This window comes from Simochromis diagramma, unplaced genomic scaffold (assembly GCF_900408965.1).
Source record: "Simochromis diagramma unplaced genomic scaffold, fSimDia1.1 OVJJ01000343.1, whole genome shotgun sequence".
In the NCBI taxonomy this organism is placed as follows: Eukaryota; Metazoa; Chordata; class Actinopteri; order Cichliformes; family Cichlidae; genus Simochromis; species Simochromis diagramma.
In genome coordinates, this window is record NW_024386831.1 from 13,987,051 (window position 1) to 14,131,229 (window position 144,179).

Here is a 144,179-nt window from a genome sequence, read left to right on the forward strand (position 1 = left end):
CGTGAAACGGGTGTGACAGAACCCGGCAGGGGGACTAAATTCAAGAAGCTGCAAGTCTCTTCATTGTGCGCGGAACGTAAACGTAAACGGTAATTACTGAAATGTGAGGTTTGCTGTTCTCTGTTCTTCGTGCTCACAACCTTTTTACGGATTCAAATCCGTCTGCGTCGGTCCTCTAACATGAAACGTGCTCCAGCGCCGGTTGATGTCTTTAAAGACGATATTCTAGCTGATTTTTTTTCCTTATCTGAGGAGCTGTTTGAGTTTAACACACATTAGATACATTACATTACATTACATTACATTACAGTACAGTCAGTGATATTTAAAATATGGACTTTGGTATGTTTTATGTAAGGTTGATATATGACGTTATAGCTACAGGTTTAGCTTGGAATAAGATGTCAAGTGTGAGGTGGTATTGATATTTTTTACTGGAATAATTTGCTTTAAGAGGATAGCAAACGCGCTTTTAAACACCTGTCTTTGGTTTCCTGATAGGAGCGGTGTAATTTAGCAATACTGTGAGAGCCAGTTTGGTAACGCCCCCAGGGGCATAGTTGCGCAACTAGCACGTGAGCTCCCCCCTGTGGCTGAATTGGTGTATACCGTTATACTGTGATTGTTCTAAGCCTGTATTTTCTCCTTGTTAGAAATGACTGGAGACGTTGAAAAGGGGCAAGAAGACATTTGTCCAGAAGTGTGCCCAGTGTCACACCGTGGAGAATGGTGGGAAGCATAAGGTTGGACCCAACCTTTGGGGCCTCTTCGGACGCAAAACCGGCCAGGCAGAGGGGTACACTTATACAGATGCCAACAAGAGCAAAGGTGAATACTCTGTGTACATGCACTCTTTAACCAGCCTTGTAAATCACACAAACTTGATTTTAAGCCTTACTTTCCCCTGTTGTCGCCTACTTTAAAACAGGGGTTATCTGGAATGAGGAAACCCTGATGGTGTATTTGGAGAACCCCAAGAAATACATTCCAGGAACAAAGATGATCTTCGCTGGCATTAAAAAGAAGACTGAGCGAGCTGACCTTATAGCGTATCTCAAATCGGCAACTTCATAAAGATCTCCATATCGGTGCACCTTTTTAGCAATCTTTGTGCCTTAACAAACTGTTCAAGATATCAGGACTTGTCTTTTCCCCAAAAAAATAAGACAAAAGAGCAATCAGTTGTGGTGGCACTGGGATGATAAGTTGTCGCCATTGTCTCAGGTTTACTTGATGTGGACTAAATATCTCCTGGTTTGAACAGGTTTCAGACATAAATTATTAAATAATATACTGTGCATCCATAATGTAGGGACCAAAAAAAGTTTAACTGTCCATTATTTTTTGGGGTGAGTAGGTTGTTGTTTTGTTATCAAGTTATTTGAAGAGGTGTCTGTTCTAAGGATGAATGTGCCTTCTCTGGTTTGATTCCTACCTCAGCTGTCTTTTTGTCATTTCTGAATTTGAATAAAACAACACTAAACATAATGAGAATTTCTTCACCTTTGTTTTGCCCGAGATCATAAAATGCTGAGGAGGCAGAATGCCAGGCTTTGATACACTTGATTTGTCAATCAAATAAAGATTAGAGTGGTGTACTTCATTGTCTTATATGCCAGAGGATGTTGAGGATTTCTATCACAAAACTGAATAAACATGACACACTGGGACACTAGTTTTAGGATTTGAGTTGTTAGTGGGGAGAGAGAAGCAAGGAACTCTGAAGTGATCTTTAAGATGCTGTGACTGATATGAAGCTATTTAAGAAAAAAACCTGCTACACTTTGAAACCTGTTCTGAGTTGTTTGACCACATTTTGAGAACGAAAATACTGGCCAAAAAGACAGAATGCATTTGTAGGGGTCATGTTAAGCAGATAAAGGCATGTCGAAGTTAACCTTGCTTATCAAATCTAGAGGTTTCACGCTTGAATTCAGATTGCTGAACAATGAGGTGCTCATGATAGGAGTCAGATTTGTGCTGGTAGCTGTATCACTGTCCAAGTTGTGGACTACAACTCCCCCTAGTGTTCAAATTACACACCTACTCACAGAGGAACTAGTATAAAGGAATTTGAGTATCTGGCATGCTCACTGGCGATAAAAGTCGCGGTTACATAACTAAATGACACAGACCGCTGCAGACGATGTTTAATATATGCCATGAATAACTTCTTTTTTAGTCGACTGTCACTCATTGATTATCACAGAAAAGCCTTTTTTGTGGAATGCACAGAGATCCATTGTATTTGAATCATGTTAAAGAGTTAATTCACCCACATGGGGTTCCTTTGCTTCAGATAAGCCTTACAAAACTGGAGCGGATCCGAAATATTGAAAGTTATGAACAGTGTGCAACAAATCTACCATTATAGTCTACTGTTTTATATTTTTGTGTAGCTTATTGCATATGTAACCATACGCATTCTGTATAATATGTGCTGGACGGACAGAAGTTAGTATTATCCTCGTCGTTTTCATACTTGGAGCCTGTAATAGGGGCCAAACGGTTCAGATGTCCAGAGGGCTGCGTACTGAAGCAACCCTGAGCTCCTGCTCGTGTGACGAAACGAGCATCAGTGGGACCGAGCCAACCACAGCCAGCGTCATTTGCACACTAGAAGACGCACACGACAGTAACGCTCGGTAGTTGCTGTTTGTTGTCTTTTCAAAGCCCGTGGCAGTCCCAGCGAGCATCAGTTTGCGTCCACGCTGCTTAACCTAGATCTGCTTAAATGATCTTACATTAAGTGAAAACGGCGTGGACATGCTGTGGAGGAATATGCTGGTGCGCAAAGGGAGTCTCCATCGCCACAGAGTGGAGCTGGATATGTAGCCGAAGCTCCAGGGATGCTCCAAGCGTACTGCACCTTGGAAGTTGTCAAACGATTCTTGTCTTCAACCCCCCAGCAAAGCCTCATAGATGATATTTCTCTGCGCGACTTCATGGATTTGGTTCTCTGAGGACCATCTGAAGAACAGACATGGCAGTGTCAAAGATGCTGTTCTCTGACGTGGAAACTTTTCTGGACTCGCATCCCGAGTTATTCGAGGATTACCTGAACAGAAAGGGGAATTATAGCATGGTGGAGAAATGGCTCAAGAATCACCAGGCGAGCAAAAGTCCAACGGCTTCAGCTCCGGCCGAGACAAGAGAGGAGAAGAGCAACCCGTGCAAGGACAGCTGGGCGAGCAAATGTGACGGTTTGCAGCGGAGAGCGTCTCAGAAGGAGCTGCGTAAAACTTTCGCCAGATCCAAGGCAATCAACATCAACAGGACATACGACGAACATGTTAATACCAGGGCGCAGGAGCCGCTGACAAGCATGAGGAGGAGAGCACTGCTGAGGAAAGCGAGTTCTCTGCCCCCGACCACTGCGCACATACTGAGCGCACTGCTGGAGTCCAGAGTCAACATCCCCCAGTACCCTTCCACAGCCGTGGATTTTAAATATTACCTCAAAGAACACAACGAGCGAGAGTTTTTCCTGGAGCTTGTAAAAGACATATCAAACGACTTGGATCTAACGAGTCTCAGCTACAAGATCCTCGTGTTTGTTTGCATTATGGTGGATGCAGACCGGTGCTCCTTGTTTTTAGTGGAGGGAACAGGCAACAAGCAAACGCTAGTGTCCAAATTCTTTGACGTGCACGCAGGCACCACAGTTTTACCCTCAATGAATTCAGACGAAGTTCAAGTGCCGTGGGGGAAAGGGATCATTGGTTATGTAGCCGAGCACGGGGAGACAGTGAACATCCCTGACGCTTATCAGGTGCCTTCTGCTCTGTGTGCATGTGTTTTTGTGCATTTCCATCTGTCACAGGCAGTGAGTCAGATCGTTTTCGTGCAGCTTTTCATTTTATCTCTCACAGTTTGACGAACAAGAGCACTGCTGATAGCTTGGGCCAAAACCACACGTTCACACAAATCACATAAGAGTAATAAAAAAAGTGTTTTTTTTTCTTTCCCCCCCTCAAGTCCACTGTGATTTAATACAACAACTACATAAAGGTGCCTAATAATGGCAACAGCCTTTTTAGATGTAAAAGTCTTAATGGCTGGCCAAACATTTACACTAATGCCTCACCACATTGCTCTACTTTACTACTTTTTGTAGAACAAGCTCCAAACTCGGCAGATGTCCATCAAACTGACATTCCTGTAGACCCGCAGTCATGATCTTTATGTTTAGTGCCCCGTCATCTGAAAAATAGAAGAAGCAAGTGCTCTTTTCCAACAAGTGCTTACACTGTGTCTTTTCTTCTGTGCCTACGGCTTGCAGGATCGTCGGTTCAGCGATGAAATTGACAAGCTGACAGGGTACAAAACCAAGTCACTGCTGTGCATGCCCATTCGCAACAGTGATGGAGAGATCATTGGAGTTGCTCAGGCCATTAACAAGAATTCAAGTGGAGAGCTCTTCACTGAAGATGATGAGAAGGTAATTTAATCATTACAGTTATGAGCATAAGTACTGAGTAAAGAAGACACACATACACACACATGCTTCTCTAAAACAGTGCATCCTCCCTGGTGTGTGCAGAATAAGCTTATGTGTTTGTTCTTTGTTTGATCCCTCCCTGTTTTCTTACATCTTACACCACTAAACCTTCCCACAGGAACTTTGTGCACGTGAATCAAATGACTTTATAAAGCACTACACAAATAAAAATAATATCTGGGGCAGTTTTCGATCACACCATTTCTCATTCTTACATAAATAGAAACAATGCTTGTGGGTAAAAGGATGGGAAGTCACAGTGAATCGGTAATTTATCTCAATAAAAGCATACTGTTTATTTCATTTTTATTCTGTTTTGTTAAATTATTGCAAAGATGAAATAACACATTTATGTGCTTAAATCCTAATGTTACATTTCATAGACTGGCAAAGCAAGAGAAGGAAATGTGACAGACTGCATTTAATCACAGTGAAACAAATAAAGCCATATGGGGTAAAATGGTAGTTTGGGCATGAATTTTAGCCACACTTGTAACATTGTGCAAGAGCTACATCAACTGGCCTGTGCACTTCTTTGGTCCACATGGCAGGTTGAACTGCAGAGATCCTGTGACCTCTTCTCAAGCACTAGACTGACATGTTTGTCTTTGTTTCTGATTATCCTGTATAACACGTCCACATCTAGGTTAGGGATTGGCATGAAATATGGTTCCTTCGTGTTTGAAGATGTCACCTGATCACTTTAGTAACCTGGTCACTGGCTTGATGTTTTATGAAAGCTGTTGTATGAACAGCGATGAGATTTGGCACAAACATTTTTAGAATATTTGGCTAGAACCTGCACACATGCACACACACAGTCCTATTTTCATGTCTTAGTGACATAATGCTATCCCTTGCTGCCTACCCTATTCCTAACCATCAAAAATGAATGCCTAACCCTAAGCCTTAGCTTAAACATAACCTTAACCTAATTGTAACCCTGACACTAAAACCCAATTTTGAGTCTCAAAAATGCCTTCAAACACGTGGGGACAGGCATTTTGTCCAACAAAAGGGTTTTACATCTATTGATAAAAACAAAACAAAACAAGAACACAGCTATTATAGTTAAGAAGAAGCCAGTTTATTGTTCCATAGTTTAATTCAACAATACATACATGCAAGCCTTTTTCATAAAAGTTGGTATGCTTCATAGGACTTAAATAAAAAACTGAATACAAGATCTGAAAAAATCTGTTAAATCCCATATTTAGTCGCAGATAGTAAAAGAGAGGATTTGATGATGAAATCACAAAAACCATGGTTGCCATCAATTCAAATTCATTCACACTTTTCTTGCACGATGATCAGATCAAATTTCAAGTGTGCCATTATTTGGATTTCCTGAACCTGCAAAAGTAACAGTATTAACACCAGAGAAAAGATTACAATGTGAACACATTGCAGGTAGACTGTGAAAATAGTAAACCTGCAAACCATCAGCATGTTATAATTTCCATTGCAAGGAAACTGTGGTGATAATGATAGCGCTTCTTAACCATGGCTTTACAGAGCTGCTAGCAAGGCCTCCAACTCTCACTTTTTTTTGTTATTATTGCAGCACATTGAAGTAAAGTACAGATGAAAGAATAGCCCTGAAGTAATGCTCATGCTTTATGATTCATGTGTGGCATTTCAGGGATGTTACTCAGTTTTTTTTTTTTGGTACATAGACACTGTTTTGTGGTGTTAGCGGCACACAAGCAGCAGGGCTGTAGCGATGCCAGCTGTCATTTTTCATTACCGTCAGCGCTGCAACACTCATGAGTTTACAGTTGCAAAGATTTTAAGAACAGGATGTTTTTTTCTTCATATTTTGCCTCCTTTCGTGTTTTGTTTTGCATTGTGACCTACAAACAGGGAACAGTTTTTTTTCCATTCCCTCCAGTTTGTTGGGTGATTCTTCAGTTTCTGTGACATTAAACTTAGAGTTAGCCTCCATTCTGTTTTTGATATTTAAATTGATAAATAAATCTGCTTCATTAAATTACTTTTAATTATCAGATGACACAATAGATGTACATCTTGGAATTTTAAATGTTATTACAACTGATTAATTTCTCAAGATCTTGCTTGGCTTCAGTTGAAAATCATTGTTAATGTTTTAACACACTGCTTAAAACCCTGAAATTAGTAACTACATCTTAAAAATATCATGATATTTAATGTAGGCCACGCCAGTAGAAGTGATTGGAATCTATTTTGAAAACACTTCCTCTCAGTTATTTTGGCATTTTAAACCTCTGTCAAAATGTATAAAACTGTAATTTAAAGGGTGACTAGGCCATATTACAACCGAGTCACTAGTAAAATCTGCTTTAAGAAATGCTTCTTGCACATTGAAAAGTTTTTTTCAATGAAATTCATACTTTTACTGCACATGTGCAAAGTTGCATTACATAATGGCTTTATTAACGACTCAGTCCAGAGTACTGACATGATAAAACACCTATTGCCTCATCCCACCAGAGCACTTGAACAAATACCATGCTAATTCATGTTATAAATACAGCAAGCCAAGGAAGAACAAAAGCAAAAAATTACATTAATTACACACATCTCCATCTTTAATACACACGCCATGTTTATGGTCACATTTCAATTCAGGGTTCTTCGAATGCCTAACTGCCATCATCACAATGGATATTACCTTTACATGAACAACAGTAAATATTATCATGTTACATACTGTAATACTGAATGTAGGTCATGTAATGTTGTCACAGCTGTTCTTGCTTCTATCATCCCTTGTCATAAAGTATTTGACAAACAACATTAACTGAAGACATCATCGTCCACTTTATTAGATACACCTCTTCAACTGCTCATTAACACATCTAATTTAACATCTAATTAGCCAATCACATGGCAGTAGTTCAACTCTAACCTGCTGAAGTCCAAACTGAGCAACCGAATGGGAAAGAAAGATGATTTCATGTTCATTTCAATGTGGCATAGTTGTTTCTGCCAAATGGGCTGATATGAGTATTTCAGAAACTGCTGACCTACTGGGATTTTTCCACATAACTATCTTTAGGGTATACAGAGAATAGTCCAAAAAAGAGAAAATACCCAGTGAGCGGCATTTCTCTGGGAGAAAATATGTTGTTGATGCCAGAGGTCAGAGGGAGACGGCTTTGAGCAGCTTTGAACTGATAGGAAAGGAAAAGTAGCTCAAATAACCAGTTAGCACACTCACCTAAAATGCAAAAGATTTCTGGCTTGAGCCTGAGAGTTGAAACAAATCCTTTGGAGGATTATGTAAGTGTAAAAGGATGTTCCAAATTAACAATGTGGATCCATCCAGCGTGGCAACCCTTTGTGAATAGGGCATCAACCAAAATAACTTTTCAACACACAGCCTGCCACACCTTGAAGCAGATGAAGATCACACTCCTTTCAGCTAAGAACAGGAATCTGAGGCTAAAAAACATTACCTGGTGTAATGAGTCACAATTTCTGCTGTGACATTTGAATGGTAGAGTCAGAAGTTTGCGTAAACAACAGGAAAACTTGGGTCCATCATGCCTTGTATGATAGTGTCTGGGATATTTTTTGGTCACACTTTGGGATTCTTAGTACCAAACAGCATTTTTTGAACACCACAGGCTACCTGAGTATTGTTGCTGACCATGTCCATCCCTTTCTGATCTGTTCAGATGATCTCAAACTAGCTTCATGAACACCAGACTTATATCATGGATGTGCAACTGACAAATCTGCAGTAACTATGCGATGCTATCTTGTGAATATGTTTCCAGCACCTTTTTGAATCAGTACCATGAAGAATTAAGGCATATTTTACATGCAAAAGTGAGTGTATATATGTAATCTGATAAACAGCAGATCATTTTTTCTCATTCTGTCTTCATTCCTGAGTCCAAACTGACTCAGTATTTATTATTTAAATAATTAACCCCACTGTCTGAATCCATAAACCAAGTTTGAGTCATCTGTCATTAAATTTTCCCAAGGCGGTATGATGTAAAGGGCCGGGGCACTGTGTTAATACCACCAGTATTGGCTGGTAAGAATCTCGCATTGGTTAATGCTTCACTTTACTGCTGAGTAGAATATCCAGTGTGTCAGCAATTAATTTATTGTCACCCCTTTGGACTGCGCCATTTGTGTGATTTTGAATGGTTGCCAACGGCAGCACCGTGGGATTTGTGGCAGTGTTGGGGCAGCCAAGTTACTTAAAGATGATTCAAGAGGACGAAAGCAGACTCTTGGATGAGAACCATCCAGGATATTACTCCATCGGTTAGTAAACACACTGGTCAAGTTTTCAGCCCCAGCACAAAGCCATCGCTGTCAGTGAGTTAATGTAATATTTAAATTTCAAGCAGCTGTCAGGGGAGCAACATCTCCCACAGTGATCCAGATAGCCTTCTGTTTGTGAATGATCGTTTGTCAGAGAGACACGAGGAGCACGTGTTGAGTCCATCAGCGCGCTTGAATAGACGTAGCAGGAAGGCGGTGAAAAGCCGATACAGCGACTTGTTCTCTTATTGCACGAGCCCCTAAAGGAGAGGAAAGATGAAACATGAAAGCACAAAGCTAGCTGTGCTTTTATTTAAGCGTCAGGTTTCACTGTGGCAAAAATGATCTGTCGTATGTTTTTCCTCCACTGCTGCTCTGCCGTCAAAATTACATCTCCAGACTCGATGCGTTGTTTATAATAGATGCAGATTAGGAATTCTTTTTTTCATTTCCCTTGTTTTGAGTATGTTTCACATTTCGTTAACATCACACTAATGCCTGGGATGGCTGCAGCTGAATTAGTAATGAAATGCAATGTGAGCGTCAGAGAACACAGCAAGCTCCCTGTACAGCACAGCTGCAGCCCTGCTTTTATGGAAGACCTTGTAATAAGAAAATGTATCATACCTTTCGAAGCAGATTCCTTTAGAGACATAAGCTTACGTTTATCCTTAAATGATTGTGCTGAAAATTTACAGGATTTTGAACACATTACATGCTTGGTTTTAAATCCCAACAGCCTTAAATTTGTTCTGTTCTGTCATTCAAGATTTGAGACCTTTGGCAAGTCTGAAAATGGTTCAGCCCATGTATAATTGCTGTGTCTCATTATCTTCTGCAAAGGAATTTGGCTACCGACTTAATTTAAGAGTGCAAACTGACCCCATCCTTCCATCTCTATATTTTGCATTACTTTCTTGATTCTTGTCTCGCATGCCTTGTAATACATCCGATGTGAAATGTGTTATTCTTGTGAATTAACTTTTATTAATTCTCCCATGTAGGTTCCATCTGCCAGTATATCTCAACATCTGTGTGAGCTGATTGTCAAACAGCAGTCCCCCCCTCACCACAGTGCTCCCTCTGGCTGCCAAATTCCCTGTCAAATTGGCTCAAAGCATTTCAGTTAATAACCACTTTCATACAATTTCCCAATGTAAATCTGCAGCTAAAGAACAAAGAACACAATTTCAGCTTGGCACCTAATTAAAAAAAAAAAAAAAATCCTAGAGGATATCAGATCAAATCAAATGTAAGGAGTGCATCATACCAGAGTTGCTCATTGCAAAGCAAAAGAAGGGAACTATCACAAGAAATCCTCTTAAATCTTTGCATGTTGCTGTATTAAACTCTGTGTATACTGCACAGGGGTGACCCACACACAGTAAAAGGAGACCTGCCTCCCCAGCCACTAAATAAACAGTTGATGAGAAAAATGTAATCTTCAATATTTTTTTCAGATGTTTAACAAAAGGTCTGATTCTGTTCTTTATCCGACTGTCTTCTGACATTCCAGGAATAATACTGGATCATGTTTATCTAACAGTCATCATATTTGGTTAAAATTAGTCTTCTGTTATGCTTTCTGGGGACTTTGGTTTAACAATTCACTGTGTTATCTACCTTTGATGGCAACAGCAGTGTTAAATATATGCACATTACTTTTTTTTATATGCAAGGGAGCGAGCTGCACCAGGTCAGTCTGAGAAGAAAAACTGTATATAAAAGATGGATGTAGATTCTAGGTCTGAAAAGCCTTAAACTTGCATTATTTCTAACATCCAGCAGGATGTGACTCCTGCAAAAGTCCACTTGTGTAGAAGTTTAGGATCAAATGATACTTCTTAGTTGCTTTAATACCTCATCTATGATTTTATGGTTACAGTTTCAAGTTTCAAGTCTTTTTTATGCAGCAAGATGCTTATTTGGTACATTATGGTTCCAGAATATCAACATAGGCTATACTTTAAGACTAGAGATGGCACGATACCGCTTTTTTATGTCCGATACCGATACCATAAATTTGGATATCTGCCGATACCGATATGAATCCGATATAGTGTATTTTATAATCAATAAAATTGTTTTTCTATACATTTTACATCAGATGAAAACTTTTGTTGTAAGATTCAGAAAATTATTTATTAAAAGCTAGACATGAGAATAAGAAAGAAAAGTATTTCTTTGTGCCCCCTTTTCCCTGTTAATGCCCTACCTGGCCCCCTGGCAAAACTTTGCTAGAACCGCCCCTGCACAGTTACCAGCCGTCAGCTACTTAGAAAAGGATCCTGGTGTGGAAAGTAATATTAAATAAATTCTAACAACAGCTTATCAAGCTTGAACGCGCTGCTCTTGTTTAGCGCAACATCCGCTGGTTTCCTCTTTCTGGCAAAAGTGGGCCAAAAACAAACAAGAGAGACAGAACTCGCGACAGAAAAGCCGATCAGCTGATCATTGATCAGTTTCATGATTTCAAGTAGCAACAGTAGAGGGAGGGAGAGAAGAAGAGGCAGTTGCTCCATATATCGGTTGTTAAGCTTAACGTGGGAATGCTTTACAAACATTCAGAGACGAACTTACACACTTGCTTTACTTCTCTGGGATAGCTTTGTCGGAGAGGAAATGCTGGTTTGGAAGCACGTAGCAAGGCTCCAAATGCTCAGGGAGACCACCGACAGGTCTGGCACACCGCAGCCGCTCTATCACGCGAGGCATACTTCTCCGACGTGCTAAGGTCATGAGTTGGATTACGTCATGTCGCAAGTTTTGTGAGATGCTTTTGTGATACTTAATGGATCGATTACATTTTTTGTTTCTTTCTGATATCCGATCCAGTAATTTAGGTCAGTATCGGACCAATACCGATACTTAATATCGGATCGGTCCATCCCTATTTAAGACATGTACATGTGACTGACAAGTTGCTGCAGTATAGGCAAATACTCATAATCAGAGGCTTCAGAATACGACTCTACAAAATGCTGTGACAAAATGATGTGACATTGGCTACATTCACCTTTTGTATGCAAACTAATCTATGAGTATATAAAAAAAATATAAAATAAAACCTGTGATGGGGATGTCTGACTTGTTGAGGTCAACATGTCGGTAACAGTGGAACCTGTACTAGATTAAATTAAAGCAGTGTTTGTGTCAGACAAATAAAAAGTGTGCAAACCTTTAAAGTACAGAAAGTGTAGTATTGAGTAAAAACTAGAAGACTGTGGGTCCTTCCAGTGAACAAAGCAGAATAAAGCTGAGGATAACAGTTACATTGTCTGTGAAGAGAGAACTAAGTTAAGTTTATGTCTTCCTTTTTAAATCCTCATATTTCACAGTTTGTTATTAACCTGCTTATTAATTCCATCAAAGTTTAGATAAAAATAAAACAAATAAAACATCTGAACTAATTTCCACAGGCAGGTGGAATATGTTGGTTGTATAAGCGGCCAGAAAAGGATGTTTCAAAATTTCTGAATGGATACAAAATCATGCTCTAGGGTTAATTAGTAAATTCATTTCCATTCTGAATTCCAAACTATTAATGATAACTGATTACTCTAATTTTCTCAGCTAAGAAATTAGCATGTGTAAACCACCTTGCCAGATATAGTGGCAGCACACTGATGTTAATAGAGTGCACCTGATGCCTCTATGGGTAGATTTAATCACTAAATCAGCTTTCTGGTTGATGGAACACAAAGTCCATTTTTCTATCCCAAACTGCACTTCAGCCTCAGTGAGTTACTTGTTGCTTGAATGAATACATTTAATATATTTTTCTATTTAAGATAAGTGAAGAATCTGTAGTTCTTTTCTTATTGTAAATCAAGATCCATGTAATGTCAGGGAAGAGGAGAAATTTTCTTTTTTGTCACTGACTACAAACCTCGTTAAAAACAACAACTGTCTCCTCTTTTCACACATGCAAAGCTTTAAAGCGCAACTTTAAAAGATATCCATAGAGAAATGGAGACAAAAAGTATTGTCTGTGTAATTCCCCTTGATTTCTCTCATTTGAAATTCCAGTTACAGAGAAGGAAGTCACTGAGGTTAGAGGAACTGACAGTCCCTGAGGCGGTGGCCAGTTAGCTTTGTTATTAAACCGCTCTTTACTGGTCAGTCCAGAGGTCTCTAGGCAAAAAAATGTCTTGTTTGTAATGCAACCTTGTATAATGGCCTGCTTGACAGAATGTAATTAGAGCAAGCAGTGCTTTTCTTGGCTATGCCTGTTAGTTCCACAGGCAGATCCATAGCCACATCCCCCAAGTCCTGCTCATTAATGAATCTGCTCCTGCTGGGGCTATTGATGGCCACTGCCTTTCTGGAAGATCATTATTAGAGAATTCCATAGGACAGCTGAAATACATTATGTATGAACTCATTGCTCAGCATCATCTGTTTTCTGCATCTGAAAACAGTTGCACAAGGCACTGGATTATGTATAATGACTGAATGAAGTGCATAAAGTTAATTTACCCATTAGCATGACTGAGTAAGTTTTCGTGTCACGTTATGATTAAATATGTCTTTAATTACAGTGGCTTAACATGTAGTTAATGTATCATAACATGCACACCAACAGGACATGGGACAGCAGAGGATTTACACTTTAACGTTTACTGACGTAACGCGATAATTATAAATACACAAGACTATAACTCTGCCCTGCAGAGTTTCAACAGATGAGTGACATAGTTTACTTCTTTCAGGCTATCTTTTTAAAATCTATGCATTTCTAGCCATTTTGAATATTAATTAATAATCCCCCATTAATTTACTCCTCAGTCACTAGAGTATTGATGCCAAAGTAATGGGTCACATACAGCCCGAATTTGATCTTGAGTATACCAGGCCGGTAACCTAAAGACGCTACAGTCATACAAGACGATGGACAGCCTGAGAGGAAAACACAACAGCTTCAGTTTTTGCTGTTGTAAACTAAAGGCACACCTCCTTGGATTGACCACCTTACAGTAGTTTGACCTGCAAGTCATTGGTAATGTCTTTGGAAACCCACTGCTGTGGTATGGTCCAGTTTTAAGAACTGACGATCTAAATAGATAGTGAAAGAAACAAGAAGTATGTCATTTAATTGTTTATCTATTACCTTTTGGCAATTTTGTAGTAAGATTGACCATGGGACAGGTCTTTATCAGTAGAAAAACCTGTAAAACTAAAATTGAGGTCCCCCTTCACATTTTCCAAAGCTGCCCAGTGGGCCAGATTGCAGTCTTTTGCAAGCTCATTCTGGCCCCCGGGCCTAATGTTTGGTACCCTTGGTCTAGAAAAAGTGACCTTCTTTGCAGTTCCAGATCCAGCAGGACATAGGTTTGATACCACTACACTCGATACCACTACATTATCCCCAATCAATTTCTGCTATATTAGTGGTTCAAAGTAGTAGCACTACCACTGTAATACAGACTAGGAAGTTACTGATATGCCACTAACCTTAAGCAGGAGCCAGCAGAAGATGGGTGCACTGTGGCTTCAAAGGGACCACCTTAGTCAATAGCAATACTCAGGCAAGCTGTAAAGTTAAAACAATGCTCATTTAGTAATAAGGGGAAGAAACTGTGCAGAGAAAATATTCCCCACACCATTATACTACCACTACCAGTCTGAATGGTCAATACAAGACAGGATGTTGCCTGCCACCTGAAGGCAACATTTTTGGTGAGCCTGTATCAATTGTAGCCTCAGCCTCCTCTTCGTAGCCAACAGTGGCACCTGCTGTGGTCATCTACAACTGAAGCTCATTGGCTTTAAGGTTAAATGTATTGTGCATTCAGGGATGCTCTTCTGCACACCTTGGTTGCAGTTACTCACTGCCTTCCTATCAGCTCAAAGCAATGTTGCCATCCTACTCTGACCTCTGGCATCAACAACAAAAAAAAAAAAATCCCATCAGCAGTTTCTGAAAAACCTCAGATGAGCCTATCTGGCACAAAGAACACCGTCATGTTCAAGAAATTCAAAGTCACTTAAATCACCTTTCTTCCCAAGACTGTTGCTTGGTTTGAACTTCAGTAGGTAACATCAGGTGGTATTATCACCTCACATGGCAGCAGAAGTGCTGTGAACCGACGGTGTACGTAAAAGAATATTTTCCATGTAGGCCACAGGTACAGGCGTATAGTTTTCCACAGGCTTTAGCATTGTGTTCTCCACATGTTCATTTGCAGCTGATGAGGAACTGATAGATTATAATTTCTGAAAGATGAAAGCGATATCCTTGTATCAGTGGCGACAGCTGAGTAACTTCCCATTCATGTATTGTTGTAATGTCCCTACCCTCAGGTCACACTGAAGGCTGGTAAATATTGGTGGGTCTGTTGTGCTGATTGTATTGTTTACACAGCAGCCAGATGCTAAAGATTGACAACTAAACAAAGAGGCAGCGCAAGGAAGCACACAACCTAAATTCTATTGATTTAATGTTATGGGGCTGAGTGTCACACCGATAAGGCCACATTGTTGGAGAACTGCGGTCATATAGAATTCAAGCCGCACGTTCACATCACAGACATATTTTTGTAGCACTGCAGCCGCTGCTTTGCACTTTCTATACAGGTAAGGTGCGTATTGATATTCATTATGAATCAACTGTGGTAAGGAAGCAAGGAATGTAGTTTGACTCTGAACCAGTAATACAATTCAGTTCATACATACCATACATATTAGCTACAGCAATCAGACCACATCAAGTGATTACATTATTTATGTGAAGAAAATATGAGGGAAATAAGGAATTCATGTTATGAGCCCAAGGCACAGTAAGTCAGACTATTTGGTCAAATGGTAAAATGTCAGTTGAATTGATTTATTTGTCCTAGCAAGTAATAACACCAATGAAAGGCCATTTCTTATTTGTTCCAATTTAATTTAACAGCTAAGTTTTTCCTGGATGAAAATATTACTTGTGTTTTAATTTCCTAATGCTAAAAGAGAAGAGTTACAAACAAGCAAAAACTTTTGTCTTTTGGTTAAATGTTAAATGTTCAGTTAGTACTAAGGGGGCCAAAACGTGCCAAAAAATATCCCTCACATCATTAAACCATCAAAACCAGACTGAACCATCACAGGATGGATTCATGCTTTTGTGTTGTCTTACTGTAGCCTCAGCTTCCTTAGTTAACAGGAGTGAAATCTGGTATGTATCCGTGTGTTGTGTGCTCAGAGATGCTCTTCTGCTTAACGTGGTTGGAATGGGTGCTAATCTGAGTTGCCTAATTATCAGCTACGAGCCATCTGGCTATTCTCCACTCATGTCTAATATCAAAAAGGTATTTTTGACCAGAGAACTGCTGCTCACTGGATATTTTCTCTTTTATGGACCATTCTTTGTAAACCCTAGAGGTGGTTGTGTGGGTAAATACCAGTAGATGAGCAGTTTCTGGCAACAACAATAATGCCACATTTAAACTTAAATCACCTTTCTTCCTCATTCTGATGCTCGGTTTGAAATTCAGCAGGGCATTTTGCCCATGTCTTCATATTCCAATGGACTGACTTGCTGCCTTGTGATTGGCTGATTAGATATTTGTGCTAATGAGCAGTGGAACAGGTGTACCTAACAAACTGTCCGTATAAGTCAAATGAGATTTAATATTATATTGTATTTTTTTATACAACAATAATGTGTTATTTGTGGCATACCTCCTACTTCAAACGATGTTTCATGAAGTCTTACAGTTTAGTTTCAAAGATTAAATGTGGGGGCTATGTGTCTCATCTCAACAAGCGCTTCAAACCTGTTGCTTTATTTAGTCAGCAAATCTGTTGAATATGTCCACAGGTGCTGCAGATGTACCTGCCCTTCTGTGGTATTGCAATCTCCAACGCCCAGCTATTTGCCGCCTCAAGGAAGGAGTATGACAGGAGTCGGGTAAGGGCAACAGGGCCAACCAAGATAATAATCCCCACCTACCCCTAGGATCAGCGGTACTTCCTCCCCCCTCATGCTGACATTGAGGCTGAGTATTGATCAGCAGCAGCCCACTTGTTGCCACTGCAGTGGGAATCTCAGAGCAGCATGCAGCCCTGTCTGGACATTTTCTGTGGACCTGTGGAGGGGGATGGGCGCATATCCAGCAAGGGGCCTGGTTCATGATCTAAATCTCTTAGGGGCCGTTAAGAGATGCACTAATTCATGTCACAGGCATTGATCTGTGATGGAAGAGAACATAATGAGTGCACAGTTCAGTGAGTAGAGAAGAAACCGCATGATTTTTATGTGGTTGTGTATTAAATTCGATTGGCACTCGCTAAGATAAAGGGCCTAATTTTCTTTTATTGGGCAAAGTAATCATATTATATCGTGCTGTTGGTTTATGATTTAGAGATAATGATAATAATCAAGTTTCAATAGCTGAGCGAGGCAAAACATCTTTATTCAAAGGGTCATCACTATTACCTGTTGACCGATTTTTTTTTTATTCAGCCTTTGATTGTTGGGAATAATGCCAGTGGTAACGTTTTCTGTCACTGGTCTTTAGGCACTCCTGGAAGTAGTCAATGACCTGTTTGAAGAACAGACTGACCTGGAGAAGATTGTCAGGAAGATCATGCACCGTGCACAGACACTGCTTAAGTGCGAGCGCTGCTCTGTTCAGTTGCTGGAGGACATTGAGTCACCGGTACTGTTTTTCTCTCTGCTGTCCTGTCATATATGTCAATGCATTTGCGCATGTGCGTTCTTGTTTTTTTGTTTTCTGTTTTCCCCCTTTTTCCCCAGTAAATACTTTGTATGTCCATGAGCTGTTGTGATTTCTTCCCTTTTGCATCTTTCAGGTTGTGAAGTTCACCAAGTCGTTCGAGCTGCTCTCCCCTAAGTGTAGCGCAGACACTGAAAGCAGGTATGTTTCATTCAGAGCACCTCGGTAACATTTGGCCTGATTAAAAAAAACCCTCATACAACCCCCCCCCCCCCCCCCCCTCCATAATTTTCCCTTCCATTTCCTCACTCATCATACCATTACCCTTCTCATTAAATAGTCATATCTGCAACATGGCACCTGTGCATTTGGCACAGAGCCTTTTTGAATCTGCAGAGCGTCCATCAAGGACAAAAAAATATGTATAAAATTTGACTATTATGTAGTGCTGTGGGAGTAATATGCGGATTCTGAATAGAAGGCATACTGTGGGAGCCCTGCTTAATTGGGTTTTGCAGCTTCTCTCTACAGCTAGGCATGGCTGAGTGGAGAAAGAGAGGTTTAATATTGCGTAGGATGTTTATGGATGAAAAAAAAAAGGCTGAAAAGGAAGACAAATTATCCCCCCAAGTCCTGCACTTGCTGTAACTGATATGGTCACTTTGAGGCAGTAGTTACAGTAACTATAACAGTAATTTAAAAATATCATAACACAAGAAATACCAATATTAAAAAATTAGCGATGATGAAAGAAATTTTCAGCCGCTAGACTGGGAAATGTATTCTTTCTGACTGCACGCTCCGATATGTGTTGCTACTGTCACATTTTAAATATGAAGCCAGTTTGTAAATAAAACTGCACAAATTCCTGAAGCACCTCTTCCTAAAGGCTCTCATCTCAGTAACAAGAGAGCTAGGGAAATTTATGTGTGTAATTAAATAAATGCATTCGGTGACAAAAGGTGAGGATACTGTAAGATTTCTGATGTGCCTAAAATCCCCAGCTACTCCCACAAGGACAATGTTCCTTTATGAGAGGGATGAACCGAGGAAGACAGAGAGAGAATTAGGAGAGAAACATAGTAAAAAAAAAAGAAACAGGAGGTAAGGCAGATTGCCATCACACCCATGTGGTTTATTACTGCTGTGCTGTGGTTCCACATCTACACACAGCTGTATCGCTAGATCAAAGGGATCCAAAAGATCTGACATCTGTGTCGTTCCGTCTTTTTTCTAACCTTAAAAGACAAAATGAGCCACACTGAACATTTACTTTGGCATATTTGAAAGTAAAAACTCAGTGATGGCACTCTGCAATAAGATGTAAACAGTCTGAATAGTGATGCAGGTGTCTGGCAGAGAGTGGGGGCACCGTCTAATCAGAAAATAGCTCATACTGTATGCTTAACTTTTCATTACTTTCATTACTTTTTAAAAATCAAGTAGCTAAAAATAAGATTGTTTGCTTATTGTAACATTTCTAAATGCGTATAAAGGGGGTCTGACCTGTGCTCATTTCCAGCTCCCTGTTTTATTCTTGGACTCTGCTGGAGCAGCTATGTGTGAACCACAGTTCATGTTAATCCTTTATAAATGTATTCTACACTGGCTTGTTCCCCGGCTTGAAACAAGTTGTTTTAACTACATTACCTTTCCCCCTAAGCCAGCTTGTTTCTAAAGGTCTGAACAGCAGTTTTTTGGGACTGAACCTTTGAACCTTTAGGTCACAAGGATTCATTTCACATATCCTCACCTCATCTCACACAGTCTAATTAAACAAATCTGGTTGAGAACTTTTTCTCCATGATGTGTCTTTTGTCATCTATCTTGTTTTTTTTTTTTTTCTGACCATAGTTTCAAAGACAGCATGGAGAAATCATCTTACTCAGACTGGCTCATCAATAACAGCATTGCGGAGCTGGTGGCTTCCACAGGACTGCCTGTAAACATTAGTGACGCCTATCAGGATCCTCGCTTTGATGCTGAGGTAACCACACAGTAACATACTTCCTAAAGTTCACATCACTAGGATTTAAAAAAAAAAGGTGAAATGATTTGTGGGACTTGTATGAAATACACCTGCTGTGATTGTCTTGCATTGTGATATATTATATACAACGTGAATTCAAAAAGCTGAGACCAATAAAAACATACCTGATTTAAATCTGCCCACTGTGCTCTTCAGAGTCGTTTCCTTGTGCACTTCTGGCCTTTTTCACGTGGCCCTGCTTTGTTTGGATAAACCTGTTCTGACCACTTCTCTGTCCTAAAGATATCTTGTAACTCACTGTTTCAAAACTTGAAAAACAGAAGGAAGTTGCACGGGGAGCCAAAACTGCCAAGTAGGACAGGTGGCAAACAATGATTTTGTTTTTAAAGTTTCACAGCATTGTGAGCAGTCATGCGATGGCACATGTTAGCTGGTCTGAAGCAAATTTTCTACGTCAGACACTTGAAGACATTACAGTTCTCCACATTGACAATCTGTTGGGACAAATACATGGCTATGTTGTGTATATGTACAATGGTTTCCTAATAATTTTCACATTAAGCAACTTATTTAAGTTTAACATTTAACCTGGATTCACACAATAGTGAAGTGCTCATACAGATTAAACTGGCTGCCAGTTTTTTGAGCTGGTGAAGCCTCTTGAAAATGTCTTTATAGCTCTCTGCACACATAAACGTACATTTTCCGAAGCTGTTCTTTCTCATTGCACTGCAGGAAATGCTCTACTTAAGACACTTTCACACTAACTGAAATACTCCGTTGGGTTTCGGTGATGGAGAGTGTAGCTGGCGGGTAAAAGTCTGGCTAGTGTCCAGCTGAGTGTGCATACTGCACTTGATCTTCCAAACAGAAGTATTCTGTCAATGCCGCACTTACAATAAAATCATATTCTTAAAATCAGTCTCAAATGCATCAGTTTAATGCAGTAGCCATTCAGAATAGTTGTAATCTGTTTTAAAGGCCTTTGAGTGCACATCCTCTGTCCATGTCCTTGCCCCAAAGTGGAGATTTTAAAGAAAGTGATTCGGAACTATTACAGCAATAGCTATAGACTTATGGCTTATAGTTATAAACTTCTGTGCAGTACATCAGTTTCACGTTTTATATTTGGACTATTTTAAACTGCACTGTATAAATAAAGAATAATTATAACTACAAGCAAATTTAACAGGTTTTTCACTCATTTTTTTCATGATATTGATGAGGAAAAAAACCCAAAACACTGATCACATAAGAGAATGAAAACATTTTAAATAAAGTAAATAAACATTTATTATTTACATTTTATGTAGAATAATTACAATGTTTTATTCTCCCACTTTTTGCAGGCAGACCAGTTCTCTGACTTCCATATCCGCTCAGTGCTTTGTGTCCCTATATGGAACAGCAACCACCAAATTATCGGTAAGTTAATACACAAAAAATCTTCTAGATTCTCAAATTCTTCTGTTTAAAAGTTTCTGGTGTGGCTGAATGACATTAGATACTAAAGGATGTCTTTAGGCACTTACTAAGGTTCTGGATAGCTTCTGTTGCTACAAAGGAATGCAAAATGTCCTAAAATATCATTTTAAAAGTCATTTGTAGAAGGGTCCCTAGCTGGAACCAATAGCAAGAAGTCAAGCCATAAAACACCACCACATTCCACATACCTTTGGCTGCATGTTGTGTTCAATTGCAGTAATTTCATTACCACTAATACTGCACAGGCATGCACCTTTTTGCTGCATAAGGCAGAGAATATAAGAGGGGGAGGGCTTGAAAATTTGTCCAGCCGAGACTGCATGATTAACTCCATGCTGCACCATCACGCCACACTTAGAGGTGGTTCCCTTCTTCTGGCAGCGTGCTTTGTGTTTGTGAATCAGCCCCAGGCTAACACCACACTGACACTCTGATAAATCATTGATCTCTCGTCTGGCTTTGGCGCTGGATATTGCAAGGAGGAGCGACGATAGCGGCTCTATTCAGTCCACTGAGATCTGACGCGGGAAGCCATTAGTTTTATTTGAGTGCAAAGTGATCAGCATATCTGGTGCAGATGGTTGGTGAAGACCTGTGTGCATCTTTGCGTAGGTGTAAGTGCATTTGTCAGGGAGGGGAGAGGAAGAAGAACACAAAGAGTGAGGAAGAAACACAGTGTGTGGGTGGCACCTGAGGATCTGGAGTGAAAAACCATTATACAAACAAAGCAGCAGAAGATGAAATTCTTATATCAAGGCTACATTCAGCTAGAAAAATTAAAGCCCTTGTGTCATCCGCAAGGTTCCAGCAGACTCATTCAAAATATAAGCAAAATAAATACTTTAACAATAATAATGATTAGTGAAATCCATCTTAGCATATTATGCATCATTGAAACTGACTTTAATAAAAGCAGATGGCTCACCAGGTATTTTTAATGATTTAATTTCCTGAATTTAATGAATATCTTTTTATAAAAAAAACACAATTATTTTGCTATCCAGATAAACAGAGAGAACAAACCATTTTTTTTATTATACTTAAATCCCTAGTCCCTTTAATGTAGTACACTGTGTACACTACCTATTTATTTGTGTAGTATGTGTTTTGACAGCGTAGTTTTGTCTGAAGTCTGAATCACGTTTGTAGCACCTTCTCAATCTTAAAATGCAAAAACCACAGCCCAACAGTTCTACCCAACTTTGGACCAATTTCTAAATTCTTTATTTCCATAGTATCCCTGTATTTAACTGGGAGAAGCGTTTCAGTTTATGTGGGGTTCCTCAGGTGTCTGTTCTTGGCCCAAGTTCAATCATGAGAAAGCGTGGCCCCTCACTTCCTTTTTATGCAGATGATTCTCAAAATTAAATCTTGATTTTAAGATTTTATTCTTAGTTTTTTCCCGAGTGACAGGAGAAGGGAGCCGGAGATCGACAGACGGATTGGTGCTGCGGCCGCAGTGATGCGGATGTTGTACCGGTCCCAGGACACGCTGGAGAGATTATATCTCTTGGCTGGCCTGGGAATGCCTTGGTGTTCCCCTGGACAAGCTGGAGGAGGTGGCTGGGGAGAGGGAGGTCTGGGCTTCTCTGCTTAGGCTGCTGACCTGGCCCCAGATAAGCGGAAGAACATGGATGGATGGATGGATGGATGGATGGATGTTTTTAAGTGTTTGCCTGGGTTGGTGCTGCGTACCTCACTGATTGTTTGCCCCTGCATGCTCCCACTTTACCGGTGGGGTCTGGTGAACAGATGCTCCTAGCTGTCGTGAGGTTCAGAATAAAACATGGAGCCGATTGGGTCTTCACAGAAGCTGCTCCTAAATTGTGTAACAAACTGCCTCTTCACATCACATCGGGATCTCGCCAACATTAGAAACTTTTAAAGCCGCTTGAAAACCCACTTTCATACTTTGGCTTTTAAACCAGACTGCGTTTTGATTGCTTTTGATTTATATTGTTTTATTATTTCAGCCGCACTTACAGGATCAGCTGTTTTTTTAAAAACTGTTTTGTAAAATTAAATCTGACTTGACATGATTCCACTTTATAGAAAGTTGCCATAGACTCAAGCGCTCATTGCTGCACTGTTGCTTGTTTCCACCTTTTCTGGGATTTTTGCATTGGGTAGAAGATTTAAACACATCTGTTATGGTACAAAGAATCGGCACAGGCGCTATCCCCGCATCTAAAACTGTAGCAGTTCATTTGTTTCCATTTAGCATTTAGCACTAAAGGCCTCCTTCTCCTAACAGTTATTTATTTATTCATTTATTTTTTGGGATGTTCTACAGGAGCTAAAATGAATAACCTCTGGAATTCAATCTAAATTATAAGGAAAATTATTGGAAAACTTTTTTTCATTCAACTTCTTGACCAGCAGAAACTCTTTGTTGTAGGTAAATGTATATAAAAAACTGGCATTATAATTGCTGTTCTAAGCCAATCAAGTGGAGCTTTGACTTAAAATGTGCTTTCTTAGAGGGATAGGTTAACAGTGCTCTGGTTGCTGCTTCACAAAATGTAACATTGCCAGTTACTGGATGAAGTTGACTTTGAGTTTAGGTTAGTTCTTTGATACACTGTAATTCCTCCTGGATTAATGTAGTGCTGAGCTGGTTGCAGCTCAGGTCTGGCCCAATGCTTTGTGAAGCTCTAAGCAAAATTTGACACCACCAGAGCAGTGAATAAATTGTACGGTACAGTCACACAAGACCATAAGTCGTTTGCGTAAAAACCCGTATTAGTGCTGTAATCATTGTGATAGTGTGTGTGTGTTTTTTTTTAATGAAACACTTGTGGCACTAGGAATATAGCCTCGTTAAACCAATTAGCTTGTCTATGCTGCAACTCATCACAAATTACAAGCTCAATACAGAAGGAGCAAAATTAGATTTTAGAGAATGTTTGCCATGCATTAAAAATTAATGGCACCAAAATGAAAATTGATCATAGTTGCATTGTAAATTCTTTTCACACTATTCATTGAAATGAACACATAATCCCATTGACAGGCTTCTTTCACCTCCTGCAGATAAATAAAAATTGTAATGATGTGGAAATAAGAGTTGCTGTATTAATTGGATGTTCTCCTTTATTACCGGAGTTCTTTCTGTTTTGATTAGACAATGAGAGAAGCCGTCTAAAAAGGAAAGACTGCTTTGTTAAACCCCACTACAGGGTTGTGGAGAATAACTGGATTTTCGGTCAAAGATAACATTATCTATTTTGCAGCTTCAGCACTATTAAACAATCATTTTATTCTTCTGTTTTCACTGATTTCCAAATGTTTAACACAGGAGATAGCTGCACTGCAGACTTTTGTTTCTTAACCACATTTATGTGCACTATTGTTGCCTCTTCCCTTAATTTTCTTTAATAATTCATAATATTGATCCTGATACTAGTCTGCCAGTATCAACCTTAAAGCATTACTGCTATGCTGTTGGTATGGGTAAACTTATTTTGTGTAACAGGTGTTGCCCAAGTGCTGAACAGGCTCGATGGGAAACCCTTTGATGATGCAGACCAGCGTCTTTTTGAGGTATTACAATTGCTTTTGTATTTTTTTCAGCATTAGCAATTCTCTAAACATTTTGGAAACCATGGGAGTTTCTCTGTTTTATCCTTTTAGGCATTTGTGATCTTTTGTGGACTGGGCATCAACAACACCATCATGTACGACCAGGTGAAAAAGTCTTGGGCCAAGCAGTCGGTGGCTTTGGATGTAAGAGCGCGTTTTTGTGTATCCACTTATATTTGTAAAAACACTGCTAAGCAAACTGCTTGACGTGTTTATTTGTGCTTGTGAGTCCTACTGTATTTATTTTTCTGTTTCATTCACTATAACGGCATCTTTACTTTGCGTTCCGATCAACATATGCTCAGGGGTAACACATTTAACCAGAAGTCACAGCAAACAACAGCTGCTACATGGAAAATGTAAACTCCCGTCCTACTTATTCTCTCTCAGTGGTCTTTTGTACTTGGCTCCTCTTTTTTGTCTCATATTTCCAGAAGAATGTACGCATTAAAAAAAAAGTGCTGATCTCTCTTTGTAGATAACCTTCTCACAAAGGTTTTATTGAAAATTAATGAGAGGCAGTGAAAAGCAATCCCTCATCTGCCCTGCGGTATGAAGCCATTCAGCACTATTCAGCCTTTACAGTATGTCCTTAGATTACAATAGGGAGCTTTCAGGTGCATTATGGTAGTTAGCACTGCTGTTTCCAAATAGGACAAGTAGAGAACAGAATTGAGACACTGGGTGAACTAATATGTTGATGCACTGCGTCTGGTAGCACTGAATAAACATGATCAAATAAGCAACTGCAGGCCTGTGCAAAGTATTTCTCTCGGGGAATGAGCGATGGAATCAGCGCTGACATTGCAGCTCTTGTAAGCTGTTCCAGATGTGAGTGTTACCGTCATCATCTGGATGATCCACTAAAACGTACAAACGGGCAGTATTTTCAGCTGCAGCAACAGCTGGGCGTCTTGTAGAGCCTTACTGGTAAGGGTTTGAAAAGTACACTGAGTGACACTGTGCCATCATTTTGCAGGTTCTGTCGTACCATGCCACTTGCTCCAAGACTGAAGTTGACAAATTCAAGGTAATAGATGTTCACTGTTGTTCACAGTAGAAACATTTTTGTTTTTCTTTCAGGATTTGCAGATGTGGCACAATCAAGTTTTTATATTTTTATTTTAAGTTTTTTTTTGTATTTTTTTTTTTGTGTTTTTGGAAAAACACAAAAAAGGAGGGACTGGTGCAAATTGGCCACTGCACAAGAGAAGTTAGCATGCTGTGCCATATCCTACTCATTACTTGCAGCTACAAACTGAGCATTTGGTTTGGCTAAATAAACCTGATCAAAAACCTATAAGGCATTGGAAGAAAGCACCACCTTGTGGGGTATTCTTTTAATGAGGTAACTTCCATAGACTCTAAATAAAAAATGAACTAAACCCCCTAAAAACTACTAAAATCCTGTTTTGAAGCCTCATTTTTAAAAAGATGGTAGCTGGCAACTTAGTTATTGGGGGCTAGACGTCGAAGCTGTTCACAGCACTTGAAATGGCTTTGTCGACAGTGAGCACTGATCTGTTACTCACATTCTTTTGGCTTGCATTTAACAATGGGTTGGCATTAAGGTTACAGCTGGTTCAGTTCTTCTCTTAAGGTGTCAGTTTTTCTTATTCTCTGCCCCTGTTTCTTGTGGGGTCCCTCGGGGGTCTTTGCACTTTTTTCCATTTAATAATAATATTAAGAGATATAACATTGCCTTTCATTTCTATACTGATGATTTACAGCTATATCTTCCAGTAAGATATCAGGATTCCCTATAGCATCTACTTGACTGTCTTGGAGACAAACAAGGTTGGCTGATTAACAACTGCTAAAGCTGTTAAACAGTGACAAAACTGAGATTATCATTCTTATGATCAGGAAAAAAAAATGATGTGTACCTTTATTACTTCACGTCTGGATTAATCTTCCCATACCTACGTCTGCAGATGGTGCAGAAATCAGCAGCAAGACTGCTGACTGGTACTAAGAAATATGAGCACATCCCTCCAGTCCTGGCCTTGCTGCATAAGCTTTCTGTCAATTTTAGAATCCAGTTTAAGATTTTGCTGGTTGTTTTTAAGGCTTTTAATGGGTAGATCCCAGTTTATATCACCAATCGCATTCATTTTCTATCAGCTCCCAGGTCTCTCAGGTCCATTGGCAAAGATCTGTCATATGACCCAAGGTCATGTCTCAAACAAAAGAGGGTGACAGAGCCTTTGTAGTCACCGCTCCACAGTTCCAGAATCAGTTACCGATTCACATAAAAAAGTCCTGCATCTCTGCTTTTAAATCTAAGCTCACAAACCACCTTTACTCTGGCCTTTCCTGCCCACTAATCTCCTATTTACGGTTTCTCCCCTCTTGTCCTGTGGTTGTTGTTATTGTTATGTTGCTGCTTATTTCTTTTTAATGTAATTATGTGCAGGTGAGTGTATATAGGTATATAAACTTTGTACATCACGAACCTGACGGCTAGCATCCACAAGCGATCATATTGGCATCCGATTATCCAAAAAAGACCAAAGTGGGTCATTTTAAATTTGGAGTTTGTAGAGATTGGTTAACTTTTGGAGTCACTGTTTAGTGGACATTGGAGGAAACTATTGAGGCCGAAGCAAACAATCACGAAAGCAAAGACAAGAAGTAAGACAAGAGAAAAGGTCTTAAGGGAGGCTTCTTGATGTCTGTATTGGTACAGATAATTACCATGATCTAATGTTTTGTTCTTCTAAATGCTGTCCTTAATTAATAATAATAATAAGACAATAATAAGAATCAATAATTAATTAAGACATATGAAATAAAACAGCAACATTAAAGGTGTATTAGGATTCTGCTGCATCCCGATTTCACAAAAGTTTGATCTAAGATAAACTTTTACTGATACATAAAATGAAAGTTTTTTCACAGAAAGTTTAGATACTCACAATGTATTCGGTTTCCTTGTAGGTGCTTTAACTAAGATATATATTTTTCTAATTAAATAACAATTTCTTATTAACTTTAATGAGAAGGGAAAAAATATCTATGGTAAAAGAGAGAAATTATTGGCAGACTTCAGCTTCAAAAGAGCTGCAGCAGCTCACAAGCATAAATAGGAGCTGAGAAGTCCCCTGCGAATTTAAACTAATTGTAGCATTTGGAATGGATTACTTCAATCAATAAGCATTCATTCACAATGCATTATTGATAAAGATGAAAATATGGAAAATGACTACATTTTTAATTGGCAGGACATTTCTGAAAAATAGATATGACCTATTTTCCTGCACTTTCATGTTTAGGATTTTCCCCTGTGGCCATTATTGCATAGTAGGATCCCTGCTCTCTAGTGTGCCTGTGTGATCTTTCAGCCCCCTCATGCAGCACTGCTCTCTGCTTCTGCCTTTCCCTCCACTTTCTGCACTACATAAGTAGCCTTGTTGAGCACGCTTGCCTGGGATTCCACTGGTGTGAAAAAGGCAGTGGCAAACAAATCTGGCTGACATTTCATAACCCCGGGGCTATGAATTAAGATCTAAAGAATACCTGCTGGCCAGAAAGGCAAATGTTTGCGCAGGAAACAATGGTGGTTGTTAGAGAAGACAGATAGAGGAAAGAGAAACACAGCTTTACAGAAACTTTAACTCTGCTAAGATATATTTGACTGCAAAGCTCAAAATCCTTCAATTATAAATGCTGACTCAAGTCAGGAAGAGCATCTCCTGATCAGATAGACGTTGTGCTCATTAGAACCTATTAAAGATAGAAGATGTGCTTCAGTATGAAAATGCTTAATTGGAATCCTATATTTTTGTTTGAATACCACAGAAAAAAAGCTGCTGATGATTATTGTTGCCACAATTGTCAGTGAGCTCTGAAAGTAAACAACAATGAAATTCTCCAGTAGATCCCCCTCATTAATCTTAAACCCCTCCAAATGAGGCTTCGGGTCTTAATTAGCATGTTTTTATATTTCCGTATAACATCTGAAAATCGCACAACATCCTCTGACCTCTTCATCTTCATTTCTGCTCTTGTTCTTGTCCTGTATGTTTCCTCCCGCCATGGCGAAACAGGCTGCTAACATCCCCCTGGTCTGCGAGCTGGGCATCGACAAGCTCTCCTTTGATGATTTCTCTCTGGATGTTGACGCCATGATAACGGCAGCTTTGAGAATGTTTATGGAACTGGGAATGGTGCAGAAATTTAAGATTGACTATGAGGTGAGGACACTGAGTTTCCCTGTCTTAATTCCTTTGCTTTAATACTTGATTGAGATTGCCCCGAACACTGTTTTGTAACCGCACGAGGACCGCTGACCCATGTGCTCATCTCGCCACCTGTCTTACCCTGCAGACGCTGTGCAGATGGCTGCTGACTGTCAGAAAAAACTACAGAATGGTTCTCTATCACAACTGGAGACACGCATTCAACGTTTGCCAGTGCATGTTTGCCATGCTGACGGTAATGGTCATGCTCATTTTTGATCACTTTCTGTTCTAAACACAGTTAGATCAAGGCATTGCATTTCAACATACAGTTAGAGATAAGAATAGAAAAGCTTTGAGAAAGTTGATCTGACCAGCAGTGACGATATGAGGGCTGTTGCCATATAAACTGCTATTGATAACTGGAAAACTTAATTAAATAATTTGTTTGCTATAATGATCGTAGTGTATATCTACATATGTTTGTATGCATCCTGTGTCCTTCTTCACGGGTCAATCTGAACAGGCATCATCAGACATACAATGATTATTATATATACATATATGTATATATGTGTCATGGTCCTGTGTTGTTTAACCGGGTATTCTTGAGGTTTTGTTTTTTGTTTATTTAAATAATCTATTTGATTCATGTTTTTGTTTCAATTTACTTCATGTAATCTTAGTGTATTTAGTCTTGTTTTTAGTTGCTTTAGAGTTTCATTCTTCCTTCATTAGTCTTTCCTCTTGTGTCAAGTATCCCATAATGAGTTCATATATCTGTTTTCCCTTTTCGTTATCTTAGAGTTAGTTGTTCGTTCCACTTTGCTTTTAGCTTTACTTTCCTCGTCTTCTTCTATGATTGACTTCAGCTTTCTCACTCTCTCCAGCGGTCTCCACTTCCCCGATTGCACTTCTGTGTACATATAATCGCTGTCTCCTTTTGTCCTTAGTTTGAGTGTTTGTTCCTCTTGTCTTACTGCTTATTCAAGCTTTTATGTTCCTGTAGTTTTATAGTTTAGAATTTCCTCTTCTGGACCTTAAGTTTTGGTTTTTTGTTTGAATATAAACAGTCATTAAACAGCTCACTTTCAGTTAATGCAGTCTGCCTCTGCACATCTGCATTTGGGTCCTCCTCTAATCCTTCACTGTCAGTAGCACAGCTGACCATGACAATAAATTTAGAAGACAAAAAAACTCCATTTTTACAGATGTCATTTTTTAAAAATTTCCTATAAATAGTCTTTATTTGACAATCCACCTGCAAATATGATGTTACATTCTACATTTGCGTTTTTTTCACCTATGATGTTCAACATACATCACCTGTACGCAACGTACCAAAGTTTGTATCCGTGATGGAATTTTATTTGGGCCACGAAAAAATACAGAATGAAGAATTTCAAAAAGCGCTGCAGCAAAAACCACGCTGCTTTTTTGCTACATTTAATATTATTAACACCAGCAAAAACCAGCACAGATATGATAATGGCTGACACTCCAAAGTGGTAGGTAGTGATATTGTACCTTAATGATTTTGACAACCATCAATATGCAAAAAAGAGAGGACAGTCACTGCTCAGGTAGTGCCACAGTGTGTAGCTAGCTAGTACCAAGCAAAATCATGTTGGAGGAGTGTGAGAATTCTTTGGTTTCTGTGGTGTTAGCATAGTATAGCATAGACTCTACGTGGGAAGCTGAAAAAATTGTACTATCCTGTTTTCTTGGTGTCAAAATTGACTTATCTCAAGACAAGACTGTGAGTGCTAACTTATCAGCTAATGCCAGTTTGGTTTGTTTTGCTAATTAGTGCTAAAGGGGAAAGCGATTTTGCCACTTGTCACTTTGGTGCTGATGGTTGACTGCTAGTGGACATTTGAGTTGCTCTGGTTGCCTAGGTAACCTGCTACCACCCTTTTGTACCCTTTCTTTGTTGTCACATGATTCAGTCCCGCAGCTTAAAGTTTAAGTCTGATTGCGTCCACTTCGTTGGACCAAATTGAGGTTTTTTTTGTTGGTTTTTTTGTACCATTTTTCTTATCCTTCTTTTTGGTGGATAAGTTTTGACAGTTTGTCTGTAAACCGAGCTTCCCAGTAGGCACAATAAAAGGATTGAATTGAACCAGTGGTTATTTCATCTGATGTCATGTGAAGTCGCTGTCATTTTCAATGAACTTCACTTCCCAAATCTGGTGCACAAATGTCTTGCACAATCAGTGAATAGAGTTAACCATATAGCAAGCTACTTTATTTTCCCCCATTATATTCTTGGAAATGCTGCAAAAGGTACCAACACCATAAATTCTAGGTCTAGAAGCACACTAAAAAGCCTCAAAGCAGTTTCCAAGAAAGCTGCTGGCTACAGGTGCCGGTGTTGGCAAAGAAACCCAGTAATTCACAACTTTAAACTTTAATGCAATTAAAATTGGTGAAAAAAAAAACCCCTCTCTGCAGTTTACATTAGTGAAGAAATTAAAGATTTTTCAGACCAAGCTGTGAACATGTCTGCAGCAAAGTTGGACAGTTTTTTATCACCACCATAATCCTGGCGACCAGAAGCCATAGAAAGTCAGTGGCATTTAGCGCCTTTAGCCAACCATGGATGAAAAATCACTGGCGATGTGAAAGGGGTGGATTCTGAGTTAAACTTTTTTAAACTTTGAGGAAAACGATCCAAAGGGCTACCAATAGGAGCGCAGGATACCGGTGATTGACATATGATAGGATAGTAAGTATATTTAAATGACGGACCTGGATGTTGCTGGATGTACAGAAAATCAAGTTAACGTAGCATATAAATGAGAGACATTAAAAGATAAGGTTGCAATAGCTTTGCTGCACACTGGCATGAATATGAATGGAAATAACTAGCCAGCTTGCAACTAGGCAGCTGATGAATGACCCTATGATCAATGTTAAGATTGTTAAAATCTTATTATTTTATGTAATACTACATTTCAGTTTGATCTACGTTGAACTCACAGAGATTTAAATGATGACTCACTATATTATTAACTGTACAAACAGCCAGTTCTGTGTTTGCTTGAATTGAGACCCCAAGAGAATTACTTCTGCTTTTCCAGCAGGCCTTTTAATTTATCAGGTCCTTGGGGTAACGCACACTCTCACACAATTACACATGCATACAGACATGCACACAAACTCGTATAAAACACCACAGTGTAGTTCACTTAATCAAGTGCAGCATTAATGTGTGGCATCCCATCTGAATTGATTATTGGCAGAGGGGAAAGAAATAGCAGTGTGTAAGCTCCTGTGGACCCCTCAGCTCTTCTCCCATGTGCTTTAATGAGTAGGCTGAGGGCCTTGCTATCTTTGCCGCTATCCCCACAATGACCTATAGTGACTCACTCAGCACATGGCCTCCAGAATCCATTCATCCAAGCCATAAATCTCACTGTTTGGCTGTGTTACTGCAGTCCCCTCATTTTTAGAGGGATATAGTTTTGGATGATGCTGCTGTTTTAGTGTTTTGTTTTTTTTTTCATTTTATTCAATGTACTGCTTACAGCTTCATAAAATTATAGAGTAATAGATGCAGCTCTGGAGCACATGGAATGTGTGTGTGTGTGTGTCTCTGTGTGTGTGTGTGATTTCTTATTTGCCTCCTGTTCTCTGTGCCAATCAGACAGCAGGTTTCCAGGAGACTCTGACAGACGTGGAGATCTTAGCCCTTATTGTCGGATGTGTGTGCCATGACTTGGACCACAGGGGCACCAACAACGCTTTTCAAGCAAAGTAAGGAAACACACACACACACACACACACACACACACACACACACACACACACACACACACACACACACACATACGAACATACTGCAATCTACACACTGCTGTGTGTTCCCATCTGCAGCAGTCTGCAGTAGTGCAGCTCAGATCAGCAAGAGTCAAGTCAGAAGTTGTTTAAGGCTTATATAAGAGTCTCCTTAACGAAGAAACTGTAAACATTGCTGACTCTGGGTGCATTAAAAAAAGCTAATAAATTACTGAATATAAATATTTTCTGCTTCCATCAAGATTGTTATAGTGCAAGCTGATTTTCAAAAAAGTTGGAACACGGTCGAAAATATATCAGAAAATGATATGAGAAATGTTGTTCTGGCAACATGTTTATATAAAGAATGGGCATTTATCACAGCGTTGTTGCAGTTTTTATTTCAATAACACGGTAAATGTACAGCAGCTGAGGAGATTGTAGCTTCGAAAGTTAGATTTCTTTCGCTATTCTTGTTTCATGTAGGATTTCAGCTGCTCAACAGTTTAAGTGTTCCTTTATTGTATTTTAACTTTCAGAATGCACCCAGTGTTTTCAAGCTGGGCACAGTAGTGTTGGTTTTAGCAGCCCAACACCTGTTCAGCTGCTTGATAATGCAAATGTCATCACTTGGCAGCAACCCAGTACATTTAGACAATGTAGACAAGGCAATCTGCTCAAGGTCAAAGTGAGCATCAGAATGGGAAAGAAAAGTGATATAATGATCTGAAAAAGAGAAACTCTTAAGTGAGCAGTTGGGTTAAAATGTCTTGTTGATGAGGAGGCTGGCCAGACAACATGACGATGTGGATTCAACCTGCCTTGCAGCAGTTCAAACTCCTGGTGGTGTACTGCTTCCTTAATTATATTTTTTGGGCTGACTTTGGCATTGTTTAAAGTCTGCAGCCTACCTGAGCATTGTTGTTAACCATGCTCATCCCCTTATGACCACACTGTACCCATCTTCTCGTCACATCATCTCAAACTGGTTTCTTGAACAGAGCAGTGAGTTCATTGTGCTTAAATGGCCCTTAGAGTCACCAGATCTCAATCCAACAACACTTTTGGGATGTGGTGGAACAGGACACACATCATGGATGAGCAGCCAACAGATCTGCTGCAATTGCATGTACACCTCAACCTATTAATCCAGACTAATTCACATTTGTAAAACCCTCATTATAAGAAATGCTGATTTTTACCATGGGTAATAAATAACATTTAAAGACGGCGCTAAAATGTGGGATATTTTGCATTTTAAATCCAGCTCGCATGCGTCGTTTGTGGCTGTGTCACTTCTCTTGAGTATTCTTTTTAGAAGCTAAATTAAACGACGATCTTATTCAGTGTGAAACCTCTCCGTCTTTGCTGTAGTTTAGGATATGACTCTCAAGCTGTTTTCTGTACTGTAACACGTGGTGACAGGTTGGTGAGGAAATCATACCAGACTCAATCAGTTTCTCTGCATGTGTTGAATCCTGATTATGTTATCCCTCGTTTTTGATCCCAATATGCGTGCGCGTGTGTGTGTTTGGCAGGACGGGCTCAGCTCTCGCTCTGCTTTATGGGACCTCTGCTACACTGGAGCACCACCACTTCAACCATGCTGTCATGATCCTGCAGAGCGAGGTGGGCTATGTTCTTATATCTGCTGCAATGCAGTTACCATAAACGGTTTGCTAATGCCTACCTCTGCATGTTGTAGTTCTGATTTCAAACACCTTTTACAACCAAGTTATTGTGCCCTTGATACCCTTACCTCTTGGAGACTCCATATTTTGAAAGTTTATGTGTTTTACTTAAACAAGCCGAAAAAACATAAAACAAAAACAAACAAACAAAAAAAAATCAGACAAAACAGAAAGCATTCAGAAAGACCCGACATTCAGAATCTCTTCACAAAGACTTTTTTTGCATCACTCTTGTATTTCAGTGCATTGCATGTTCACATTTGTGCTACTTTTCATTATATTGAAAGTCTGTTAATATCTGCACTGCAGACCTTTTTCACTGCACTGATATTTTACATGGTCAAACTAATTTCATTAAGTAATTAAGTAATTAGTAAGTAATTAGTCATTGCCAGCAGCATGCACAGTACCAGGAACCTGGAACCACCAGGTCCTAAAATTAAATGCAATAATTTTAGTAACACTCATGGTTTCCCTGCTGAAGTAGATGTCAATGCCTATTAATCCTGAAGGTTGAACAGTGAGTGATAGAAGGTTAAAGTTATGACCTTAAAGGACTGATATTACCTTTTTTTTTTTGGTAAATACACTACTGTGTAAAATTCTTGTGCCACCCCTCATTTCTTTATATTTTACTTCCAAATAGAGACATTTATTTTTTTTAAGTGGTCTTGAGCAGTAGCTCTCCAGACATGTTTTTCTTTGGACATTGGCTGCTTTTTCCACTCATTTTCAGTTCAGTTCTTGTACCTGAATATTTTTAGAGGAATGTTTTTTGTTTTGAAGCCACTTAACACTGATCTATGAATGATTAAGCATTAAAAAGTCATCTCACACAAGGGATGAACCAGTGTTGTGTTGACCGATAATGGACAGATTAGCAGAGAAGCAATTTTAAATCATTTAAGCACTTTGTTACTAGTATCTGACGTAAAAATAAATCCTTTGTTTACTCAATTAAATCTATGAAAAACTGCCACAGATAAAATGGTATAAATAAATAGTATTTTAGAAGTGCTATCAGCTTAAATGTTGTCCAATCTCAGTATGGTGTGGTATCTCAGTATGGTGTGTCCCTAATATATTTGAGGAAACTGGCCCATCAGATGATCCATCTACTGTTCACTGGAGCCTCATCAGAAATGGTCTCAGTGGAAGGGTTTTTGTCAAGAAGTGATTCTTCTTAAATGGGAAAGAGGGAGAAAAGACTGATGTATAACAAATTACACAAGAACTAGACTGAAAAATCAGTGGTAATAGATTTTATGGAGTGATGAATCCAAATCCAGATTTTCTGCACATAAGGAGGAAGTCAGTGCAGAGGTCCAACAGTGAGCATCTATAGCCATCTGTAAAAGACAGTGGTGCTGGGAAATGCAGAAAAGAACCACCTCAGTTGTTCTCCTGGCTGAAGTTTGGTCCTTTTACAGCATCCTGCCATGCGATTACATTTGTTCCTGACCACCGAGAACACACAAGTTAACTTTTATCGAGTGGAAAAAAGTTAGCTTGTTATATTATGCTAACATAGTGTTAGATTATAATATTATTTTATGCCATGTTATACCCCTAACTAAAGATTGTGAATTATTATGTAGTTTTAGTTTGCATTATTCTCCTGAATTAGAAGAAGCTGATAACTATTGCATTTGTTAAACTGATTTGCATTACATTAGACTGCTGATTTATTGTGGATGAATGATATTGTTTTATGATGTTATAAGAAATACTGTTTGCAGAAAGTCATCGCCTTATTTGTCTGATTAGAAGAGAACAGAATATACTGGAGTTTTCTGCCCCAACTCAGCAGGAGCAGATAAACGGGGAGCCAAGGTCGTAGCTTAGGCGCCGTGTGAGAGAAAAGCATGTGAATGTTTAGGCTTTTATGATAAGGTGGGAGAACCAGAGGCTATAAGAGTTTGAGCAATGCTCCACCATTTTGAGATCTGAGGCTGTCTGCATACGGTGTCCATCTCCCACGTGGGTGTTCATTAAAATCATCGTTTGACTTAACCCGGCCGGACCAGTGTTGTTATTGTGGTTTTTTCTCTTGTCTCCATCCCCAATATTTTGAACCATAACATCTATAGCTGTGTCGCTAGCGGTCACGTAGCACATCATTATATACCAGCTAGCCAAACTTCAGTAACCCTACAAACGTCACTGCTGTTTAGTTTTCTTCATTTATGTTGGAAGTGATAACAGAGCTGTATGTTTTAATTTGTTTCCAAAACCCCGCAGTCAGGACATGCTATATTGTATTTAGATAGAAGCTAGCGAGCTAACTTCCTGCTAACTTCTAACTCCGTTAAATGTCATAAATTCCGTTTTCATGGATGCCTGGATGTTAAACTCAATTGTTACACCTGGTAGAGCAGAACGCTGATCATTTTATTAAAGATGAAAGACTTTAGACAGTTTTTCAACTCTCAGTAATGCCATAGTGATCGTTTGATATATGGACCTGCAGCGGCGTTTAGGCCCAGACACGGCTAGTGACGTCAGACTTAACGACCGGATAGAGACAGAAGAAAGCTTGCCTAAAATTGTTGGCTCTGTAAGGGTGTCAGCCAACCAGCAGAGTCTTCAGGATGGATGCTCTTAAAGTAACACGACTAGTATCTACGTTTTACCATGACTGCGCAGAAGTCACGTGTTTCACTGCTGTCAAACTCCTGTGCACCTAATGTGGCTCTTCAACTCTCTGGCATCCCAAATGAATAAATGCTAAATTTTTCATAAAAGAAAACAGTGTGTGTGTGTGTGTGTGTGTGTGTTTGGGGAGGGGGGTAGTTTGTACTCACAGTGCTTGGAGGCAGACAAGTGGTGTGGATTGTCTGCTACATGTGAACGAATAAACAAATAGCTCACGCTACTCTCAAATCAATGTAATTACCGAGATGATTGATTCGGTGGTAATTGGTTGAGAGAGACATTTTACCAGGTGACTGGATTCCGTGAAGTTGTAATTGAAGGCGTTTTGAGGGAGCAGCTGAGGCGAAGCTTAGCGGTAGTTTCCACAGGCTTCATTATCGTGGTGCTGACAACACAGTAAGCTGACAAATGTTTGCTTGGAATATCATAATGGTGTGTGTTGATACTGGGATTGAACTACTGTTATCCTTAGTTCATTAGCATATAAATGAACAGTGGGGCTAATTCAAGTCGAAGCTGGAGCTCAAATTCAATCCGCCAGCCCGCGCAAACCATTAATAAAATTGTAAACTTTTAAACGTCACTCGCTTCCTTTGTATCTCTCAGTTCCCGCTAGTCATTCTATTTCAGTCGCCTCCTTCCTTCATCTGCTCCAGTTGTGACAGAATGAGAGATGTCCTTTGTGTTACTGATGTTATGCAGTTCAATATTTCATAGGAACCCATGAGCTGATGAAAGGAATTACAAGCATGTTGGCACAGTTTTTAGAGTTCAGTGCTCAGGTTGCGAAAGGGAAAACGGTGACGATCAGCATTTAAAAACCTCTGCTAATTGCAAACCATTCGTTAGAGGAGAGTGGATATAATGTGATCGCTTATATTCTAACTACGTGTTCTACTGTTATGGCTTAATTGTCCAAATAAGATCTTTTTTTATGACTCTTTCACACGTCAAACTTGTGAAGACTTCATAGGACTGCACATTCCCTCATTCTCTTCTCTCTATAACACAGAAACGTTTTATGGTGGTGTAGTTTTATATGGCTTTAATTTCCATGTGAACTGACAATTTGGTTAGATATTTAGGCGTGTTAATGGTTCTAACAGGGGTGAATACCAGGTGTAGTAAGCACACTCCCTTCAAACACCCCCTGATTTTTAAAATTCTCCCATCAGCCCTTTGTGGTGCTGACATAGGTGACACTTGGTATCTTTCTATAATATCTGGAGCTATATAAGTAAAATTGAACTGAAGGTTTTTGTTTCAGTTTATCAGCTCTCTCTGGTCACAAAATGCTCTGTATATGCTTCCCCACATATGAATTAGTACCTATTAGTAATAGGGCTGGGCTATCTCATACCGTTCACGGTAATACCGGTGTAATTTTGGGCAACGATAGGAAAATGAAATATCGCGATAGAATATGGGTAAAACGCGCGTGCGCAGTGCCTTTGTTTACATATGCACCTGGCAGTGACACAGAATGAGAAGAGCGAAAGCGGATCGCTGAATGAAACGGATGAACCAGAATTGGTTTGTAAAAATGCTGCAACTTCAGTGGTGTGGAACTGGTTTGGCTTTCATCGGTCAGATACAAAACAAAACACTATCTTTGGTAGAGCATCCTAGCGGGCCGTCGTTATTACCGTGTTGTTTGGAAAATACGGCACACTTAAAATCAATCCTTTGATTTTTCTGAAAATCGACAGTGCCCCTTATAATCCCGTGTGCCTTATGTATGAATTCTGGTTGTGTTTACTGACCTCGAAACGATTTTATGTGGTACATGGCGCTCGAAAATCTGTCAAATGTTTTAGTATGACTTTGCTAAGCTATGAAGCTGCACCGCTTGATGGACTGTTGGAGCATTACAGCTATCGTAGTCAGGAGCCTCACGGAGTGATACGTACGGTGCTTCAACATAACATTACCGTATTGTGTGTGTATAACCTCTTTTTAAGTTTTGTGGATATTATACATGGTTATGCTGAGGATATGTCGGCCAATTTCCACTGGAAATACATTTTTGGTTAAACTGTCAGCAAGGAATTTACATTTGCACTGTTAAATTTTTATATAACTTTAATGCACATAAAAAACAGCTGCTTGTTTAAGTGAAAATGTATTGATGGGGTTTTTTGCACTAATAAAGTTGTGGAGTTGTAAAGCATTTTGTCTAGTGTCAATTATATCGTCAGTTATATTTTCAAATGTATATCTTGATAAATATTTTTGGTCATATCCCCCTGCTCTAATTAGTAAAAGTATTATTATTATTAGTAGTATTAGTATACATTATTACTGGAATTCTTTTTTTTTAAAAAGAATCTTTAAATTAAAAAAAAAAAGGCTGGGAACCAACTAGAACTTTGACTGTAAAAAACAAAACAAAAACGCTTCCAATTCAACACTGACAGTAGTTTCCTTGATCTCTGTGCCACCTTTCTAGTTGACAAATGCTTATTTTAACACGTAGATTGTAACTAAATTTAGCCCAAACTTTTATTAAAGGCCAAATGTGAGCAAGCCTAGATGAGTTGAAGTTGAAATTTTGGGACTAAATATCAAATGTTAATAGTTATTGCAGTAAAAACATTTAAGTGGACGGATTGGGTAATACATTTATAAAGATATCCCACACTGCTATCACGTCAGCTGCTTTAGTTTGTATATCTGATGACAGGTTTGTGCTTCTCTTAAAAATTATACAGCAGGTCATAGGAATGGTACTCATCCAAAATGTCCAGGGACAGTAATCATTCATTTCAGGCTACTTGTATGCTTTTAGAAACGTGGCTTATGTTTTCTTTATGGTGTCTCTGTGTGTCTCTCCACAGGGTCACAATATCTTCTCCAACCTCTCATCCACAGAGTACAGCGACCTCATGCAGCTGCTGAAACAGTCAATTCTGGCCACAGACCTCACACTTTACTTTGAGTATGTACCGCTAAAAAAAACACTGCTTATTAAACTGTTAGTGAGATGTCCACAGAGCCCTGACAGTGTAGCACACTGACAGCTACAGAGCCTCTAGCTGTTCACAGCTTACTATGGGTTTCTTTTAGGTAACATCGCCCCCTTGTGGAATTTATGTAATTTACATGTACATATGAGGATTTCTTGTTTTCATTCAGGAATAGAAACATGTTCTTTGAGCTGGTCAGCAATGGAGAATACAATTGGAATGTGAAGGCACATAGAGACATGTGCAGGTAATCGTGTATGTCTTTGTCTTCCTGATTGAATTTGGTTTTATGTTACATTTTTTGGGATTATTAATGCTTCTTAAAATAAATATGTCTTCGCAGATCCATGATGATGACAGCATGTGATCTCGGTGCTGTCACTAAGCCCTGGGAAATATCACGAAAGGTGACAAAAACAGTGTGAACTCTCATGCTCATATGTAACACAGGCGACATTAGTGTGGATGTATTTCAAATCCATTCACGTGGAGCTGAAATGGCTGAGCAGCAGAAAGATACGCTGCATTCATAATCAAATCATCATTTAAAGCATTTTGAAGCAAAAACGTTTAACTAGCCGCTGCATATAAATTGTGGGAATCTGCTGCTTTTCTTTGACAGACATAATAACTTGAGGCGTAATTGGCGATTAATCACTTAGTTGACTGAATTAGCACCTTATTGATTTGTCTCTCTTCAGGTGGCTGAGCTGGTGACGAGCGAGTTCTTTGAGCAGGGCGACAGAGAAAGACTGGAGCTGAAACTCACGCCCTCTGTGAGTAAACCGAGCCAGCTCTGGTTTTGTGCTTTTTTTGCACTTTCTCTCCCCTCTGCTGACCTCTAAGAGCTGATGATGCTGAAGATAGATTTTCGCTGCAGTCGCTGCACATAGTGGCTGTTTAGGAAAAACGAGAGCTTGCGTCCCATAGTGTGAGAAAAGCATATGGTCAGCTTGACTGCTCCACTGCCTTGCTGCTGTGCCAAAAAGAAAACTGTGGACAGACTTGCAGTAATTCTTAAAAACAGAAAAAGGAGAGAAGAAAAAGAAAAGAACTGCCCCCGGTTGCATTTAGAGCAAAATGTGACCTTTTTATTCATTAACGCAGGCTATTTTGGTGTATCGGGACTTTACAAGAAAATATGTTTCCTTTTTTTTTAATTAGCAAAAGAGCACTGTCTGTTTGACTGAGGGGTTTTTGAGCTTGAATTATGTTGGAAGTCCTTAAAAGGGGAAAACAGACAGCTTTCCATGTACAATTAATGGCTGTTGAGTAATCGAGCCAGGCCACATTGCCTCCTCTCTGAAATAACTAATTCAGTAGCCTCAGGTCTGCTGCTTGTGTCAAACCTTTACCGCTCTGTGTGTGGGTGTTGGAAATTAAATATTAACTTCTAAGTCATATCCCAGTAACTATCTCTGAAGCACAGCCTCGGTGGAGGCTCTTAAATTCCGGCTGCAGGAGAATGAGGGGGAATGGAAAATAAAGTTATAAAGCTGAAAATAAAGCTGTCTTGAGAGCTGAATGAGAATTTTCTTTTACAAAAGCAAGAACGGCAGCACTTTAGGGACCATGATGCTAACTTGTAACCGTTGTTTGTCCAGTGTGAGCACTGATATAGATGTAAATAAATTCTGTCTTTTGTCTTTCAGGCCATTTTTGACCGAAACAGGAAGGATGAGTTGCCAGGGCTTCAGCTAGAATGGATTGATGGAATCTGCTCTCCGCTGTACGAGGTAACGCTTGAAGATCCGCCGCTCTCTGGCCTTCATTGTGTGCCGCTTGTCACACATCCGCCTCTGACATCAGTAGTCACCGTCCTTCGCCCGTTATTGTCCTCCACTGACGCCAGCAATGAAACTGTCACCAACAGCTATTCAACTTTCTATGCAGCAACAGATTTCTCACTGAAAAAGAAACGCTTTTTTTTTTCTCTTTTATTGAAAGCTGTGGAACAACTTCAAGGTTGCATCCTGCTCTTTTGAGAATAGCAGTGTGAGTGTGCACTTCCTGGGTGTGAGAAAGCTCAGAGGTAGTCGAGTGCGTGAATGAAGCTGTGATGTAAGTCGGGTTGAAACGTCTCAGTAAGACAGTGTTCTTCGTTGTTCGCCGCACACAAATGAAATTAGCAAGGACTGATGTGTTCGGTTCTTTAAATACCAAAAAATTTCAATAAAAGCAAGCAAGCAAGAAAGCAAATCTCATTTCATTTCTAGATCCTTCATGAGCAAATATTAGGATCAAGCTAATACTGTGTCCTTGCTAGTACAGTGATGCGCGTGTGCATGTGTTTCTGAATGACATCAACAGAGCCTCACTGCCCCTCCCACTGCCAGCAGCGGCGGCTGTGTGGGAGGAAGAAAAAAGGCTGACTTACTGGTGAGATCAGGTCTGTTAAGAGATGAGACGTGCTGGAGTTAAATTCATGAAAGTCAGACAGAAGAGGAGTTGTGAAAGGAGTCGAGGATAAAACAAATCATTCAGTTTTACAGAACCGGGGCCTTTTCCCTCTGCTTTTTCTACTGTTAGACTACGCAGCACAACCTCTCTTCCTTTTTACTGTCATATTGCACATATTACTCTTAGTTGTCACGGGAAGAAAACAAACCATAGATCATCCTCGCATCTACTAAATTAACCCAGGATCAGTGTCAAAAGTTCGAGCAGACTAATCTTTGCCAGGCTCTGGTTACGCCATTGTTACTGCCAGTGTAGTGTAGATAAAAAGCATCAAAGCTGTGCGCCGTCTGCGTGGGGGGTTTGTCTTCACACTGGCTCGTGTAAAAAGCTGATGTTTGGAGAATCCAGATATGGAGCTCACGATCACGCTGCTGCCAATTAAACTTGCGACGGGGAGTACAGAGGAAGTTCAGAGGCAGCAGGGTTTTTATCCGTGGGTGGAAGAGATCTCGTTCTTGATCTCGCTGATCTCCTTCTCCTGGTGGTGACTCGCTATTTTCTGGAATATTAATCCCCCCATTATATAACCTTCCCTTCTTCTTACCCCACCATATGACAGTCTCTTCTCTTCTGAGTCTTCCTTAGTGGAATAATGAAGCTGCGCAGACCAGTGAGGATATGCCACAGAGGGTTTTCTGCTGCGTAGAAAGAGGGAACATGTTTTTCCCCAGAAAAGCCCCCTCTCTCAACCTGCAGATGAGACAAATCTCATCAGGTTTTGTAGAAAATGTGAAAATGACTCTGTTATGTAGGCATGTCGTGCATGCAACTGCTTTGAGAGAAAGGATTAAAACTCATTTATATGATAATTCTGTTTCATGTGAATGTTTGTGAGTGATACACATTCACATTCATTCAGATTCATTATCCCAATGATAGGTGGGAAGCACTTAAGCATAGAAAAAGGTGCTGTGTCAATGAATGAATGAGGCATGGTGTATAAGTGCTTTGAGTGCTCAGATTAGAAAAGCACTAAAAGAACCAGTCGATTTACCAGTTACATCAGTTACATTCATATATGTTTGTACACGTGAAACGTTAATATCTACCTACCTACAGTGGATGCCGCTCCTGTCCTGACAATAGGAAACAGACATAGGGAACACTGCTGTTGTATGACTCCCATATGAATGTTAAAAAAAAAACTTGCCTTGTAAGTTGGACATATATTCAATTGTTAAAGTTCAGCATCAAAAAGAGATTATTGAAATAATAACTAATTACACTGGCTGACTGCCCTGGATATCCAGTAGACAATGTTAGAAAAATAGAGTTCTGTCTTGCAGGTAATTTATTAAACAGTGGGTGACAGCTTTGACCACATTGCCACAAGCAGCTCAGTGCAGAAAAATGACAAAGGCAACTAATCTCAGTCATACATGTGCTTCTAATCTTTAGAAACCAGCCATTTAATGGGCTGCAGCTATGAACCGGCTGTGTGTCGCTGTTATTGTAGTCGGCTGCTCCCCCTGTATTGTTTCATTTGTTTGCCCATGTAATGCAGTGGATGAATAATGTGCAGCTTCTCTAGCCCCAGTCTGAGCCTAAAAAATAAATAAGTATATACTATTTCAACTATCTGGATGAGAAAAAAAAATGTTCCCACTGTTGTGCAAAAACAAAGTACTGCAACTGCTCTAAAGCATTACTCTTAAATAAAAAATGTTATTCTGTATCAAAAAATATTGGCAACAATACATCAATGTATGCGATTTTGCTTTTTTGCCTTCTGTTGTGTAAATTCATATTTGTTTGGATTATTAAAAAAGGAAAAAAAGTACCAAAAAAAGTTTTTGCTAAAACACAGACTGTATTTAAAAAAAGGTTAAGCCTCTGGTCTTAACCCTCTGAAGCCTGACCTGTTGCTGACATCAGACGGGTGTTTTGCAGCATTTTTTGAACATCTGTAACTCCAAAACCATTCGCTTATTTTAAGAATTCCAACGCTTCCTCAAAGCAGCGACTCAGCGCGTTGCTACGGTTATTACAGTAATTGCTTGGGAAGAGAGAGTGAGTGAGTGACAGAAAACAGACACTTTATTGGACATTTGGGTTGTTTTCACAGTTTTTTTTAAATTGTCTTATTGAGTTTTGAATGTGGCGCTCTGCCTGGGATTATACTGTAATGACCCTAATATCACAAGCATAGAGTTGCTGCTTTCAGGAACCATTAGAACTTTTTTGACTGATGGGTCAAGAGTTACAGTAGTTTGACATAAAGGTTTGACCTAATGTGAACTTGTTTTTTTGTAATGCAAAGGGTGACAATTCATTCAGTACATTGGGCTGAGGGGCCCCTGGTGAGCTGTGAAGGTACTGCATGTGTACTGGAGTAATTCAGTTTGACATTCCTCACACGTATGTACAGTTAAATATTTATATAAACGTATTTATTTATATAAAAACTTAATTGAAACTGAGAATAGGAGCGATTATTTTGTGATATTACTCATTATTATTGCTCTTGTATTGAAGTTTGCGTCCCAGTGACTGTGTAACATTAGCATATTATAGCCAATAGCTTGTGTTGTTTATGTGTTTTAAGGAAAACTCTTTAAGGAAATACATCACTTTTGCATTTTGCTTAGAGTGAAGATTTTAAATTGGGGGGGGGCGTGGGATTTTCTGGTTTTTAAGTGGCCTGCAGTACTCTTGACTTTGGGAATAGTTGATTTAATAAATTATGCTCCATCCAGCCATTCATTCCTCATGAGGGGGAAATGAAGAGCGGATGGCTAGAGGGTGGAGACTGTCCCAGCTGTCATGGGACATGAGGCAGGGTACACGCTAGACAAGTTGCCAGTCTATATTGCAGAAATTACAGTCCTATTAAGAGGAAAATAAACAAAAAACAGAGCCATGCTTTAAGGCATGATAGTGCATCATCACTTCAGCATGCAGCGTTTCTTGTTTCGTCTATAAGATCCATTCCTCTTCAAAAAAACAGACAGACAGACAAACAAATAAAAATACCCCCCATGAGTTTTCTTCTAAGAGTGACTGGGCTCTCCCTTAGAGATAAGGTGAGGAGGTCAGTCATTTGGGAGGGACTCTGAGTCCTGTTGGCAGAAGGCTGCTGACCATGAGGAAGACATGCTGGACAGATTATGTCTCTCAGCTGGCTTGGGAATGCCTTGGGAATGCATCCCTCTGGATAGCCTGGAGGAGGCTGGGGAGAGAGATGTTTGGGTTTCTCTTAGCTTAGACTGCTACCCCTGTGACCTGAATCCAGACAAGCGGAAGCAAAATAAGAAGTTTTCCTCAGTCCCGGCTGTATACTACGAAAACTTTTTGGGTGTTTTGAGTTTTTTTTTTTTTTTTTGCTTGTGGTGTTTTATCCTTTATTTATTTCTGTCAACCCTTTAACCCTGCAAAAGTAGCATTTCAAAACATTTGTTTTTAAGCAGTATCTTGCCGTTGTAAGCACATGTAGCCAACTGTAAGTGTTAATTCCTTTCCCCCCCTCTTTCTCTTTCTAGACTCTGGTCAAGTTGAATCCCAAACTTCAGCCGATGGTTGACATGATCAAAGCTAACAGGGCCAAATGGGAGGAACTGAACAGGAAGAGACAACGTGGCCAGAGTGTTTCTGCACCCGCGAGCCCCTGCAGTGGTGACAGCACAGAAGCCAGTGGCTGCACTGTGGCCAAAACTGGCAGCACACCCTGCTGCAGTGGCAGTGCTGACGGATCACCATCTAAAGCAGCTAGTTAGCTTCTGCTGCCGAGCTTCTGAGCTGATTTCCTAGGCTTATTTCCTCCAAAATGCAGTTTGCAAAGGAGGAAGTGCAGTGCATGCAGAGATTCATGGGCTCTGCTCCTGTTCGCTTTTTGCTACTAGGGATGAGCTTCAGACTTGAGTGTGGCGCTATCATAGAGGTTTTTCTGCTGCCTTCAGATTCCCTGTGCTGAAGGGTGACAGAACTGTGTTTGGCAAGCTTGTCAGAGCAACTACAAATCAGCCGATGACGCCACGTCAGAAAGGAAACTCAAACCACTGTGTCAACATGTCAGCCAGTGAGCTAACACCAACAATTCCACGGCAGTGTACAGATTTTCAGCACAGTCGTGGAGAATATAGGGGAGGAATATTTGTCTCTGCTGTGGTTTGTTTTGCTTTTGGCACCCTCTTGTTGGTCATTCTTTTTGTCCAGGGTAACAGATTATTATTATTATTTGTAAATCTGTAAATAGGCTACCGAGTTATTGAAAAGAGTAAGGATTGTAATGTGGCTGTAGACTTTCTGAAGGCCAACGGGGTGCAGGAACAACAAGGACCTGTGACAGTGCTTGCAATGCAAATTGAATTCCCACTCCCTCTTTTCCTGTGCCTTGTTTTAGGATCCTAATGAAACATGCATGGCCTCCGTGCTGAGGTTCTTAGATAGTGTGTCAAACCACGCTGTATTTTTTTTGCCATAATTTGTAAAAACCAGTGACTGCAATTAACATCTTGACCCCCATAAACTTAAATATATATTTGCCTAGTTTTATAAATGCAGGGCCTGACTTATCACATACAAACTTACATATGCGCACACACACACAAACGTGCCTTGATGAAGCTGTTCTGATATTATATTAACTTCTGCAGGAAAAATCTTAACATCTACTAATTTAACACTCGCAGCTGTTACCTAAAAATAAAATATTCTTTAATATCAAAAGCCATTGTTGGACATTTTAAGAGCTGCCCTTTTTTGCTTATAGCCAATCAGTTTGAAAGGAAGATCCTTACCACTCTTGTGGTTATCTGTTGAACAGGCAGGTGATCAGAGCTTAGATAGCATAGAGACTGCAAACACGTGGAAGCAGATAGCATTGCTGTTTCTCATTGTTTATTGTCTGTAGCAGTTAAGGGTATTTCCTAAAATGTAAAACGTTTCAATCTAATTTCTGGCCTTTTCTAAACTTCACAAATGCTACCAGCTGTATACTGCATTTTATTTAAAAAAATTCCTGAGACAATGACATATCACTTGTAGTCACAAACTTTTGTTTCAATTAGAGCCCAGTCATTAATATATTGTTGGGACTTAAATGAGAAAGTAAAAACTTTCAATACCTATATATTGGGTGATATTCTTTGAAGATATTGAAACATAATATGTTAGTTAAATGTCAGTTATATATTCATTTTTAACATCACTAAATATTTCATAAAATAGCAAAAAACTTACTATCATGACCCCACTTGACTCCACGGTTAGACTGTATATAAAGGATGGACAGAGCCTTCGTTAAGCCACCCTTCAGTTAGTAAACTGTGCGACTTAAGTCTTAAACGTATTGTTTTAGTGAAATGAAGAAGAAGAAGATCTGACTTTGAAACTGAGAGACACCACACAGTCATCGGCTAACAACATGTGACTCACTTACTTTCCAATTCTAATGATAATTTTAATTAAAATACTTGGCTGTGTGGCTTATTTAGTATGCCTTGAAACAAGCTATTAAAATAATCAGGGAAGTATATGCTGAGCTTAAAGAGCAAGGGAGCCCAGGGCATTTTTCCTGTAAACATATATACAACTGCAGCTCTTTTGACAGTCAGTGCTGCCCCCTGCTGGTTATTTAAAGAACTTCCACATTGGCTTCTCCATCTATCTTTTATATACAGTCTATCCCCAGCTGAGATGTATACTCTTGTGCTCCTGCATAGTCCTGAGAGCTTTGGAGTTGGAGCCACCCTATGGACAAACTATGTGATGACACCATTTCTAAATTAGGCTTTAAATTGGACATCATTTAAATTATCAAACAATTATAATAAGTGTTATTTTGGGGTGGGGGTTTGCCTTATGAATTGTGTTGTAGCTTTTGTTAACTGGAGTTTTACAACGTGACTGTGCACATTGTGTGGCATGGATCTGTGTGCTCTGTATTTTAGTTGAAGAGCTAAACTGAAGTCAGCCAGATTGTTTGTTTTTTCTTTGTTTGTTTGTTTTGTTCTTTTTAAAGAAATCGCATGTCTTTATGCAGTATTAAATTCAACCACTTGCTAAGGATGTAGCAAATAAGTGAGCCAAGAAATACCTCGTACTTTCATCAGTAAACATTTTATCTCATGGGAAATGCATGACTTAAATTCTATTGCATCATGTTATGTGATTTACGTATGAATATCACTGTTCTATTTTCCAATTAGGTCTCCGTGCAGGGCCAACTTCTACTCATTTTTTCCCCGCAGTGTAACGTGCTTTTTGTGTTTCTACTTTCTCCCAGTTTGGACTCTGGATTTATTCACGGCAGGCTAAACTGAAAGAAAACTAAGGCATGGAAAGGCAAATGAGCGATGTTTCTGTTGAGAGTTTAAATAAAAACTGCTGCTACACATGCTCTGGTTTGCTCTGACTCTGATTGTGGTGGTCCATTTTGAAGCTGCAGTGCTGTCAAGTATGCCTTTTATTTTATGCATTTATTTAAAAAAAACAAACAAACAGTAAAACGCTGCTTCTATGTAAATTATTACCTGTTACTACATACAAGGCTCACAAACTATATTTCTTTGTTAGATAGCCTTTTTAATAATCAATAATTCAACGAGATTTTAACTGACCTTTAATTTTAATGGTGCATTTTTACAGTTCTGTGCCAAAGCCATGTCTCCTTTCTTTATATCTTGCTTCCAAGGAGTCAGAATTTCCTGTAACTTCTTAAAGTAGTCTTGAGCAGTACTTTTCCAGATTTTTTGAAGGTCTTTCAAAGCTTTTCTTTGGAGACTGGCTGCTTTTTCACACATTTTCAGTCCAGTTTTTATACCTGACTGTATGTTTTTTTGTTTGCAAAACCAAAAACCACTTAAATCTGACCTATGAATCATCTAAGTGTAAAAGAAGCACCTAACTCGAGGGATGAACAAGTGTTGTGTCTACAGATAGCAGACAACTTAGCAAAGAACTCATTTTAAATTGTATCTTTAGGCACAAAAACACATAATTTGCTCCCACTTCTTTAGTAAATCTAAAAAAAATGTCAACGATAACAGTCTGACAGACATAACACTGTATTTTTGCCTCAACAAGGTGATTCTCAAAGAGCTATTAGCTGAAAAGTTTGCATATCTCAGCATGGTGTGGAGTGTGCCCTTAAAAAAAAAACAAGTGGAGGACAAAAGAGGAAATGACAGGCCTTAAAAAACATCTACAGAAAATGAACAGTGTCTGAAAGTCATATCCTTAAGAAATACAAAGAAATCATGACCTGAAACATGATCTGTATCTGGCCCCTTAGTTGAGCTTTAATGTTGATTAAAGCATCAACAGAAATGGTGTAAATGGAAAGGTGGGAGTCTCTGTCATGGTTTGTGGCTTTATTTCAGCCAGTGACCTTGGCGTCTTAACAAATTTGATGAAATTATGAACACACACAAAAAAAGGTTTTGATCCATTATGGAATAACATCAGAAAAGCATCTGATTGGCCTGTATTGATAGATGCTCACTCGTACAGATACTGTTGATACTGTTTATCTGGATGCTGCATTTTCAGATGAAAACGCAGAGACTTGGATGGTTGATCAAAAGTTTCTCCCACTGAAAACGCAATGTCCAGATAAACAGAATCAACTTTCTGGGGCTTCTGATTGGCAGTGGCGTCATTTTTCAGTTTGACAACAATCCCAAAGACTCTTCCAATACCTAGATAGAAAAACACTATCAGTGGTAGTCTAAGAAGCTTGGAAAGAAAAAAGCGTCTGGACTTCTTTATGTTGCTTGAAGACGTTACTGAATATTGACTTTCAAAAGAATTCAAGAAAACAAGAGGCAGCCCAAGACTTTTGCACAGTACCAAATAGTCCATCAGAGATGCTTATTAAAGTTTTCCTCACCATGGACACTGTCTCCCGTTTTACATCTGATTTCTTCAGTGCAGTACTGACCTCATGTGGACAAATGCATCCTTGCACACAAACTGTATCTCTCAATGAAATTCAGTAGATAGGGCGTTTCATTGAGAAATCTTTGAATTTGTAAAGAGTGGAAATTGCACAACAAACATTAGACTGGTCAGGTTACAAAGATGTAAAGATATTAGTGAAAAGATACTAATTACCTGCAAAATATATCAATCTAATCATATCGGGAAATATGACAGTCAGTCCTAAATTTAATTATGGATCCCTTGTGTCTTTTATCTGATAAATCTATTCACACATAATTCTGAGCATTAGACTGTTAGACTGTGAAAGCTGCAGCGCATTTCACAGTTCAAGTCTGAGCTCGATTGCTGTTGATCTTGGTGGTGCTGACGTCAGCCAGCAGTGTGTGTGGGTGGCTGTGTGGGTGAAGATGACTCCCAAATGAGCCTGTGCGTAGAAAAAAAATAATAAAAAATAAAAGCCTGCCAGGAAGCAAAAGACAGGCTCTGTTAAGCTCTGCTGTTTTACCTTGAGCTCCGCATGGTGCAGGTAAAGGCTGAGCAAACAAAAAAAAGCTGCTCTCAGGCTCTCGTTGACCTTCCTAACAGCCTGACAGTATAAATAAAGACTAGAACTGAAGGGCTAAATTTAAGATGATGTATGAGGAAAAAGTTTTCTGCTCTCGCAACAATGTGGAGTGCATACAAAAAGCCAAAGAAAATAATAAAGAATTCACAACTGGGAAGTTTTACTTTAATTTATTGCACAAACAGCATTGACAAAACATACTTAGAAGTTACTATGTTGTTAAGAGAAGTGGAAAAATTGACCAAAAAGGGTACAGCCATAACATTCAAAAACAAGCTCTCGCATATTTTTGACACAAGAGGGTAGAAGGTCAGATAAGAGTTTGGGGGCGGGGTCCTGAACAAATCTTTTTACTTTTGGGGGATTTCTTTTGACCTTAAAGCACACAGGGATCCTGGAAAACATGACACATAGTTAACAATGGAAAGGTAGACCTTACTTCAACATGAGAGCAAAAAGTCCAGTATCAAAATGTAGTACATTACAGGGTCCGATCCAAAAAACCTTTCATACAATACACTATTCAACTGTTTGACGAGCTGAAGAATTTTGGGGTGAACACAAATGATACAACTACATGGCAGGAAGAAAAAAAAAAAAAGTGTTTGAAACATGGACTTGTGTTTTAATACAAAGTTTTAGCAGGTGTAACAGTCACACATATTTACATTTTAGAGCTCTTCAGATGGTTATCTTTGCATATGCTAATTAAAAAATACAGTTTAACTTTGCAGTAAATTGCCATAACATTAAACACATGTACAGTATGCTCGCATGATCTGATGAGTTGAGTCTTTGGTACAACGTGAGCACCAGAATCCAGAGGCCCTACACTGCAAACGTGGTCATAATGGAAATGGCTTTTTTCCCCTCCCCCCACTCTCTCAACAAACCATGCAAGGTTAATGCCTTCAGTGCAAACGCTAAACACACTGGGAATCATCAGTCTTTATCCTCATACTGTTCATCTAAGGGTGGGGAAATTTTGGTTGTGCAGAACAAAGACTCTAGGGGACCCATTATGTTTTTTCATCATTTTCTATTATGGTTTTATTATTGTAGTTAATGTTGCCATAACATCAACCCCACCCACCTGCTGCTGAACACTACTGTTTGTGACTGGCAGCCAATTAGAAGAGAGCTAGCTGAGATGAGATATGCAAAGGTCCAGCAGAAGATAAATAACGATTATTGTGACCTGTGAATCGTGCCAAGCTACTCGAGCAGAGTCCAAGAATAGAAAGGTGGGGCTAGATATGAACATAATAGGTCCCATTTAACTCGAAAAAGTTCATCACCAGTGGTACACACACACACACACGCATACACAAGAAACAAGTCTCTTGGCAATTGGTCAGTACAACAGAAGGCAGGAGGGCATGAAAAGATGAACAGGAGACACTGATGACCTTCACAAAGGGACTTCAATGTACACACGTGTAGTAGAAGGGTAGGCAGACAAAAGCTTTAGAAAGGCACAGAGCTTCAGAAAGCGCATTGAGCTGAAAGTTACCACTAAAGAAATGCCAATCACTCAATTGCATACACTCATACACACACACACACACACACTCTCACACACAAGACAGGATCATGTAGACAAATTGTTTCTGCTAATGTTGGCAAGGATTTTTAGCAGTTTAACAAAAGAAAATGTGATGAAAAATGAAGGTTTTTGTTGCATCACAGTTGTGGCTTAGGAGGATGAGACCGTGACACGAGTAAAAATGAGCTTCAACATGGACGACAATGATTGTTACAGCAGATTAAGTGCAATACAAAGTCAAAGCAAGAAAAAGCCTGGGTGAATCGTTAAATGGCACCGGATGACACTTTTGATGTAGATGACAAAGATCTGTGTCCGTTTTGAAATCACATTTAGTATCTATTAATCAAAAATGCACAAGATGCTTTCAGAAAACAAAACAAAACAAAAAGGTTAGCTAAAGATGGACAGAATTGTTTAATTAGAGGAGGTTTCTGTTGCCGAAGATGTTATTTGGGTCCACGTAGTCCTTGACAGACTTGAGCATCCCCATGCCGACGCTGGAGATGGTCTCTCTCATCCACTCCTTCCGAAGTTTCCCCACTGAATGACAGAGGAGAGAAATAAATAAAAAAACCAAGGAAGACGACTGAGGGGGAGAAATAGAGGAATCGGCACGGCTGATTGCTCAGCAGGCTGCTGGGAGCCAATCAATCTTGTGAGAGTGAGTGAATAAACAGAGGGTGATAAATGCTTTTATTCAGAGAGGAGAAATGTTTTGCATGGCATGATTTATGGAGCTCAGCAGACTATCAAACTCATTAGGCTCTGTGTGTTCCCAGAGGAGGGGCCGGCTGGCGGCTGGAGCGGGCCGTCCCCGGCTCCCTCACTTTTTGAGCCACCGCTCCCCTCCAATCCCCCCCCCCCCCAGAGTCACAGGAGCGTTTTCTGTCTCATTGTGCCAACGGCCGCACTCCTCCAGCTGACCCGCGAGGGTGTTGTGCTCCGTTGTCCCGAACGTCACTCTATGCCCCAACACTGGCCCGATCATCATTAGGGTGCCACAGCCAGCCGTGGAGCACCAACACAATGGCACTCTGTCAGCGGGAGTTTGGCTTTCAGCCGCTCCTCGCGGCCTCTCATCGTCGTCGTCCAAACCCCCCAACCTGAGGAGTGAGACTGCCTTCGGCATGAAGCCCAGTGAGAGCGCCCATTACTTTACCAGCTGTCCAGTTCGACATTCTCCAAAGCATTTGGACCTGACAGGGTCCCGCAGAGTGGAGCCGGCAACTTTTCAAACAGAAGAATTTAACAGCAAATGTAACCAAATTAAAGCAGTAATTTATATTTTTGTATTTGGCAATAAGAGGAGGAAAAGAGTGGTGCTACTGGGGACTAACAACACTGACTTACTCAACTGGTCAGTAGACCCAAGAAACCCCAAATAAGTAGATTTAGGTTCATGTCAAATGTTTTTCGGCACAGTCACGAAAATTGATCTAATTTCAAGTTTAATTTTGCCTTTTATGGCCTAACCAAGTACTTAAATAATAAATGATACATGAGAAGTTTTCACCTTCTCTCTGTTTTCTATCAGTACAACTTTTTGGGGGGATAATGTGGGATTTGGGAAGCTGACAGGCAACTTTCACATTTTTCAGTGTAAAACACTGAAAAATGTGAGATAAGTTGCCTGTGAGAATGATGATTTCGGTCACTGTTTTAGCTTTAATCCCTGCAAAATCAGTTCAAAAAGAGCAAGTAGTCATTATCAGAGTGTGATACTAATAACTAAAAATCCGGGAAAGGAAAGCTGCTTCATTCTTGGAAAAAGTCGTCTTTTAATAACAGTCCAGCAAAGAGGAAGTAAGTAAATTTTAACTTTTGACGTCGTGTCACTTTAAAAGAAATACTCGATATCTACAACCCACCCACGCAAAAAAAAAAAAGAGACTTGAGAACAGAGCAGCTCAGAACAGGTGCTGCTCTCTGTGTAAACATGTGAAACCAGCAGTGTAATCAGTTTAGATAAGATTATAAAGGCCAAAAGGAAAAAAAACGAAAGGAAAAACCCCCCCAAAAAACCCAAAAACGTGTCTTCACATGCCTTCCTTTCCCAATCCACACATTTCTCTCTGCACTAGTAGGAAAGCAGCCTCTACTCCCCCCAGTGCTCCCAGGGCAAGATGAGAAAAAGGGGCCACCCTGACATGTTACAACGCTATGTTATCAGAGTTTGGCCAGGAAACCCAGATGGGGATAAGCCATGAGGCTAGTGAGGCCCGTCTCCTGACAAAACAGGGCAGACAGCGGGGTCACTGGGGACTCTGATACCACACAAACCTCCAGATGGTGACAAGGGGACCAATCAGCTGCTACCCAATAACTAAGAAAGTACCAAGCTCTCTACCACCACCACCTCCTCCCCACTTCTTTCCCCTCGTTCCACCTCCATCCCACCCTCCTCTCAGGAATAGGAGAGAAAACAGAAGGTGCTGGGACTGCATCATTGCCTCCATCACTGTGATAATTTACACATCTATCTTGTCATATTCTCTCTTTTTTGCTTGCTATTGCAATCAATCTCACCAGGCTTGGTGTGTGCAGCTGAGACATGCAAAGAAGTGCAGGTAGCTATTTTAGAAAAGCCCCTCCTCCTTCTCAAAAATCAAACAACTGACATTTCTCCCATGTGGAAAAGCCCGGGGAAGTTCAGGGCGAATGGCAAACGCGGAACTTCACCAAATCAGGTCATTCTTTTTACCTCCTGAGAGCAGTGACCTGAGTGGAAGTGCAGTGAGGGGAGCAGGTGAGAGAGAATCTCCGCAAAAAAAAAGAAAAGAAAAAGAAAGCCGCAAGGTGAGGTGAAGATGCTGGGCACCCTCGAATGGCCTTCATTTGGAGAAGAAGAGAGAAGCTGGGTTGAGGCTCATCCGCTTCCACACCCCGCTCTCGCTCTCCTGGGGTTTCTCTAACAAATGGGGGTCAGGACATGACAGACAGGGTAAGGCAGTGGCCATGCATTCCTCTGATATGACCAAGCTGGAGTATTGGTTGAGGAGTTGCGGTGCAGGGTTGATAGATGGATGATTCTCCTGGTGATGGATGTTCCGACAACTCTTCACTGCTGCGACACTGGTGACCTAGTTAAAGAGGACATTTCTCCTGGTGTTCTGTCTTTAAGCACTGGCCAGTATTTAAACATTTAACATGTTTGTTTTGGGGGTTTTTAAAGCCAGTTTGTTAAAACTGACTCCTTTTTCATGAAAAATGTTTTCCCCTGGACAGCAGCTGACACACAGTGCTGTTAGGTGAGTATTACGTCCTGTAGTGAAAGGGGTCGAAGCGCTCTGCATGCAGAGATTCCCTTTCGTACGCCCACGCAGCACCGTGCTGACCTGCTGTAAATACAGGGCCACAAAAATGTATATTTTCTCCACTGGCCTCCCACCTCACCATCCTTGACTACATCTGTTTTGTTTGATACACAAAACCCAGGGAAACTAGCTCCATTTGTCAAGCGCTGATTGTGGGCAGACAAACCGTCCTGTCTGCACCCAGATAGCGAGCCCCGCTGTTATTAATCACAATTACAGAATGGGCCTCGCACACGGTAGCTGCATCAATATCCCACCCCCCTCTCCCCAGCGTCACCTCCCCGTGCCGCTCGGGGTGGCCGGGCCACCGTTTGGAGGTCAGTGTACAGCCGGCGATAACGGCGGCATCATTTACCCCGGCCCGCTGCCTCCTTTTTATTAGCAATCTTTTAATTTTGAACCCGTCCCCGCCTTCAGGAAAAATTGTGATTTAATATCGCAGCTGATTCACTACATACTGTTTTTGACAGGTGTGATGAATAGCCTCAAGTGATGTATGAAAACAGCGAGGCGGATGGCAATATAGATAAGGCAGCCGTTTCGGTTAGCCCTGATGGGGCCAGGAGAGTTGTTTCGCTGCCCTCCCCTGCTCACGTTTCATTTGGTCACTGCTGAAATGAACAAATAGCCGAGTCAGAGTCATTCATCTGAGCTGCGGGAACAGATTTTGGAAATGTGAAGGAAGCGATGAAAGATCCACGACCAAATGCACATTTACAGCACGACTGGCTGCCAGCGTGGAAGAGCACGCCGGGTAGGCTTGCCATGCTGTCATCACGATTCAGTACAAAACTTTTTTTTTTCCCCTGGCCAACTGAAACATAAGAGAATGTCCAAATATAACATCACTGTGCTTTTTTGGTGATTTATGTGCACTTGCTTTCTGCAGTTTGTGAAAACAGGCTCTACATTTTAAGCACAAAATTCTCAGCTCTGGGTACCTCCATGGTGATGTGACAAGCTCCCTCCATTGGCAAGGATCTCCTCTCTAGCTGCATGCTGTGAAGAGGGGAAAAAAACAAAACAACACTCAGTTTATACATTATATAATGTTATATTCTGACATCTGTTCTGATGGGTGTTGGCGTTTCAACATGTTATCACATTTTAAGAGTTTGTGGCATAATGTGCAGAAAAATAGAACTGGATCTACCTCCACTTGTTCATACACATGCACTGGATCACTGAGTCCTCTGTAGTTGAAGGCAAAGTAAAAGTAGACACAGGCACCGGCATCATACGTCTGAGTCACCCTGCACGAAAAAGAAACGCGTTCAAACGAGCGGATAAAACCTTAATCTTTCTCTTTCCACCGTCTCTCAGAAAATCCAATTTACATGCATGTGAAGGAGGAGTTTTTTGTTGCTCCATTTTACATACAATAAATGATTCTTTTCTATTGGAATCGGAAGACAAAGTGCACTGGGAGGTTTGGTTTTCCCCAGCGAACCTCTGACCTCAATTCCATTCATGGTTAGCAGAAAGCGGAGGCAGCGTGGAAGCACTGTCGCCTTTAATAACACAACATTATCACATAATAAATGGCGATCAAATCCTTTTACTGAATCATCTGAGCCACATTTACTCCTCAGGTATGACGCAGGCAGGGTGATTCAACTGACATCATAATATTTGTGTTTTCCCCACACCACTAAATGCAGCTTACGCTCAGGTTTTCGAACATATTGTGTAACAACCTTTGTGTTGAGAATATAATGCTGCTTTTCCCGTTTACATGTTCTCTCTCTGGCCTTGCTCCCTCTGGAGGAGCAGGGTGCTGGGCCCTTGTTCATTTGACATGGCCCATCACCTGGCACATTCACTTTTCTGGAGGTTAAATGGACAAATCAATCATGTGACAGACTGCAGCCGGGAAATGAATGGCTGTAGCATAATCAGGCTGAGGCCTAATCTGTCCGCAATCTGTGAGCAGCAGCCTGGTGCTCCTCAACCAGCTCGCCGTCTGTCTGTCACAACGTCCGACCGCATTGTCTCCGTGGCTCTTGCAAACTCAACAGGGGTCACACTTGGTATGCACCTCAGTACTTCCAAGGTTATAACTGAAATGTATCTTTAGGATTGAATGCCATTTGCTGTCAAACAATAAAAGTTAGCAACTGATAGGCAAAGATCTATTTTTTCTTTGCTTTTCATTTGTTTCTAATTTGGACCGACTTCTTTAAAATATTTCATTTGGGGAATGCTCTTGATTATTTGTGTATAAATGTCATTTAAAGGATTGATGTGATGATATTTTATCACAGCATGATGTTTATTATTTTTTTCTGAAGCATTTATATTTGTAAAATTTAAATAAAATTTAAAAAACTGTTACAAACTGTAACAAACAACTACACCTTATTCCTCAGTTTAAAATAGCATCCAACAAGAAAACCATTTAATCCTTGAGTATCATTTGCTAAAAACTACACTGCCCTGCTTGTTTAATAAGTTACCTGAGCTCGTTACATATGTGTGACCTGATTGAGAGTGTCATATTTTTAATAGGCTTTGGACAAATTAGAACACACAGTGCATTGTTGTGTTCTTTTCATGGGAAGAACAATATGAAATCTATACTGTAGGTGTCGTTTCTGCACTAGTGTTAAACATTAAAATATGGTGAGGAGACTGGCAGAGCGCTTGTACAGGCTCAGTCTTTTGGAAACTGTTTTTAAATATTACCTGCATGTGGATAATGGTGGAAACTGAACTCCTTTGTCTTTACACTCTCGCACAATGCGCGCTTTTACATTTCTGCAAATGTCCAAAACCCTAAAAAAAGAAAAGAAAGAAAAGACAAGAAAGAAAATTAATAGGAGTTTAAGCTGATATTTGTGTGTTTAAAACATGACAACAATGTGTATTTAAAACCAAGCACTGCAAAAATATAAATAATAAAAGAAAGACAGACCAAAAACATTAAAGAAAGGCAAGAGACCAGGCAGGAGGTAGAGACCAGACTGACTAACATGAAGACCATTGTGGGAGAGATTCCCACTGGTGTGGAAATGGCCGCCAGTCCTAAGCATCTGCAGTCGTGCGTGGAGTGTGGAGGATGGGGAGGAGGCTGGGTAATGAGCCAGGCACATATGCTCGCCTCACTGCCTGATCTCTTGGTCTCTCCCCATCAGGCATGTTACACAACAAGGAGCCTGCATGTGCTCCTGTTTGTTGTGTGAGAAAGCAGGACAATGAAAACATGTAGAAAATGCAGATCACAGTACATGGGTGTGAGATGAGCCTGTGTCTCATAGTACATGGTACACATACAGAGGACACTCACACACCTCTCCCCTCCTATGTATGTGTGTGGGTGTGTGAGTATGTCAGTAGTGGTACGTTTGTATGCTGAGGAGGAAAAGCTCCACCAAGGCAGGGTCATTTAATGAGGGGAGAAGGCAGGCATGAAGGTGAATGTGAAAGACAGAGGCAAGGAGAAATAAACGAAAGGAAGGGAAAAACAGGATTAGGACGCTCAGGGCAGACTCTGCAGGAGGCGAGTGAATCAATGTATTTACCTGTCCCAAGGCACAGAGGTTTCAAAGGACTCGCCAATCACATAGTAGTCCATTCCCAAGTCCTGGTTGGAATGAAATGCACATATATAAGCAGGCTGATATGTTAATGTGATTCAGCACATTTTATAAGAACTGTGGTAACCCTGTAAATCAAGCATATGCAGAAATCCTCCAAGCTTGTGATCTTATTTTGAAACCACAGCTTCTTATTTTTATGAGCTGGATGACATTCGATCGATTTTTTTTTTTTTTTTTAAAGGCAAAGCACAACTTTCTTTTTTAAAGGAAAAAAAGAGAAATGAAAGCAGCTTCTCTTCTCTGTACCGATAAAACAAAGACATTATCTTGGGCTTTTTTGTGATATTTTACCACCGGCTTACATTCAACAGAACAAACCACTAACATAAAACTAGAATATAAAGAATGACTACATAAATAACTAGTAGTACTAGTAGACATCTCAACGAGACATTTTCAGACCTGTATTGCAAAAAAGCATTTTTGAATAGAAGCTGTTGCTTTATTGAAAAGGGCTTTAAATTCTGGATGCCCTTTCCGATGCAACCCCAAAAGGGTTTGTGGCTCCTCCTGGGACTGAAATCGGGATTATTGCTTGTTGGGCGAATGTGTAAACATCTACAATATGGAGCCACTGAGGAAGGACTTTTGACAACTGAGATACAAAAAAATAAAAATAAATAAAAAGCAGAAAGCTGTTGATGACCTGCTTAAGTATATTTAAACACCCTGCTTGTTGATGATTATCAGAAAGGTTTCTAACAGGGATGACCTGAGTCAACTTTCTATTGTCATTCTGTCTGCATTTACTGTGCTCTTCTACTGCTGTTCAATGCCTTGACAACAACTGCGACCAGATCAAATCAAAGCCCTCCCGAGGTCATATTCCGCTGCTTTCATTGCTGCTCGCTATCCTCTCCGCTGTCAAATTGCAATCTCCCTGCCTGCCCCACCTGCCCATCAGCTCAGGCAGGGAAAAAGCCAGAGAAGTGACCCACCCGGAGGTAAGCGATGACAAAGGTCAACATGTAGCCCCTCTGCCCATTGTCCTCTCCAGCTGCCAGGCCCCTGCGAGGAGACATCAGGGTTAATATTTAACAGATCTTTTCTTCAGCTTTGTTGCTCCGGCTGCTCCCTCTCACAACCGCTGTCTTGGAGGCTGTCAGTGCAACAATGTACAGATCAATGGCGCTATGCTCCTTGCATCGCCATAGGTCAGCCACACATCTATCACCTGCGGTGGGTAATCACATTTTCATCTACCATCCAAACTAATCAGGCCAAGCTCATTAGAAAATCACTATATCGATTTTCACCCTTCTTCCTGTTTCCCATCACTGCAGGAAACGTTCCTCACCACACCTAAGCAATCCATCACCGGCACTTGAGCTGATGGGTGATGGCCATTTAATGAAAATAATGCAATTATTAAGACTATGTTGCATCTGACAGGTTTTGGCTGGTATGGCTTAACCCCTTTCTATCACAAAACCATTGTTTGAACCTCAGCAAGATCCTAAAATAGAAGCAAACATGAAATGCTACAATGGTGTCAAATAAGACTTAATGAATATAATGTATGGCATGTACAATCAAATACTGATCAAACATTTGGCAAAACAGGGAATGCCTTGCACAAGATATTAATTACAATGAAACACTGGACTTTTTTATTGTTTCTCTTAACTAAAGAAAATATTAAAAATCCAGAGTCAGTTTTGGTAGCAACTGTATGGACACTTGAGATCTATAGATTTACAAACGCTTCACATAAATGTGAAATATCTGCAAACGTAAGAGTTACTGCCACAACCACTTTAATGAATGACTAACACATTTATGCATTGGCTATGTCATGACCCATGATGGTGCAATGCAAATCTTGTACAAATCCTTGCAGCCAGTTTTCAGACCAAACATATCACATTTGTGGTCTACCTGAGATGAAAGGTTGATATCTTTATCTATTCATATGTTTCTGCAGTTTTTTTTAAATGTCCAGTTTAAATAAAAATCCATCTTTGAACTTTAAAGCTTTCTTTCTTTCTTTTGTTGTGTGTGGAAGATTTTGGATCTGAGTAAATTAGGACTGAGGTTTTGTGTTCTTATGTGGCTGTGCAAAATAATGGGAACAGACAAAAATGTCTGAGGAAACTGTGCATCAGGATTATTTGGAGTTAGTTATAGATGAGAAATGTTTATATGAGATTTCTACACAGATATATTCATATTAGGTTTCCAAAAACCTTTTACCGTTTCCCAATTACAATTCACCAATAAATAAAAGTAATTATTTTCATAACAATTACACAGATGGCAAATGAACTGAATATTCTTTTTTGAGGGCTTAAAAATGGTTCTGGATGAAGGAGGTTTCCTCTCTAGCTGGCTGGTAACAGATTTCCAAGAAAGTCCTTATTGATGTGTTTCATGATCAATCACAAGAGCCAAACACTCCCCAGCTGTGTCTTGTGGCCCTGTGCTGTCCTAAGGGGAGCTGTGCCCTACTATCTCTGCCCACCTCACACCTACTTTAACATTAAAGCTAGCCTGACAGGAGGACATCCAGAGGTGATCCATCAATCCACATCGAGACAAACTACTGAGTCGAAGAACAAATCTTAAGTGTGTAACTGTGCTTTTCAATTCTTATCACTGCTACTCCAAGGCTGCTTGAAAGCAGCGCCACCACTGTGTATAAAGCCTCACCTTATGGCACATTTCTAACCTTTCTGATCTTTAAATGATCCAACAATAAAGATATAGAAGACAGAGATGTAAAAATACAAAACTCAGCAGCCACTACTCACCCAAATTTTGCAGCGATGTCATAAACCTGCTTTTCATGCTGCAGGACCTTCTCGCGGTCTCCCTCAAACAGCAGGGTGGCCACACACAGGCGGTTGGGGTCAAACCCTTTGAACTGAGAATTAAAGAGGTAGGCTCATTTTTCATGTAAAACACCTGCAGCAAGAACCTTACAGTGTTCACCCCTGGTTATTTTTTACCTTGGTGATGTAAAATTTCTTCAACCCGTCCAAAAAGGAAGTGAAAATTGAAGATACTTGAGGCTTCAGGGCATGACCTGTTAAATATCAGATTAAAATCAGTTCAGTTAATTCACCTAAAAGAAGCCCTAAAGTAAATAAAACAAAATTTCCCACAAATTAGGCAAACTCTGCTTCTGCTTGCATCCTCCAGTGTTCTGAGAGAGCAAAGCAACTCTGATATATTTGGAATTGCAAACAAAAGAAGAAGAAATAAATGGTAACATTTGAATAACTTCACAACTGGCCAGTGGCTGCGAGCGACAGCGACTATAAATCAGAGAGTTTCCGAAGGGAAGTGGGGTTGACACAGTGATATCCGTCTTCCTCAGCCACCCTTTTTGATTTATTCCTGATCGGACGCACAAAAGCGCCTGTGGACAAGGGAAAATGAGGGGCTGGGGCCAATGGGATGGTTATCAATCACAGCAGGGAAGTCATGGGTGATGTCGCCGAGACTTAACAGTTCATTTATTTCCCCCTATGCTCAAGTCTCTTCATCACTTAGTGTCCTAATTGTTTCCATTCCAAACTGTGATTGTAGGTCTTAAGGTCCCTCACAGCCATCATACTCGTTAATTAAATACTCAAAATCCAGAGAGAAAAAATTGCTAATACAATGAACAAAAATGATATGTTCATATGTTTATATTATCTTTCCTTTATACAAAATCCTTATTTTTATATATTAATACAGGTAGAGCTAAATTGTTTGTGTAGTCTCAAACTTAAAAAAAAAACAAAAAAGAAAACAACCCTTTTATACAGTACACAAACTTTCTCCACAGTAATCATTATTAAAAAGTAAGGACAAGTTACTAAATCCATGAATGCATCATAGTGCCATGAGTTTTAGTTTTTATCCCCCCTCCCAAAAAAAAAAGAAAAAGAAAAAAAATCCTGGTCACTTTGTCTTCCCTGTGTAATGCTAGGAAGTGCCTACTCTGTGAAAAGTGGAAATACAGGGAAGATAATGAGATCCCACGAGACTGGGGAACTTTGCAGCGATCTCTGGGAATGCCAGATGCATTCCACTGGACCCGAAGAAACAACATCATAAAACTTCAGTGCAATAATGACTTAATTCTGGTCGGGTTTATTTTTCATCGTGCTTCAAACTGTGTGTTTGTGTGTGTGTGTGTGTGTGCGCGCGCAGATATTCGGTTGCAAAAATAATAATCAATTTAACGATTCAGTGGCATGGACCGTTGTGACATCATTGACTGCTGCACAAGTGCCGTTCATGGTTAGGTGGAACACCAAACAAAATAAAATGGGAGAAACTAAAGAAATGATTAAACCACATCATATGGCTCATGTTGCAAAGCTCTCTGATCAAAGCCAAAGGTTTTATTGGGGCCTGGAAAAACAAAAAATAAAAATCTAGCCAAATTAAGTCCTACTTGTAACGGGAAAAGCTAATGTTGAGAATTTGTAGATTAAATGAAAGTCATATAGACACATAAAGAGGTGATAACTGGGATGGGCTTAAAAGTGAACTCCAAATAAAACTTACCAAATTTAAATTGTTCATTATCCATGAGTCGTATAGAAGCTGGGGCACACCTCTGCAGGGAAAAGAAGTTGGCCCGAATTAGTCGAATGAACAACAATAAAGAGCTTTGACTTTATAGCTTTTGGTTATTTGTCCTAAATGTACAGTACACAGACTCTCTGAGACAGCACTTCAGGCCAAATGAGGTCTGACGACGTCAGATGCCTTTGCAAGTTGGTCTATAAATCAGTTTTTCCCTGCTTTCTTCTGCCAGGTTAGCTTTAAAGGAGGTAAAACGAAGACCTGAAAGTGCTTATTTTGTGCATACCTCAAACACAGTAGCTTTCTAGCCTCCATCTCATGTTGAGACATGGCTTTATGAAGCAACAGAGCACAACATGCTGAAGGGGAGATTAACCTGTTACCTGTCTGGCAACCTCTCGAAGACAGGCAACTCCCATCTCGAAATTAGGGAACACCACAGAGCCGTATTTTTGGTACTCCGGCATGGGACGAATCTTCATTGTAACCTCAGTAACCACGCCCAGGGTTCCTGTGGAAAATCACAGTGAGATTTTGAGCAGAACAAAAAGAAGTACATCAGTTCCCAGAGTTTATATGACCTAACCCGCTTTAAGCGGAACTCAAGACTGTTTTACAGGGCTCTGGTACATGTCCCAGGGGTTGTTCTGGTGACCTTTGTCTCACATTTCACTTAGCAGATCTGGTTTTCTACCACACACTGGGGGATAACTGAGATTTATCAGCTTAAGAACACCAGGAAGTAAAGCAGGGGTATATCAAAGGCACCAAAACCAACAACAGCAACACGCACACAAGGTAGAAGGAAACCTGTGGCTGACCTCATGACCAGGAAGCTTTCAACAATTAGCTGCTGCTGCTGCTGAAATCCTCACACCACTTGGTTCAAATATACCCAATGTTTATTTGAAAGTAAACTATGGGTAGCAAAGGATGTTTGCCATCTCTTCTCATAAAAAAAATTGAATTAAGCTCAATCTTTGAGCACTTGCTTTCAGATGACTTTTCTGAAAAAGATGTGGCTAATCAAAATGCTTTCTTTTGTTATCAGATGAAAAATGAAAACTACAATCAGTGAAAAAAAATTAAAACATTGCTTTTTCTACAAGAACACAAGCACAGTTTAAAAACATCTATTCTCAAAGTGAACTGTACAAACATTTTAAGGGTTTTGGACTATTTCAACAAAAGAGAATATCTGATGGGTTTGCACAACACGTAATTGCCATTTTTACACTTTCTCCACACACTCAACAATGAACAACAGCTATTAGAGCTAGTTTGTGAATTTTATTGCTATGATCCAAATTGCTTTCTTGCACCCTGTGCACTCTGTATCATTATAGATCACGTTCATTTATAAATGTATCCCCCATGAACACAGTCCATCAGGAGGCTTCATCAGCCTGTTATGGTTGTTAATGAGGCCTCTAATGTGACACTGTATGCCACATGCTGCTCCCTAGTGGCACACTGGAAAACGTGACTGCATTGGGCCTCACCCCAAGAAGGGTTTTTTCTCCCCCCCCCTCCTGATAGCATGCAGGAGAAGCCACTTAATGAGAGAGGGGTGGGGATCTAGAGAAGGAGAGAAAGAAAGACTGTAGGAGGAGCCAGGGTGAGGGCTAAATGGAGGCAATAAGAACAGCAATGCTGGAAAAACTCTCTCGGGACAGATGCAATGCAATGAAATACTGAGTGCAGCTTACGCTAACTTTACTGGAACTCTTGCTATTAAACTAACCTCATCTTAAAGGCTACGTATTTGCGGAAAGGGAATATTCACAATGAAGAGCGTTTTTAGCAGCAAATATTTTGACCAAAAAAGCCACTGACCATTGTGCAACCACTGCTTTAAATCAATCATTTAACTCTCAACATTAGGTTAGCGTTAGTTGGTTTCATATCGTATTTTCTGCATGGTTGAGGGGAGTTTAAAAGAGAAAAGGATTAGCATTGATCATTCCAATCATTGTTTACACTGGCTGTAGCAAGGGGGAAGAACTACTTTGCATTCAGGTTACTTCAAGGTCAGAGAGATACACAGACCCGTTGTTGTGCAGAGAATAAGAAGTCTGAGGTTTCACAGTAATTTCTAATGAAATGGATGCGTTCCACTTAACATGCAGAGCATAGTTGAGGGTTTTAGCGTGGCGCTTTGCTGTTGTTGTGGCCTACTGTCAGACACCAGGATGGGATTCTTTCGGTGAGGAGGTAGATAATTTTAATGAGACTGTGTGCTGGTGTGACCTCTTAGCAAAAGAGTTAGGCCTCCCAGAACAACATGCTCTACCACTGAGGTGTGGTCCTGTCCTATCTCTGCTCAGTGTAGCAATCACAGAAGCAAGAGCATCTTCAATTTCACTCACCTTAATTGCAAAAAAGCTCCTTCTCTAAGCTTGGGTTTTGAAGATATGAAGCATGTTAGAAAAAATGTGCTACTGTGATATTAGATTATTCAGTATTCAAAATATTTGTACCATGTGAGTGAGTACATGAGTAAGCAATATCTAGCTATGTATTACAAGTAGACTGCTATTATTTTCACTTTCAGTAATTGATTATCTTTTATAGACTCATATCCAGAAAAAGCAGCAAACTAGGCTTGTTGTTCTCAAGTCCACTGTTTCACAAACGTAACATTTTTTGGATGCCATCAAGATGCTAGAGTTGCTTTACACACACACACACACACACACACACACACACACACACACACACACACTAGACACTACATAGGACAATGCACCATGTATTGCTGGCTGTATAACTGGCCAGTAAGCAAGACAAACACTATTCTGATATTGATTGTAACATAATATTTAATCCGATACAGGATTTTTAAGACTGATATTGATACTGATATTTGGTGATTTAAATTTCCAATATTTTACAAATCAGCTGAGGTTTTCTTTCAGATACATGAAATATAACTGATGTTATGGAAATCTGCTTGTGTGTAGTTGTTCACTTAGTTGGATCAGCTCGTTGTGTTTGTGATGTTCCAACACGTTGCAGGGAAGTTGCAGAATGCCCTTTAGTGGACAAAAGATGTAACACTCATTACATGGTTGAACTGTGTTCCTACCAACTCTTCTTTACTTTTTCAATTTTAATTTATTGGATGATGTAAATGCAGATATGGACAGATCAACAAATAGCTATTGTAAGCCAATAGTATAGTAAAACAGTCTGGCTCTAAGGGTTCATAGTGCATAGATAATAGGGAACCCATTGCAAGTATCTTTTAGAAATTCATCCTTTGGGAAAGGAATTCTTGGATTTGGTCATTGTGTACTTCTGTAGGTATTTGCCCACGGAGAGCTTATGGGGAGACGGGTTTTCAGCCTATGCAAAAATGCTCCCATGCATCCAACAACCCAACAGTGCAGAGCTCAGCTATGCGTAGGTCGAATGCTGATTGGCTGACAAGTGGGCTGGAACAGGGAAGGGAGCCACAGGCTTTTCACAGGAGTTCACCAGGAATGGGAGAAGCATAACCAAACATCCAAGATCTGCTCGGTTTCACTTCAGCTCTTTGTATGTTGTAACTTATGTGTATTAGTATGTTATAACTACTCTGCATCTGGCTGAAGGACCATCAACAACCTAACTGAGAGCCCACAGATCATTTGTACCAGATACTTTGGACACTGCAGTCATCTCACAACAAAAGTTTTCCTGCAGGGCTGTCCCGAGCACCCTACAGTCTACTAGTGCAGAATCATGTTCAAGCCATGAAGTGTAAAGTGCCAAACATATTTAAGGCAGAGCAAAATTCTTTGGAGAAGATCTTTAATTCTGTGGTGGCTGAGTCATAAAGAGTAAAAATACATGTGGCTAGCTTAATTTGAAACTACCCATATATGGCAACTGTCAGTCAAAACATGACCTCTCACAGTTAATCTGAGCGGTCAGGACACAACTTCCAACCTTCAAACCCTGTTTCTTGGTATGATACTGTTGCTGAGATCAGTTTCGCTGAACGCAAATAGAGACTTCTGCAGCAGTCCCAGCCCAGTCGAGGAGCAGATTGCTGAGCTTTGTAGGGCAAATAAAAAGTTTGTATCCACAGCTGTTTAACATAACGATGCCAAGAGTCTCTGAACCTCTTCATTATGCAGGGGAAACCTGACATATGGCAGTATTCTCTGTGGGCATTCACAAGGACAGGACAGTGCAGATGGGGAGCAGAGGACACTTGCTGGTTCCTAACTAACACCTCTCCAGATCACATTTCCACCAATGCTAGTAAATGTGTAAGAAGCGGAGAGCATGAGAATCATCCTGATGTTACCGTTTTATCACAGAGGTTTCAAAGACACGCACACAAACCCACATTGACATGCATGTTTACACAACTGCACACACGCCCACATGCACTCCTGAACTGGAATAACGTGAGAAAGTCATCTAACCTTCCGAGCCCATGATGAAGTGGTGAACATCCGGCCCTGTGGACATGCGAGGTCCCTGACAGCTCTTTTCAATCACACCTTGTGGGGTAACCATCTTTATGTGGACAACCTATTCAGTGAGAACACAGCGATAAAGCAGCTTTAGAACCAAACAACACCTGCCCAAACTTAAAGACGTGAAGCCCACAAAACCTAATGTAATAATTTTGTTTTCTACAGGTTTCTGCGCACTCACCAGGTCCTCAATGTTGCCATAGATGTTCTTCTTCATACCTGATGCTCTGGTTGCTACCCAGCCCCCCAGGGAGCTGAACTCCATGGAGTCAGGCTCGTGTCCTGTACAGTAGCCGCTCTCATTAAGCTGCAATAAAATGGAAAAATATAAAAAAAACATGTTTGTTTTTAACTTAAAAGGGAGCCAGAAATGTGTGGTAAACAATGATGTCGTAAACCCACGAGAATGTTTTAATAACAAGCGAAGAGAACGCGCAAGCAAAGGGAAAATATAATTGCACCTCTGCTGCTGCATGTCACTGCTCTAGTTATACCGCAATGTAAAAACGGCGGTTTTATGGCATTGGTGGTTTTATAATGGCCCAAAATAAACCAAGTGGAAAGACTGAATAAATAATGCACTGATCTCTCTCTCTTTAGTCTGACAGCAGCTCTGCTGTCATATGCAAAATAATGCCTGTAAACTTGATACGTCCAGCACACACAAGCCTTTGTTAGTAAAACTAAAATAATAGTAAGTTTTACATATTTATTTAAGTGTATGAGTTATGCAGGCAAGACTGCTTACACATTCCTCTTCCACAAAGAAAAAAAGAACAGAAAAAACACACTGTATGGCTTTGTTCCTTGCCATGCAGTAATAACAATGTACTTCTGAGAAAACTATTCATCAGATTCACTATCCCCAAGGCTTTGAGGAGAATGTGTAGGTCATTGGGAGCCCACACATTCTCCTTAAGGCAGACGTAGCACTGAAAGATTGCATCTTTAGGCGGAACATTCAACAGTAATAATAATTAAGATCTTAAAGTACAACAACAATGCTCCCCAGAAGCACAAGGGTAAAGTCAAGCCTTGTTTTATCACAGCATTCCTCTGGAAGGCAGTTTATAATGCAGACCCATCTGCTCTATGAAATCGGCCCAGTCTAAATGCAGAGGTGGAGTCTGCTTTAAATGCAGCTCACGCATTCCTCTACATCAAACGCCTGCTCCTTCTCCATTTTTCTGAATTAGCTTGATGGTGCCATCTGCTCATGACCACCGTCTCAGACTCTAATCTCTCCCCTTCAGCGCTCTGCTCCTACCGCAAACTCTTTCCTGCACCCTGTTAGATCTACTGAGCAAAGAGTACCAAGGTGAATGAGCACAGACAGCCTCCTAGGGAACAGGCGCACAGCTTGATTGTTGGCACAACGTTTTATATTAACGTAAGCTCTTTCGGTGAATTAAAATGGATGGGCGAGCAGTACTTACCAATCTCTCTAGATCCTGACCGACAATGCCAGCTTCCACATGGGCAGTTAAATTTTTCTCGTCAATCCACAGAATGCGGTTCTGTGACAAACAAACAACATGTCTGAGGACGTCATAAACATAAATTTTATATTTCACAGAGTTTTTTGGGAGAAATGTTTTTTTTTAAAGCCGTTTCCTTTGTGTAAAACAGCTGCTTTCAAACACATATCGTATATCACCATGTCTGTCATCTGAGCTCTGCCTACATCTGTTATGTTGACTTAAAATATCTCAGACTCAGACATAAACATTGCACTCAAGAGGAGGCTGTGGAGACAGTCTCTTCACAGTTTGCTTACAACACTGTATGTTTTTCATCAAAACGTCTGAGGACGAATGTGTGCAGACAAGGATGGGAGACAACTGTCAGTTTCCCAAAGGCTTAGCCCTACCTATAGGAGGTCATAAATTAGTCCCCAGAGCTAATAAACGTTACGTTCCTACTACATTGCTCCTTTCATGTGGTTCAGCTGGAGACACCTGACCTCTGATCCCTGACACAGAACGCTGGTCACTGATGTCAGTGGCAGCAAACTCAATGAGTGGTGAGCTAGGAGCTTGTAGACAGCTTGTATATCACCTCTGGGTGAGCATGGATCAAAGGGCTTTACTGTACAGTGACAATTTTCACCACTTTATATTGTATCCGATAAAAGATTATCATGTTTATGGGGACTTGTTTGGGATTGTATTAAGATTAATGGCTGGTGCATCACTTGGGTTTTGTCCCTATCCACACAACTAATTTACCAATTCTAACTCTGGCTGCACTCATGTTACTGAAAAGAAATGATGTATATGGGAAAAAGGAACACTGGAAACACTCAGTCTCATAATGCAATAGCTTGTAGCACACACTAACAGTTTCCACTATTATGTTTCCACTATGTTATCAGCTGATAAAAAGAAGGAATTCCTGAGCCCAAAGAATGTACATGTACTATTACTACAATCATGTTTTGCCAAAAACACAATTTTACTTGACACATTTTTTTAGTAATCCAAACCTGAAGAGATATCAACAATAGACACAGAAAACAACAAGTTGAATATTAATCTGAATATCCATTTCAGCTTATGGCCTGGTGTGTATGAATAAGTATACTGATCCAGCCTGACTCTCTCTCAGTCTCTTTTCAGATTATTGTTCTAACTTTAAAGATCAGATAGATTGATTTTAGTTTAGTTGTCCTTAACGCTGATCGCGCAGGTGTTTACGTACCATCTGTGAGGTATCCAACGACACGATGGAACGAGTTTCCTCTGGGGGGCACTCGAGGGCACTAGAGACACTAGTCCCTCCTAAGAGATAATAAAAACCACTGTTACAATAAAACTCCTTTTCACAGCAGTCATTTTGACACGTTACAGGAGGAAAAGCACCATCTGAATAGCTCATCCTTGAGGTGCAATATATAATTTTTTCTTATGGCACGTCTGCACACTTCAGGATTTCACTGCAGTAATGAATGACTGACTTTTATTGATATGATTGTCACGAACCTGTTCGCAAACTGCAGTAAAACTAACAATACGTAAGATTTATTTCTCCCATATTATTAGCATGACATTTTTTAGTAGTGACTGACAGAAGAAAACAAACAAAAAAGTTACAATCATTTCCTATGGTTGTAACCACCACAATTAGTGCAGTGTCCACTGCTCTACTTTTAACAGCAGCATCTATAATATAGATAATAAAGCTTTCACTAAGCCCTCACCCACCCACATAAAAAACAGATAACTGATGGATGAAATTACACTATATGTTACAAATTGCGAAATGCAAATAAACTAGAGCCCCATATTAATTGTACATAAAAGCTAATTATGTAGATTAACGCCTTTGATTTCATAGCTCACCTCCATATGGCATCAAACAAACGTTGTGTTTGCATGCGAGCTCCACAATTTTCACTACATCATTGTGACAGTCTGCAAAAAACATAGAAGATTGTTTTATCTTTTTGAAACATAATTCTTTTACCATCTGCTACAATGTTTATATATTAAATATTCATAAAATAATATTTTTAAAAAAGCATGCACACACTGGAAAGGGAAAAAATGATGGCACATAACACTATCTGCATACCACTGACAACGTAAAAATGTATATTTCGTGAACCATTAGAGCAGGGGGGGCCAGCAGGGAGGCAGGGCATCCTTTGATTTGCCTCGGGCTTTCCTCAGGCTGAGTCAAACTGCATGAAGCTACACTCTCTTGGGTGGGACATGCTAGATCAATACAGATGTATTTTAACCAATCAGAGCCCATATACATTCACACTGGGGCAGTGAGTGAGTGGGATGAACAGCAATACCAAAGTACATGGATGTGCTTGACTGGCCTCGAGAGCTTTTAAGAGGCAGTGAGAAATGCTTACATTCTACTGCATTTGGGCATCCAATTAAACACATAGCGTAGGCCAAAGGATTACAGCTCCACAAACTAAACATCCACTTAAAATTCACTTGGAGAGGCTACCGAGGAATGGCAATTATAGCTCAAAACATCTACTGCACATTCAGTAGATGAGAGTGCATTTGTACGGTTGGAAAAGTTAAAACTTGGGATTAGCCACTGTGGATGAGAATGTGCCTACAGTTGCCTGGTGATTCGCTTCCCATTTGGGAGGCTGCTAATCAAGTTTCAACCATCAGTCAACATTTATTTGCATGATAAAATAGTGCTAGCCATAACAAGAGAAAACCAATCTCAGAATCATAATTCATGAGTGTACTATGCAGGGCCAGACTGTGGAGTATTGGGTGTCAACCGTCCTCCCCCTGACGCTTCTTATTAAGCTTCTACTCATACATATTAATATCCCTGCCGCTGCAGAGATTAACCCTTTAAATCACCTAAGCCAGTAGGAGGGATCAGTTATGCTATGTAGGAGGAGAAAAGCAGACACACAGTGGAAAGAAATTATATATACACATGTTTAACAGTGACAGCATAGCTTCTGAACTCACTTGGCCATACAACCAAATCTGGAACACGGCCAATTTTCCCCTCTCTCAAAGCAAAGATCTCGTGTAAGCAATGGCCTGGAAAAAAATTAAAAAATGAAATTACGTCACCATTTTTAAAATATTTTCATAACAAATGAAAAAAATGTTGCAAATTAAATTACAATTCACAGACATTAAAAGACTTTTTTCTGCCTTACCATGCGAGCGAAAAACCCGGTCTTCAGCGTCATGAGAGAAGGGAATGCCTGTGGACTTTAGCTCCTTCAAGAAGGCCTCGTTTAGAGTGGGAGGCTGGACAGCACTGCTATTCAGAATTGGCTTAAACAAAACAAACCACAGCGGTTATGGCTTCTACACAATGCCATTCATCGAAGACGCAACAAATAAACAGGAGCTGTTACTCACTGCTGCTGGAGTTTTGTGCTGCAGATTGGCACCGAACGTGCTTTCCATCCACTCTCTGAGGCCGGGGATGATCATACCGCTCAGCCTATACCTGGATTGTGTAAAAGAGGAAAGAAAGTTTGAATTACCAATTAAAAATAATCAACCGAGTCTCATGTATTAGCTTGACTGCAGCAGAAGTGAAACTCTGAAACTGAAAATATCTGCATGCTTGACTGGGCAAATTCATTTGGAGAACCAGACCTGTGGCTAATAAGAATACAGTATGAGATCTGAGTCCAGTGAGGTTATTAGACAAGCAGAGCAGCAGTGACAGTGCTGTTATTGCTTTTCCTTTACCATCACTTTCATAATTGTGCTGGTGTCACAGATTGGGCCCATCCGGGGACTATGGTGTACCTTTGTAAAATATATGCAGTATTTAAGTGAGGAAAAAAAACCCCCATGCAGCAAGCGAGCCAAGGAGGACGTCACCCTTGCTTCAGCTGATATACAACACCCAGATAGGTTTTTTTGTCGGTACGGCACGGAAAGCCCTGAGGGCTTTATGGTAAGTGCTTACACAGGAGGAAACAATTTGCTTGATAATACGTGCTCGTACATACTGTGCCAGTTCTCTGTTTTGATTGTCTGACAAGCACAGCTACCTCTCCCAGAGCTGTCTATGATGATTACGGAAACAAGACCCACCTACACCTTTGCTCTTGTCGTGGCAGGCATGGATAAAGGATATGTAGAGGAAATGAGTAACAGTTGTTTCTGGGAATCTGCAGCAATTAAAAGTACGTTTTTTCTTACACCTACATTTGCATTTACCATCAGACACATGACTGCCAGCATAATATTCATCTTATCTTTTTAAGAAATTGGTGAGTTGTTTCTGCTAATGGGCACCTGAGTGCTGAAAATCACAACCAGTGACCTTCTCAGATGACAATAAACAGTTTAAATGCCAACCACTAGGTGGCAGTAGCACCACATTGTTGTGAGCACACAGCACAGAGACAGCGACTGATTTTCAAAGGCTGGGTTCAAGTAGTGGGCTGTAAAAAAAAAAAAAAAGATCAATGCAAAGCTGCAGCCTCAAGTTACACAAACAGAATGAATGCTAAAGCTCAACACAGTGGCTAACACTAGATTAGAGGGAGTGGATGAGACCAAGTAATGACTGATTTTTCACCAACAGATAAGAATAAGCTTTACCTAAGAGTGCTGGCTGCTTTCTCATACTTTACCTTTTTCCAGTAAATTCTGCTTGGCCTTTCTTGTTGTACAGGAATTTTGAATCGCTGTATCCCCAGCCATTCCATTTCATAATCTCCTGTCTGTGAAAAAAATGAATTTAGGTACAGGTTAGGACTTGGGCAGATTATCACTCAAAGTTACAATAGAACATGTGGGGATTATTCCAGGGTGTGGTGCCCTGGTTAATTTGCCATCCCAGTCCCTCTGGGCTGGATACTGGCTCAGCATCCTTCCTGACAATCTCATGATGTTATCTGAAAAGCCAGACATATAGAATATCCCTTAATCTTATTAAGCCATTCCCAGCTTTTCCATTAACCTGAGGTGGCTATGAAGTGGCAAATTTACAAAATGGGAGGCTGCAGACAGGCACACCCAAATGCTTTTCCCACAGGTTAGCAAACACATGGCTCTTTTAGTATTGCAAAGGCAACACATTCAAACAACTTGTCCATCCACAGAAGAAGTGAGCATACAGTCCTTGAGCTCCATTTAATACATTAGATATTTTACATTTATGGCACCAATCAGACATTTTTCAATGGCTACTTTTAACACTCCTCAGCTTTTTAGGATTAGACTTAAATGTGTGTGCTGAACTTCCAGGCTACACTTAACAAAAATGGCACGTAGACACCAACTACGCTTTGTGTTTTCCACTGTACAAACAGGAACCAAGTTGGGAACTAGCCAACAGATACTACGTGGCTATGCTTGCTTTGCAAAGATGTAAATTTCAACAACTGTCACTATTCTGTTACTGTTCTGAGATATCAAAATACAAATGCTGGCTTTACCGCCTTATGACTGTACTATAAAAATGCTAGTGTGCTGTACTTCTTAAAGAAAGACAGCTGTACAACCATGTACAGATCAATAATCACGGGTCACTTGGGATGGCATGCTACTGTTGGCATAAAAGCCATTATTAAGATTAACACATGCCAAAATGGGGTTTTCTCTAAATTACGAGCAGGAGTGACACACTAAGTCATACTTTATTGAATCCTCACCACCACTGATAGAGTGTAATAGCTGCTGTACATGCGAAATAAAACTGTCTCCATAGCTGGGCATTGTGTTTGGCAGTAAGCCAGTAAGTACAGACTACTAACTTTCATAGGGGCGACCTTGGCTCATGGGATTGGGAAGCTCATCTGTAACCGGAAGGTTGCCGGTTCGATCCCCCTGCTCTCTCTGTCCTGGTCGTTGTGTCCTTGGGCAAGACACTCTACCCTACCGCCTACTGGTGTTGACCAGAGGGGCCGATGGTGCGATATGGCAGCCTTGCTTCTGTCAGTCTGCCCCAGGGCAGCTGTGGCTACAAAGTGTGTGAATGTGAGAGTGAATGAATAGTGGAATTGTAAAGCGCTTTGGGTGCCTAGAAAAACGCTATATAAATGCAATCCATTCTTATTATCATTATTATTAAAGTACAGGTACCAAAAGACAGAAACTCTCTTTCCGGCTATTAAGGATTCCTAAATTGTGGGGCAGGGTTGCTTGGGTGGACATAGACATGTGGAAGTAAGGCAAATGAAAATAAGAGAATATACAGTTAAGTAATGAGAAAATAAGTGCTATTATGCTTTTACAGCGTACGTTCTTTTTTTTCAACAATTGATAAAAATTCTTGAGTGGCTGTATGAGCTTCCTTTGATTTCAAAAGTTTGAGAACCACTGGTTTAAAGAGAAAGCGCATAAGGTCTCGATAAGCTGCACTCCTGTCTGTGTGCACCCCAACTCTGTCTCCACACAACATCTGTTACATTCCTGTCCATCCTGGAAGCTGTACTTCTAAAAGTTTCTTCTTTTATCCTCCCTTAAAGATTTTTTCCAAGTGTTTCTTTCTAATCAAAACCTGGTCTAAAGATAGATGACGCCATATGTTGTACAGATAGAGAAGCAAATCCGTGTAAACATTTCTGATCCATAAAAAGTAAAGTTGCCTTAAAATGATGCAATCTAGTAAATGTGATGGTCGTAGTGAATGAGGCATGCTTTGACTGAAAAATGCCTTTCACAAGTAAAAGCTGTTTGCTCAGCCCGTTTCCTGCATGACTTTTGCTCTTCGTACTACTTTCTAGTACCTAGCAAACAAAGCCCAAAGGCGTGACAGAAATCTACTTCACTCTCACGGAAAGATTACTACATGTGTGATGACACAACATCTTGTCAACTGCCGCTTTAGGACTGGGGAGAACACACAACCTGTACATCAAGATTCTTGCGTAAACATGCTTTTTAAAACAGAAGCTAAAATGCTTCCCATCACACACAAAGCCCCGAATGAACAGGATATAATCACATCTTTCAATGAATCTTACATTTCGTTTTTAATAAAACTTACAATTATGATTGGATCAGGTGACCCTAACAACCCCACCAGTTATGCTGGTATGTGCTCAGACTGCTGGATTCCTGCCGTGAGGCATTAGGTACCTTTCCCTACTCTCCTCTTTCGCTTTCATTTTCCATTCATTTATAGGTTACTATTAGATGCCATCAACATTACTGTGCAAAAAGTCTTGAGTTGCCAATTATTTCTTTATATTTAGCATCCAAAGAGCAAGACCTTTGTATTTTTAACTGATTTTAAGCAATAGTTCTTCAGACTTCTAAAAGTCTTTTAAAGTTTTCTTTGGGTATTGGCTGTTTTTCACTCATTTTCAGCCCAGTTCTTGAACCTGAGCATATTCAGAGGAATTTTTTTCTGTTTGTTAATCCACTTAACATTGGGGGAGGGAGGAAAAAAATGATACCGCAGGTAATTGCTTAACCCGATTCAAAGACTGACTCAATCTTGTGGCAACATTTAGAGCAGGTTTTACTGTTGGTATGCCTGACAATCTTATTTTGTAACAAAAGAAAGTGAGATAACGTTATCTTACACGATAAAACTGACCTATGAATCATTTAAGGATAAAAGGCTGCCTAATCAACTAAGTTAACAATCAATTTTGAAATTCTATTATTAAAAACTTTTAATAATAAAAAAATAAGCATACTAATAATAACAACTTGTATTTATATAGGTCCTTAAAAAAACTTACCAAAAAACTTAGTAGCAGCCTCTCACAGAAACACATAATTATTTAAAAATTAAAATTGTATTTTTTGCAGCAACACAGTGATTCCCAACCAGCTATTACACAAAAACTTAGCACCTAACCTTAAAAAGTAAACTGGAGGAAAAAGTCGAGGACAAAAAAAGATATCTTTAGCAGATAAACAGTATAAAAAAGTGATGTCCTTGAGAAACAGGGGGGAAAAAATCCAGAAAGGACCTAGCAAAGGACCTGAGAGATGTACCTGGCCCTTCAGTTCATCTGTCTATTGTTCACTGAAGCCTCATTTGAAAGGGTCTCAGTGGAAGTGTGGCTGTCAAGAAGCCATTCTTAAAGAAGGGAAAGTGTGAAAAAAAGACTGAGGTATGCCAAAATACACCAGAACTTGGCTGAAAATCAAGGGCAACAGGTCTCAGTGAGTGATGGTTACAAATGTGAAGTTTTTGGTTTAAATTGTTATCAATAGTACAGAGAAGGTCGGGAGAGGTATATAACAATATACAGCTATCTGTAAAGCATGGTTAAGATTCTGTCATGTTTGGAACTACATTTAAGCCAGTGGTGTTGTCAAAACTGATCTACCAAGAAATACCATCTGGAAAGCATCTGATTGACAACAACTTTATTTTTCAGCATGACAATCATTCTAAACACACTGCCAAAGCAGTAAAAGCACACCTTATATATCTGGATAGAACAAATACACAATGCAAAACTATCAGGCATGGATTGGGCCCCCCAGAGCACAACATTACTGAAGTGTTGTGGGAACAACTTGATAGAAAATAGATGATGGCTGAACAAAAGGTAGCCATCATCAAAAAAACCAAACAAAAAGCTCTAAATTTCCTTCAAGAAGCCTGAAGAACTATTCCCAAAGACTACTAAAAGAAATTACAAGAAATGCTAAATAAGAGAGGTTAAGGTCTGTTGAAGAATAAAGGTGGTCATACCAAATATTGACTTTCAAGCTTGTTAGAAATGTACAAACTGTTTTTGACTTATATACTGTATTTGCATGTATGTTTGTACATGTCTCGATAAATTCCTTTACCAATTTCATATTTGCCTAGCAAAATATAGCAAAAAGGGGTGATGCAAAACATTTTCAAATACCATATCTGCCACAGTTTGTACTTCATCATCTTTAAGCACCTCTGGCTCTGGAACTGTATGTTTCCAGTCTATGGGGACTAACCAACCTTCCAAGTGTTTCTTGTATTACGTGTTTGGCATCTCGCTTTGGTTTCCTCTCACCACAAGGAAATTCTTTCCCTAGTCTTACCAAGTAATTGCTGATAAGAGAGTCCCTGTGGCTTCCATTTGTAATGCTGTAGTGTCTTTAAATTACAAGATAAGCTGCCTCACTCTAAATGAGACACTAACAGGACTGAATGAAAGAAGTGTAGTTATACCACTGAAACAGAAATTCTCTAACACCATATAAGTAGTTTAGTCTCACATTGTCAATTGATTCTTTGAATTATAAGTTTGGCAGATAGCTAGTGGCTGTGTAACTGTTTTTGCTTTGCATTTCCTCAACTATCAAACTATCACAAGTATAGCAGACAGGGGTATAAGACATAATATTTAGCCGCATTATCACAGTGTCATACTGGCCTGAAAGGGGCACGCATTACAAGGCCAGATGCACATACTTTTGCCGATTGTGTTAGCTGTTGTTATCTGCCACAGACACTAGATGTCAGTGCTCTGGTGGGGGTTCCTCAAAAGGCACTAGGCTGCTAATAGGTTGAAAGTCAGACCACCACTTGTCCTGACCAATCAGAGAAACGGAAGAGACAGAAGTTTCTCTGTCTCCTCTGACTGTTGTTACACTTTAGTTACAGGCTGCTTTACTATTTTACCCAAGATGTCTTCTCACAAGAGACAAAATTTTGGTGAACCTGCTAACGGGTCAACTCCAAAAAAGGAGAACCGCTTATCAACCCCACTAAATCGGACAGCTCAGTAACAGTTAATATCAAATCGGATTAATCAAACACTAAGGACTTCACTGAAAGGAAACATAGTTACATAACAAATAAAAGAATGTACTTCGAGAGTGGATGAAAGTTACAGCTGGCAAACTTTAAGAAAGTCGACTTCTTCCTCCTACACTTAGCCGCACCCACCCCTTAGCAAATGAATGGCTGCTCTGTAGCCTAGAAACGTTAGCTTTGAAGCTAACCAAACTCCGCTTCAGCTACGTTTCTAACAGACATTTATGTCTAGTGGGGAGACAGCAACCAGCCTACCGCTGCACGCCACCCAAATGTCTCATGTTTAGCTGGTAATGCACTTAAGTTTGACTTAAGAAGTAGCCAAAACCACAGCGGATAAGCCCCCCTCGTCCACCGCTCCATCACAGCCTCGTACCTCCTCCTCGGCACAGTCCTCCGCTCGCTGGAGACATCTAGCTTGTCTCCCTGGGCTTTGCACTCCGCGGCTAGGATGCCCGAGTTACCCTCCACCGGTCTCTGTAAATGCCCGGCAATTACACTCAGTCTTTGCTGTGCAATGCGTTGCCTGTCAGAGCTATCGCTGCCGCTGCTGTTGGACGCCATGCTGCTTCCGTGTTTGTACAGGGAGGGAGCAGATCCGCGAGCTCCTGTCAGAGGTCAGAGCAGGGAAAGTGTGGCACATTCAACGCCTGTAGGAAATAACAAATCCCACACGCGAGTGTTAAATGTAAAAATTAGGATTTTAAAGCATACAATACAAAATAAATTTTGTTATTTTGGGTAAATCAATTTGTTATTAGACACAGGGCTAGTTTATGCATGAAAACGGTAAGTCGATTAAGAAAAGCATAGGTCAGCGCATTCTTTAAGGTTATTTTGAAGTTATTTAAACATAGACTGGTTCTAGCTTCCCAAGTATAAGCATTTTGCGTTTTTATAGATTTTAATAACACGTTTAGCTTTTGGAACTTGGATTAAGGATTTTCCACATCTTAGGACCCAAGAAAAGAAAACTGTTCACGATTCTAGGCGATAAGCATTGCACTTGTGCCTACAATCTCCATAAGGTTCATACTATAAATAAATGAATAAAACATTTGATTTATTTATTTTATCCATCAACCTTTAAACGAACCGTTGACATCAATGCAAAGCTCCCACCTCATTCTGAAAGGAGTTACCGAGAAGTGTTTGAATGCACCATTTAACTCGTTTCCCAGCATGCATTGCAACATTAGCGTAGACTGTAAAGGGCTGGTTCCATATGTTACACTTACTGCTGAGGCATCTTTTATATGGCTGAGTATACAGTTTGTGGCTGAGATAGTAAATGCAATTAGTTAATTATATAAAACAACTGTAACCCTTCTGTTTGGAATATTAAAGAGTTTATCGGGTTTATGAAGAAGCACTTATACCCTACATTAAACACCATTTTGAAACAAATGCATGAAAGTGAACAGTGGAAACATGCAATTCAGCAAACCTGTAAGTTAAGTATCAGAATTTTTTAATTGTCTTAGTTTTAGCCAGGTATATGTAAGACGAATCCAAATCTAAAGATTTAAACTAATCCTAGAACATCTGTACATCTGTAATGATTTACCTTTACTGTGGCTGCATCATCACCTGTCTCATGTGTGCACTTTTTTTTTGATGTGGTTGTAAAAACAGAGTAACTTGAAACAGTCAACGCTGTTTACCTTTCTGCTTCACCTCCACTCAGTCACCTGACCAGCGTGACTAGCGCTTCCATATGGTCCACATGGCTGCTTTTAAACGAATGATTTGACACGAAACGAATACACCACAAGCAACATTATTGTGAAGTACATATCAATTAGGATTAAAGTACTGAAGGAAAGAGACTGTAAAAAAAATCTTAAAATAGAAACTTTATTTTACACAACATTTGCCAACAGAAACAATAAGACGTTCTATAAACTAAAATGTCCAGATGTTTGAGGTTTTATTTCCAAAAGGTTAAAGTATTAGCTTCCAAAACAAAGTTCTGTAATGCACTGACTGCGGGCAGTTAGAGTCTAAGTGTATCACAGAACTTTATTTGGAAAGCCACAGTGCCACCTCATAGGTTTGTCCTTGTGTGGAACCTTATCCTCCTCATGACTGGGTGCTCCTTCAACCTGCAGCAAGGCACAAAAGCAAGGGAAAACAGGACAGCCATGTTGTATTATCTTTTTTATTTTCACTATACTGACTGCACTGAAAAATATATAACAGAAAACAGCTCAAAATAGCAGAGCTAAGATCTAAATGCGTTAAGGACGGGCCTAAAGAAAGGCGAGCTGTTTGGTGGTTCCTCCCTAGAGCCACACAGGTATATAGCAGGCCAGGTGGTGTCTTTTTACACGCTGTTAGCAATACAGAAATGATTAAAGACCTAAATAATATTTGGGTGTGTGCAAAAGTTGATCCTGCAGTACAGCCTCCTCAGAAATGGTTCTTGAGTGTATTTACTTACCTCTTTAGTCTTGCCCATCTGGTTGCTTGCAAAGGTTACATTTTGCATCTACGCTGGCTGGCATATTTTAAGTTTTACACTGTTGCTGATACCTTTTTGAAAGGATTACTTCACTTCAAGTACCACCGGGTATAAATGAGTCTACCTGTTGAGCTTTAACAACTTTCTGAATTAAACAGTCTCTTGAGAATAACCCATTTACTAAAGAGTGATATGATAGCAATGAGGGAAGTTCAGAAGGCCAGCTGAGCTCCAGGAGTATTGAGTTCTATCAGTTTGAATGTAGTTGGAAACTTGGCACTTCATCAGCAACCAAATGACAACAACTTCAGAAGTGCAGAAATAACGTTCAAAATCAACACTGCAACGTGCCAACCGGAATCTTAACGATTATTTCTTTAAGAAATACGATTTTAAAGGCAAAGTGAGCTTTGCAAGTCATACTGTACCTGATATAGGTAGACACAAGGGACCAGCTGCAATCCAACACGAGGGGAAAACAGTCTAGATCATAAAATGCAAAAGATGAAAGCGGGCTGAGGACTTTGCACGCCACGGATAGATTCACATTGCAAACGCCTGTTTTCACTGCAGTTGATGTCCATCGGCGAACTTGCAGCGCTCTAATCGTAAGGTGGCCGCCGCCGCTTTTACCTTTTCTTCCCCCAGTGCTGTGCAGTTCACTATATGCAGCTGGAAGAATGTCGACGTGGAGCTGCCAAACGTGAACGCGTATTCAGGAGCGCGCACGAGAGGCAAAAATAGGCTTTTTTAGTGTAATTTCACGTAGTGGCACAGCGAGCTGCACTTTAGTGCGAGACTCTTCACAGATGGGTGCTACAACCAGGAACAAGTCTGTCTTATTACGCGGGCATATCTGAAAAGCCACTTAATGGCACCTCGGTTTCGAATTCTTACTAACGCCGAGGTTTCAGAATGATTCAAATGTGATTAAGAATGAGGGTTTTTCTTTAGGTTATCTTCCTCTTAATGTTCTTAAATAGGCGAATCTTAGATCGACTGCTACAACGTTTATTGCATACCTGTGCTCTCCACCAGTGTGGATTGAAGATTTACATCCTTTAGCCTACTTAGGAAGTGGAAAAGTAATAATAAATCATAACCCACATTCCAATTTTTGGAAAGGTCCGAGGAATTACCAATAACATTTAGCTGAATGAAAAGTAGTGCTTATGGAGAATGTCCTCTTTCATACTCTTAACTTGTTAATGGATATGCTTTACTGTTAAAATAGCATTTTAATGTTCTAGTTTGTCAAGGTGGATCAATGTTTGATGTTGTTATTAATGTTAATTATTAATGTTAATAATCTACAGCACATGTGGTGAAAGAAATCATTAGACTGTACCTTAATAAAAAGCAGCTATAAAACACAGCTATATGGCCTAGAGTGATCCAATATCCTTATGCTTTAGAATATTATATTATTACTACTATTGATTAACTAGTTTCTATCTATCTATCTATCTATCTATCTATCTATCTATCTATCTATCTATCTATCTATCTATCTATCTATCTATCTATCTATCTATTGAATAAGTATTAAATAGCATAAAATGCATTAAAATTATTGCACTATATTCTATACATTTACTAACCATATGATAAATGCCCCATAAATGGAGTAAAAACCTGCATATTTACTTACAAAATGTACTGAAATGTGCAGTATTTCGGTAAGCTTAGCAAATTTTGCCTAAACAATAAAACTATTAACATAACCTAAACAATTTTTCTACACCCTACACACTACAGTGCCTTCATATATGTACCAGTTTCGAAGAATAGCCTTTTGTGCATTATAATGGTTAAAACTTTAATATATTTTTTCTACAGTACGTAATACAAACATATATATTGATAATGGAAAGGAATTACAGATCTGCAAATCTTTGAGATTCCTCACTTACACGTTTTAGATCATTACTTCAGTTTTGTTTAATTTTATGAGAAATAGTGTAACAGGGAATAATTTAGCTTGTAGCACATTTAGTTAACCCACTGTAATGATTCATTACTTGACAGATGAAGATTTTCCAATTAGAGCACCCAGTGAATTATGGCAGAGTCTGACTCCCACACCCCAACCTCCTCCCAAAAGATGTTAGTAACAGTTCCACCCATTTGAACTAGTATCTCTTATGCACCTACCTCCCCTCCAAAAACAAACAAACCAATAAACAAACAAAAACATATAAACTAACAGGAATCATTCTGCACTGGGACTTTTACCACATATAGGTATTGTTCCGCTAACAGGTCTGAGCTTCAGAGTAAAACATTAAACGCAGGACTGTAACTTTAAACTGGGTGTTCTGTTTCTCTCTTTATGATTTTGTGATGGTCTACCCAGCTGCACAAGGAACATCAGGGCCCCAGGGTCTCCAGCTCCACGCTGGTCACGGTCACCAGCAGGGGGAGGTATGCACCAAACAAAGTCTGGTCACGTCCGTGACGAAGTTAAAATACAAGGTACACATTATATATATTTCTTTTATGAGCTGGCATACATAAAGCTGTCTATAAACGAACGATATAACATGTTGCAAATTAAGTAATGGTTAATGTATTATAAAATGTTTAACTTTCACATAAATATGTTGTGTAATTTTTTTGCGTGGCAACTATTGTGTTAAATGTACTCCATGCGCACGCACACACAGTCCTTATCTCCAGCCCTCATAGGCTGCTGCGAGGGGGACGATCCCGGTGGGGAGGGCCATCATTTCCGTAATGCTCATTAGGTTTGGAGGAAGCAGCACTTCTCGCCGCTCAGCTCCCGTGACGGACTATATCGCCTTCAGACCGCTCGCCATTTTTATATCCAATATAAGGAATAACTCACAAATTTTTCAATCATACGGAGTTTTTTTCCCTCAAAACCTCACGACAGAGCTCCATAATGATGGAAATGGAGGTGATGCATTCCGGTCAACAGGTAAATAGAGTATTTCTCGCTAGAAAAGAGTAGACAAACTATCTGACATTGACTGTCAACTTCCTTTTTAATGCGGGCTATTAGAGAGATAGACTTTATATAAACTTTTATTTATCAGTTAAATAACAGCTAAATTATAGTACTAGTGTATTTACGCCGGTGTTACAGACGTTATAGCTTTAAAAGTGTGAGGTAGATTACGCCGACAGGCTGTCTTAGAGTTAGACATGTTAACTGTCTTTCAGTTCTGCAAGTCATCCACTTGTGACGCTTTTCCTGGACAGGAAAAAATCCCCATTAACAGAACAGGTTCAGATATTAGTGTTGTGATCGATTGCCCGAATAAAATAACAGGTTCTTTTATCCTGGCAAGTTAGACAAACAGAACCTGGACTGTGTTGAAGCATTTGTCGTAACTGTGTCATCATCTCCCCCTGCCTACCCCGCCCTCCTCCTGCTCAAAGCATGTGATCCCATATCTGATAGCTTTTATAACCACCATGAATGATTTCTTTTACTGCTGCTTATGTCTTTGCTGTGTGTTTTACAGAGTTAATAAAAAAGGACCAAATATTAGACTAGACCTGTTCTTATACACTGAATGAAAATATTGAACTTGGTTGAAGTTTATTTTTTCCTGTGACATGGCCTCGCATCTTTAGTGTTTCGCTAAGCTTGTCATAGGTGAGGGTCAGTGGAAGTACAGTTGACCGATGAGGGCCCAAAGGGCTGTGCAGCTGTGTTTCATCATCCACAGTTGAGATTGGATGTCCACTGAATGGTGTTGAAAAAAGGCATGTTACAACAGCAGGTTCGGGTGCCTCTTTCGGGGCCTTGTGTTTAACTGTAGATAAGTAAATGAACAACCAACACTAAAGGCTTGTTAAGTTTAATATGTATCTCTGGTAACTGTCATTCTGAAGGCTCTGTGTGTAAAAGCTTTTTTGACTGGTTTTTGTGTGGCATCAAGGTGCAGGAAGTAGTTTTCTCAGCCTTTCCCCCTTTGTACTGGTGCCAGTCCATGTCTTGTTGCAGTTGATTGTGACACCATTACTTAAGCACACCCACATTCACAGAGCCCAGTTGCCATTAATACAGAATGTGCTGTTTATAAAGCTGCATTATAACAACAGGCTAATTTAACAACCACACTGAAATCACTGACTGACAACAGTCAGTTTTTTGGCCTTGCGGTGGTTGTTTTTTCTAAAGGACTGGCGTGACTTGTCTGATGAGCTTATTAGGTGTGACCAACAGACAAGAGTGTTTTTTCTTTCTTTTCTTCTTTTTATTGTTGTTTGTTAGAAAACATCAGCAACCTCAAGAAGTGAGTTTAGACATCCCACACAGACATTTTAAGGGACTTCCTCATTCCTGTACAAACCATAATGTCTAGTTGTGTGCTCACCTTCCAACCAGCGAGCAGCCTTAGTAATGTGTAATCCTTCAGTGGTCATAGCTCTGATGCAACACAGAGGCAAAGAGGGTTAGTGGATTCTTTTTTTTTTCTTCAGCACCACAACTGTAGTCAGGAAAATGGTGTCAACAATGGCTTAAAGTATTTATAGGTGCTCATATGCCATTATTATTAGTTTGTGGAGGTTTGTGACTCATCCTGTTTTTATTTTAAAAAAAAAAATTGAAGAAAACATTATCTGACAGGGTTTTTCTAAACAGTCCCACATCCTCCTTATTGTACATTGTTCTGCTTTGTTCTTTATTCTCCCTGAGTTCCCTTTTGGTGTCCTCTAGGCTCTCTCTCTCTTTTTTTTTTTTTTTTGTATTATAAACCCAAGCTCATAAGTAATGTTTACACCCAAATCTGAGGAACAAACAAGTCACATGCTCATTTTTTTTTTTTTTTTTTTTTGTGTAAACCAGTATCGCGGGTTTATGTAACATCCTTGGGCCTTGTGAAACACTTTCCTTCTGTAAATAAATTCTGCTAAAAGCCCAGAGAAGGGGCCAGCATAATTTATCTTTAGACATCCTTGTTTAAAAAGGCAAATAACAATCGGCAAGTTAGGGGAAATCTACAGGAAATGGTACTAAAATGTCATCGCATGCTCTGCCTAATGTGTAAATATATGTAGGACAAGACTATTATTGTGCTAAGATAATTTAGTAGCACTTGTAATAGTTGACTTAAATACCTAGTGAGGGTGAAATTGAGGAAATAAGCATTTTAATTTCACTCAGTATGACATTATGACCTCATAGTGTGATTAGGTACAAAGGTACATTGTAACACAAACCTTTCTGAGACCTTACGCTGTAGCCTTTGCCGTAACCTGAGCACCTTCAAAGAAATGTAGCTATAGGTTGGCATCAATGCAGCTGTTGCCAAATAGACATATGTAAATGCAACACTATTACAGATTTACCGCATATTCATAATTGACGAATTACAGTGCCAATTTTACTTGCTTTGTTTATATGTTTATATGTTCTTCGCTCATATGTTCTTCACCAACCATAATACTGTATACTATGGCCACATTTTCTAAATGGTGTAATATGATTTAACTTCTAAACTAGTTTGGAACCATCCTTTAAATCTGAACTTTAAGTACTCGCTAAAAAACAATCCCTGGCTGTGTGGGAGTCTGAATACGACAAACAAATTCACACTTCTGCGTAACTGGATAAGCAGTGACTACTTCCCTTCACTGGAAAAAGTATCAAATGAGGATATGTGTCTTTTGCTGGTGTGTGGTGACAACAGAGGAAGGAGAGAAATGCGTTCATTATTCATGCAGTTTCTGTCCCTTGACATTAGTGCCTGTGTTGTTGTTGGTGATCAGATACTGAGGGACAGGGTGTGGCAGGTGCAACAGTCACGCTTCGCAGCAGGGACGTTCTGTTTGGCTGCGATGCTCAGAACACTCTTATGCAGGACAGCATGGCTGCTTGCAAACTCTGTTAACCGATCTGCGGCTGTCTTTCTAGGACATGGACCTGATTGACATACTGTGGAAGCAAGACATTGATCTTGGTGCCAGGCGTGAAGTGTTTGACTACAACCACCGTCAGAAAGAGCATGAGCTCCAGAGGCAGCGGGAGCTGGAGGAGGAGAAGAAGCTGCATTTGCTCCGGGAGCAGGAGAAGGCCCTGCTGGCACAGCTACAGCTAGATGAGGAGACGGGAGAATACATACCTCGAGCCCCGCTGCAGCCTGCCGTCACACCTCTAGAGGTAGGTACACAGGTACATACACGCTCCATCATTACTCATGTCAAAGGTACACCCCTCCCACCTCATTTTATAGGCTCTGGCTGTGTTGTAGCTAGGTTACCACCTCATCCTGTGTAAATGCAGCAGCGCAGGTTGGACTTCAGTTTTGCATCAGTGCTCTGCAGGGACCTGAGCGCTATAAATACACAATCATGTGCTGCTGTTAAAACATGGTGTGCCAAAAAGCTGGTACATGCTAGATGGTAAAAAGTAACACAAGGTATTTTAACTTCTGTTGCAGAATGCCAGTTTCACAGAAACAAGTGACGCCATGTCATTCGATGAATGTTTGCAGCTACTGGCAGAGACGTTTCCTGTAGAAGAAACTGAGGTAAGAACATTGATCAGAAATTAACAGAAATGAACTGCGTGATTGTTGGGCATCGTTTTTAGCTGTATAAAAACTGTCATATCTGTTTTGTCTCCTAGAACACTTCAGTTTGTCTGGACACACCTGCTGTCTCAGCAGCCATCAGCAGCAACATGATGATGTCCCCCGAACAACCAGCTCCATCACCTGCCACCCTCTCCCCAGGACAGCTGCCACCACCAGCACCACAGGGAATGCCCCCAGATTTGGAGGAGGCCTGGATGGAGATTCTGTCCCTCCCCGAGCTGCAGGTATGACACAGAGATTCTACAAACTCAGCGACATGGCATTTCGTGTGGTGGAACAAATACAAAAAGAAAAAAAATGGATAAATGGCAGGAGCTTGACATTAGAAGACAAACAGTTGTTGTTTGCTTTAGGAATCCAGTGCACACTGCTAATTCCACTCCTAACTTTCATCATCTAGACATTTTACAGCATTAGAAGCATGGTTGCTCAGGGGTTATATAATTCATATGATTAATAGCCACTAACATTTTTGCGCAGAGCCAAAAGATAGCTTGCTCAGATCAGATGTGTCTTCAAATCTTTGCTTAGTAGCAGAAAGGTGAAGTCATTTTCATTAGCTGCTTTATCAGCTCTGTTTCAAGGCACCTCATATTTGCATTAGCTGGTGGGTGGAGCATTGCACCATTAGTTGCCTCGACCTTTGACTGAGTGGACTGGGCTGTGGTTGTAACCACAAAATAGAATTGGCAGGATTAATCTAGTTAGTTGGTGATGATACTAAAAGTGTAGACATGAAAGCTGAGTGGAATTGTGCTCAAACTTGTAAAAGCTGCTTCATGAAGATAAGATATTCTGTTTACAGCAGTAGGAAGTTCCGACATTTCAACAACTGGATAGTTTTGTTAATCACAGTAGGCAATCTTGTGCTAAAACCAGCTCTACCGGCATTCAGTGGAGCACAGGGAGCTGCAACAACTGAACAGCTCAATGGTTCAGACTTTGTTAGCTGAAACCCTGTTTAGTGATGATAACAGATTAAGAAGGAGAAATTTAATAGAGTAAAATTATACTTATAAAACATACTAATCTTAGGTTTCAATATTTCAACAATGAAACCACTTAATAACAGTCATTCAGTTTTGAATGTGTGATAAGTCTTTTTTGTAGGCTTTTTAATATCCTACCACACATAAATGTTGAGAATTTTTTAAGCCGTACTTAAAATGAGTGTATTTATTTTAAAATTGTAATTTTTTTTTTTGTAGGAATGCCTCAACATGCAAATGGAGGACACACTGGAGACCACAACCTATCCCCTTCAAGACAGCCCTGAAATACAGAATCCAAACTACTCTTTTTACCCCATGACAGATGAGAAAGCAAACAGTTTAAATGTCGATCCCACAGAGTTTATGAACACATTTGACAGCTCCGTTCCCAGCATGGCTCCAGCTGATGGCCTCAGCCCGATAAAAGTAAAAACCTCTCAATTAAATGCCAATTTAGGCGCAGAAAGTTTCTGTAACATATTTTATCAGAACACTATATTGGAAGAGAGCAGTGGTCAGCATGAACTCGAAGGAAATGAAAGTGCTGCCATGTCCGATGTCCCGAACGAGGCCCCCTTCACTCCCATGGATTTGTACAGCCTCTCACCCGGAGATGCCTTTGACAGAAGCAAGCAAAATCTAATAACAGAACAGCCAGACTCAGATTCGGGGATCTCTACAAATGCAAGTCCTGCAAAATCTGCATATGGAAGCGAGTCCTTTAGATGCAGCGACTCGGACATGGAGGAGATGGACCAGAACCCTGGCAGCGCAGAATCTGACTACTCTGAGATGTTTTCATTAAATTTCCAACCAGATGACGCACACGCAGCAATTTCTGTATCTATACCATCTCAGCAACCAAACGAGCACGAGAAGAATCCCAAACATAAGGTGGACCCAGGAGAAGAGAGCAGCCACAAGAACGCCCCCTTCACCAAAGATAAAGCGAAGAAACGCTCTAATGTGCGTCTCTCCAGAGACGAACAGAGAGCCAAGGCGCTCAAAATCCCCTTTACCGTTGACATGATTATCAACCTCCCCGTTGATGATTTTAATGAGATGATGTCAAAACACCAACTGAACGAGGCCCAGCTGGCCCTGGTCCGCGACATACGCCGCCGCGGAAAGAACAAGGTGGCAGCCCAGAACTGCCGTAAACGCAAGATGGAGAACATAGTGGGTTTGGAGAGTGAGCTGGACTCACTGAAGGAAGAAAAAGAGCGCCTGCTGAGTGAGAAGAGCAAGAACATGACAGACCTGAAGGAAATGAAGTGGCAGCTCAACAACTTGTACCTGGAGGTCTTTGGCATGTTGAGAGATGAGAAGGGAAATTCCTACTCCCCATCAGAGTACTCCCTTCAGCAGTCAACGGATGGCAGCGTCTTTCTCGTTCCCCGCATTAAAAAGACTTTTAAAAGTGACGACAGACACTGATCTCCTTTGTAATATGGTACTTCATTATTATAGTATACTGTACTATGCAATAACTTTGTAGTTGCTCAGCTTTAAGCGTTAATAGCTCAGCAGAACTATTGTATAGTTTTTGCTTCTCTTGAATGTTCTACTATTTTTTTATATTTTACTTCTTTTGTACTCCGACACCTTCACAGATTCTTTAACCAATAGTTTGTAAATATAAGCACTGAGATTGATTAAAAAAAGTTACTGTGTTTGTACATATATATTGTATATATATTATATTTCTGTATGCTAATGACTATTTCAATCAGTTACTTATTTTATAACTTTATCCTTATGATTTGCTCCCCTTTTTTATTCTGATTTCTGTGCTTTGAAATAAACTGTTCATATAGCTACTTAGCCTCCCGCTGACTGAAAACAATATTGCGTGCTATGCTGCAGCCACAGCCCACAACAGATTGGTGCCAGATGGATATGTAGTTTTAAGATACTATTGCATAACCTACCACATGTTCAAGACCGTTCCTGACATGAATGCTTTGCTAAAGTGCTTACAGCGCAGCAAATGAATAGAATTTTTGTAAAGACACAAAGACGTCACTGGATTGAAATGCTTTCACAATCTGCTCAACTTGTATAGGAGCGAGCTTGTTTGTACAGTAACCCAAATCTTTTTATTCTATTAAAACTCCTGGTAAAATAACTCACACCCACGGCATTCTTTATGACGCGGTACAAAGGGCACAATTGTCAAGGTACAGTCGAGTATGCTCAGCGCTAAACATGAATGACAAGTCCACAGTACTCCAACGGGAAAGTGCATTCAAAGGCAAAGCCTGTTGCAATCAATGTGCCTCCACGCCATGCACTTTCACACACAGACTCTCCCCTTTGGTTGTCAAGCCTGTTTTCTGCACGTGGCAAACAAAACTGGAGGGTAGAGTTTAAAAAAAAAAAATTCCAAGGACATACGTTAATCAAATAATAAAATGCTCTGATAACATTTACTCTGAGGAATAAAACAGTTTAAGAAATAAAACACTCATATCATGAAAAATCCCTTTATTCAAACACATAAGTCAAACGTTACATATTCTGCTTAGCAGACAAAATGGTTCACTGGTGTGCCCTTAACAAATAAGTTTTCCTTTTCTTTCCTTCGTTGACTCGCTCTTTGTCTCTCCTGACATGAGGCTGGTTATTTTACATGCCTTTGCAAAGATAATATCCTGGGAGAGACAGGATAACACTGGGCACCGTTTTTGTTTTTTATACTGAGCAGTCTAGACATAAAGTATGTGGAATCAAAACATTTGACACCTAAACTTTGTCCACCTAGTCGCAACACGACCAAAGTATCACAAACATGAATACATATAAATCAGAAATAAGTTAAAAAATAATTAAATGTCAAGTTTATTTTTATGCATTTGATGACAAATCATTCATCACTTCTAAAAACTACAAGGTATATGTGCCGTAGGAGGACTTGTCATGATTATGGAAACTTTACAAAAAGTCCCTCAATTTGCTGGCTTACTTGGCTACTCTGAGAACTGAAACAAATGGAAGCACTTTGTAAATGGCCTGTAATGGAAAAATACTATGCTTTCATCTATTACACCAATATTTGAGTATACTCACATTTAATGCTATATGTGCCTGTGACCCCTGCTGATAGTTTTTTTTTTTAAACAATTCTTTTAAAAAATTGGTTACATTTCTTTTTAAAAATGTTAGCTTTCTAGAGAGCCTCAGCCTCCAGTTTAAAGTGCTTATTTAATAAGTCACAGTTTATACTGTGTGAATTGATACTGTAGTATTATAACTGTTGATTTTTCTGACTTTGCACCTTTTGGGATTAGGATTGTTTGATACATGATAAAACTAAAAATGGGAGCTCCTTGTGTACTGGTTTACACATTTACTCAGTTTGATCCTGGAAGGAGATACAAATCCCTTGGAGGGTTGTGCCAAGAAGGGCATTGGGTGTAGGATTTGGTCAAATGAAATATGCAGACCTACCCTCTGAAGTAGGGGAGCAACTGAAAGTAGTTACTTATAAAACTTTCTTAATTTCCTTTCTTGGAATGGATGATAATCTTTCTGTTTCAAGTGTTCAATCACCACCACCTTTATTTGAGCTTTAAAATATACTGATGATAAGCATAAAGAGTATTTGGCTTCAAAGCGTACCGAGCAGTGGGGTGAAGGGCACATGCTGATTCTGCTCAAAGTAGACAAATACTGAAGGTCAACCTGCTTTGTTTATCTTAAAACACCCTGTGTTTTGCACCTTGTGTAATCAGCATTAGAGTGAAATATGAGCAGGCTTGGACAATATTTAAAAAAAAAAAAAAAAAAAAAAAAGTCTTACCCATCCAGAACCTTCCATGTTATCAGGTCTTTACAGATTTTCAGCAAGAAGAGAATTCCTCTTTCCACATCTGTAAATCAAGCAAAATGGTTACTCTTACCTGTTCCATCTTCTCAAGTCAGCTTTGTGAAATACTCATTCCCTTTTCTTCTTAATGTCTGAGTTCTAGTATTTGCGGGTAAAACTGCGGTATCTCTGACTCAACAGGACCTCCAGTGTGTCCTAGTCTTTCTTCACTAGCACCGGCTGCTGGAGAGTTTAGCTAGTCTTGAAAGAAAGATAGATGCTCACTATCAGGCACGACACTGCAAGCTTCCTCCTTGGGCGTTGTGCTCGATGCTGCCTTCTCCCTTCTCTCTCAAACTGCTGACTGGTCCACTGTGCTGGGGCTGAAGACGTCCTGTCTGACAGTCATCTGCAAATCTTCCACACTAGTGACGCTGAAGCCCAAAATGCTGGTGCTTGTAGCTGTTATCCTACTTGCGTAAGTGGTGTCTGGGCCCTTCACTAGGACTACCCAAATCTCCCTTTATATTGACCCTGGTACAAGTACATGAATGCAACACGCATACACTATTTTCACGTCACAGAGCTCCTAAATAATACTCCACCAGATGGGAAAGTTGTGGACCAGCTGATTTGCTACACTTCAGTCACAATAAGCAAGCAACAGATATATTAATAACTCATTTCATCTTTTTCTGAACCAAAGATGCACTGAACCTCATGTTACTTTACTACACAATTTTATTCGGTCTTTTTCAACTAATCAAAATATTTGAACAATCTATAATTCGGTTTGCTGGGAACAAGAAGAGTGAGGGATTCCCTTAATTCTACTCCAGACTGCTTGTAATTGTTGACACTGGTACTACGAGGGATTTACACACTGAGCTTTACATACAAAATCAAAAAATACACTTGACACTTGCAATTGTGAAATCATAATAACTTTAGAATGAATGTATAAAGCTATCTTATCTAAGGACCTAAAATTATTATTCTATGTGACAAAAACCAGGTTAAAAGACAAAGGTTAATTGGCCAGCAGAAAACTTACCCATATAAAAAAGAAAAATAAAGATATTTAGAACTGACTTCAGATTAAAAAAACAAAAAAAACATAGCAACCCCAAAACACTTTACTCTTTATCCCTGATACCACAGGCACAATACACACACACTTCAGACGCACAGAAGGAAAAATTGCTCAGTAGGGAAACATCTATCACAATTAGGGTAGAGTATCATCTGCACTCATGTCTTGTATACAGTCCTTCTTCCATAAACTTCTCCGATTTAGCTGCAGTAATTTCTGACTTGTGTGTTCCTCTAATGCTTTCAGATGACTGCCTCAAAGTAACCTGCAGCTTTCCTGACAATTCCTTTGCTCACCTCCTCGCCTCTGCTGCTAAGAACTGAAGCCTGTTGAATGGATACAGGATAGAACAAATAGTTATTCTGCACTTTTTATGGGCTCACTCTGTACTGTGCTACGAGGGCGGTGTGAAGCTGAATGCAACTTACCAAAACATTAAATAATTAATATCGCCGAGAGCCGTAGCCGCCGCTGCCACCACCGGAGCCGTATCCACCTGCAGTCGCAAAATTACGATGCTGTTACTCAGACTTGAAGTCTGAATGTACTACGAGAAACTGCAGGGTAAAACTTACCGCCATAGGGTCCACCTGAGTTCCTGCCTCCAAAGCTGTTTCCCTTCATGGGCCCATAGTTTGACTGCTGACCACCATAGTTTCCAAAGTCATTGTAATTTCCACCACCTCCATATCCTGAAGATGCAGGTCAATTTTAAGGAAAGCTTTGGTTTCAACTATCTCGCACACACCTTTGCTATTCACATCCCGCGGGCAATTCAATCAAAATTCTGTAGGAAATAAAACTTTTACCTCCACCATTACCTCCATAGCCTCCGTCACAGTTGCCACCAAATCCTCCACCCTGGTTGCCATACCCAGGACCTCCACCTCCGTAGCCCCCTCGGCCACCTCCATAACCTGGTCCGCCACCATAATTTCCTCCTGGACCTATTATTTAATTAAGAAACAAAATAAAAATAAAAAATAAATGATTTTTTTTCCTATAACACAGACAAACAGTTATAACATGGCACTACTGCAAAGAGTATTCTACAGACACACCAGTTGTGTAAGCATGACTTTTAAACCCATTAAAATAACCACCTTAGTGACTTTTGACCCCTAAATCAGTGCACCTGCTATAGTTTAAACTCATTAAAAGGCAAAACCTTTGAAAAACGGCTCACCATTGTCAAAATCATCCCCATATCCACCCCGTCCTCCACCATAGCCACCTAAAAAACAAGATAAATAGATTACCAAGAAGAATCACATATTATAATGATCCCAATCAACATCACAGACCCCTCACACCCTGGACACAGACCCTGACCTGCTGCCAAATGTATAGAAGCCTGCAGACCAGGACCACCCGACACAGGAACAGTTTTTCCCCTTGCCATCTCCCTCCCAAACAGTTGAACTGTCACAATGCTAGACACAATGCATATACTTGGCCAATAAACGCGATTCTGATTCTAAACATAGTTTTAGACTCCTGTTATCTAAAACCGAATGCCTTAATTAATAGAAATTATATTACTTCTGCTCACATAGCAAACCTTAATTTGAAACGGTCTTTTTACATGCAGTAATCTACTGAAGACTACTGATGGTAGGTTTATATTAGAATAGGCACCAGAATTTGAGAGCAAATGGTCTTTTATATTGGTCAATTCATAAATACACAGTACACTTTGATATAGACATCCACACAAAGACACTCGTACTGACACATAGAACACACATATATGCAATGTTTGCAAGTACTGTGAAGTTTTGATGTTATTTCTGTGCTTCCATCCCAAATTTAAACTTCAAATTAATGTGCTTAAGGCCAGAAGTGCTTTGACTTGACATGCAAACTACCCACCTCTGCCAAAGTTGCCGCCGCCTCCAAAATTACCACCTCTGCCCATGAAATTTCCCGATCCCCCGCTCCTGCCTATTTAAAGAAAGGTATCATTTTAAAGATTTTTATGACATCAACTGCATACTGTACATGCCAAATCAGTAAGTCTAATTTTAATCTTCCTTTGATTGCATGCTTACCCCTGTTATTGGATATAGCACTCATTTCCTGTTTTGACAGAGCTTTCCTGACTTCACAATTGTGGAAGTTGATTGTGTGGAATTTCTGGGCTTCAAGGAAAATAGGAAAAACATTACATGTTTAGTCACTGCTTTCTGTTTACTAACAGTTCGGCTAACTCTGAAATCTGAATGAGCCCATACCAACAATTTTGTCTACAGTATCATGGTCATCAAAAGTGACAAAGCAGAATCCTCTCTTCTTCCCTGTGGAGCGTTCCTCCATGATGTCAATGCATTCGATCTTTCCATATTTCTCAAAATACTCGCGAATGTGGTACTCCTCAGTATCTTCCTTGATGCCACCAACAAAGATCTTCTTCACTGTCAGATGGGCGCCTGGTTTATTGGAGTCCTAAAGTGGAGTGCATTAGTAAGTACACACCAAACAATAACATATCTGTAGTAACTGTGCTCTGGTCTGGGATTTATTAATTTCTTCCTTTATTTTACCTCTCGGGACACAGCCCTCTTGGGCTCTACAACTCGGCCATCTACTTTATGAGGTCTTGCTTTCATGGCATCATCGACTTCCCTTACAGAAGAGTATGTTACAAAGCCAAACCCTCTTGATCGTTTGCTGTTAGGATCTCTCATTACCTAGGGGCAAAACAGGTTTAACAGGTACAGTTCAAGTGGTGTGCTATTACATTTACACATTGTCACATGTATTTGAAATCATTTTAAAACTAGCCCATGAGAAAAATACAAACCACACAATCTGTAAGGGTACCCCATTGTTCAAAATGGGCCCGTAAACTCTCCTCCGTAGTTTCAAAGCTCAGACCTCCAATGAACAGCTTTCTGAGCTGCTCAGGCTCTTTAGCGCCACGGTCCTATAAAAAAAAAAAAAAAGCAAACACACCACCTGGTTAAAGATGCATCAGAAAACTAACTGTGAAATGACCCTACACGTAAGAAGTTGTTACTACGTTGTACTAATAACCATAAAGTAAGACATTACACACAAGAATTGTGTTTCAGACACTTTCTCTTTCTTTCTTTTTTAAATCAGCAAAATTTCTGTCTTTGTTTATACAAAGTTGTGTCTTGGAAAAAACATACAAATCTATTAAATAAGACATCAAATATAACAATTCAGTAAAACAGAGATACATAAAAAAACTATATTGATGTATGTAACGGATTATGGAAATTTCCTATGGTTATTTTTATTTTCTTAAGCATAAATGGCCAGATGAAATGTATGGGATTCTGCAATCAATATTTTTATATGGCAGCTTTTCACAACAGGTGGTTTCTTCATACTCTGAGCCTGAAATTTCAACTTCAGCATTGATTAAAGTGTTTTACTGAAGGTTTCTTCAGACATCAATTATTGTTCTTGTTAATAAAATGTAATTCGTGTTTTAAACCAACACCTACAGACTAACACATCTGTTGTGGTGGAAAATATATACAAATATATACAAATTTACCTCCACAGTGAGACTAAACATATAATTTATAGAAAAGACAAAAACAAAAACAAAGAGAAAACAATATTTGAATATTTATCAGTTATGAAATTAGGCTGTTCAGCTGTAGTGTCAGCCCTTAATACCAGACTGTGACATTAACTCGTAGGCGACACACTCAGTTAAAAAACCCCAAAAACCCCCCAAACACTCAAAAAACAAAAACACACGGAATTATATTACGTGACATGCTGCATATACCATCTAATCTGTCCATAGTACAGTCTGGGTTAGCCTGAGCTGCATTAGCTTTAGCAGCTACCATTAGCTCGCTTCAAGACAGACGCAGGTACTCTAGCAACACTAACAATATACACATAAACAAGCAAAACGCACTTGCTCTAATAACTACCTTTGGTTTATAAACTCCAGCGAGATTGTTTATTTATTTATTTATTTGGGAAACCCCAACACAATATACTGCTCTCCAGCTCCATAGCCGGAGAGCTGTACGTTTAGTCTTGTTGGACCACCATTAGCTTAGCTACAGTCTTAGCTAAAGCGACCAGCTTTAAAGCAACAGAGCAGCCACATGTTATGATGCAACACAATACGCCCTCTGAGCACTGTCGCGTAAGTGTTACAGAATAGCCACTGTCTCCATGCATGTCTCACACAACCGTAATTAATTTGCAACATTTGCCAGAACCTCACCTCCATTTTGCAGATGTCCACGGACGCAGATCTGAGCGGATCACGTGACCCAATCGGCGTGGCTGCTGATGCTGGTCGTAAGACGATCGTGAACTACAGTGGTCAAAATTTAAAACACAGCACTCTATAGCCTCCATGACTCATGAACACAGACTGCCATATAAAGCTTCTTGTATATTATTAATTCTGATTAAAGTTATCTTAGTACACTCTGTCTTTTACTGCTCGCCTCGTTTCCTGCAACAAATCAATGTTACTTTGCGCCATCTGCTGGTTGACTTGGAGTACCAACCATCAACCCTTCCATCCATCAAGCCCTCCATAGTCAATGCTTCATGTTTGTGCTGCTGATGTTAGTCTGCAGCACAAGCAGCATTTATATCTCTGACCAGTGTCTACTGGACTCCCAGGTACATTTCTTTTCACACAAACCTGCCTTTGATTCATTTCAGTGAAATAACTGCTGATGCAATCTAGGCTGTAAATCGTTGCTTCAATGTCAGTAAAAAAATAAACAACTCCAATGCAAGCCAAACCCTAAAAACAGGCATCTTCCAAATTTTGTGTTGCATTTGCAGCAAAATAAATAAATACATAAAAACAAAAAAGGATTAGAATTCAGATTATTATCACATACAGTAAAACAAGCAAAGTAATTTCAGTAAGAGGACCAAAGTGTGATTGGGCTACTTCTTATATAGCGCTTTTTACTCTAGCTTAGCACTCAGCCCCTCCTCCCCCCACCCCGACCAGTAAACACAACAAACTTAAAAACCTACAAAGTTGTTTTTATCAGATATTTTAGTATTTTAATGGCAGAATGTTTACAACTTTCTATTTTCTGTTTTTTTAAAGTACACCTTTAAAGAAGTTTTAGAAATGTCTGCATGAAAATAATTCATAACAATTATGTTCAGTTGAAAGTGTGGAAATGAGACATAAAGCCATCTTTTCAGTTCAAGTTTCCTCTGTGTTACGAGAACACTTGATTGGACAGGTATGATCTATGAGCCAGATGCTACTAAGCCTTGGTGAAGCTGACCAGCATCTCCAAATATATGACGGTTTTATGGTTTAGACAATGTCTGTCATTAACTTTACTGTAGTATGTGAGGAAAATACAGCCCCAATAAAAAAGGGTAATGTTTTACTGACACTATTAATGATGAGTTTTTATGAGTGGTCCATAGTTCAAATTCAAGAGCCAGTCCATGTTTGGCTTCTTCTGTCCTGCTGCAGCCTATGTATGCTTTCAGACACTTGATCAGTTTTTTTGTGCATTACAACACAGATTTTTTTCTATGGTGGAAAATCAGTCGACAGTAAATTACGGAAAAAAAAATCAGACATTAGTGAGAGTATTCCTGCTTTTTTTGGAACTACATAAATAAAGGTTGTCTATGCTGGAACCTCTATTGCAAAGGTCTTGCTGTGTGTGGACATATAAAAATCATCTTCTGCTTTGGTAACTGGGCCCCGTTGGACTATTTCAGCGTGGTAATGGTGCTGCTCACAATAAAGGTCAATACATTTTCTGGTTGCAGCAGATGCCTGTTTAGCAAGATAAGTGTGAATACTGCCCCGTCCACCACCTTTGAAGTAGAGCAGATGGTCTTTAACACTGTCCAAATGCCATGCTTTTATTTTTTAAATAAAATTTTCCTGTTTGTATTGGAACAAACAAGAAGCACGATGCAACACACATTAGAAGAAATCATTCTGCACTACAGGAAAAACAACAACAGCATACCGGAATCTATCTTTACTTATCTGTACTTGTTGCATTCATAGACTGATAATCCTTAAATCAAATTTCTATTTTATTAAATCTATCACTGTATAGTATATTTCCACAGTATGGTTAGGGATTGGTATAAATAGCGGAGAATTTGTTAAACTCTTGTTAGTCCCTTAAATATACTGACTGTGAAAAGTAATACACACTGAGTTTCTATGCAAGAGTACATTTTTGACATATTTGTACTTTAACCTACTACCATATTACACTTCTACTGTAATCAGTGCTTAATAATACAGAATATGATGAGCTTATTCAGCAGATAAAATTCGCTTGACCTATGCAACAATAAAATGGCCACATTATCTTATCACCGAGACATAAATGTTTCAGTCTCAGTGATAAGAGATCCATTTTACAACAGCCGTTTTGCAAGCTAGTGTTAGTAACTGATATCAGTGAAAGGTTCAACTCTATTTAGGAATACAGTGTTTACCCCTTTCAAATAAAAAACGGCTTTTGAGTAATCCATGTCAAGTGTGCCATTGCTTCTTAATTGCAAGCTACTGATCTGGATACTTCTCTGATCACAAGAGCATTTAAAGTCTCAGCAAGGATTTACAGAATGAGAAGAATCATGACGTGTTTACGTGTCATTTTTAAGAGTTACTGACTGGGGAAGAAATGCATGGTTGTAAATGAGAAGTTCAGTAGTTCTTGTGTTATTTAGAACATCTTAATAGCATGCACGCAGTTGATATGTGGCTTTCACCACTTAAAGTATTTAGAATGTAACTTGGTACTTAGAGAAACTGTTGCTTTTTGTGTTACTTTTTCAGCTTAATTATGTCTTTGCTGGAGATGCTGTACAAGCAACTATTGCTGCAAGGCTGATAAATTATGCCATAATTTTATAACTACATGTGAGACCTGCAAGGGCAGCGGGGCATGATCTGAGTGTAGTGGGTTAGTGAGACTAAACAGAACAGTATCGGCCGCTCACAGATGTGGTGTGATGGATGCTCTGTGTACACTTCCTCGCCCTCGCTTCAGGACAGTGTGTTTGTTTGGTTGTTGATCACACCCCTCAGTCTTTGTACCTAACTGCCCCGCGACACAAAGATATATCACAAGTCCCACACACTGCTATCCGTCATGGGCACTTCCAGTCTCTGTGCTTACTGTGGCTGCTTTTTGCTTTCATGCCATTTCAAGAAACAAGCCAGCGAAAACCTGCAGCTTTTGTTTTATCACTGTAGTTTGGGGTCTTTAATGCAGCTATAGGCCAGGCCGTCAGTCCACTGCTAGAAAAAAGAGATTTAAATGCAATTATCAGCTAATTTACATCAAATAAAGTAAAAAATGAATAAAAGTATTAGTTAATGACACCAATAAAAAAGTCTTGGTTTTCCCTGATTTACCATACAACAGTACAGCACTGGCCTTGATTGTAATTTAGTCTCTGACAAATGAGTGATATAATGATCTGCTGAAATAGAGGGGGATGACATCCTCGTCTGGGCTAAAAGACAGCACTTACTGTAGAACCACAATGAAATAATTAATACAGGTTTTATACCCATTTTTACACCTCCAAATTATGGTTTGCCATATATCTAAGGAGCGGCCGAGCAGAACAACGTCAGCAGAAATTTAATGTACAATAAATCTTGAGTGAGGGAGGGGCCAGCGGTTGCAAATCATATGTGAGGTGAGGGATGACATGACTGTAACCTTTTGCCCTTTGTTCTCATCTGGTGGCACAGAATATGGGAGCACACATCGTACACAAAACCTCTCTTGCGGCGTGTAATATTACACTGTACAGCTGACCTTTGTCTCACTTTAATTTGATCTTATCAACAGGATATACGCATGGATTGTGCTTTTATTTCAATCATATGGCAAGGGATCTAACAGTAGGTGGCACCATATCATAATGCTTCACACAATGCATCACACACGCGCACATGCACACAAACACCCAAAGCCTGAGAAAAATGAGTTACTTTTTACTGGGCTATAATGACACCACATTTGCTCAACTGAATTTTCTCAGCGCAAATAGTCCCACTAACTCGAATATAACCTCTCAAATGATGGCCATGTTGAGTCTGGTTAGTTTTTTTCAGTGTCCTCTAGATGGCGCCATGGTCCATGAAAAGAAGAGCCTTTTATTTTCAAATCATATCACCTTGTAAATGTCAAACAATATTCCTCGATACTAAATTACTATTTTCCCCTTGTGTCACATGTCTGGGTGCTTGATCATCCGCAATAATCTTAACGCCTTAATTATTGCTGTGTGTTTCTATTTGTTTGCATAATTAATGTAATTATGGAGAACACATTTTTATTATTCACCTATTAGCTGTTGCACAGCGAAAGCATACTTTAGGGAGACTGTGGCAAAATGATTCATTTAGAGCACCGCTCACTATCTTTTAGCAGATTTACAGGGGATAATATATTGCAATTGGATTTGCTTCATTTTTTCTTAGCCACGGAAGTCATATGGGTTTGCCTCGCCTTATCATTTATCACTGAAATTTTGTTATGAACTCTAATGTTCTCCACAAATGCTACCTCCCACTGCTGTTGGTGCCTGAGGCGTTACGGTTGACCTTGTCCTGAGAAATCGTAGACTTGGCTCCATGACTCCATTAGGGAAGCCCGCCTGCCATAACCTGGGTTTGGGCAGACGGACATACGCAAGTGGAAACTGTGAGGAAATGGACATTCAGAGCAGGGAAACCAGGGAGTCAATTTAGTCACCGTCTACTACCTTTTCGCATGCAAGTACAAAGCAAATCTCACACGTTGGTGTTGACTAGAATCTCTCTCTAAGGAATTCAGGGACAGAACAATTCCTAGCATCTGTTTCCTGTTCACTTGCATGGAGGAAACTGGGTGTAAATCAAACCAAATATAAATAGAATCAGCATTCAATTTACAGGAGGTAAAGTTGGTGACTAGTGGCCTTGGATTTTAGTTCTTTCTGTCACTGATATGTATCTGCCCCTGCTGTCGAAGATGAAAGAAGACACTTTGCTCACTTCGATCCAACACAAGGCATAAATCTGCCTTCTGAACAAATAATATCCAGATAGACCCTCAGCCAATATTCTATGAGCATTAAGATATGATTTAATATTCAGAGAGTATTTATTGATCCGTTTTTAACTCTTCAGTTCTTCTCTGCAGTTCATAAAAACAAAATCTGTTAATAGATCATTTATTACAGGAATTGACATGGGAATTAGAGAATACTGTTTATGGAAAAACATGAGTAGCCAGTGGAGTATTTTGCTAGATATGAATTCTGCAACACTTGTCAAGAGTGAAAATGATAAATGGTTAAAATTGGTAGGTTTGTTATTTAGAGTCGTACACATTAATTCTTTGGCTTCTATACTCTGTGAGATATGTACATGCAAAAACAGGAATGAAAACATATGCAGTGATGTCTTGGTATAAAAAATAGCATGAGTTATGAAGTCATGTGATTTCTCTACTGTTTTGTGTTACACACATCATCTTTATTTTTTGGGGTTTATCACTAAAAAGCATTTTCTGCAAGTATCAAGGCTGAATCTCACCCTAGTTAAGTTTTGCTTGAACCATTTAAGGGTTAAAATACATTTTCATGTTGCTATGAGCATGAGCAGTACACTAACTTTGCTATTTCATATTTACTGACTTCTCTAGTTTGATACCTTGGGACCATTACAGTCTGCATTGATACTGTCAGACAGGCCTAACAAAGGCTTTTTAAATTGTGGGTTTTCTCCAAATGCTCTGTGGGAGCAATAAATTGTGCAAGACTGTTGCCTTTGCCAATCCTGTTTAAATGAAGAATGGACTGATAGGATTCAAGGTATTTCTGTGAAGGTCAGGACAGAAAATATAGATTGATCCAAGAATGTGAGAGTTTTTGAGTTGTTCAACCCTATTCCTTTTAGTGAAAAAACAAGTCACAAAGTGATTATACTAGGAAACAGTCCATTGCATTGGCCTATTGATGTCCAGAGAAGAGGCGCAGATAGTGCGGTGCAATAAAAACCTTTATTTACAGCTCCTTAGCAGAGAGCAACAGAGGAGTGCTGTGTTTCCCTCTGGCACTAATTGACTGCCTGCAGCAGGAGAAACATAGACTCTCACCCCTCGCTGGCGCACTTCTCTCAGATGTAATAATAACCACTATGCTTTCTCTTAATGCACTTCCAAATTCATTGTCCTCTATAGCTACTGAAAAAGAGTATTCATTTTGATAACTCAGGGACTGTATAATAAAATGAAGATGTGGGCAGTGTGTCGTTCGGCGGTACCCTGCGTGACTTCTCACAGTTTAAATGGTATAAGCTCGCTGTGATCTGTGCAGCTCCAAGGCAGTTGTGTGCGGTCCATTTAGTGCATGCCCCTTCTCCCTGGGTGAGAAATAAAGGAGGGGACAGGTGCGGGAGGCGAGGGAAAAGCATATCTCCCTTCCCCTAATTCTTGTGTACGGGCAACAAACGACCACAAAAGTGCTGCTTTCACAGTTTTCTGTGGCCCGACGTTGAGCTCCCTGCAGAACGAGACAAAGGAATGGCGGGATGATGAAGTCCCGAGCAGTGCAGGGCAGGTGTTTCCTCAGTCTCCTGGGAGCTGGGGAGTACACCTGCCCACTACTAACCCACTGTGATGGATCGATGAAGCAGTAACTGACTCAGCAACTTTAAGAGCTCTACCTGGGATTAGAGCTCAGAGGACCTGATTGAAACACACTGTCATCCCACAAACAATAACACACATCCATCTTGGAGGGCCAGCTCCTCTTCTCTCCCCTGTGCTTTGCTATCACTGAGAATGATTGTACTGTTGATGATGGGAGTTGCAGCGTGCTGGATGAGAGGGGGCAGCTAAATTTCAACAGACATGATGTCTAATGGCACCACTTGGATACAGTAAACAGTATTTGCAAAGCTATGAAGCTGCTGAATTATGACCTTCACACATAGTGATTGAATATTGGTTTAGAGTACAGTGTGGCACACATGGATCCACCCCCACAATATAGAAACCCAAATCAGCGCACACTTTCACATATACACTTATATACATATAAACTTCACAAGCGGTACACAGATATGCAAACATAAGGTATGTGCACTGCCGGCCAGATACACACATTTATGTAATGTTTTGAATTAGATGATACTCCACTTAAAGAAGAATAACCATAAGGTCTCCATGGTCCCAGGAGTCGATGACTAATGTAGTATAATAGCGAGTGCTGGCACGGGTCATTTTGCAAGTCGACCCAAGCAAATCCTCCACGGTCTTTTATGCAGTTAGAGAAATGATTACTATCAATGTGTTTCAACACATTTTTAGGCTTTAAAGAAATCCATTTTGATCATATAATATCCACAATAACATGAGGTGGACCATAATATACAAACTCAACTAAGAGTGCATTTTATTAAAATATGTTACAAAAAAATATTGAAATGATAAACAATACGATTTTCATATCCTTGTTTGTTTGGGAAAATGTGATACATTTTGTACTTATTTGATCAAATATCATGGGAATAATTATATTAGCAAAAATTGTCTTTATATTTGACCTATTTTAAGTACATTTTTAAAATGCAAGTGTTATTAAATGCAAAATTAAATTGCACAATTCTTGAAGTAAATCGTGCTTGAAGATAAAATTTAAAGTGATTAAAAAAAACATTGCATGCAATGCTTAGACACAACTTTGGAGGGAGCCTTAAGCATGAAGTTGATACTCATCTGATCTAAAGACCCTCCATAAACTTTGCAATGTTCCTTTGTAATGTCGACATCATATTCAAAATACTTAATTTTGTACACTTACATGAAAATTTCCTGTTTTTCTTCATGCTTTTATTACAGTAAAATATTCAGAGCAAAGCCTGCTGATTCAGCAACTTTCTAGTTGCTTACCCTGCAAGGATTAAAATGCAGCAGCACTATTAAAATAATACTTTCCCTGGTGAACAACAGAGTAAATGTTTAGCGTAAGAGTGGATGTTTCATCTGCCGGTGCCATCAGAATATCTGGCTGCACTTTGCTGTAGCCAGCTACGCGTCCTTATCTTGTCCTGTTCTGCTTATCTGGCCTGTGTACAGAGTTGGGTCTGTAATGAGCGTCACGCCTCTACCTCACCCCGTGTGGATGGACCGGCCACTGTCCCACACATCTGTCCACACATGCAATGGGTGGGTGGGTGCGTGTAAGGCTTAATCATGCACACAAACACCTGCGTATCTCTCTCCACATGTATGTACAAAGCTGCGGCAGGGTGGTGTGGTCAAATGCCCAGGTGGCAATGACAGATTTAGAGGATGTTGTGGATGGAAGTGGACAGAGGCTGCCCTGTGGAGGATGTGTGTGACATCTAACATGCAGCGGTGGCGTGGAGTGATGACATCCTCTGTTTAATGACCAGAGTTAACACAGCTCATGTTAAAGTGAGCTGCCTGCCACAGAGAGCTGTAAATCTGCCTGCTATCACGGCTGCCCCACTAATACAGGAAGTATTATCTAATAAGTGCAACAAGGAGGACTAATTTCACTGGAGCTCATACCCCCCACGAGCAGTTTTCAAGTTTCTCGCTGTAGAGCGGCTAACCCAGTTAGAAACTTTCATCACTGGGAAGCAAGTTTGTGCACCAGGACAGGCACTGGCCAGACGTGTTTCTTCCTTTGAGTTGTCTTATGGTTAGGACAATAAAATCAGACATGGTGCCAGACAAATCCCAGATGTCTGGTTGTCCTGCCGGCAGCTGCCTTTGCTCTACCACATTCCTGGGGCATGCTGGAACTCTAAAGGACCTCTGTGTCAGTGCCCCCACTCTGGCCTGCCCTTCAGCCCTGATTTGTGGAGTGCTGGTGTCAAAGGGGACTACTTTGTAGATGGTGTGCTCTGCTTACCTGTTTCCCCACAGCAGAAGCAATAAATGCCACTCTATGACACTCTCTGGACTGTCTCACCCTGACCACTGTGATTCTGTATTGTAGAGACACAAACACAGAGAATCAAAAGCGAAATAACTCGTCAGTACTTTTCTAACTAAAAAAGCTTATTTGTGCCCGGATTGTAAAAAGGTGGAGATAGCCACTTTCTTTGTGGATGTGGTGTCTGGCATTTATCTACAGCTGTAATGCAATTGTGTTTCAGAGTTTTCCTCCACTGAGCAGGGGGTAATTGCTGACTAGTCTTTTAACCTTATTAAATCATCCAGAGGCAGTGTTGGAGCGAAGATGGAGTTGATGATACTGCACCTCTCGTGCTTTTAGGAAAAGGAAAGATGCTGACTGCACTTCATCCAGGGGATTATACACTGAATTCAAGCAAAGCATACAGCTAATTAGAGGGAAAGGGAGGCACTGTGACAATCACCATGGGATGAACCTCGGGCTGTGATTTTTTTTTTTACACCACTTTTCAATTTTTTTGTGCAAGTTAACTTGCTGGAGTCATTATTGTTAGTGTTTCGGTTGTTATTTTTACTACACTGCATTGCATTTGTTGTCATTAAAATTTATACGATCCCTCATGCATAACAATTGTCAGCTTTTATTGCTATATATCCATCGACAGCTATTATTATATCGCTGCATATGTGTGTTCATAAAAACACACATACACAGGTTTGATTGCTCGTGGCCATTTCTCAAAGCCTGACATTCACAATATGACTGCTGAAACTCCAAAGAGGTTTCGGTCTGAGCTTAATTAGATCCTGTGGAGCTAAATCAAATCAGTCTAAACGAGAGCAGAGAGACAAACCCTCCCTATCCAAGCGTGTGTCTGTTGTATACTCTGTGTGATTGCTATCTCAACAGGACTTTGTTTGGAAGATGAGGCAGGGTTCCTTCAAAGCAAAACCACCTCTCTGTCTTTTCTTGTTCACTTCTTTGCCCTCTTCTCCCACCTCTCATGCATCTTTTTCAGTAGTCAAGGAAAGAGCAAGTGCGAAGGAGGGAGAGTTTTCGCCTCTCACTCCTCCCCCTGCTCACACTGCTTAACCTTGACAAGTCAATATGATACAGACGCAATTTGCTTATCTCCTCCTGACATTACCACTGTTCTCCCTGCTGCAGGGGCATAGGGTCTGCTCCATTAGCATAGCTTACAAACACATCACTCTCTCTCCCTGAGGCACCCAGTGCTCATTTACCTATAGCCATACTGTATATGATATCTGAAAAGGCTTAGAAATATCTTCTTGTACCCTGTGTGTTTTCTAATTATGGCTTTAATTGAAATACATTATATTTTTGACAGTTAAACAAACTCTGTGACCAACTAAGGTGACAAAGTCTTGCACATCAGTTTCTGTCTCACTTACGATCGCCTTGCCACTGGTCTCCAGAGTGCAAATGTGATGTGCAGATATATACGTATGTGTCAGGCTGGTGAACTGAGGCTCTCAGCATCTGGCGGCTGCTCCCTGGCTAGAGAAACAGTCAGCTTCCTGGTCTCCAGCTGCAGGGTGGCTCTAACCCAGGTCCATTAGTCACCAGACCCTGGACACCTCTCGCTTATCCCACCACATAAGGTGGCGTAATTGATACCCATCAGCCGCAGCTATAATCTCCTTGGTGGGAGGCAGGATGCACACCTCATGTTTGGTTAAGAAGGTGCTGAGCGGGGTCCAGGACTCTGGGTCTGTCTCTTTGCCATCACTCCACTTGAAGGTGAGATGATTTAGGGGCCTGGGAGAAAGTTAATTTCTCTTGATCATTGTGTGCAACCTGGAGCCTTAATGGCGGGCGTAATTAATTCTGCTGATGTTAATCACCAGGGCTGGTCCCCACAATTATCAGCCCTGTGCAGATGGGGCGCGGCGCAGACATGAAAAATTAGGAAAATGAATCTGTAATGGGGTGGCAGATCTAATCTGCGTGAGAGAAAACAAAGTTAGGAAGAGCAAAGAGCCCCAGCATTCCAGGTGAAAGCCACCAATACCGACAAACCTGTGTGGCAGAGCTGAAAAATGTTGCGTGTCCGAAGTGTTTTGTAATTACTGGGGCATTGAATTGTTCTATTGTTAATTCATCACTGCTGCAGAGGTTAAGTTCAACATCTCTTTCCTGGGCTGTGGGTTGGAAAGGAGGGGAAACAGTGGCGGTCACATGCTTCTGGAGTCACTGTAAGGTTAATCAGGTTCCACACTCAGTTGTGTGGGCTTTGCAATCAGCCTCCTTACTCAACACTGTATGTAAGCTAAAGAACAGGCATACATGGAGGGACATGCTCACAAATACTGCCCTCAGTGAAAGTGCATACACACACACACACACACACACACACACACACACACACACACACACACACACACACACACACACACACACACACACACACACTGCTTGTATAAATTAGAATATATGAAGTTTCATAACTTACAAATTCTCCAAAACTAACATATTCTTTGATTTACTCATGATAAATTGATAGGATTGAAATTTATTTTGAACAAACACACACACACACACACACACACACACACACACACACACACACACACACACACACACACACACACACACACACTTGATTGTTTCAATCATGGGCTCTACTGATGGAAGAATTACTAAAGCATTAGTGGTCAAAGGACAGATACTCCCAGAGGACGTTTCCTCTGCCAACGTCAAACAAAATTAAGCAAAATACAACTGATTAATTGAAATTGCAGCGAAGCCATTTTTCAAGCCCTTACTTGGCTCTGGCAGTTGGGCATGCCGTCATTCCTTTTTGGTCAGCTTAATTAGTCTTCTACCTATTTTGTCTTTAATAAGGCATGCCATAGGTTCTCAGAAAATCTAGGATGCTAGAATGAATCATTATTCATCATCACTGTTGTTAGAATCGCGAAAACCGAGTAATAGACTGAACTGCTGGCTATAATTTAGTTAAAGTGTATTATTAATGAGTTGAATAAGCAGATCTGTTACATTGTTGGTCCTCACACAATCACTGCTCTCCTGAAATATCAAACCAATTTAAATATCACACGTAATGGTAAGCTGGAAGAAGTCTATTGGACTACATTAGATTAGAATATTATACTGATATTACACAAAATATTAAACACTTTTGTATTACACTTCATTCAGCATCTTTTAAATGGTAAAACTGGTATGGTAAATATGTTTGCAGTACTGTGGCAAAGTCTTGAATCACCCCTCATTTCTTTATTATTTGCTATGTAAATTGGACACAGGTGCAGTCATTTATTGAAACGTGCAAACATACATGGGAATAGAGAATAACAAAGTCAACAAAGGAGCTCTAATAATTCTAAAAGACTTAAAAGTCAATATTTACTTTGACCACTTTTATTGTTCAATACAGTGTGAAGCCTCTTAGAAAAGCTTCTAGTAATTTCTTGATGTAGTTTTCAGGAATAGCTCACCAGGCTTCCTGAGGGACATTCAAAGGCCTTCTTTGGATGTTGGCTGTATTTTGTTCAATTCTCTGTTAAGATGATTGCACACTGCTCTTGGGGGGGCAATCCATGACTGATAGAGATCCTCTGTGTGCTTTTTCATCAAGGTATGCTTTTGATACATTTGCACTCTGTTTGTGATCATTGTCATACTGAAAAATGAAGCTGTTTCTAGTCAGATGCTTTCCAGATGATAGTTAGCTGTAGACATTTGGATTCGTCACTCCATTAGACCTGTTGCCACTGTCTTTCAGTACAGTTCTTGTGCAATTTGCCATACCTAGGAATTTTCTCACTCTTTCCCTTCCTTAAGAGTGGCTTCTCAAACTGAAGGGGCAGATGCATCTCAGGTCCAGATTTTCATTGGACTTTTTCCTAATTCTCAAGGGCGTGACTTTCAAAAGACTGTTCCTCTGTAACTTTTTAGGCCTGTCACTTTTTTTGCCCTCCACTTGTAATAAATATTTGTGAATAATCTTGTTGCTGCAGAAATACTATTTTTGCCTGTCAGAGCCTGTGTTATCAGTGTCGGCATTTTTCGTTCAAGTAAAAAATGGAAATAAATGATGTATGTTTACAACAGGCTGCTAGTAACAAAGTGCCTAAAGATACCATTTAAAATTGGTTCTTTGCTAAGTTGTCTGTTATATGTAGACACAACACAGATTAGTACCTTGTGTTAGGTGACTTTTTTATGCTTTAATGATTCATAGGTCAGTGGTAAGTGGCTTTACAAACAAAAAAACATTCCTTTGAAAATGTTAAAGTAAGATGACTGTACAGAAAATGAGTGAAAAAGCAGCCAATGTCCAAAGCTGTGAAAGACCTGAAACTACTGCTCAAGACTACTACTTTAAAAATTACAAGAAATTCTGCCTCCTTGGAAACAAAACTTAAAAAATGGGAGGTGGCTCAAGACTTTTGAAAATTATTGCAGTTGTAATTACAGCTGTGATCAATACAAACACATTGACGATACTGTATTACCCTTAAAGTTTTTTTTCCCCCAATGTGCATCAAAAGTCAAAGGCTCATTTTCTTGTAATTACTCACGGGGGGGGGGGGGGGGGGGGGGTGCAATTTTTGAGGTGAACCTACACAAACAATAATAGATGGACCAGCTGGCTGTTCATTGTTCTGTGGTCAGACATTTCACAGCGGTGGTGACCAGGTGTTTTCACAGGGCACAGCCACACAGCATCACAGCAAGGGGAAGGACATGAAGAGCATTTAAAGGAGCCATGCAAAGGTCTCAGATCAAAGAGACGACACATAATGTATTGTGCCGCACTACCCAGACTGAAAACAATAACATGTTTTTGCGCAATCGCTGGATAGCTTTTGCAAACTGGAAAACTTCCTGTCCTTGAAGCGCGGAGATAATTCCCTCACACGCATAGTTTTTCTGAAAGTGCATGCAGAATTCCTCTGTGAGGGCGCAGTGATGGAGATGAGTATAGTCATAATTCCAGAGGATTATATGCTAATGTAGTATTACCTGTTTGTGTAGGAAAATTGCATCGTGCTTATTAATGTGATGCCAGAGCTCAGAGAAGCTACTTGGCAGATGTCCTCATCGGCGCTCGGATGCCCTCCAAGGATTTACATTTTTATTACAACATGAGAGGAAAACCAAAATAATAAAACACCACAAATGCACACACCAAACACACGACTTGAAGGATTTAATTGAATGTATTCAAATGTGATTCATTGAACAATTACACTCTCATTCAGCAAGCACATAGTGCAATTGTTTTGCCTATACTGGGCTCTCCTCCCCTATTCTCACCCTCCTGCTAACACTCCCACTCCCTTTAAATTAGAAATCGGACTGGCCTTTGCAAGAGACACTGAGGGGGAATCAATACGTGCATTAATTACAGCAATTCATTACCCAAATAAACATGGGACTCAACCTTTGCTGGATACAAATTCGGGGGACGTTAAGTGTTTGGCTGGAGACAAAGGCCTGGAATCCCTATTGCATTAATCTGAGGGATCAAAGTCCGCTGAGTGCCAGGGCTTCTCCTGGGAGTGTCCAGCCTGGGATCAATCCCTGTGCACAAGCAGTGAGTTATGGCTACTGAATACAAAGGTGGTCATGTGACATGGCACGGACACCGCTCTGCTGCTGCCGTGGTGTGTTCTCTCTGTCTTTCTCTCTCGCTCTCTCTCTGGCACTTAATGGAAAGTCCTGCTGGCCCACAATGCAATAGGCAAGCAGGGCAGGCTCCTGTTCCCCAGATCACGAGCCTTCCTGCTTATTCTAAGGTTGGGTCTCTTGCATATAGGCCCTCAGAGACTCCTGAAGGCTCGTGGCAGAGGACGAAGGTAAAGGACATCCCTCTCCCTCACTGTCATCTCTACAGAGTGTGCCTATTTGTGAATTATATCTCCAATGGTGGCCATAATAAAACATGATAATGATGGATCACACCAATAAATTACTGTTGAGTGGATTGTTAGGTCAGATGTGGAAGTGTGTGTGTGAGCTGCTGCAAATGTTTGATAGCCCTGAGCACCCAGGAAACTATGAATACCCCTCCAGCAAGGTAAACACACACAGGCAAAAAAAGCAAACAATAGCAAGTACAAGCTGTGTGTCTTTAAATATTGAGGAACATGCAGTGTTTTTAAACAGCTGTTGCACAAGTCCTTAATCTGAAATTTACTGTATGTAGCATGCAATATGTATTTTTTTTTTTAAACAAATTGCATACTGCAGTACTGCAGTTTTCACCTTTTATGCAAAGGGCACTCTTCAAAATTTCATCCCTGTTTGCGCACCTCTGCTAATTTTTAACCATAATCTTTTATAACTTCCAAAAAGTTTAGAACTTTTGAAAACAGAAAAGTTCCTGAAACCTTAGCCATGCTAATAAAGCATCCGAGTCTCAAAACTTTCAGCAAAAAAAAAAATTGCATACCAATACTCCTGGAATACCTAGCAGATGATAACAAACTGCGAAAGACGCTTTTCTGGGTCAAGTCAAACTACAACAAATAACAATCCTCCAAAAAACAAAATCCACCTAGAAACACAGGAATGGATCCTGTATGACGAGTGGAAAATATAATAATAATGCCAAGCAATTAAATAAGAGATAATGCAGCTCCTACAGGATTTTGAAGGATGAGTATTCCTCTGTAGCAGACTTCATGGGCTTGACCCTGCAACTGCAGTGTGCACATCTGGGACTAAAATGTTACAGATGTAGTCTGTGTCTCTTTTTGCCATCATAAATATTGGCCCAGTTTATAAAAGCTTGGTGAGCTTTAATAATGAGCTCATGCCAGATGAACTCACAGGGCACAGAGTTTCGGGCTCATCTGACCTCCTTGTTTAATGTGGACTGACATTTTGTTGGCTTGAAAGTTTTCAGGAACCCTAAGAAGATATCTGACCTGACCTACTTTTCATCTACTCCACGTCTGCCCTCTCAACACACAACTTTAAGAACTCTGAGGTCATCTCTGTACTCTGTGTAGAGATTTTTCTTTGAGAAAGGCTGCTCCCGCTATAATTCATACAAATGCAAGGTTGTGAATAATTAGTAGCCTTCATTTATAGTGAATATGTGAACACCGGTAAAGCTTTAAACCATTCACTTACAGCTTTCAACGCTTAAAGCTAAAAGGTGATTAGTTTTTCATAAAAGTCCATTTGAGTTGGCCAACATCCAAAAGTGTTACTAATTAAAAATCAATCTGCGGGCCATTAGCGCGAAGGTGTGTCCCAAGGTTGTGTGTATCAGAGGATCATTTGTAATGAGGATAGCTTTGGATCTGGAGAAGGGAGAAAAGGAGGGATGGGAGCGAGGCGAGGCACAGATCTGAGATAATCTGGGGACCTGCTGTTGCCCAACTTAACAATTGATACTATGTGTAAAGATGCTGAACTTGTAGTCTTCACTAATTGATCCACTTACCCTCATCGGGAGAAAGCAGAGAAATAAATGTGGGTGTTCATTGCATGCGAGAGACTCCATAGATAACTATTAAAGCTGGATTTGTTGCCCTGATTCTGATGGCTATGGAAGGGATTGCAGAGCAGGAAGGCATTTGTCTGCTTTAGCAGGAGTGCTGTTGGATGTTTATGTGATAAATGTTAGCTAACTCAGACCAGCACCTTGGGAGCAGCAACCTGGAGCCTAGGACTCTGGAACTTATTAAAGTTGCAGGGGTGTATTTCATAGTGGTTTTCTAAATTCTGCCCAATTACAGAGGTGTAGCTGCTACGGATGCCTAACATTTTGGCCCCTTACTCTAAAACATAAAACACCATCGCCTTTGTCAAAGCTGACATGATAACAGTGGAGTTTACAGTGATTATCTTAAAAGAAATATCCTAACAGAACCAATAATGCAAGGTTGTTGAGTTCTGCTTATTTTTTAATGTAATTTTATGTCAAATAAAAAGTGTCCTCTTTTGTATGTTGGTGGCCAATTTCTATAACACCTACTATTCTTTATGGTAGAGCAGCAGATAATGTGACATAAAACTCTGCCCTCTAGATCATCTAGAGCAGTAAAAAGAGGCCTTGACTGTATTACAGGAATAATTGTTGGAAGAACACTGAAGGTGTTGGTTAAACTGCTCTCACATTCATTCACTTGGTGCCTTGGGTTTTTTTTTAAGAGATGGCAATTACCAAGTATTGTTTATGGTTCAGTTCATATAAGTGACTAATAAACAGTGTTACACTGTAAAGGTTTAAACATGTTTGGTTAAATGAGAGGTTTACAAAGCTTCAGGGTTATAACAGATAATGTATTTTTAGGCTATTTAACTTATGGTATATGGAGAAATACTGTACTAATGCAGGCAGCTTTAACTAATCTGACTAATACTAATACTAACCTCTGTTTTACAGCATTGCTTCACTTCATTGGGGCTTGATGGCATTCATTTATGCACAGCTCTCTTAAGATCTCACCACAACGTTTCAGTCAGGTTGAAGTCTGAACTATGATTGGTCCATTGCAGCACATTGATTCTTTTCTTTTTCTGTTGTAGATTTGCTTCTGTGCTTGAGATAATTGTCAAAAAGCTGACCTGCAAACAGAATTTCTATTATAGAGGTAGTCATACTTTCTAATGATCAATTACTCCAGTGCATTTGATTAGCACCAGTGGGCCGCTACTTAGTTTTAACATTTTTAATTTAATTTTAATTATTTACATTTTTGCATTTTTCCTATGCTGTAAGTGCAAGGCTTTATGAAATTCTATAAAAAAATTAGATTGTCGTAATTGTTTAGCTTGTTGTTAGAGGTACACTGATTTGTGGTATGTTAGGCTTTTAAAGTACTTTTACAGTCATTTTCCATCGTTATTTAACATATTTTGGAACACTTGTCAGGATAAAAACATATGACAAACTCAATATTTTTCAGTCTAAGCTGGTCTTATATTTTAATATTACATTAGCTTTGTCAGTGAGACTCATGGCAGTTAGAATGAAGCAATATTTAACAGCTGTATATTAACTTGATCCAATATATAAATGTTTACACTTACACTTATATCTGAGATATTGCAATCTGCGCAACCATTTCCTAACTTCTATTATTTGGGGAATTTGACAAAAAAGAAGATTTGTTTAACTAACGTTTGATGGGACATTTGCATATACTTGCCAGGCATAGATAGAAAGACAGTGAGCAGGGAGAGGGGGAGATAAATTGTGAGTGTGTCAGAGGGAAACTGAGAGAAAGGTGTTGCATCGTTTTGATAATACATGAGCCCTGAGAGCGATCTGTGGCTGCCGTGACAGAGGAAACTCAAGGAGAGCTCAATAACAGAGCTGTCAATGTATTCCCTATTTGAGTGTATTTTTAGTGCAGGCATCATGGGTCTCATGCATATTTCAATAGATCTTTTGTATATTAGGTGCGAGAGCACACACAAACTAGAGTGAGGACTAGCACAACATGACTTCAAGAAATATGGGCTTGATTCTAAGATTTGACAGAACAGCTCAGAGCGGCTCAGGATAGGTTGGGTTTGACTTTCAGTAGATGGGGTAGGAAGACCTTCATTGATTGCATTTTGAGACAACAAAGAGATGACATTGAATCAACTATAAGGAATGAGACAAAAAAGATGTACAACATATTAAATTGGCAGGGCCAGCCAATGTATAATAATACTATGCAAAGGGAAGAAAATTAATAGCTGCTTTGGCATTCCGACACACATGTTGTCAAACAAATATGCACAAACTAAAGTGTTCTTATTGCATTATAAAGGCTTGTTTTTTCAGGCTGTTTTCTAGATTAGCATCTCAGTTCTCTGCATGTCAATGTGAGAATTCCAATCAAGCGCCATTCATCTCATATAAAATTTCAGATATCATTCCAGCATTGTAGTTTTTGTCTTGCAATGGTTCAATTTCTTCTGTCTGTCTTTTCTGGTGATGGCGCCATAATTTTGTTGCCATCAGGGAGGGAATGTAAGTGCGCTCTCTTCCCCTGGATGGTTGACTACCCATAACACTCCTGTGACTGCAGACCAGGCTCACACTCCAACAACTGCAGCCAGCAGCTTCTCAGATTCCTGACAAAAGCTTTGGGAAGATCAGACAGGAATTTTTTCCATTACATCGAGGTCTCGGAATTTACTCTTGATGATAGCTGGATTCTATTAAAGAGCCCATCTTTGTTGCTTTTGAGAGTTTACTTTAATATGCATATATCACATTATAGCAAATATATTCTATAATCAGTTCCTGTGATTAGACAAGTTGTTGACATGTCCTAGGTCTGTGTAATGTAAAAGAGACAGCTCTCTCTTTTACACCACAGTAGTCTCCAGTGGAGGACAGAGGAAATTTGGCCACAATGTGCCCTGTAGGGTTAAGCATCCTCAGATGTCACAGGGTGTTACTTCACACCGTGGCATGCACTGCAGAGCACTGCCAGGAGAGGGAGTTTTTCTTTCCAAGAAAGCAATTGGGTCTATAGACATAGTGGTGCACTACCATTCAGTTATTCCATGTCTACCCAGTGGTGTGGATGGACTGAGCTACTTTTTGACAGAAATTCTCTGCAGGAAAATCAGGCCTTAGCAATCAGGTTTCCACAGCTGCTCCTAGGTGCTTCATGCAAAACACATTTTGTCAAACCACAGTGTGGTGTGTGCGATGTAGCCTGTCTCGATTTCTCTACTTACAAACATCTGCCGCTCATGTTAAGGAAGTTTACAGTTTGTCTGGTAGATACAAGTTCAAGTTTGACGCATCATTTGTTAAAAGAAAACTAGGTCCATGCAGTGCTTTGTTTTAAGGCCAGTTCCTTTTATGCTGATAGTTAACTCCATATTTATTGTAAAGACAAACTGAACAGATAACCCACATGAGCACGAGAAGAACAGACTCCACAAATATGGTAAAACAGATTGTTTTTAATTCATCTCTAACCACAGTGTCATCACTTGTCCATTTTCAGCACTAAAACAGATTTAGATATGCAATGTCTCTTTTTTTTTCTCCCTCTGACGATTTCTTCCACTGTTTCAGAAAATATGAAATAGCTGTGATACAAACAAATCAAAAGCACATTTTAGGAATGGTTTTACAGAGCTAATCATTCACAAGATTATTCTTTCAAAATGCTCTTGACTGCACAAAATAAAAGTCATGTGAAACCCACAGTAAGATACTTTAAAATTGATTAGGTGAAGATGCATTTCTGAATCACGTGTATATCAGCAGGAGCCACACAATAAACACTAGCTGCTGATTATTAGATGAGTGGAAAGAGTAAATAGAGATATGATAAAAAGGAGGATGAATTTGATCTAATAGTGATTAAATTAAATAAGGATTAAGATGAAGAGGTCAACAAAGGAGAGAGCATGTTTACAGCTGCAGCCTTATTTAGAGGTGTAATTAGACAGAATACCAAAGTCAAAATAGTCCTGCTCCACTGGAAAGATCTACCATGCCTATGGATTGGCCTAGAACTTTCAAGGTGCTCTAATGAGAGGGAGAGGAGCGGTCACATTGATGGCAGAGGGGGCATCAGATTTCCATTATTGACTGCTGCAGATATTGCACTGTAGCGGTGTGTAAATTGGTTCCTGAGGGGTTTTCAGCTCTCTGAGCTGGGGCGAAGTGTGCAGGTTCACCCCCACCCCCATCCTCTGTAAATCGTAGCGGCGGATCTCTTCCAGTCCCTCACTGGCGCCGGGCCCCCCCTTCTGATCAATACCTAATTCCAGCCTGTGCAATCAGCTGCTGTTGCCCTGGCAACACTGATGTCACAGAAGTTGAGTGCTCTCTCTTACAACAAATCATTTCCTTTAAGCAGATGTAATTGAGTATTTGTACAGTAGGCTGTCAACTGAGACTATTTACATCAAGCCTGAACCTGCAGGACATTAGTTATGCCTGTTCTCTGAGGGGAGAGCTCACCAGAGCTGGTGACCTTACAGAGTAGCCGGGAAAAGGTAACTATAGCAACACAGGTTACTGTGGAGCATAGGAACTCTAGAGAGGATCAGGGTCACAGTGGTGCAGAAGATGGGATGGGCCTGCTTTCTCTTTAGGAGCGGTGAACTCGAACACCCGTAAGGAAAATTAGTCACTCGCCCTTGTTCGCAGCCAGAAGACACGGGTACAGAAACATCACTGATGTACAGTCACTATTAACTGTAATATCACAAATGAGAGTACTTCTTTTAAATCGCTTATTTCTTCTGAGACAAAGACACTTTAATTAACAAATTAGCATATGAGGGAACAGTTTAATAACCTCATATTCTCAGAGAGATGCACTATGGCACAGTGCAGGTAGTGTCCACTTGGCCAATAAAATAAATCAGATTTTCAAAAGTAATTTAAGTGGATTCGGGGACTACATAATATAAAACAAAGAACATTTCTGTGTCATATTATTTATTACATCAACATCTCATTTCTCAGAGAACTTCTCCATAAATTACAATTCAGTCTTGCTGGTGACAGCTAGGTTGTTTATCTCATTCTCGCGAATGCCTCGAGGGAGTTTTTTCACATTTAGCTCGACTCAAGGATGAACTTATTAAGATCTGGTGGTCAAAAGTCAAAGGCCACTGTGATCCTACAAAATATATTATTAGAATATAATATAGGAGTTCATCAGCTAATTAGAACTAATGTTCAGAACATCATTAAAATAAAAGGGTAAAACAATGACCTTAAAAAAACCTTAAAAGACATTCATGATCACATATAAATAGGATAAACTCATGCAACCTCATCTGAAAATGTTAACTGCAGCATCAAAGGCCCACCCCTCTACCCACTGAGAGGACTTTGGCAAGCACCAAACTGTATGATTGTGTGAGAACATTTAAATGAAAAACACACTGTAAATAGCTTTGTAGAATCAGATGTATAAAAAACGACCAATAAGTAAACATAAAAGTTTTTTGTATGCCTGCTGTAATCTATACAAACACTTATTTATTTTATGAATAACTTCGTAGCCTGCTGTTATGATAGTTTGTTACCTGATTGCAGTATAGTAGTACACAACATTTCCTTTGTTTGTTTGTTTTTACTGCTATTTATCATATTGTATGGGCCAAAAAGGGGCAAACGTGATTTGAAATGTTGAACTGAAACATCAGCTTGCATTCAAATCTCTGCAGCCGTATTAACTCTCACCATAAAAGTAAAAATACATGACATGAATCATTCATTGGTACTCATTTTACCTTCTATTGGGAAAAAATCCCCCACAAGATCATTGTACATCCACTGCGCGTACCCTTCACAGTTAGCGACAGCCAAGATTTCAAACAATTTTATTACTCCCTGAGCAGCTAAATCTAAAACCAAATATCTTTGTCAGTCTTACAATCGCACTCTTTTATTAGAGATTATTGTAACATTCTTGTTAAAAATGCTGAACTCCATAACATAACCTGTCAAACATGGAACTCTGATTCCTATTAGCGCTCTTTAAGGCGGTTTTACTGTCATTTGTCAACGTTATTGGTCATTTATCCTTGGAGAATGATAATATGTCTCAGTACAGTGAAACGCATAATACTTGGTGACTCATAAAGACATAAAGACTGGAGCATAGGGTGACAGTCGTAAATACTGAATTGTTTATACCCACAGAAAATAAATCCTAAGCGCAATTTTTGTAAATCAAATCGCTTTAAAACCACTACGACGAACAGTAATATTTGAATCTTCAGGGTGAGTCTGTGCTTATCAAAATAACTTTTAAGTGCTTCATTTAAATTATGCACACATTTAATGGTGCATTGTGGGTTAGGGTATTTAGTAAAAGGGGAATACAGTGTAACGCAGTTAGTTCTGTGGCTTTACTGTGAATTCTTGGCTGCTTTAGTGTGGTTTGAATTCCACTTGAAGACAGTAAAAACGCTCTACATTGCATTTACTCTTTTCTGTGCTTAGTCAGGAGGAAGTTGAATGAGTGACCTCTAAGTCCTTAAACATTGTTACAGCAGATACAGTTAAAGGGGTTCTTGTGTGTTTGCTTCTGGTTTGGTATAGATGAACTCTCCCCAGGGCCACTGATTCAATCAGCGTGTCTCCACGTCCACTGTTTCCTGGCACTGATATATTGCAGAGAGCAAACTGCGGTGTGTGCCGTCGTTGCGTGGATCAAGTTATGTCACAGCCGTTTCACAGCAGCAGCAATTTTATTCAGCGGCCGTTCAGAGATGCTGAGGGGGGAAGACATTAGTTTGATCTGCCCGGTGTGATCCCTTTATCTGAATGTGGATTGAACGAGGCAGGATGAAGGTCGACTGGATTTTTAGTGTACAGGTGGACAAAGATGATAGAGCGACTGTGGCTAGAGAGAGAGAGTGAATGAACTGAGACGAAGACAAAACGGCGTACATCACCACATCATCAGGCAGAAAAAATTGGTTTGATGTTGTTATATATGTTTGTCATTGTCAACAAATTGCATGAAAAAGACCAAAACTATGCGTCACTCTGTCCTTTCATTAAAAGGACAGAGTGAACAGAGTAAATGTGGCTCTTATATATGTTTTCACATATATTTGGAAAACAGTGGAGCTTTAATAAGGATGAAGCCAGAGTTTGGCTACATATGCAGGACTTTGATTTGTTGTACTTGACTCCTACAAGAAGACTTAAATGCAGAGATCTCCCAGTGGATCTTCTTCATGTCCAAATGTTTAAAAAGCATGCATTCATACACCAACAAGCTGAATAACATTAGAATGCACTTTTTGGTTAACCATCTCACAGGTGACACACATGTCAAAATGATTAAACATTCAGTTAATACACAAAAAGTTCTTTATCCGAAGAACACAAGCCCCAAACGAAGGGGATAACTCACGTAATTAAATGCAATTAAAGCATGTTTTAACTAGAATTGAAGTGTTTTCAGTCGATGCTGACTTGTAGCAGTTTTGCACCTACATGTGTGCATAACTATGCTCCATCCTGGCCAATAAGAGTCCTCGTTGCTTGATAGAGTATGGAGATATTCAAAAGTTAATCTGATTCAGACCTTAGTGTAAATTTCCATATTACCCAAATGTATTCCTCTGGTGCATATTTTATTCAAGGTGACATTGAGATCTATACATTATGGCGTGAAAATATGCAGAATGTGATTATATGGCACTTATTCAACTTGTCATTTCTCACAAGGGTTAAACAAACACAAGCTGAATTAAATGTAACAATTCTTCCCTCTCCAAAGGAAAACAAAAGCCGGGCCGCTGCTTTGCATATTCTCTGACATCTCTCGACTAACAGATGAGACGTGATTTAAATAAGACCTCGCTTTCCTCACCTGTCGACCTCCTGTAAATATTATTAATGGTCCAAAAGAACATCTTTTAATTCCAGATATGCTTTTTTTGTGATAGCCAAGTGTCAGTTCTCCAAGTCAAAATATTGGCTTGTGCCCATTTTTCAAGACCTTGATGAATATTCAAAGGATGTGCCTTAGAAAGGGTGAAAAAAAAGAAAAGGGGAGAGTTAACATAAATTAATATTCGTAGCAGTAAAAATGAAAGCTAGACCAGCGCTAATTTCAATAGACAATTAATCATGAGGCTCGGTAATTACACCGGGGAGTTTACAGATGATTTTTTTTAAGGGGCCAGAGTAAAGGAAACAGATAATCCCCTTCCCATCACAATCACTGGCTTCCCACCAATCCCTGCAGAAAGAGCAATTAGAGCAAACAGCAGCAGAGCAGTAATTGTGTACCAGGAGAAGATGAAGGCAGAATCTTAATTGCAGTGAATGAAGATCACTTGCTCTCACACCTGATTGTGCTGAGGGAAAAGAATGTGCAGGTCGGAGCAGGTCTGTAACACCTCCAGGTGCTGGGGTAAAAATAACCTTAACAGGAGCTCCTGCTGTAAGAGGGTGTGTAGCACATGACATCTCGGCATCCACGGCGCCCCATTCCAGTTCTGTCACACTCAGGGTGCCACACATTCACAACCAAATCTCACAGGGCATGTTACCATTATATCACACGTTTTATTTGGTTCAAATTATACCTGTTGGCTTGTTAGCTGAGATTGGAGAATGTGAAAACAGTTTCCAGTGACTGTTGTGATGTGCAGTTTATAGCAATATAAATACTGCAAATTCATGGGTGACCTGTGCTGTGTGGAATGAATGTGATTTCATGCTGCCATGTGAGAAAGTTCACATTATTTTTTTAAAAAAGCATGTGAGCCTTGAAAGCAAATGGACTGTAATAGTTTATGTTGCCAAAGAAGTGATGAGACCAGTTAATTGCATAAAAAACACAATTAGTGGATATTAGTGATAATTTTCAACTAAACATGCAATACTTTTTTTCAGAAATTAACATTTGCAGTATTACATGTTCAAGAATGAGAATACCAGTCAGCGTAACATGGTAGTCTAATGTTTCAGACACATATGATGCCCACAATTTACAATAGATTAGCTTTATCTTTATACATATTCTGAAATAAACAACGTTTGACATGTCCTAGATGTATCTCACCTCCTGCTCTCAGACGCTCCAGATCCTCTGCAAAAGTCAGTTGGATAAGTGGAGGAAAATGGATGAATGGATGGGTAAAGCTTAAGACAGAAAATGTGTTTTTGCATTGCCTTTGGGCTAATCTATACATTTTGCTAGCATGTTTGCACACTATGTGGCCTAAATATAACCCATTACACAACCCTACATCATCTGTAAACCTAATTGTAAAAGTTTTTATGTCCGTATGTATTTGTAGATTATCATGCAGTCTTATTCAACCAGGTATGTGTTATTTTTTCACTGTGACTTTAATTTGACTTCTCATACTTCTGTATTCTTACCTCTGACAACTTCCTCTTACATCCAGTCAAGACTAAAGACCATATATGATCTTATATAACTTGTTAGGTATTTGGTTCTTTTTTGTCAGGTTCACAGTCAAAGTTCAAACTGAACTGGGACTGAACATTTTCCATCATTGAGCCCAGTGGATGCATTCCTACCCCTTACTCGTGACTGTCTGGTCTTAACTCCATTTGAAAAACACCCTTGAGATACCAAAATTATTTACATTTTTCCACACTATACCTGTCCCCCCCCCCCATAGACCCCTGATGTGCCAGGCTGTTTGACTTGACTATTTGTTGTTCCTCTGTGAAGACTGGAAACTGGTCTCTGAGCCCAAGCGACCACTAAAACTGAGCAGAAATAAATAAAGAAATCAGTCCAAGCCCAGGTTGCAGTGAGTTTGAGCATGTTTATTGTCAAATGGATTGGCTCATAAGGAAGAATATTAAGTCAAGCCACTCTAAAATGGTGTTGAAATTTCATGCTGTCAGCACATTACCACATCACCTCTTGACATACAGTGAGGGCACACAGCACAAGGGCCAGCTCTTTACCACATTGTTGTTACTGGCGGCCTCCTCAAAAAAACACAACCAGCATTCACAGAAGACGTCCAATCTTTCTAAATATTGCAATTATTTTAATTGCACCCCTGCAAAATGGTACCGTTCCTTGTTATTGTTAAAAATTATCATCAGCCTATTTATCACAACAGTTACCCTGGGATACAGCCAGCAGGTTAAATGTGGGAATCTTGGCATGACTTGACTTTGCTCAAATTCTCCAACTTCACATCTACTAAACCTGGTGAGAAATATGTCATTTCTTTTTATTTTGTTTTCTTGCAAGTCTTCTACTTACCAGTTTTACACAACTCTGTAACCAATTTGACATTTGAAAACTTCATAAGCCCATTTATGCTCACAAGGTATGATTGAAACCTGTAAAATATTTGATTTTAGATTTCCAGCAAATTCAAATAACTTATAAAAGACCCCTACTTTTGCAGAGTATCATAGGCTTTTTATGTGAGGGATTCTAAAACTCCTCATTTAAATAGTAGTTGAATGATTGTTGAGATACTGGTTGCAAAAATTCCTTTCCCAATGCAGAAAACAGGCTAGAGATGTACAGATTTGTTCACAGTGATCTGAATTCTCTGTTGTTTCACTGCAGTTTTATGACTCTGTGAAATCTTTCAGGTGTTCATTTTGCATATTCAAACAACAAACCTGACCAAGTCTTTGTTTTTCTTTGTTCTTTGTATATCAATTAAATTATTTGAATCAGTCCAGCTCAGTGCTTTGTCTCACAAATATGACAGGGCTACTGGGAAATGTAGGGTTTCAGTGATCTATTTGAGAAGTGTGTCCACTCCAGAGCCGGATAATCGTTAAGAAATAAATTAAATCCGCAGTGAATGATCAGTGCCGCCTGTGATCTCAGTTTATTGTGTAAGAAGATACAAGGGCAGGCGTGCCGGAGCTTTGTGCTTAAACCCCAGCTTCCTGTCTAACAGTATAGCATTTCTGTTTAACTTTATAATCAGGGCTTTATTAATGCAATGCTTTTCTTCCGCCTAATAATGAAACAACACAAATAAAATAAATTGTGATCAATGGAGGCAAGCAGAGACAGATGAGGAGTGTGTCACACTGGGGATGATACCAATTTATCTCTTTAATGCATCTCCATGGGGTTCTCTCACTAAAGGATACAGATTACTGAACCCCCTTGTCTCTGAGGGAATTGCGTGAGAAGAATCCATATAACACACAGAGACGGAAAGCTGTTCTTTCATCTTGTATCATTCATGCTTCTTGGTCACTCTCTACATCACATTGAAGAATCCAGCTGACACGTGTACAGATATTCGGAAGAAAGATGTTCTCTTGCAGTGAAAAGTGAGCTAGTCTTTTTAATAAAATCTGCATGTAACAATCTGTGATGTAACAAAGGCCAACACAATGTTTCAAGTCCAAGAGAAACAGATCAAGCCAGAAAGTCTATCTAAAGTTTTTTGACCTTTGATTTTATGCATATGCAGGGTTTTGTTTTCTTTCACAGTATACGCTGTGTGTCTGTGCATTTCCAATATATATCAGATTGAATCTGCTTTTTCTTCTTTTAAAATATCTTTTTAAACATGGGTGTTTCTTGCGGGATTTGTTTTTTACATGATGACCGCTGGGACGCTGGCAAAGAGAAGCCAAATTTCAAATTCTGCTTTCTAGGACGTATGCAGCATTAACAACTAGAGCTACAAAAAACAAAACTTTTCAGCAAAAGAAGGGGAAAAAAGAAATCTGACATGAACTGGCCGATGAAAACAAGGCACGCCCCTCCAGTAAAGACAGAATTCAGTCAAACTACCCAAACAAACCAGACGCTATCAGCCAGATCAGTGCTGCATCAGAAACTCAAAAAAAGAAGAAACAACTCATGCCAGAGAAATATCTGAGGTCAGACAACAAAATAAATACTTAAAAAAATCCATGCATGTTGATCAGGATCCATCCTGTGCAGCAACTTGGAGCAAAACAGCCATATTTTCTGGGCAAAATATTCCAATGTTATCCAAAATAAAGAAATCAGTTCATGTCTTCATAAATATAAACATGCTTCCATTCATGAGGCTTCTACATTTTTTTGAGCAATGGCATTTCAGGAGGCCCAAGGTCAAAACCAGGCTGGGTCATAAATTGTTTTGTTTGATAGCCTGCGTTTGCCTCAATAGCAGAGGGAAGGCCAAGCCCATAAAAACGTAAAGCGGACTGTGGGCTTGGCTGCCAGCATTGTTGTCCTGGGGACCATGAGATGCTCCCAGTGGAGGTTTCATGGTGAATAAAGACTGTTATGGTCCACCACTGGCACGCACGGGGGGCTCATGGAGATCATTACTGCCAGCTCTCATTCAGTGAAGAAGACACAATGGCAAACTCAAAGCTGAAGCCATTCCATTGTCAGCAGAGTATAGAGGCTTGGCACCAACAGAGGGCTGCATTTCTCTTTACTGAAACAGTCCAGGGAGGCGTTAATGTTGGGATAAACGGTCATATCACTGATTTATGAAAATGTATTTTTAGATAGGAAAAGCTTATTGATAGTTTCAGAATTTTGTTAGATATTGACTTTGCTGTTTCAATAGTTAGATTAGATGAAACTTTATTAATCCCTCGGGTGGGTTCCTCCGGGAAATTCAGTTGTGGTAATATTGACTCTTCTTTGCCCTATATTGTTTAGTTGCTTGTCATGATAAATATAATCAAATTAAAAGCATCAAGTCTAGTTGTTTCTGTAGGATCACAAATTCACAAATATACACCTTTTTTTTTAAATGCCCAGTTTCTACCTGAAACAGCTGAGGCTGTACTTTTACTAATAGGTTACTCAGTCAAGAGTAAATAGTGTATTTATTTTGGACTATTTTAAGCTAATAACTACATATTTGGAGCTCCACTGAGCATTTTTGCAACACCTGAATGAATGTACTTAAGACCAACAATTAACTACACCACCTATGTTTATTTTTATAATGGATTATATTACTTAGCACAGTAGCATGGTTTGTTTTCCTTATTTGTAATTCTGGTGTCCAACTTACTTTGAAAGCTATGTTTTTATACCACTTATACTGATACATATTTTAAGTTTGAAAAAATTCAAACAAAAGTAGTGTGACACCTTTGTGTCTTGAGAATATTAATGACTATTTCCTGTTTAAAACTGTGAAACAAAAGATAGTTTGTTGCTCTTTCCTCGATGATTAAGAATTGATGAATGGATGCATTTTCATTTTTTACAAAACATTCTTGAAACAGCTGAGCACAGTAGTTTTTAGCTTTTTAACTTACTGTACCAGGAGCAAACAATGCATTAGGCTGGAAATCCTTTCCGCTCAGTCTCTTCTTGCTTCCATTTGCAGTCAATTTCCATTTCCATTTGGCCAATAGCATTTGAGGAGGCTTTAACTGCCTGCAAGGAAATAGCCAGTGTGGCGATCTATGGAGGGCTGACATTTGTTTCCACAACAACGTTTAGACAACATTTTATTTGCATTTTTGCATTTATCTGTATACTTAAATAGTGACAGGTAGACAGAGATCTATATATTGGGCCTTAAAAATGGTCATTGATCCCAGACGCTAAGTTAGCATAGCTGATAGCTTCCCAGACTGGCTATCGACTGACTCATATTCGTTATTCAGTGAGTACTTAGTGACCAAAAAACTGTGTACGTTATAATCCTTTCTTCTGCGCTGTGATATGCATCATTAGAGCTGTTGTATTTTCATAATAACACAGGCCTATAGGATGCAAAGGTTTCTGATATCAATCTATTTATGGCTATTTTTAATGATGGTTAATTAGAAGTAAAATCCAGGGCATAAAATAAACCTAGATTTGAACTCAAAAGCCCTAATAGCATTACATAGATGAAACAAGAGGGGTTTTCAAAGGTCTGAATCATTTACGACTACAGTAACAACCTTTCAGCATAGCCAAGGTTTAGATGGATGTGCTAAATCACTGCGGTAGGCAGTTCTCAGTGTTTGCTAATAGCACTTGCTGAGTAGATATTAACACATGAAGAGAGGCTGTTTTTGTTGCACTGAGAGGGGGATTTGGGGATCTCTGGACAGACCTCCATGTAGGTTTACCCTGGACAAGCAGCACCTTGCTCCTTTAGCCCCTCCCCTCCTTCTTCTTCACTCAGCTGCATCTGCTCCTCATTAACACCATTATAATGAGCCATAGCACCTGAGGTAAATAAAACTTTGGTCTGGCTCTCAGTCCTCTCCCTCACCCTCACATCTACATTGGCACTCTGTGTGTAGTAGAACTTGCTGCTGTTATCAGAGGAGCTTGGATGCACCCCCTTGACCCTGCCTACCCCCCTCCTTTTCTTTGTTTCAGAGAGGACATTAAATGTGGTCAGTGGAGGAGCTACTGGCTACACATAAAACCCACACAGGTCCTCCATTCACAGCCATAGCCACAAAGCGGATAATGAGTTCCATAAAACTGTCAGGAAGGAAGAATAAATGTGCATCGGATGCACCAACCGTAACTCAGATGTTGTCTACGTAGCTGGAAGAATGATAAAAAATGGCTTTCACTGGCATTGATCAGACCCCGTAGAAATATTAATGCGTTAAAACCCTGATAAGAGGCAGCGGTAAGTCTCTAGCATGGGAACTGCCTCTGGTGGTCTGGACTCTGGGCAAGTCCAGCTCTCATTAACGTGAAAAGGTTAAATGTTCTTCTAAAATTAAGGTAACTTGGCTTTTGAACGCAATTATTTTTATTTTTCCTTCAACCTGAACAAGACTACAACTGTTTCTTTTTTTTGGCAGGAGACTCATACTCAGCAAAGGCTGCTGTGTGCAGCAGCTGGTTCTGCAGGATTACTGCATGATGGCTTATTAAATGCGTTCCCTCTGAAAAATTCATCTGTTTATTCTCACTTTATGTTCCCACCATTAGTCCCAATATTTGCTTAAATACGTTAAGACGTAGATAAATTGCGTTTAAAATTGTGTGCAATTCCATTATTGTATCATTACCATAAATATGACATCCAAATAAAAATCCACCCCCCTAAAAAAATCTGATTTAGTTGGACGTGAAGCAGTAGGCAACTTTGAACAGCGCTGTTTTGACAAATGAACATGACATGCGGGGGGAAAATAATTTGACAGGTGACAAATGTTGAGCAGTGATACAATCTGAAAAGCAGGCCACCTGAAATATGACTCACTCTATTAAAATCATTCATGGAGGATATTGAATAGTTCTTTAAAGACTTCGAATATCTGATAAGACTTATGTTCATTTGATTAAACATTTTTACGATGAGCACGCTCAAGACAAAATCTGCAGCAGCGTTTAGTTGCTAGCATGCGATGTTTCGATTTGTTGGGAAACAATCGCTTTTAAGAATTCTTGTATTTGTGCAGATGTTTACACCATTCTTTAGGCTAAATGAAATACTATCATCATCACACAGTTGGAGGTTTTGAAGCAAACAGTATGTTCGCATGTTGAAAGTTGGCTTTAGCTATGAATACTTTTAGTTGCACCTCGGATTAGATTGTTTGGGTCATTTCATCTGAATTACTAGAAGATGTTCAAGGTTCCTGCAGCTGCTTCTCAGAGGAATCCAAAAAGACCTGCAGACTGGAAAACAGGCAACCTCTGGGAGAAGAAAAGCTTAACTGTACAGACAAAACACACTGTCTGTGCAGGGAGATGAGCACAAACTACCCAGTGGTATTCATCCATCTGTGCTGGATCATCGCAGCTGTTTACCATACTGTCTTTTCCCCCTCTTTTGCTGCAAACCTCAATTCAATGTTATATTCAGTATGTCACTGTGGCACCGGTAGTTATGTCACTGGAACAACAGAGCTATTGCTGAGTTACTTTTTCTTACCTAAATACGACTACGTTTTCTTTTCAGTACCTTTGACTCCCTGCTGCCAAGGAAAAAATACAGACCTTACCCCTCAGAGCTTCAGAACAGAAATAAGGCAGAGGTTTTGTGATTTTACAGTTTTTAGGTTTAATTATGTGGCCTTTAGCATTTCATCTTGGATTTTGCTTGTTCCAAGAAATATTGCCGATGATTTATGACCACATCCAAGTTGAGTTCAACAGACTTTTTTTTAATTTAATTCTCAGGCTCTCTTCAATTCCAACACAAACACAAGAGTCATGAAGAGTGAAGGTCAGATGTTTTCTTTCTCTGCATGTTAAAAAGCTGCTGCAAATACTCCCACAGTTGCTTAAAATAGGCACACTATAAACTCCTATCTTATAGACGAAGAGTAAATGAATAACCTAAAGTGGAACAGACTGATTTGTGCCTGTGAAAGCATAGATTTATTAGATTTATACTGGTGCTGCATCAGAAAACTTGTCACAAAACAACATGTGTACATGCAGATCTGAATATTGTTTGTGCTCTCCCTCGAATTGCACTGAGGGTGAAAGGAGGAGGACCTTTGATGAATAAACCAATAATAAAGTTTCATGAGCAAAACTGGGATGTGTTCAAGAAAAAAAGGGTCATTGTCACCGTTCAGCAACTTAAGCCTGAGTCTTCCAGTGCCAAATTTATGACACCCATGCAGCGTCGTGTTGTACTAATCCAGTCTTCCTGACACAAATTTAACTTATAATGCTTAAAGCTAACAAATTGCTGAACTTTAAATAAGATGGCTCTAACCACTTGGCATCAATTTTAGGGTGTGTGAGACACAAGATACTTTAAGAAACCAAATCACTAAAAACAAGAACACCATAAACATGATGGATTGTAATATCCTCCACTGATGACACGGCAAATATGATCTTGTTGTTCTTCTAACCCCTCTTCCATATTATGGTTCCTGATAATTTAGCACAAAACTAACTGTATTTGTTCACTGATAATTATGTGCTTCTATGCAGTCAGGCATCAATACAAATATTGACTTTTTCAAAGAAGGAGTTTGTAAGTTATGATTTTTCTTTCTTGGTGTTATTCTAAGTTTCTCTCTCTCTCTGCATTTTCATCTAAAAATAACTAAACTCAAACAAATATTTTGATTGGTTACATATGCTCCCTGACTAATTATCTTTTATGTATTTGTTTCTTTGCCCCTATTTTGTTTTTTTTTTCAGAAGCCAGTGATTTACTGTTCATGAATATATGCAAGAAGGGAAAGCAGCCAGTTCTGGAGGCCATAACTCATAGGCCAAAAGTTGGCCTTATTTACATTGTATACAACACAAACCTGGTTCCTCATTTTGTTTTAAACCCGGTGAGTAAATCTTCATGGGAATACATGTAGTCGATAATAGTGCAGAACTTTACTGTGCACTAACCAGAAAGTAAGGTCTATAGTATGCGTAGCTTGCAAGCTACATTCTTTAAGACATTTGTAATTAAACAACACATTTTTACAGCGAAAATCAAGTGTTCTCATAAAAATATTCCTTTAAATAGTTTGAAATGTCGAGATTGAGACTGAATCGCTCAAGTTTTTATTACTGTTGTCTTGTGTATATTTCAGTGGTGTTGTCACTGCAGAGCGTACCGTGTGGGAGTAACAGTACAGACACTTTTCGGAGGTTAATGGATAAGCTTAAGGTCTCTCTTACCCAAATGTTATTTTTATGGCCGACTTTGGCAGGGAGCCTTTTGTTTCATTAGACTGCGTCTTTATCATTTATGCACTGATGGGAACACAAGGTTTTGGGGTTAGAGACACTTATTCTCTAAATGGTATTTCACTATTTCAGCCACAGGGCAAGGCTAATGGAATCTGCTGATCCCTACCGCTCCAAATGGCTTCAGAAAAGTAAGACGGCGGCCCAAATCCTGCTTGAGATTCTGCGCACAAATATCGCCAGAAGTAATGCATTAAATATTTTATATTCAAAATATTTGATGGCTATCAATAAACTTCATAACAGCTTTCATAGATCTATAAAAGTATCTTTCATTTTGTTTGCACTTTCATCTGCAATGAATTCTCACTTTCCACAGGCTATGAAAGTGAACTGTGAATGTTTTACGCTTTTTATATTGATTGGGAGGGCTTATTTAATTCAATTGCTGCATATCCTTACTTCGAGGTGCAGTGAAAATCGTTTGAGAATCAATGGGCGGAAGCAAGCAAGACAAAAATAATTGACTGTTTTCAAACTCCTGCAGGCAGCAGAATAACTAACCAAAACAGCTCCCAGGGATGTCTGAAATTGGTTTTGCAAATCCTTCAACCACATATCCAAACCAAGAAAAATGGTAATTTAGAAATCCATTTCAGACTCAGCACACATGAAGTTTATTTATTTATTTGATATTCTGACACTTCTTCTGATAAACAGTTGCATGCTAATAGCCAGTATGGTCTGGTCAGTGATAGGAAAGAAAAGGTGTGTGTTGTTTTGTTTTGTTTGTTTCTCTCGACTGTTTCGCCTGTACAGACCAGATGCAGTGAGGTGGAGCTCTCCCCCACAGAGCTGTCTCCCCGGGTGCCTGGAGGTCCACTTCCAATCTATTTGCTGTAATTGCCGTCAGAGTGTACACCTTGGAGTCTTCTAATTCCCTCTTTTATTTCAGCCACCATGAGGGAGACCATCTGTCCTCCTGCCTGCACTTCCCCCACCCTTTGGCGTCAGGTCTCTCCCGGTCTACACAAAAATACGCAAAATACACACACACACACACACACACACACACACACACACACACACACACACACACACACAGAAAGACAGCATGCCAAGATTTTTGTCTGGGGCTTTGATACATCACACCTTCGTCCAGCCGGCATCACATGTCTGCAGCCGAGGACCCGAGTGTGGTTTTATGAGGTGCCAGTGAGGATGACCACAGTGCTGTAAAAGGCAAGAATTGTCAGGATAATGAAAGTAAAGCGACACAGAGCCCCATCTGCTGACTTTTATTTTAATTCATTCAGTTTTGCTCAAGTCTTAAAGGCTTTACCCACAAAAGCACCCACACACTTCACTGCTGGCCTTCTTTGCCTTTAAGATTAAGGTTATATTATTGCTACCGCCTACATTTCCTGTGTCTCGTCCCCTGAGAGCAGACTCAAGCTGTTGTTTGCAGTTACCACAGCCTCTAGTTTTCTCCTGAGGTGGTCACAGTTTGTTTTAGGGACCACAGCTTTGTTCCATATCACTGGCGACAGGCAGGGGCTCAGCCCCGGCGCTCCAGTGGGACAGGTGCTGTGCAGGTGCACAGCTTTACCACGGTTTTATATATGCATTTTGTCCACAGGTTCTCTCAACTTGCATCTTCTGGCTGTGAGCTTCAAACTATGCATGTTCTGGAAAAGCAAATTTATCTCACAATCAGTTTTCAGTATTCAATCAAAAGGGTGAGCTGAAGCCTGAGCTGCATATACTGTTCTGCTTAAATAAACAAAAAGCAATCATAATACAAGGAAATGCTAGTAGTAGGTCCCCGCATTGAATAATAAGTGACATTTTCTGTATCTATCTCACTGCATCCGTGCTCTCTCACTGCGTCTTTGTTTGTGGTTTTCCAGACTGCATCCACAGTGTCTGGGGTGCGACTGATTTAAATACCATCCTATCTCATTAACATGCACAGATAGAGCTGCGAGGGCCAATTACATTCATCTTGTCATGTGGCTGGGCTTCCAAGTCGTTAATATTTTATGGCAACACGCTCCCCCAGCCACAGCAGCAACACACCAGTGCTCTTACATTATTCCACAGTTCGGGACACGAGATCAGAAACATCCCCCTGAATACACACACTTCTAGGTCATGACAATGTAAGTATGAAAAATGAGCGGAAGGGGAAAGAGGTGGAAATGCACACATAGACACTGTTTGCAGTTTTCATGACCAGTGACTTTTATTCGACAAACATTAAAAAATAAACACCCTGAACGTGGATTTAATTGTTTTTTTTTTTTGGTTTGGTTTTTATTAAACCGCCATCTGTAGTGCAAATGTTAAAATCTGAGTATTAGAAAGCTATGCCACAACTACTGAAGTTGTATTTGTGTTACTATGATAAGGGAACCTGGAACAATCAAGCTACTCTTATTTTACATATAAAATTTTCTTAGATAATTTTGTGTATATAACCTATAACAAAACTAGGCTCAACACAAAGTCTACAAGTTTTTAGGGGAAAGAAACATCTACATAGACGATTTCATCCAAATCACATGAAATTTCCTGAATACCTGGTGAAAGGACTTTGTAGTGAAATTATTTTGAAATTTAACAGGATATTCCACTGATCACATCACAGTTATTATATAAAAATAGTGAGTTAAAAAGTGAGTTAGTGTCCAGGGACAAGTTACTAACTGCATCTGATCTGAAGAGATTACTATAGCAAGAAACACAACATTCAAATCTTTTATACTTTTATATTTTCTGTAATACATTTAAAAGTAATAAAATAGTCACGTCACGTTTCTGACATGTAGGGTGTAATTGTTAGTTCCCAAAAAAATTACAGCCTTACTTACTAGTTAGAGTATAACAAGAGTATAACATTTGGCAGTTTTAAAGGAAAGAAGAAAATGCTATACTATGCTTATGCTAAATATTTTTCCTGTAAGGCTTTCTTTAGGGTATTAAAATAAAATTGTATATTGCAATTACAAAGTAGAGAATAGGTTGTATTATGGAGTATTTTTCCTTTCTCACACTGTATTACACATTATAACTAGGAGTGCAGGCTGTATTATAGAGTAGTCTAACATCCCCTTCTCATATTGTATAATACATTATTATTACTGGCGAGAGTGTAACATAGAGTATCCTAAACTCCTCTCTATAATTACACATTATTTGGGGTACAGGCTTTTGTTGATTTCATTTATTCTGCTTCCAGATGGAAAGGCTCTCATTCAAAAGGGACAGCATGGATGGCACACGGTTCAGAGCTGGAAAAGTAAAGAAATAATTAAGAGAAATTGTTGTTTTTCTTTGTTCGTAATGTTTTAATGATGAGCTAAAAAACTACGAAAAATAATGAACAGAATACCCTGAAAAAACTATTGATTGGCTAAAAACACTGGTCAGACTTGGATACAGGGATGTGCCAGAGACAATAGTTTATCCTAATTAACTGGACAAAAAGACCCCCTTGGGATCAGGATAAGGGTGCATAGAAGGATTGACTGAATCAACAAGATCCACGAGAAAGGTTTTCATCACCTTGTTGAGTTTTTTATCTTTGAAAGCCAAGCACAATCACACGGCCACACACATCAGCAGAACTGTTTTCTCCCCCATTTCTCTCACACACAAGGGGAAACATTTTTTTTTGCAACGGCTGCACTGGTATTTTAGTCATGTGCTTGTGGAACTGAGCTAAATCCAAGCACAATAATCCAAGAAAAATCCATGGCTCAGCTCCTGTAATTCCTTTAATGACTTCTCTAATGAAAGTGACCACTCTTCAGAACACTGGCCACAGCTTGTGCCTCTACTGTACAGAGTGGGAATGGCTAGAGGAGACAAGCTCAACACATTTGTGACTGGTAACAGCAGACTACGCCGACTCGCCTCCTGGCTCTGTGGCGATATGCACCAAGATTGATGTGTGTTCCTGACAATGGCCATTTATATAGAGAGATGCAGCTTGGCAATGTGAGGGGAAGAGTCACTTAGCAGAACAATTTCCTCACGCAGCATGGTCCTTTCTCCTTATCAGGCCAGCACAAATTATATTCAGAGAAATTGTCCCGCTTTCAGACTATACAGAGTTGTACCTCATTGTATCACAGAACCAGCCTGACAACAAAAGCAGGGGGAAAAAGATGTATCTCTTTGAGATGATAAATACTGTGATAAGGCATAAATCACTAGGGGATATTGATGCTATAAACCGCAAATGGGCGAAATATAGCTCGAATGATGGAACAGGTTCATAGACCATGTCAACAAAGCCTGCAACATCCTAAAAGGAATACTAAACAACTCCCCCAAATCAATAAGGGGCAACGTGATCCTACAGATTCTTGGGGTAAATGACTGCAATGAGACTGCACTGCTGTTAAAGTGCAATGTCTTTAATCAGTTACCTATACAGTGGTGCCTATGGAGTGAGTGACGGCTAAGTTGAAGGCTAATATAAATAAATACACAAAGTTTAAGTGGACTTTTTACATTATTTTTATGTATTTAAAAAATATATTATTAACACTTTAACTGTTACACATCGATTCTATAATGCACTGTATGCTATGCAACTTAATATGTAAACTTAAAAAAAAAAAAAATCTTAAAATAGGCTCAGATCCCATCAACATCACACTGCCAAAGCCCGATGCTGTGACGATTCCATTAAATGAGAAAATGTAAAATAAAAATGTAAACGTCTCTGAACTGTAGAAGCGATTCATCTCATCGTGTGCATGAAGGCATAATATTAATTTGATTTCTGTGGGATGATATTGACATTTGAGCTGCAATTACACTGTGCAGTACAACGAATGAATGATGCAGATTTGTGATAACTGTTCATTAATATTTTGGCTGCATGTTGCAAATGAATTCCCGCTCCAGTAAGCAGTCCAGGAAAGACGGCCTATTGAAATTTCGCAAATGCATTTTTTCAACAATAACATTTCTATTACCATTAAAAAAAAAATTTAAAAAAACCCTTTCAAGTCTTACTCAATTAATTGTATAATTATAAATATAAAAATTCAACCTTCTTTGTATTGGATCCTTTAATTTAATAAATAGTATTTGCAGAGGCTGGCTTGTTTGCTCTGTAGTGACATCATTCTTTGAAAAGCTCTCAGGTACAAATAAAAATAAATAATAAAGAGTAATAACATCCAAATCTTCTGAACATTACTCATGTCTCTTATCTGCTGTGTCTTAGCAGGGCATTCCTCATATCTCATTTCTCTAACAGCCAGAATTACTAAAGTGAGAGCTGCTCCATGTTTTGCATATCAACCATCTTCCTGCTGACAAATGTTAGCTTTAATAAATCCACAGAATGGAGAAGGGAGTGGTAGGAAAACCCACCAGGACAGGCGTGGAGTCGAGACAATTTACCAGGAAATGAAAAAGTAGAATTGTCTGCAGGGAATATCAAAATCATCATAATCATTTGTCAAACTTTGATCTGTATCTTTACAGCTCAGATTCTGTATCTGCTGCAAGCAGAACTTTTGCGACTGCGCTCTTTGTCTGCATGTTTTCAGACAGAGCTCTGCGTTCATTAAGCAACCCTTCATGTCATCTCCCACCGAACAGTTTGAAAGGCAACGAATAACTTCTTATCAGCTCTCTTATCATTATTACGAGGACTGGTTATTATCAATCGCTAATTAATATGTTATGTCTCATAGAGAGACGCTAAAAGCGAAAGGCATGCCACCATCTTAAGAGAGGCTTTGATCATGAAGTATGCACAACCAAATGTTTACTATAGCACTCAGCATTGTTTATAATTTAATCAGGAACTGACTGCAACATTAGCAGACACAGAGCGCTTGGTGTGAGGCAAATGGCATATGTAAGAGCAGCCAAACTGCTTCAATATGTCTGGAAATGTTCAGATGGGTGGGGTATAGTTGCACATTCATATATAACAGTGATTTAGTAACATAATAATTTATATACCAAGCTTGATGGGAAAAGGAAAAAAACACAGCTACATTTTACAGATTTTGCATCTTCAAAAGTGTTTTGTGCTCTTCTTCTTCGTTAGTGGTTACTTTCGAAGACTTTTCATTGTGGGGAAATACATCATCTTTGTAATACAGCGCCCTTATGTAAATATGTTGGTTTTGTGTATATAATATTACAATGTTATTATTTTATGTATTTGTTTTTTTGGTTTGTGTTTTACTCCACAAAAACATGATGGCTTTGCTATTTAGTGAGTTTGAATGGTGCCTGACTGCTTCCAGTGTTTCTAATAATTGGACTAAGCTAAGCTAACTATCTGGATAAGTAGGAATTAATCTGCCATGTAGCTGGTTTATGAAGACTGAAATAATAATACATCTTACAACATAACATTGGTACATGATACCATACTGATCACACAAAGGAGAGACGTTCATCTATTACAAAACTGTAATAGTGGGTTAAACCCCTGAAACAGTTGATTTTTTTTACTTAATAAATAGATAAAGAATAATAATATAATAATAATAACAATAAAGACAATATCCTGAATATTAGAAATGTAACACAATGCACTAGTTTTGTATTTGTGGAAAGAGGTACCCGAAATCTTTTAGGGAAATTAATAAATACCTTGGACTGGATGGAGCAGGTTTTGCTAAACCAGTGGGGTTTATTATAGATCAAACGACAGTGTTGGAAATTAGTGCTGGAGACTTGTCTGGGTGGATAACGTCCAAACCAAATAAAATCTGGCAACATTAAAGGACCAACATGTTAGAAAGAAAACAGCGTACTGATAAAAATCAGTAATACGAAAAAAAAAATACCACTATGGTGTCAGGATTACTGTATTATGTCAAACTCCTCAAAAAATCACATCCCTAAAGTTTCTCGCTATTCCTTTAAGTCTAAAATGCCAACATTTTATCTTTCCAGGGACACAGTAAACATCAATCAGATGTCAAAATTCAGTATTTTGACTTTTTCTCTACATCTCGAGTAAGGAATATCATGTGAACAAATTATTTTATCAATGTGTTGGATGCTGTAGAAACAAATGGAGTTAGTCCCAGTACTAGGGAGCGTGTACAGATCTTAATAGTCTGGCGTCCTTGATAAAAACAAAACGGTTACTTTCAGTTTCTGCACACCAGGTCTCCTTCTTTTAATTGGCATAATGGAATCATGTGCCGAGTGTTTGGTGTGTGAGCCATCTGTGTGCCAGCTGCAACAACACAGTTCGAGCACAAAACATCTGAAGGAGAACTCATACTCTTATAAAAAGGTAGCAATAGAGGCTGAGAGCATGTATATTTTTTTTTTATAAAAAGATCAGTGTGAGAGTAACATTTAGAAGAAAATCTGATTCATAAAATTTCTAGAAAAGACTGTGCTGCAAAAAAAGAAAAAGCCAAAACTTGAATGTATCCATTTTCAGTGGGAGATGCACAGACAATAACCCATTTAAAATACTTTATATGAAGAAGATGGCGGTATATGATGTCAATCAATACAGAGATAATCAGATCAGAGAGGATACAAAGTGGGCAGAATTTGATTTCTGTATTAAATATGGCGAGTCTGCTTTTGGTGTCCTGACACCTCCAGAGCACAGCAAGCAGGGGGAAGACCCCACGATGAGCGAGAAAATACAATTCACAACATCACCCCCTCGTGTCCCGCTGAGCTGATGTGACGTCCAATTAGGGCAATATGCCGGGGTCTCCAGGTTTGCTCTTCACACTGGACTGGGCTCTGACAGAGCCAACAAACATGTCTTTCACCGTGACTATGTCCTACCATTACAGAAAAGCCATTGTAAACCAGAAAGATTTTTTAAAACTCTGCCATTATACAATAATCATATCTCATATGACGTTAAACAAAACTCATAGTGTCTACTTAAAAACACAGTTGTAGTTTTCTAAACGGCTAAACACAGAACTTGGCTGTTTCAGTTGCAGGCTCAGCGTGCCACTCTCCTGTGGCTAGTTATGTTGTTTTCTGTGAACTTCACTTAAATATTCTAAACTGGATTCATCATTCCTGTTCATTCTCCAATATATCTGGCACAGAAAAGTTGATCGTTGTGGCTCGCCTTTAACGGCTCCATCTGTACCAAACCCGTCGGGACGTTGCCGCCTCGGATACTTTCCCACTTACAGTACAGGCCGAGCAGATAACTGCCACACAGACCCAAAGCAGAACTGCAACGGCAGCAGTGCACTTCATTAAAGAGAAGAATGCACTACAGAGGAACCCTGTACCTCAGCTGGCACTGACTGCTTGCGTAATCAGACATCCTGAGCAGATGAAGCATGGTGTGGTATGCTGGAGCCGACTGCTACATTTACTTAAAGGATGTTTCCATCACTGGAGTGTCATCTGGAATCCGTTCGCTGATACCTTTGCTCCATTCCAAACCAATTAGCACTTGATGGTCTGCGTGAAGGTGGTTTCCACTCCACTGAAAGCTAATCTAAATAATCAATACTTTCCCAAGCAGCAGATCTTTGAGTTTAAGTGCCAGGAAGTTCAAAGCTAAACTCTGACAGGAGCAGAAGAATGTGTTAAACATGTTGTATTATAAGCTGTTTAGTCTATAAGCTGTACAAACAACCTAATAATTGAACATTTTGAAAGCAGGTGCATTTATAAAAGTACGTCTAATTTATTGTGCTATATTATAGTTATTGTGTAGATGTGTTTGGAAACACATTTGCAGCTAAAATAGAGACAAAAATATAAATAAGCTACATAAGATACAATTAATGGAGATGAACATCAAATGAGTTTAGGAGTATAATTCCAGCTTTGGAAGACCTTTTATAATTTAAGAAGTAGTTGTTTCGATTCAAATAAAATGACTGGAATTAATGTCAGTTGTATCTGCAGATGAAAATTGTGTGAAGAAGTGAAGTTATCAGATTTTCATAGCTAGTTTCTCATTGTTCGTTTATGAGTTCTGTAAATCAGCCTGTAAAAATAAAAAGCCTTACCTGAAATCAGTCAGAGCGCAAGGCCAACATCCTCTTTTAAAGCATGTCCAGATGGCTTCCACTGCAGCTGTTATTTTCAGATCGCTCTCCGGATGTCCGGTTTTGACCGCCTGCACTGCACGGACAGCAATTTCACCAAAAATCTCAAACTTGCAGACACCAACAGATTAGTCTTTTTCAAAACTAATCTGAGTCTTGTGTGAAGAATGGCCACTTGTGACGAGAGCTGGGTCCGGTTCTGTGCCTGAGCAGTTTTTTTTAAGCACGTTTGACTTAAAGAATCCAGAGTTTTGTTAGAGAAGAGCCATCCCGAGGTGTCTGGAGGACAACAAAAGCCAAAGCAACCCGAACTCTGGTGCCTGCCAGTGGTGCAGTTGTTGGCCACACCAACACAATCTTCTCTCACCACCTGTAATGTTAAAAATCAAGTTGAATGATCACTGCTTTGTCGTACTGGAAGAAATCGAAAGCAGAATGCAGAGGCACGAGGATAAGGGGACAACATGAGACTTCCAGGGAGTGACCTTAAATAAGAGCCATACTGAAAACAGTCCAGAAGTCTGCAAGAAGATGAATTTGATTTAAAAATTTGCCAATTTTAGATCAGGTACGGTTTTTAATTTTTATAGACTCATTCCTGTGACTTTTTGATCACACGTCATCAGTGTTGGTCAAGTTACTTGAAAAAAGTAATCAGTAACTAATTACTGATTACTTCCCCAAAAAAGTAATCCGTTACTTTACTGATTACTTATTTTCAAAAGTAATTAATTACTTAGTTACTTAGTTACTTTTTAAAAACACGATTTACAACCTGAATAGGTGATAAAGCGATAGATCTTTCAGCCCAATTCTACTTTTTCTGCATAATCCATCATACAAAATGTAATCAAATGGAAAAGTCTCTTTTTTTTAAACTTGTTTCATCAGTTTTAATCTTTTAACTTTATGCATCAGGCAAAAATTAAATTAAATTATATGCACCATTCTCTGACTCTGAAATTAGTTTAACATTTAAACCTATTTTCTGCACATTCCAGCACATAAAATAAAATATTTTTTGTGTTTACACTCAGTCTTTCAAATAGATGCAAGTAAAACACAGCAGAAAATAAATAAAGTCAAAGACTGTTGCTCTATTTTCACCTGTAAAGCAGGAGTGGGGTAGGCGGAGGTGTGCTCTGGTGCAGGTGTGGCACAACGGTCAGTGGAAGAATCCGCGAGTTTCTCTGTGAATTTCCCATTACGTCGTTGCGCACTCGGAGCTTGTTTAGGGGTTTTTTCGGTGTAAAAAGAAGTTTTCTTCCCACGCACAACTGACGCTAATTTTTTTGTCACTTTTTATGGAATCAAACTCAGAGTAAGGTCAGTACTTCCACGCTTTAAACGCTGCATGCTCATACTCTCTCCCGCACTCGATATATGATCCATTGTTGATCTGCAGACAGCTGTTGTCAGGAACGTCGCACTCGCTTACGTCATTGTCATGAGACATTCTCGCAAAAAAATCACGGTTTTAGTAACGCAATAACGCAGCGTTCCTACGGGAAAGTAACGGTAATCTAATTACCGTTTTTGCAAAGGTAATCCCTTACTTTACTCGTTACTTGAAAAAAGTAATCAGATTACAGTAACGCGTTGCCCATCTCTGCACCTCATACATGTCATAAAAAACAACAGCAAACTGTTCAGGATATACTATTTATGCTTTAAATTGTAAGTTTGGAGGTAGTACACTTTGTAAATGATGAACTTACAAATGGCAGATGATTGCGTGCGTGTGCATTACGTTTATTGAACTTATCGACAAACATAATGCACAAAAAACATGAGATGAACTTTGCCTTACTGTATTTTTTTAACACTGATTTAGTGCAGGCATCAATGGCTGCTCTGGAAACAACTTGATTATCGCATCGTTTTGACAGGATGAATGTATTATCAAAAGCAATTAAGGTGTCACCCGTGTTTGCACAGAGATGGATGACACTTTGATGATTATGATGAAAAGCTATATGCTGACCCGGAATGAGCCGACATCCCGGTTGTGTGACGGTTATTCGGATGGCTGTTTGCTGTACTTTTCTATCACAGGCAGTATGATCGCAGATGGTGCTTTACATTACATTTTCTAAACACCCTGTGTTATTTTTAGGAAGATGACTACAGTATTTTCATAACATGTGAATTATTGTCCTACATTACTTACATGTAAGAGTACAAACACAGCTATGACGCCTTGGTAAGGACTCCTAGAGGGAATAAATGGCATTTGCAGCTTGAATTCTGATTGGCTGCAGGCATACACACCCATGCGGGGGGGGGGGGGGGGGGGGGCTATTTCCTCAAGGTTTTCTCCATGTAAATACAGGATGTCTCCCAAGACTTTATTTACAGTCAAAAACTCTTAAGCGTGCACATTAGTGCGGAAGATTTATCACTCAAGCCTGCTTCATTTGAGAGGCACTGTAACTCTTCTTCTGTGTGCTCTGTAATAAGAGTGCAGAAAAATGTACACTAATGCAGTCGTCAGAGGAGTTTCGGTGAAATCCGCTCTAATCTGGACGCCTTGTGATGGCTGCTGAGGACAGGAAGTGTAGAGTAATGGCATTAGTAATTGGGAAAATAGGTCACCTGGGATATGAGGTGTTTGCAGGTGGAGTTAATGGAGGGACTGCTTTGGTTAAGGGCTAATATGAATCACCGATAATGTGCTCTAAATACAGATGGCCATGCTGTCACGTCAGTTCAAGCAGAACTAGACTGATAGGTTTACACAACTGACAGATTGAGGTCATGGCTTTAAACTAATACTTCTTATATCCTAATGGAAGTTTGCTTCACATCTAAATCTCATGTAGGAAATGAGATGAATCCAGGTACTTGGCTGCTTGTAAAAGACAATATTCGGGGAGAGGGCCGAGTGTTTATCGCTGGCTCTGTGCGCATGTTGCGGTTAATTATTATTTCCACAGGAAATCCCTGTATCGAGCGGCGACCCCCACCTAAAACACACAGAAA

The 144,179-nt window shown here is 39.7% G+C and overlaps 5 protein-coding genes across 6 annotated transcripts; 3 read left to right on the forward strand and 2 right to left on the reverse strand.

Annotated features, from left to right (window-relative positions):
* Nucleotides 1–659: 659 nt before the first annotated feature.
* On the forward strand, nt 660–1,488 carry LOC120731179 (cytochrome c-like; the record flags this gene model as incomplete). The annotated part of the gene is made up of 2 exons (XM_040028061.1): nt 660–828; nt 929–1,488. Coding segments are annotated over 2 exons (315 nt in total), but the record flags the coding sequence as incomplete, so codon positions are not given.
* Nucleotides 1,489–1,730: 242 nt separating this feature from the next.
* Nucleotides 1,731–48,554, forward strand: pde11a (phosphodiesterase 11a). Its single transcript, XM_040028057.1, has 20 exons — nt 1,731–3,772; nt 4,283–4,441; nt 16,569–16,658; nt 17,269–17,409; nt 17,564–17,628; nt 19,282–19,414; nt 20,767–20,842; nt 24,378–24,445; nt 24,536–24,628; nt 25,464–25,514; nt 28,534–28,680; nt 28,814–28,921; nt 32,315–32,424; nt 33,984–34,074; nt 39,629–39,729; nt 39,927–40,004; nt 40,101–40,164; nt 40,459–40,533; nt 41,410–41,493; nt 45,697–48,554. Exons 1-20 carry the CDS (start codon nt 2,984–2,986, stop codon nt 45,928–45,930), a joined length of 2,757 nt encoding a protein of 918 aa, XP_039883991.1. The 5' UTR covers nt 1,731–2,983; the 3' UTR covers nt 45,931–48,554.
* Nucleotides 48,555–50,814: 2,260 nt separating this feature from the next.
* agps (alkylglycerone phosphate synthase) lies at nt 50,815–79,922 on the reverse strand. Its single transcript, XM_040028058.1, has 20 exons — nt 79,676–79,922; nt 74,219–74,308; nt 72,984–73,074; nt 72,776–72,896; nt 72,579–72,653; nt 71,463–71,534; nt 70,822–70,901; nt 69,558–69,638; nt 68,303–68,428; nt 68,068–68,176; nt 64,033–64,160; nt 63,629–63,680; nt 62,074–62,150; nt 61,876–61,988; nt 60,064–60,133; nt 59,048–59,109; nt 58,212–58,301; nt 56,680–56,779; nt 56,468–56,525; nt 50,815–52,752 (listed from the first exon to the last, which is right to left on the reverse strand). The coding sequence occupies exons 1-20, from the start codon at nt 79,861–79,863 to the stop codon at nt 52,631–52,633; spliced, it is 1,905 nt and encodes a 634-aa protein (XP_039883992.1). The 5' UTR covers nt 79,864–79,922; the 3' UTR covers nt 50,815–52,630.
* Nucleotides 79,923–84,505: 4,583 nt separating this feature from the next.
* Nucleotides 84,506–91,455, forward strand: nfe2l2a (nuclear factor, erythroid 2-like 2a). The gene is made up of 5 exons (XM_040028059.1): nt 84,506–84,704; nt 87,654–87,899; nt 88,180–88,269; nt 88,368–88,559; nt 89,544–91,455. Exons 1-5 carry the CDS (start codon nt 84,669–84,671, stop codon nt 90,762–90,764), a joined length of 1,785 nt encoding a protein of 594 aa, XP_039883993.1. The 5' UTR covers nt 84,506–84,668; the 3' UTR covers nt 90,765–91,455.
* Nucleotides 91,456–91,799: 344 nt separating this feature from the next.
* On the reverse strand, nt 91,800–98,608 carry hnrnpa3 (heterogeneous nuclear ribonucleoprotein A3). 2 transcript variants are annotated; one of them, XR_005695313.1, is made up of 12 exons: nt 98,451–98,607; nt 97,032–97,154; nt 96,772–96,918; nt 96,463–96,673; nt 96,280–96,369; nt 96,101–96,172; nt 95,415–95,462; nt 95,038–95,175; nt 94,804–94,920; nt 94,657–94,724; nt 93,421–94,554; nt 91,800–93,199 (listed from the first exon to the last, which is right to left on the reverse strand). XR_005695313.1 is itself a non-coding variant. In XM_040028060.1 (11 exons), exons 1-10 carry the CDS (start codon nt 98,454–98,456, stop codon nt 94,672–94,674), a joined length of 1,005 nt encoding a protein of 334 aa, XP_039883994.1. In that variant the 5' UTR covers nt 98,457–98,608; the 3' UTR covers nt 91,800–93,199; nt 94,657–94,671. The 2 variants fall into 2 exon arrangements, 1 of the variants encoding a protein (XP_039883994.1); XM_040028060.1 differs by lacking the exon at nt 93,421–94,554 and having other exon boundaries at nt 98,451–98,608.
* Between the last annotated feature and the right edge of the window lie 45,571 nt (nt 98,609–144,179).

Bases quoted from the DNA above. Each gene is read 5' to 3' on its own strand.
- pde11a (XM_040028057.1), top strand. From the start codon at position 2,984: ATGGCAGTGTCAAAGATGCTGTTCTCTGACGTGGAAACTTTTCTGGAC. The intron at 19,415-20,766 runs GTAACCACACAG...CACTTTTTGCAG, and splicing joins ATCCTCGCTTTGATGCTGAG to GCAGACCAGTTCTCTGACTT. The intron at 41,494-45,696 runs GTAACGCTTGAA...TTCTCTTTCTAG, and splicing joins TCTGCTCTCCGCTGTACGAG to ACTCTGGTCAAGTTGAATCC.
- agps (XM_040028058.1), bottom strand. From the start codon at position 79,863: ATGGCGTCCAACAGCAGCGGCAGCGATAGCTCTGACAGGCAACGCATT. The intron at 64,161-68,067 runs GTTAGATGACTT...GATTTTCCACAG, and splicing joins CTTCATCATGGGCTCGGAAG to GAACCCTGGGCGTGGTTACT. The intron at 60,134-61,875 runs GTGAGTAGTGGC...GTCTCCTCGCAG, and splicing joins GACATCGCTGCAAAATTTGG to GGGCCTGGCAGCTGGAGAGG.
- nfe2l2a (XM_040028059.1), top strand. From the start codon at position 84,669: ATGATGGAAATGGAGGTGATGCATTCCGGTCAACAG. The intron at 88,270-88,367 runs GTAAGAACATTG...TTTGTCTCCTAG, and splicing joins TTCCTGTAGAAGAAACTGAG to AACACTTCAGTTTGTCTGGA. The intron at 88,560-89,543 runs GTATGACACAGA...TTTTTTTTGTAG, and splicing joins TGTCCCTCCCCGAGCTGCAG to GAATGCCTCAACATGCAAAT.
- hnrnpa3 (XM_040028060.1), bottom strand. The intron at 95,463-96,100 runs GTGGGTAGTTTG...CTTGTTTTTTAG, and splicing joins CGGCGGCAACTTTGGCAGAG to GTGGCTATGGTGGAGGACGG. The intron at 95,176-95,414 runs GTGAGCCGTTTT...ATTAAATAATAG, and splicing joins TGGGGATGATTTTGACAATG to GTCCAGGAGGAAATTATGGT.